This window comes from Candoia aspera, chromosome 4 (genome assembly GCF_035149785.1).
Source record: "Candoia aspera isolate rCanAsp1 chromosome 4, rCanAsp1.hap2, whole genome shotgun sequence".
NCBI classification, from domain to species: Eukaryota; Metazoa; Chordata; class Lepidosauria; order Squamata; family Boidae; genus Candoia; species Candoia aspera.
The window spans coordinates 98,934,188-99,078,366 of NC_086156.1; the positions used below are offsets into that span (position 1 = coordinate 98,934,188).

The following is a 144,179-nucleotide window of genomic DNA, read 5'->3' on the forward strand; positions in this document are numbered from 1 at the left end:
TTTGTTCCTATTGAAATTCATCTTGTCAGTTTCTGCCCGTTGTTCTAACTTGCCAAAATCCTTCTGAATCCTGATACTGTCTTTAAGATGTTTGCTATCCGCTCTATTTTTGCGTTGTCCACAGATTGGATAACCATATTTTCTATCATTCAAGTCATTTATAAATATGTAAAGGCCACTTGACAGTTCTTTCCAGCTTGATGTGGATTCATTAAATGTTAGTAATTATGCATATTTTATGTGAATATAGAGACATGATTTTGCCAACCATCAACTTTGGAGGTTCCCAAGGAGCTGAGCTGAAGCTTCAGGAATGACAACATTGCTATTCCTTCAGGATCAGAATCGATTCCACCTTCAGTATGTCGAGTTGCTGCTTAAACAGAACATGAATCTAGTCCATGTGAATAAATCTAACTGGATAGGCATTGAAGCTACCATCCTTTAGCCCAGTGTTTCTCAACCTTGGCAACTTGAAGATGTGTGGACCCAGTAGCCCAAGAAGAAAAAACAGGAGTTACAACATACAGTGTAAGGACTGTAGCAGCCACTATGTAGGACAGACAGGCAAAAGACTAGCAGAGCGCATCCACGTACACCAACAAGCAGTCAGAAGACACAATGAGAACTCCTTAATCTCACAACACATGGACAGACTCAACCACAGTTTCATCTGGGAGACTGTGAACATCCTTAACCAAGCCAAATCCAAAAACACTAGAGAATTCCTGGAAGCCTGGCACTCAGACAAAGCAGCCATCAACAGACACATAGAGGTAAACAACATTTACATACCATTCGAAAGAGACAATAGAAAAGCCAAAAGACCAGTACACTCCCTTGCCAGCAATCAACACCCAGATATGCAAAGATTAACATGAGGATTAATAATCAAACAGCACAATACATCTTAATCAAGGAACTATTAACTCAGTCAATCAACCAAGCAGCAAACAACAGCCCAATCAAAGAACTCCCAAGGAGAGAACACCACCACCACCAACACAAACAGGGCAAGCCACGGTATATAAATAGAGAGCAAGGGCCACTCCCTTCTTGCACTGCAGATGTTGCCTAGCCTGGCAATGAAATGTCTGCAAGAAAACAACAAGGCTCAGAGAGCACCAAGGACTCCACAGTTCAACCCTGAGCTACAAATATTCTCTTCAACTTTTGAGGTAGTTTGGTTCTTTTTTCCTTCTTCTCTCAATTCTAGCCCAGGGAGTTCCTGGTGGTCTCCCATCCAGACAGCATCTAACTTTTCTGCAAGATTGACTAGGTGCTGCTATGGCAACCAGCTTGATTGATAACTGGCAAATAGAGGGAGAAAATGTAGAAGCAGTGTATTTCTAAGTGCGAAGATTACTGCAGATGCTGACTGCAGTCAAGAAATCAGAAGACGCTTAATCCTTGGGAGAAGAGCAATGACAAATCTCAATAAAATAGTCAAGAGCAGAGACATCACACTGACAACAAAGGTCCGCATAGTTAAAGCAATGGTGTTCCCCGTAGTAACATATGGCTGCGAGAGCTGGACCATAAGGAAGGCTGAGAGAAGGAAGATCGATGCTTTTGAACTGTGGTGTTGCAGGAAAATTCTGAGAGTGCCTTGGACTGCAAGAAGATCAAACCAGTCCATCCTCCAGGAAATAAAGCCAGACTGCTCACTTGAGGGAACAATATTAAAGGCAAAACTGAAATACTCTGGCCACATAATGAGAAGACAGGACACCCTGGAGAAGATGCTGATGCTGGGGAGAGTGGAAGGCAAAAGGAAGAGGGGCTGACCAAGGGCAAGGTGGATGGATGATATTCTAGAGGTGACGGACTCGTCCCTGGGGGAGCTGGGGGTGTTGACGACCGACAGGAAGCTCTGGCGTGGACTGGTCCATGAAGTCACGAAGAGTCGGAAGTGGCTAAATGAATAAACAACAACAAACAATAAAATATCTCCTCTTAAACTTACAGCAGTGAAATGGTGATATTTATAATGAACTAAAAGTGGATTTCTATTTGGAAAAGCTTCAGCAAAGGATCGTTACCTTGTCGTGGTGCTGGAGTTTGAGCACCTCAATGATGCCATGAGCTAAACCGTGAAGGGCCACCCAAGACGGGAAGGTCATGACAGAGAGGTCAGACTAAATGCGATCCCTGGGGAAGGTAATGGCAACCCGCCCCAGTATTCTTGCCGTGAAAACTAAATGGATCAGTACAACCAGAGATATGTCGGTATACCATCGGAAGATGAGACCCCCAGGTCGGAAGATGGTCAAAATGCTACTGGGGAGGAACAGAGGATGAGTTCAAGTAGCCCCAGACGTGATGACGCAGCTAGCTCAAAGCCGAAAGGACGGCTAGCAGCCGACAGTGCTGGTGGTGAACGGCGAATCCGATGTTCTAAGGATCAACACACGATTGGAACCAGGAATGTAAGATCTATGAACCAGGGCAAATTGGATGTGGTTATTGGTGAGATGTCAAGATTAAAGATAGACATTTTGGGCGTCAGTGACCTGAAATGGACTGGAATGGGCCACTTCACATCAAATGACCACCAGATCTACTACTGTGGACAAGAGAACCACAGAAGAAATGGAGTAGCCTTCATAATTAATAGTAAAGTGGCTAAAGCAGTGCTTGGATACAATCCAAAAAACGATAGAACGATCTCAATTCGAATTCAGGGCAAGCCATCTAACATCACAGTGATCCAAATATACGCCCCAACCACAGATGCTGAAGAAGCTGAAGTAGAGCAGTTCTATGAGGATCTGCAGCACCTACTGGACAACACGCCTAAAAGAGATGTTATTTTCATCACAGGAGACTGGAATGCTAAGGTGGGCAGTCAATTGACACCTGGAATTACAGGTAAGAATGGCCTGGGAAAACAACAAAGCAGGACATATGCTGATAGAATTTTGCCAAGACAACTCACTCTGCATAACAAACACTCTCTTCCAACAACCTAAGAGACGGCTTTATACATGGACTTCACCAGATGGACAACACCGAAATCAGATTGACTACATCCTTTGCAGCCAAAGGTGGCGGACATCTATACAGTCGGTAAAAACAAGACCTGGAGCTGACTGTAGTTCCGATCACGAACTTCTTCTTGCACAATTTAGGATCAGACTAAAGAGATTAGGGAAGACCCACAGATCAGCTAGATATGAGCTCACTAACATCCCTAAGAAATATGCAGTGGAGGTGAAGAATCAATTTAAGGGACTGGACTTAGTAGATAGGGTCCCGGAAGAACTATGGACAGAAGTTTGCAACATTGTTCAGGAGGCGGCAACAAAATACATCCCAAAGAAAGAAGGCAAAATGGCTGTCTGCTGAGACACTAGAAGTAGCCCAAGAAAGAAGGAAAGCAAAAGGCAACAGTGATAGGGGGAGATATGCCCGATTAAATGCAAAATTCCAGAGGTTAGCCAGAAGAGATAAGGAATTACTTTAAAACAAGCAATGCGCAGAAGTGGAAGAAGACAATAGAATAGGAAGGACAAGAGACCTCTTCCAGAAAATTAGAAACATCGGAGGTAAATTCCAGGCCAAAATGGGTATGATCAAAAACAAAGATGGCAAGGACCTAACAGAAGAAGAAGAGATCAAGAAAAGGTGGCGAGAATATACGGAAGACCTGTATAGAAAGGATAACAATATCGGGGATAGCTTTGACGGTGTGGTCAGGGAGCTAGAGCCAGACATCCTGAAGAGTGAGGTTGAATAGGCCTTAAGAAACATTGCTAATAACAAGGCAGCAGGAGACAACGGCATCCCAGCTGAACTGTTCAAAACCTTGCAAGATGATGCTGTCAAGGTAATGCATGCTATATGCCAGCAAATTTGGAAAACACAAGAATGGCCATCAGACTGGAAAAAAATCAACTTATATCCCCATACCAAAAAAGGGAAACACTAAAGAATGCTCAAACTATCGAACAGTGGCACTCATTTCACATGCCAGTAAGGTAATGCTCAAGATCCTGCAAGGTAGACTTCAGCAATTCATGGAGCGAGAATTGCCAGACGTATAAGCTGGGTTTAGAAAAGGCAGAGGAACTAGGGACCAAATTGCCAGTATCCGCTGGATAATGGAAAAAGCCAGGGAGTTTCAGAAAAACATCTATTTCTGTTTTATTGACTATTCTAAAGCCTTTGACTGCGTGGACCAGAACAAATTGTGGCAAGTTCTTAGTGGTATGGGGATACCAAGTGATCTTGTATGCCTCCTGAAGAATCTGTGTAACGACCAAGTAGCAACAGTAAGATCAGACCACGGAACAACGGACTGGTTTAAGATTGGGAAAGGAGTGCGGCAGGACTGTATACTCTCACCCTACCTATTCAACTTGTACACAGAACACATCGTGCGACATGCTGGGCTTGAGGAATCCAAGGCTGGAGTTAAAATTGCTGGAAGAAACATTAACAATCTCAGATATGCAGATGATACCACTTTGATGGCTGAAAGCGAAGAGGAACTGAGGAGCCTTATGATGAAGGTGAAAGGAGAAAGTGCAAAAGCTGGCTTGCAGCTAAACCTCAAAAAAACCAAGATTATGGCAACCAGCTTGATTGATAACTGGCAAATAGAGGGAGAAAACATAGAGGCAGTGAAAGACTTTGTATTTCTAGGTGCGAAGATTACTGCAGATGCTGACTGCAGTCAGGAAATCAGAAGACACTTAATCCTTGGGAGAAGAGCAATGACAAATCTCGATAAAATAGTTAAGAGCAGAGACATCACACTGACAACAAAGGTCCGCATAGTTAAAGCAATGGTGTTCCCCGTAGTAACATATGGCTGCGAGAGCTGGACCATAAGGAAGGCTGAGAGAAGGAAGATCGATGCTTTTGAACTGTGGTGTTGCAGGAAAATTCTGAGAGTGCCTTGGACTGCAAGAAGATCAAACCAGTCCATCCTCCAGGAAATAAAGCCAGACTGCTCACTTGAGGGAATGATATTAAAGGCAAAACTGAAATACTCTGGCCACATAATGAGAAGACAGGACACCCTGGAGAAGATGCTGATGCTAGGGAGAGTGGAAGGCAAAAGGAAGAGGGGCCGACCAAGGGCAAGATTGATGGATGACATTCTAGACATGATGGACTCGTCCCTGGGGGAGCTGGGGGTGTTGACGACCGACAGGAAGCTCTGGCATGGGCTGGTCCATGAACTCAGAAGAGTCGGAAGCGACTAAACAAATAAACAACAATTTGGAAAAGGTGGGACCTCTGTTCACTTTTAGTATTTGAAAAAAGTCCTACTGAAGCTTGAATGAGTCTAACACACAAATCTAGACTTTCTGTTTCTATAGGTTCCTCTTCATACTAGGTGGGATTTTATAAGTTGAAGCAAATCGTGTGGATGCTCAGTGACAGACAGCCGAGTTGAGCAGTAAACTTGCTTAATGATAAGGCATGCTGATAGACCAGTCGGACCAATAGAGAATGGCGGCATTATGGCGGGAGATTTCAAATGGCGAGATCTGCAGTAATGGGCAGCAAGCCTCGGTCAGTGGAACTCCCACTCTCAAAACTATTACTACGTCAAGGTTAGGCTATCGTTACTCTTTATCAACAAGGATGGGGGAGCTCCAATAGGAACTGAGGAAACGGGACGATTGGTCCCAAATCCATTGAACTGTCCAATGAGTTCTAGGGGCGTGTCTTACTTATTGACCAATGATGATAAGCGGCGGGGCGGTGCAACGTGCTAAGGGGGGGCGATTACATTTATTTGACATTTAATTGTCCAATAGAAAAATACTGCTCCAGCCTAATATGTGCAATAGGCATACTGTAGGCAGGACGCTGTTCCAAAAAAGGCGCGAGTGGAGGAGGAACACGTAAGCAATTTGAAAGGCAGCAGATTTATCCAATCGGGCGCGTAGGCTTGGGGCCGCGTCCTCATTCGACTTCGGAAGGCGGGTTCAAGACTAACGGACGTCGGCATCGTCGAATAAACTGTGGCCACTCCCCTTCCCTTATGTGAACAGAGATAGGAATGAGCGGCAACATGCATCTACTCTATTGAATAACAGGCCGAGACTCGCTTTCCAAAGGAAGTCTCTTTACGCCAATCAGCCCGGAGCACGCGGGTGGGAGGTACGGGAGGCCGTCTTTGCTTCAGGGGCACAATGGAGGCACAACGGGGAGAAGGTGGGGCCGCCTGTGATTGACAGTTGAGCCTGGCCAACGGCACGCCGCGACCACGGGGCCGGGAAAGTGACAGGCTTTCGGACGGGCGAATCGCGAGGGAGAAAGGGTGGGCGCGCGCGCGTTGTGAGGAGGGCGCACCAACAGCGGAGAATAAGAAACGGAGCGCTCGTGCGGGTCTGCGTGTAAGAGAAAGGAAGAAAGGGAAAGGGGGGAGGAGTGGGGAGGGAAAGCGAAGGAGGGTTCGTGGAGGTAAAGTCCGTTGGGGGCGCCGGCGCGTGAGGAGGAGGGCGTGGAGGGGGGGAGAGAGAAGAAGAGCGGGGCTCTGTCGCGCGCGGCGATTAGACCAAGGCGGTGCGCGTGGGATCCCGCGAGGAAAGGGGAGGCAGAGGGAGGGGAGGTCTCCTAGGGTCGCGTGAGGGTTGCGCGAGGCTGGGGCAGAAGTGGGTGCCTGAGCCTTCGACTTCGCCTGTCACTCAGCCAGCCCGTCTCCCTTTGTGGGGAAAATACCAAGAAACCCCCTTGCCGCCCTCCCCGCCCGCATTTCGTTTCCTCTCCCGGTCCAAATCCTGATCTAACAAAGCCCCGAATGGGCTTTTCCTCCCAGTGTCAGAGCCCCCCTTTTCCTTTCTCGCTCCTCTTCTGCTTCATCATAAATAGCCTCTATAAATAACAGTCGCGTTTACTCTCGCTGCCCCTCAAAGCCAGGTAGACATTCTCTGTCTGCCCTTGGAATGAAGGGTTGGGGATCAGTTAAGGATCATCCGCCCCCACCCCCGCAACTCTCCCTTCGTGCTCTGTAATCGTCTTTCTGGAAATAAACACTCGTTTACACTTAGACTACTCTACCTAACTCGATGTCTTCCAGACATACTGGGCTTCCCATAATTTTTAGGCAGAATTCCCTGGAAGATGAAAAGAGTGTTTAGTCCAAGGCATCTGCAGGCTGGGAAAGTCTGATTAGACTTAACAGTGGTCCCCAATCAAAATCTTTTCTTTTTCAAATCTGTCACATGGTCAGTGGCACTAACCAGCTTTCTCCCATCTCTTCACTTTCTGCTCTCCTAGTTCTGTGTTAGCATCTTCCCTTTATAGAGTTGGCCCAGAAATTTCCTATCCTCAACTAACTGTGTTGTACTCAGGCACAGAATCCAATGTGGCTCTTGTCCATTATTGCACACACTGTTTCACACACCGCTGCTCTATATATTTATTTTATTTTTATCCCGCCTTTATTATCTTTATAAATAACTCAAGGCATGACTAGAACTCAGAGCCTCCTGGTTTCTAGCCCAGCACCTTAACCACTAGACATATAAAGTTGCTGTATGAGGCAGCTCACTAGGTTTTAAAATTACTGTATCAAAAATAAGTGGCCTGTGCAGATTCTTCAAGATGTCTTATGTGGCAGGTGTTAAGACCTTTAGGTGTTTAGGACAGTTATAGAACACTTTAATGAGCAAGCTGTTGTTGCATTGATTTTGGTCTTCAGAATTGCCCCCCCCCCAAAATAAAATGAATGAAATTATAGATAAATATGAGCAAAGAAAATTGGATTAGATCTTCACTGATGAATGAGACAGGAACTTTATCCCAGCAATCTGGTGTGGGAGGCTGTTTGAAGAATGGGAGTAAACTTTGAACCAATTGTTTCATATTCAGAACTTGCTTGTTTACCGGCATTTCTTATTTCCTGAGCTTTTTGATGTGTACACAATTATCACTGTATTTGATTTCCACTCCTGCAAAGAATTCAGGTATATGAAATCATAACATTTTCCCCCACACAGCACCCTGGGATTTTCATTTTTATTCAGTAAACTTATGGTAATGCATCTTGCTTATTTCTTAAACAAAACTAATGATGTGAATGTACTGTAAAGCAGAGAGATCGCAGTGATTGTGTTCATACAGTGGCAGCAGGCATAATGTAGTTTGCTTGTTTGCTGCTTAGAGTAATGTATGAATGGAACCAATTATAGTTTACCCAATAAACCCTGGTTAGATTGATGGTAGTGTGATACACAAGGTAGGTCAGAGGATTTTGGTTTGAAACAACTTTGAAAAGTAGGCCGACAGAATCATATGCTGGGGAATAGTTAGCATGCTGTCTCTTGGCTGTTTGTATTCTTTGCCCCAATCTGATGCCTTCCCAATGTGCAATGGGATGGGCAACATTTGGTGGCATAGAGCTGCATTCAACATTTTGGGGGAATCCAAGAACATGATGAACAGAACAATGATGCAAATTGTGTGGATCTATTTTTCCTTGGTTTTTGAAGATGTGGTTTTGTTTTTTAAACTATGTTAAGCTTACTGTAGGACATGCCGTACAGTTTTCAAGCTCTGTATCTCAAAATGGTAACAAATATTTCCACAGATTTTCAGCAGTAGCATTCAGAGGAATCTTGGGGCTACAGTTTGTCCATCCACATTCTGCAAATTTTAGTCCAATACATCTGAAAGATGCCAGTTTAGGAAATGCTGCTTTATCTAATCATATACAAGCTAATTTATTTAAAAACATATAAATGCTCCTATAACCATTCCCACTATATTAATGTAATTACAGAATTCTGCTATCCTGAGTTGATTAACTGCCATTTTTCTCCTCTGGCAGCGCTGGGAATTGGGAGAAGAAAAGTGAGAAACTGCTAGCCTGTTATAATTCAGAAAACAAAAGCCAGGAAACTCTCTGGCCCAGACTATGAAACAGGAATTTGCATGCAAACAGACTTGTGCTCCTTACAAATAGATTACTGTAATTGTTAATTGATACCCTATCTCTTCTGAAGAATACAGGTAGTCCTCGACTTACGACCGCAATAGGGACTGGAAAATTCATTGTTAAGCGGTGCGGCTGTTCAGCGAGGCATCACGTGACTGCACCCCCAATTTACAACGTTTTTGCAGCGGTTGCTAAGCAAATCACTATGGCTGTTAAATGAATAATGTGTACATTAAGTGAATCATGTGGTTCCCTATTGATTTTGCTTGTTGGAAACTGGCTGGGAAGGTTGCAAATAGCAATCACATGACCCCAGGATGCTGCAACTATCATAAATACATGCCGGTTGCCAAGCACCCAAATTTTGATCATGTGATAGCAGGGATGCTGCAATGGTTGTAAGTGTGAAGACTGGTTGCAAGTAATTTTTTTCAGCACTGTTGTAACTTCAAGCAATCGCTAAATGAATGGTCATAAGTTGACAACCTGTACTTTGGAGACAAGCTTACCATGGTTTGCTGAGAAGAAGTATAACTTTTCAACAACTCCACCTTAAGATAGGGATAGTCATGTAGAAAGGAAAACCTGCTTGTTCACTTTGCACATCTGCTGTACAAATGAAAAGTTGCATACGAGTAAATGCATTTCAAGCAGTAGAGAATTTCGAGGTAAGATGTGGAACTGCTGCAAGTTTGGATAACTTGTTAGACTATTTAATTTTTGGCATTCAGGCCCCAATTTCCTGACTTTTTGAGATACAGGAATTTATGTTTTATATAATTTGTAATATAATGTTTATAATTTATATAATTTCTTTTATCCTTTTATGGCTTCATACAGCATAATTGAACCATAAACTAATCACATAGATTGGATCTGCCCAACTTGCTAGGCTAAAAATACCTTGTTTGTGGTTCACTGTGTCATGTTTAAACCAGATAATAAGACTGAATAAATTGTGATTCAGTTAACCATGGGTATGCATATCAGGTGAGCATAGCTACTCTCTTACTTCAAATTATTACTTTGGTCTTCTTAGCCATATGGTCTTAGCAGGAGGCAGCACTTGGACTGGGCTTGGAAGCTAAGTATAGTTGGGGCTGGTTAGTATTTGAATGGAAGCCATAGCTATAGGCTAGTCTGAGAAATTGCAAAATTATCTAGGAAGAAGGCAGCAGCAAGTCACTTCTATGTAGCTGCCAAGAAGACCACATTTACTGATTGATTTGCATTTGTATCTTGCCGTAATCTAGTAAGACTTGCTGGTGTTCATGAAGCTATTACACAACTGCTCAGGGAGCTGGTTGATTAGAGTCAAGGCATTGACATGAATGTTGACTTGATATCCCAGTAGTATAGCTTCCACAATATTAAGAGTCATGGGGCCTCCTAACTCAGCAATTGATGTTCTCTTGCAAAATCCTGTTTTCATAAGAAGAACAATCCTAGCGGAAATATAAACTGCTGCGAGAGTGAGGAGTTTGCAGGGCATCTGGAATATAAATTGCTTTGATTCAGTTGAAAGCCAACTGGGCAAGTCCATTACAGGAAATGGGGGTCTCCTTGCAAGATTATATGGAATGAGTTTGAGCCTGTTGGTTCTGAGGAAATGGACAGGGTGCTTGTGACATTAGTCCTGCCACTTGTTGATTGGATCCCTCCCTTTCCTGGCTAGTGAAGGTTTCCAAGGAGGTGACAAAAGGCTGGATCAGAGGAGTAATGAACTCATCCTTGAGAGAGGGGGTGGTTCTGCTTGCCTTGAAAGAGGTGATGGTATACCACCTACTCAGGAAGCCATAACGCTTTCATTGGCTAGATTGGCAGCCATATGTATTGAATAAATAATTTATTCAACTGTTTTTGGGGAACTACTGGCCGCTCTCTAACCTCCCCTTCTGGGGAAAGGTTGTGCAGATATAAAGTAGATTATCTATGCCCTCTTCAGCCAGGATTCAGGCTTTGTAATGGAATGATACTGCACTGATTGCTCTTGTGGAACACCTGTGGTGGGATCAGCCATGGGGAAGTGTGATCCTCCTGGTCCTTCTTGATCTGTCAATAGCATTCAGTACCATCGGTTGTGGTATTCTTCCAGAAACCTTTGGGGCTTAGGAATAGTGGTGTTGTTTTCTAGTGGTTCTCCTCCCCACAGAATTGTGTCCAGTCAGGGAAGGGGGATAGAGAAGAAGTCATGCCATAGGACCCTTCTTGTAAGGTGCCACAGGGCTTAATGCTGTCGCCTCTCCTATTTAACATTAAGATGAACTGTATAGATGATAATCCAGTTGTACATCTTGGCCCTGGGTCAAACAGGAGATGCAGTTGAGCTTTTCTCCTGATGCCTGGGGGCTATGAGGGGCTGGATTGAGGAACAGACTCAAGCTTTATTCTAGCAACATAGGATAGCTGTGGATTTGGAACCAATTAAGGCCAGTAATGGTCCATCTTTGCTTTTTGTTGGGGCTGTGCTACCCTGTGCCAAACTGGTACACCATCTAGGGGGTCACAGCTATTTGAAGAGCAGATGGCAATTGTGTCTAGGCGGACCTTTACGCGAGTGCATCTAGTGTGTCAGTTATGACTGTTCCAGATTCAGGGAACCCTTTTCACAGCAATTTATGCTTTGATCACCCACTGATTGGACTAATGCAATGTGCTGTACTTAGCACTGCCCTTGAAAACCTTCTGGAAACTTTATGGACCAGACTTACAGGTGCAGCTCATTATACCCAATGTGTCGGGACTGGACCAAGAACGACGCTGAGTCAGTGTATTGACAGTGTATGTACTGTAGTTCTTTATTGTTCTCACTGTATAGACAGAATCTTGCCAGACTAAAGCTATCCTAACCTGGGAGAGTCTAGGGCAGGGCTACCCTGACTCTCTCTGACCCCCTGCCAAGACTCGCTAGACTGCGAGCCCTCTTATCAGCTTGGAATGCATTCCCTGCTTCCTGGGAATCAGCGGCAGCGCTGAATTCCACCACACAATGAGACCAATACTGTGAGAGCTGCACTGATTACAAATTGGCATCCAGGTGCAATTCAGGGTGCTGGTTGTCATATTTAAAGCCCTTCTTGGCTTAGATTCTGGATGTCTTTGGGGCTGCCTGCTTCAGTGGTATTTGCCTGTCCAGTAAGATATTGAAGGGAGAGCTTTCTGCAGGCCCCCGTGCCAGCGGTGTCATCATTAGGGGCCATGAAGGCAGCCTTTCTTCACTTCTGTCCCTCTTCTTTGGGAAAGGATCTCTTCTGAGATTAAACTGGCACCTTCCCTGTTTTTGGGGGGGCACATAAACTGGTACCGTCCCTGATTTTTAGGGAATGATGTGGTTGGGCCCATCCTACAGTAGAGTTTCTTTTTCAACATGAATTTTTGATTGTTGCTGCATGTTTATGGTTTTTACTGTAATTGGAAATGTAAGCCTAGAGTCTGTTTATGACTAAAGCAGTGTATAAGCCTGAGTGAGTGGATAAGTAGATAAATAAATACATAGTATACTATACTATGTATGATAAATACATAGTATTTGGATCAACGATCTGGTACGTTGAAACTGTTGTCAGGAGACAGAGGAATCCTGACATTTTAATGTGAATCTAGAGTCATTTTGTAGTCATACCTCTTGTTCTAACAGATGAATGGTTCTGCTGGCACTATCTTGGCCCTCAAGACTCTTGGAGAACAAGTATTCTAAATTGCTAATAATAATATCGATAAAGAGTATTATGACTTGATCTTAAGCTGCTGTCTTATACTGTATGTCACAAGTGTTTTGGGGGAGAAGTGAAAAATGCATAAAAAAAGAGGAGGCCAGGTTTGGAATAGTTCCAGTATCTCCAGAACTAGAAGGAAGCAAGAATTCACAGGCAACCAAGAAGAGATCTTGACTGTTTCTGTATTTTAAAATGTGGCCTCTCTCTTAGTCAGGCTCAACATTTGGAGACTAAATGGACAACAATACCAAAGTGGCTTGCCATTGCCTTCCACAGTATTTCTTTGTCTTCCCAATCTAGTTTATATCTCAGTGATTACTGTTATTCTCCTATCCAGCCAGGTCCAACCCACAAGGTCAGGTGCTGCCACCTGCTGGATATCTATCCCAAAGATTCCCTCTAGATGGATTTACCTCCCATGATGGAGGGCACAGATTTGAGGGAGATTGAACAGGAATTATTTAATGCTTTAGAGTCTAGCTTCCCCCATAAAAATATTCATACTTCATGTTTTGAGTTATGTAGCATGCTTTTAAAACATTTTACTAAGAGAATATTTCAAGAGAGATTTTTGCAGTGTTTATTCCCCCTCCCCTGCCCATGGAAAAGTTTGTGATTTGTTGATTAGATCAAAGAATGTTGTATGAGCTTCAGCTTTAATAATGTGGTGCTGGAAGGTTTGCCACATATATCTAAAAAGTTACATCACAGATAATGCATAATAAAATAAGTTTTGTTCATCAGTTGAGTTTGTTACTGATTAACTTACATCTATAAAAACTTTCTTGGTTTATACTTTAATTATAAAAATTGCAGTATACAATGGAAAAGTCAACATAGTAGAAAAATTATGAGCAAATGTGGCAAAATGCTCCTTATGCTATTTTTTTAGTTGTTAGTATATTAGAACAGTTCTAATAAAGGCTAACTTAGAAAAAGGAAATCTCTGCTGTGTGTTTCTGTGATGTGCAAATAGTGAGGCGAAAACGTGGTTGTGCTTTTGCTTATTTTAATATTTGCTTGTCTGCATTTATCGGAGCTTAGATTCAAGTTCCCAACTTCCCTATGTATTTGGCTTTAATTGTCTGCCTTGCCTCTCTCTTGTGGCTAGCAGAGTTGAGAACAGCATGGTTCTGGAAAGAAGATGGGCTCTACTCGGGTAACTGCCAAAGAGCTATGTGAGAATGACGACCTTGCCACGACGCTAATTCTCGACTCCTACCTTGGCTTTAAGACACATAAAATGAATGTAAGGTAAGGAAAGGGCATGGGAATGGGAATGGAATAACTCTGAAAATTTAGGTTGCAAAGCAGGAACATACACACACACACACAGACACACTTATTTATTTATTTATTTATTTATCTATCTATCTATCTATCTATCTATCTATCTATCTATCTAATTTGTCCTGCCCATCTCCTCCCATCGGGGGACTATGTGTATGTGTATATCTAACTATCTTGGGATATTAAGCGGTGAGGATTCAGAATACTAAGAAACAAAAGAATACTTTTGTTTCAAAAGAAATCCTTCCTTTTTCATTCCTACAGCCCACTCCCAGCCATCAGAAGAAAGCACCATTTACGGGAGGCAGTGGAGGCTTTCCGGAAACGCAAGGACCTAGAAGCAGCATATCAAGCCTTGATGCAGGGTGGCTGGGCCTGCCAGTATTTTGCAAACCGGAGCCATCAGCAAGAAGCTGCCTTCAAGACTCATGTACAATCCTGTCTTTTGCCTATTTAATGGCTAGAGAGCACATTGAAGTCTGAAAGAGTTAGTTAGATAGACTTTTTCTTCCCAATCCAGTTCCTTTCAGATGATTACATTATAGCTCTTACCATCCTAGTCAGCATGGCAGTTAGGGTGGTGGGAGTTCTATTTTAATGCCATTCTAAAGAATCAGGTTTGGAAAGGCTGTTGCATAACGTGTTATTTATTATTAAAAGTGAATAATGGGGCATGCTGTAAGAATGTATGGAAGTTAGAAAAAAGTACTTACCCTAATCCAGTCTATGCCTTCCTTTCCTCTAGACCAGATGAGATGTATTGGTGCTCTAGCCACTTACAACATAGCATCAACTTTGTAATTAAGTAACATACAATTACTAGGCTATAATCTTTTTTTTTTTTACTTGCCTGTTACTTGTAACACAAGCTGGCCGTGAAAGTCCACAGAGGCTGGCTGTTGATGAAAGGACAAAGAAGTATGATTTCCTTCTCTTTTTCTTTTTTGGCTGAGCTCTGGTGTTTTTAATCATCTTCAACTGACATGAAAGTGAGCTGGATAGAGAGAAAATTGTCTGCAAACTATAGTGAGATACATTTTATATGGGAAGAGAGCAAACATGTTCAAAGAAAAGATATGAGCATTGTGTCTAACTTAGTGCCTCTCCCTCTACTAATTCTTCCAAATAACTGCCTTGCAGTGATCTTATCCATCATATAATACTCTGTCCACATTCTAAAAGGCCTAAGCCTAGCTATCTTCAAGCTGGTATCCTCCATATCTTTTGGATCAACTCCCATAGACCATATGTTGTAACACATTTAGAAGATACCTGTTCAATACTTTATACTGAAAAGCCAGTCTAGTGCATGAATCTTATATAGATACATATCTCCATGCTAATAACAAAAAAAACCACCCCACAATGTATGTCTATTTTTTAATCTGACCCAGTGCTGCCTCATCTCTGTTTCCTCTTACGGAATATTTATGTTAGCTTTCAAGTTCTTATTTAATTATTTCAGGAGTGTATAGACAATTTTGATACAATTCAGCTTCTATCTTCCATCTCCATATTTATGTTTATATGGAAACTTTATGAGTTTTTTCTTCATCTCTTTTAAGATTAATGAATTATGGTTATTGTATGATAACCAGAATTGCTTTGTTCTGCTTGTTCTGTAGATAATAATTAAAGGCAGATCCAAGGAATAATGAGAGTTTTATTCTTTGGTTGATAACTGTTATAAACAGAGAGATTTTGTTATCTCCGTCTCTTCATCTAGAGGCACGCTGCTGTTAGTGTCACAGGTGTCATCAAATTGCTACAATAAAGTATTCATTGCACATGAATAACCCATTACTCAGAATTAACCCAATCTCGTATGTCTTCCTTATTTATTTATTTTTGAATAACCATACCTTTCTGGTTTTTTGACTGTGCCTCCACTGATTTCACAAAATCCTGATGTTTCTGTGGTGTCAGTAGTAATATTTTATTGTGTTTTCAGTACTTTGATTTTGTCTCTTTTCCAAATGATAGAATTAATTCTTTAGTCAGTTGTAGATCTCCTCTTCCTGTGATAAACCACATCATTACTAGTCTGCACAATATAAGTTTTCTTATATTCAAATATATATATACAGATAGACTGCACCATCTGTTGTCAATCACAATGTTTGCCCCTTCCCCTTATTTCCTTATGGTAGCCAATCATTGAGGATAAATTATCTACATTAAATAAAGCTGCCCTAGTTGATGAAGGAAATCTAAAAAGGCTTTTCGATGTAAGGAAGTTCAGGAATCAGTAGCAGTCTAACTTCAAGATTTATGCATTTTCTTAAAAGGTGTAAACTCCAGCAGGAGGGGAGTAAGGCCAGAATAAGATGCCTTATTTTTTCAAAAGAAGAGAAATTGCCTAGAATCCTAAGATGGGGGTAGACTGGGAGCGAAAATGACTCTGCATGTTTAATTCAGAGAATATTGCTTGGAACCTGGATTGATGGGAGCCTTCTCTCTCTATCTCTGTCCCCCTCTCCCCCCCCAGATTTTTCGGTATCTTCGCATTTTCCTTCCCGAGAGTGGTTTTGCCATCAGACGCTGTAGTCGATATTCCTTAGAAATAAATGGAGCCCGGGTGGTGTCTACAAAATCATGGTAAGGTCATAGTGCTACCCCTCCCCCATGTCGCAAAATTATTAACTTGCATGCTGGATTATACTAAAAAAAATTGAAATAGAATTATGAACCATAAAAAACCAAGCATGTACAATGTAGTACAAAGAATTCTAGTATCAGAAAGTTAAGAACATGTCTTCCCTGAGAGGAAGATTTATATATATATATATGTGTATATATATATATGTGTGTGTATATATATATATATATATATATAATTTTTCAAATTTTGCCACCGCCCATCTGCCCCCAAAAGAAGGACTCTGGGTGGTGGCAAAGATAAAGGGAGGGGCAAGGGGTGCTTCTGTGGTGAGGGTATTCCACAACAGGGCATGTCCATCAGAAAAGCTTGCTTTCTAGCCAGCATCTAAGGAAGTGGATAGTGAAGCAACCATGCATTTGCTCCTGGGATTGCAGCAGCATGGTCCTCTTGATAGGAAATGGTTATTTCTTTTCTTCCCTCCCATAAGGAGAAAGAATGATAAACTGGAGCTTTTAGAGGGCTACATTGCAGAACTGACAGAACCGGATGAAAGCCTCCTCCGAACAGGTGAAAATGACTTCAGCATCATGTACTCCACCCGGAAACAGTGTGCCCAGCTCTGGCTAGGGCCTGCAGCCTTCATTAATCATGGTAGGTGGAAGTCTTCACTCAGCCCTGGTTCTTTCCTTCCTTCTTCTGTCTTTTCCCACCCACAGTTTTGCTGGAACTCTTTATTTCTGGCACCAGGAATGTTCTTACCTACCTTATATTGCTGTATATTTATCCCTATTTTTGGAAAAAAATGATGACAGAATAAATCTCTATCTAGAACAGTTTTTCTCAACCGTGGTAGGTTTAAAATAGGTGGACTTCAACAACCCTTGCTGGCTGGGGAAGTCTGGGAGTTGAAGTCCACCCATCTTAAACTTGCCAGGGTTGAGAAACACTGATCTAGAATAATCTTAGAATGCCACTCCCAATGCTGAATAAAACAAGATGGCAAGGACCTAACAGAAGAAGAAGAGATCAAGAAAAGGTGGCAAGAATATACAGAAGACCTGTATAGGAAGGATAACAATATCAGGGATAGCTTTCACGGTGTGGTCAGTGAGCTAGAGCCAGACATCCTGAAGAGAGAGGTTGAACGGGCCTTAAGAAGCATTGCTAATAACAAGGCAGCAGGAGATGACGGCATCCCAGCTGAACTGTTCAAAATCTTGCAAGATGATGCTGTCAAGGTAATGCATGCTATATGCCAGCAAATTTGGAAAACACAAGAATGGCCATCAGATTGGAAAAAATCAACTTATATCCCCATACCAAAAAAGGGAAACACTAAAGAATGTTCAAACTATCGAACAGTGACACTCATTTCACATGCCAGTAAGGTAATGCTCAAGATCCTGCAAGGTAGACTTCAGCAGTTCATGGAGCGAGAATTGCCAGATGTACAAGCTGGGTTTAGAAAAGGCAGAGGAACTAGAGACCAAATTGCCAATATCTGCTGGATAATGGAAAAAGCCAGGGAGTTTCAGAAAAACATCTATTTCTGTTTTATTGACTATTCTAAAGCCTTTGACTGTGTGGACCATAACAAATTGTGGCAAGTTCTTAGTGGTATGGGGATACCAAGTCATCTTGTATGCCTCCTGAAGAATCTGTATAACGACCAAGTAGCAACAGTAAGAACAGACCACGGAACAACGGACTGGTTTAAGATTGGGAAAGGAGTACGGCAGGGCTGTATACTCTCACCCTACCTATTCAACTTGTATGCAGAACACATCATGCGACAGGCTGGCCTTGAGGAATCCAAGGCTGGAGTTAAAATCGCTGGAAGAAACATTAACAATCTCAGATATGCAGATGATACCACTTTGATGGCTGAAAGCGAAGAGGAACTGAGGAGCCTTATGATGAAGGTGAAAGAAGAAAGTGCAAAAGCTGGTTTGCAGCTAAACCTCAAAAAAACCAAGATTATGGCAACCAGCTTGATTGATAACTGGCAAATAGAGGGAGAAAATGTAGAAGCAGTGAAAGACTTTGTATTCCTAGGTGCGAAGATTACTGCAGATGCTGACTGCAGTCAGGAGATCAGAAGACGCTTAATCCTTGGGAGAAGAGCAATGACAAATCTTGATAAAATAGTTAAGAGCAGAGACATCACACTGACAACAAAGGTCCACATAGTTAAAGCAATGGTGTTCCCCGTAGTAACATATGGCTGTGAGAGCTGGACCATAAGGAAGGCTGAGAGAAGGAAGATCGATGCTTTTGAACTGTGGTGTTGGAGGAAAATTCTGAGAGTGCCTTGGACTGCAAGAAGATCAAACCAGTCCATCCTCCAGGAAATAAAGCCAGACTGCTCACTTGAGGGAATGATATTAAAGGCAAAACTGAAATACTTTGGCCACATAATGAGAAGACAGGACAGCCTGGAGAAGGTGCTGATGCTGGGGAGAGTGGAAGGCAAAAGGAAGAGGGGCCGACCAAGGGCAAGGTGGATGGATGATATTCTAGAGGTGATGGAATCGTCCCTGGGGGAGCTGGGGGTGTTGACGACCAACAGGAAGCTCTGGCGTGGGCTGGTCCATGAAGTCACGAAGAGTCGGAAGCGACTAAACGAATAAACAACAACAATCCTTGAATTAGTTAAATTAGGTATTTCATTTCTTCAGTGAAATTTAGCAAACCATCAAGGAAGTCTCTGAGATCCTAAAGAGCCATTCATGTACTGCATTCATGTACTTCTAAGAAAATTTTGGTCATTGACCACCAAGATACTGTAGGGCCAAAGCTTTTAATGTTGATCCCAAATTAGTCTGGGTACAAGGGGGAAAAAGTGCTGTTTTGAGTATAGTCCCTTCAGTGTTGTTATAGACGAACTTAGACATGACTGAGGTACCAGCCATTTTGCAGAGCTCATAATAACTCTAATCTGACACAAAAAGAAAAGAGCATTGTGGTCTCAGTGAGCTGTTTCTTTGATGGAATTACTGAAATTTAAAGGCACTGAGGCGTAAAGAAGGACAATTTGTTCTAAAGAAATAAAAATGTCCCTAGTTATCTGCCCAGTTAATGACTGGATAGAAGCAATTCCTTTGTAGAGCATGACCTAGTCATGTCACTCTGTATTTACACCAGTGCAAATTATATCATCTATTATTTTCTCAGTTAAGCATTTCCCAAGAATTGTGATTATTTTGGCAACTGGGAGAAATGTGGGTGCTAACTATCAGTATAGGTGGCCTGTAGATTAGGATCACTTGATGCTAGTTCTTGTGTGAGCTTTCAAAGTGAGGGACATTTAATCATGTGAATGCTCTATAAAAATTGAGAATTCGATAGAATGTTGATTACAAAAAGGCAGATGAAAAATTAGTTGGAATGTCTTATCCTAGATGTGTTTGACCATCTATCCAGGACTGTTTGTTTTTGTGTCGAATAGAGGACTGTCTAATTTTTTGAAGCTGGAACCAATTTCCCTCAAAATTTAATCATAGACTTGTGTCTCATCCATCAAAAAAACACAACACCACCTAGACATAAAAAGGCATTAAGAATAAGCTGTTCCGAATGTCTGTTTACAACCTGTTTGTGAGATAGTAGTCTTTTAAGAAAGTTTCCTTAGCTGTTAATTGCCTAAAATGCTGCATTAATAAGGTCTAAGGGATTATCTGATAGATTTAGGATTCAGAACTTAACTGCAAAAGGCAATAATGAATTGAACTTTCTTGGAAGCTTCTCCTTACCCAGCCACAACACTCAGAAAACCTTACTTCCTTTCAATATTTTTAAAATTTCAACAAGAGTTTAAGATTATCAGACACAATTGTTTTGCACCTTACTGAAGTGAGGGTGGTTTTTTATGATAATACATTCATGGGAGCTTATGTAGGAATGTCAAGTATGCTGCCTTGAGTTCCAACATGGAAAACAGTGAGGATATGAGCAAAATGCTTCTCTTTATTTGGTTACCATAATTTGTATGATACCCGTTCAATCGATCCAGATTTGTTCCTGCTTCAAAGCAAAGCAAAATGTATTGTTGAAAAGATAAGCAAGTTTCCTCTGCTGCAGCTTGTTAACCTGTGAAGAAGAAATACTTGTAATTCATGTTTACCTCTTTTTTTAAATCTCCCTCTTTCTTCTTATTGCTCCCCTCCGAAATGTAATTCCTACCCATTGTGCAACTAATCAGACTGCAGACCAAACTGTAAGGTAAGTTGTGTTGGCTTATTGTTGGGGCAGGGGATACTGTTCATTAGAATACAAGACTCTGAGGTTGGGACAGTCCCTAAACGTACTGCTGACTGCACTGAACAGGAATGAGAGGTAATATATTTTGGGAGAGGTTGAAATAGACCAAGGGCACAATACAGCAGTGCCTGGGAAACACTTAAGAGGAGTAGAAAGATGGCTGAGCTAGAAAAATATCTCCTTGTGATCCTAGAAGCCCTGCCCCATTACTCTTCTAATTCTTCACAGGAGGTACCAGACTCTTTTCCCATCCTGAAAGCTGGAAATGTGATACAATTTTCCATAGTTTAGGGCTGGGAGAAATTTCTGTTTGATATGCTGTTTTGCAAAATTGGGCTACAAAGGCATAAACACCAGTGTAAACAAACAGCCTTGAGAAAGAGTTGATTTTGGAAACTGGAAAATGTGGGCTTTCTGAAGGGAAGAGGAGACTGCTGCATTTGCCTCTTCCCTGCGGGCCTCTCGGATCTTTCCCCTCCCCTCCCCTCCCCTCTCCTCCCCTTCCCAGCTGTCCTTTCTTTCCTCCTATTTCTACCCCTAATCCATTGTTTGTGCTGTAGTTTGTCCCAATGGATAGGAACACTGCCTGCGTCAAGGTGCTGCGGGACATCGAGCCCGAGGATGAGATCACATGCTTCTATGGTGACGGCTTCTTTGGGGAGAACAATGAATTGTGCGAATGCTACACTTGTGAAAGGTGAAGACGGAGGGCAGCGGGATCCCAAAGGTTGGGGGCTGGGATGGTCAGATTTCTGAGTTTTTGATAAACAGTTGGAGGACGGGAAACTAAATGATAATCTCCATTAACTCTTGCCCTGGTCTTCCAGTGCTTTCAGCAATCATTCCTGTCAAGAAGTGCAGACTGCTTAATGCCCAGGTGTTAATAAGCTCCAGTTCTCAAGGGATGATTGCTAGTTAGCATAGGATTTTGAGTGGGGAGGGGCAGCATTTTTTCTTCTACTATCACAAGAGCCTTCGAAAGATCAACAGTAGCGTCTAAAGGCTAAGAGGAAGGAACCCTTCTGCCACAGAGATCATCAGTCCCTTCATCATCAGTGTTACCTTTATTGTGTCTTAATTTTTCGTGCATTTGGGAAGTGCCTTGGAATTTGTTTTCTCCAAGGGTAGAAAGGGATGTACAAATATTTTAAATAAGCGGCGATCTTTTTGATTAATGCTGGGCGGCTCCTTATATTGTCTTTCATTCTCAACTTCTTCTTAGGAAGGGGGAGGGAGCGTTTCGCCTCCTGAATCGGACACCATTGCTATCTACCTCAGTCAGTGAGAAGTACCTACTGAGAGAGACAGATGGCCGCCTGCAGAGGTGGAAAAACCAGTCTCGCAAGCTTGCTCAACGTAGTGTGAAAGTGGGACACAAAGCCCGGCGCAGGAAGTCACAATTACGTGGTGAGATATGCAAAAAGTATTTCAACCGGAGTGGGTTTTGTGCATCATAGTGCTGTGCAGGGCAATATGGTGTGTGCCTCCCCTGCAATGAGATCATAATGACCCCTCTGATGAGCGCCCCATTCCATCCCTGTCAGCCTCAGTGTTCGTTCCACAGCAGTTGTTACCTCAGCTCCCTTTGGGGTAACAAAAGTAAAGTACAGTAGCAATTTGCTCTTTATTAAAGTGGATACTCAAGAACTATTCTAGCTATTAGGTTAGAGCCAGGCAGAACTAACTGGCTAGCCTAACGTTATACAGTAGTTCCTGTACTGGGAAGAGGAAGCAATGTTCAGATATTTGGCTCCAAAGCGGGAAAGGTATGCCACCCCGTTGCTGCCTCCTTAATGTTTCCTGGGAACTTGCAGCTATTGTGTGCTCCCAGAAAAATGCGCAGCTTCTCTGTGGGGCTGCTGACAAGTACGGCGAGGCTACCCATGCCAGGCCTGTTTAGAGCGGAATACTTACATATTCCGAGGAAGGGTCTTACAGGATTATGGCTGTTAGTGGCAAAGGGTTGGATGGTGAGGCGGTAGGACATCTGCTTCATCTTCTTAAAGAACTTGAAAAGTCTACTGTTACAGCAGGGAGAAATGGAAGCTGCCTGTTGTGTAGTGAAGACGTGGCAGCTGTAGTTAAATAAGAGGAAATTGGGGAGAGACGTGGAATTCTTAGAACTAATACCTCTTTTCCTTTTCTAGGGGCTGTGCACAGATATACTGCTCGTTGGTATCCTAGGATGCTAAAGCCTTTATACATCCCGCTGCACAATTGCTTGTCCTGCAGAGCAGGTAGATGCAAGCTGCGTAAGCAGCCCCTGGTGTGTCTGCTTCGTTGTCCTCCTCCCGTGTGGCCTGTATTGCACCTCAGGCGATCTCTGAGGAGCAAGAATTGCCGCTTCAAGGCCCGGCAGGACTGCTCCCTCATAAAAACGCACAGTTCCCCTGGAAGCCTGGGCTTGGCAGACCGCTGCAGTTTAGTAGTGAATCTTGGGAAAAGAATTCCCTTGGACTGGGCAAGGTTTCATAGAGAAGCAGTGTGTGACATTGAGGAGAGAAAACGTCCGAACGCCAATGGGGAGTTCAGCCAGGGGGCTGAGGAACATGATTCAGGAGACACGGAGAGTTGTGCTGATGTTGCAGAAACACGTGAATCAGGATCTGGGGCTCTCCACTCAGGAAAGCAAGTTACGCTTGGTTCTTCAAGTCCTCTTTCATCCAGTCAGTTATTGTGCAGAACAAGGAGCATGGCCCAGCGCCAAGCTCAGGTTTTGCCCAAATCCCAGCTATCATCACCAACGGTAGACCCCAAGCTTTCCCAGTATGCTCATGTCTGCCTGGAAGGCCCACTTTTTGGAGGCAGGCAGTGCTGGCAGCAGCCCCTTTCAGACAAGATGGAGAAGGAGCAAGCAGAGGACCAACATCTTCCTAAGCGAATGGTTTCCTTCCCCCCTTTTGTGCCACCCAAACGGCTTCGACTGGTAGTGAGTCACGGTTCCATAAACCTTGAGGTAGCTGCGAGCTCCTGTGAGGAACTGTCCTGATCTGCTGATCTCCCATGACTGAAAACAGACTTCAGCTTCTTACTGAACTTACCCTTGATAACCAGGGCAAAACCCATCTACCAGAATTTGCCTGAAATTATCCAACTTTTTGTCTTGGTTGTGCCCTTCTCCCAATCACCTTGTATGGATTGATAACATCTCTTCTGAAGCAATGTCCCCAGTGGACACAAGGTTGTCTCTGCTAAAAACACTACCTTGTGTTCCATTCCTCCTTTTTCCCATTGAAGATGATATTTCAATTATTTTTCAGGGTACTTCCTCACTGTTCCTTTAAAAAATTGCTCTCCACTACTTTGCCAAACCTTACTGTATACCCTTGAAACTTAAGCCATATAGTAGACTGCATGGATGCTTGGGATCGCCTCCTGGTCTTTTCTTTGAACTCTGCTTTCTCTCTGACAGAGTCCTTTCGTCTCTCTACTCTATATATCCCCATGCTCTGGTTTATAGACTTTTTGACAGATGGACATGGTGTTTGGGTATTTATTGTCCCTACAGAGTGAGGCAACATTGGTGAAGTGACTTGTGGAGAAATGAAAACCAGCATCCAATCAGGGAAGTCTCTTTAAAACTTATTGTGAGAAAACCAGCAACCAGAAGTGCACATTGGCATGCAGCCTAATCTGTTCAGCCCATTTAGCCTGAAGGCTGCTCTTTGCTAAACAGGCTTAGATAGGGGATTAAATGTTTTTGCTCCTCTTCTTTTGCCATCTCACTGTTTGGGTGCCTATTGTTACAAGACATTTTCTAGTTTTGGAAGCTACTTTTATATTGGTTAATCTGTGTGACTTGTTTCTTCTTCCTGCTGGAGTTTTAAACAGATGTCTACTGGGGCTTTTTAGAATCTTAATGAACTTTAGATATTCAGGTGTTTTATATTTGATAAAGTTGAGCGGCTTGGCTTGGGGGCATTGTGATAAAGGGGCTTCCTTCTGTGAGAGGCTGATGAGCAGGATAAAAGTTCTACTCAGTTAAATGTGGCTGAGCTCAGTTCAGAGCCACACATGGTAAGTGGATTTTCTGTGTATTTTCTCATTCATCTTGCCATGACAGTTCTTAGAATTTTGAGCAGGTAGGGCACATTCTGGTGTTAGAAATCTGAGTGCAAGTTATATGGGGAGGTGGTGGCTATTGAATGGGTGAAAATGTTGCAGTCATGCTTTTTCTGTGGGTGCTTGCATTGTTTGAAATTTTGTGGAATCCTTTGTGTTGACTCTGGAGTGAATATCCAAGAGTCTTAGGACAGCCTGATGTTTCCAACCCCTCCTTTTTTGTTTGTTCTGTAGTTTGGTGCATTTAGTGTTAGAGGAGCTTTTCCAGATGACACTTGGAAGTCGTGTTAAGATGGGAGTTAAGCTGTGCGCATTTGAGCATAAGTTCCATTAAACTTAGACTTCCTTTTGAATACCTGTGGGTAGAATCCAGCAAAGGTTCCTTGAACTCTGAAGTTGGGAAATCTAACTTATAGAGCATTTAGAGTAGCATCTAGTTTGTCTGGCATGCATTTTTGCTCTGAGATTCATACCGTATTGCAATTCTGGGTTTTTCATGGGTCTGCGAATAGGTGCTGATTCATGGGAAATCACTGGTTTTGAAAGTAGTTTTTAGATATTAGCTATTGAGAGCTAGGATGAGATGAAGCTGTTTAACCTTTCCTGAGAAGGAAATCATAGGAAGGATGACCATCCTGTAGACTGGCAATTGTGCATACGCATGTAAAAGCGCCACAGAAACAATAGGCATGCAGAGACAACAGAAACAGCATTTTTCCATAAATTGATTGGGAAGGCATAACAATAGCGTATTTTTGCTCGTGATTTTAATATTTTCCCAGAGGTGTTCATGTGATTCTCCAGAATTACCACTGTCCATGCACATCCTTCCTTCTACTCTCCTAGACCTATATATATGTGTGTGTGTGTGTGTGTGTGTGTGAAAAGATAGTTTAAAAAGTGTTAGTGAACTTGATATCACAATGCTCACTGAATTAATTGAGATATAGCTGAAAGTGCACATCTTTTCCTGCTCTGTAAGCTTATTTCATGTTCGTTAAAATTAAAAAAAATAGGCATTGTTTTCTTTCTGAAAAGTTCTGTAGTAACCATTTTATATTTCATCACCATTATCCCAGTGATTTCTTGTTAATTGCACATTGCTGTTTAGTTGCATCACAGAATATGTGTGATTCACTATATATGGTATGGTCTTGGTGCCTGTGTGACCGTCTATGACAGTAGTCTTGACCTAAATATATGAGATGGTGTCTCATTAGTTTCTGAGTTCTAAAGAGGCTTCTTCTACAAGATGTGCATTTTCATCTGTGTATCAGTGTTGGTGCACTAAAGAGAAACAGGGTTTTTGGTGATTTTTCTGACTTCATGGCTCCTATTAACGTGGGTGCCCAGACCTGCTTTCTTGCTTGCTGCTTTCCATTTGTGGATGTTCCATGTTTGTTAATAGTTGCAGACTAGTGGCACAGCCTTTAGGTAGTAGCTGTAATGGGGGGAGGGGAGAGGGGGACAAAGAGGGCAAGATGGCCAAGGGTCTTGTGTAGGGAAAGGTCAGGGGTGGGAAGGGTGGATGCTGCTGCTCAGGATACTGTACACTCTCTCTGGAAAGGCAGGCTGGGGCTCAGCTTTCACCTTTCTGTGTCTCTGTTTTCCCCTCTTTCCAGGTGGGTTTATGGTTTGTGCTACCTCGTTTGGGAAGGGAAGCGTCAAGGCACTCTTCCAGTCTCTGACTTCAGTCTTCTTTCAGTCCAGTGTCTGTTAAGTCCTGTCATTTCTTTTCCCACTTTCATGCCTTCAGATTAAAAAACAGGCATGTTCTCATGAGGTGGCGTGGAGGCAGATCCAATTATTTTCTGTTCTGGCATCCTGTGTGAGTAGGTTTTTAAATCAGCCTGCTTTTTTGCCTCTCCATGTCCAGTCTCTGTTCGTTTCCCAGAAATACCATGGTTTATTGCGTTGCTTCTTCCATCTTTTATAAGAATTTTCAAACACGCTTTTGGCCTGGAGCCAATGTGCCCCCATTTCAAAAGAAAAATCAAATTCCACCTTTCCATAAAAGTTATGCTCAGGAGGGTATGTTAAGGTACCTTGATTTTCACGTAGGTAGGAAAAATAAGCAACCTGGACACCGGGGAAGGTCTCTGGTTGGCTGGGTTCCTCAGGGAATGGTTGGGTAGAAGCTTGTTATATCATTTTCTGCCCCAGTTTTTAACCACAGTGCATCAGTCCAACTACCTGCCTTTTATGGCGGGGTCATTACAAACTTGCTTCATTAGGAAACAAGTTGCTCAGCCCATAATACGCGCTAACTAGGATTGTGGGAAATTTGCTCCATCACACCACCCCCATCTCAGCACACTTGCAATGCTTTATTTAAATAGAGGACTCTTCCAGCCCTTGACCATCCAGAAGAGAGGAGAGGTAGAAGGGGTAACATGGAGCATATTTCCCGGGGTGTATGTACTTTGCATTAAAAAAAAAAGTGGTGTAACATAAACTGAGCTCTGAATCTGCATGAATTACAAAACCCAGTTCTTACGTTTTTTCTTTTGTTACAGTGGGCAGTATGTTACAGGGAATTTTGCCACAGGAAAAATTGATGTGTGCTTCCCATCTAGCCTAGCTGGTCTGTATATTTACAAATCTGTCATCCCAATGTTGAGGGCCAGAACTTGTTAGACGGAAGAAATTCAGCAGGACCTGGACTCAAACACAAATCTTGCACTGGTGCAGCTTGACTGAGTGCATACAGCCCTGGGTGTACATTAGTTTGGACTGAGCAGAAGGAGAGGGTGGGGAGGGTAGGAGAGGGTTGTCTGTCTTTTTAATGGTGCTATATTTGGAAGGATTGATGGAGGCTACTCTCAGCTCCAAGTGTGGAAATTTGAGGCCTCAGGGTATTTCCTGCCCCATGATCAGGCCGGTATCCTGAAGTGGGGTGAAGGCAGAAACTTGTGTTTGTATTTTTCATGGTGTCTGTTGTGGGGGGGGCATAATACTTCTTAAAATACTTGATTGAAATAAACTCTTTTAAAACTATCCTTGTTTGTTGATGTTGTGATATATGTATTGAGTGCATGAGAAGGCTGAATGCAAGACTGGCTGTTAGAAGGTATATTTGCAGAATTACTTCAGGTATAATAACTGCTATTTTAAAAATGAACTTTATAAACTATTTCATTATTCAGACTGATAAGTGAATGCTAAGGACATTGGATTCAATGTGTATTCTCCTCCCTAAGGGGAGTAGAACATTTTGGACGGACAGAACGTCTTGTAAATACAAATAAAAAACAGTATACCTGTGGTATAATGATTGAAAATGAAGCTTCATTGTTAAGTGATTACATATTATCCAGCTGAAGGCAACCAATAGATTGTTCTTCTTTCCCATGCTTTGGCAGAAAGGTTTCTTTTGAACACAGGAAATTTTGGGCTTAAGCAAACAAATTTAAAAACAAAATGAAAATGCTTGACAACATTGAGGATAAATTTGATGTTGTAGTCTGAATGTTAAATAATGTTTCTTAGTAAGATACTGTCATGATCACCGTTGCAATGCTTGTGACATCGCAACGGCTCGCATGACAATGCAGGGAAATGGGTACCGGGCGGATTAAGGGAAAAGGCAACTAGCTAACAAAAGGGAGCAACAGGTGCTGGCAACAAAGTATCGACTCTCGCCGCAGAGGTGTGGAAGAGAGATACAATGTTGCAAAGAAGGTAATTGACAAGACCAGACCACGAGGTGCGCCCGAGCTGTCAAAGAGATTACGAACCTGATCGCCCGGCAATGAACCATCACCGGCCAGGGAAGCAATTAAGGAAACGCCCGGAGCACAGGAGGGGCTCCACGACCCCTCACCTACCGGCAATGGAACCGATGGGGCTCGGGGTGCACCCGAAGTAAGGGGTGGAGCGCTGACCGGCGCGGGCTATTTAAATCCCGTTCCGGCGCGCTCCACTCACTCTCAGCTTTTCTTAAAGGCATGCACTCTGTTCTATCAATAAAGCCAGAACCTAAGCCCACGCTAGCGTCTGTGTCTTTACTGGTTAGCAGGCTGAGCCTGACAGATATGTTGTTGTTTCTTTACATCTTGCCTGCATGACATCTTAATGTAGGCATATTTCAGTTCAGTTCTTTTATTATTTTGTCATGAACCCAAAATGAATAATATAAAATGCATAAATAAAAATAAAGATTAATACATTTATATAAAAAGTATTTAAAGAAAATACTTTAAATAAAAATAGGGAAAGGACTCAAATACAATAGAATACATAATACGAATATTTATGAGAATTTTTCTTTGCAGTAAAAAAAAAAGACAACTGAAATGGTTGATACTTTAATTGATACTTCCCAATAAATAGGCCATTTACCCTTATACTATCCTTCCTGGATATTTTAAAGGGTTGGTACAAATAATCTAGTTCATTCATGTACAATTTGCAAATAAAACATGTTTCTATTGCTATATTTTCATAGTGGAGAATCTATCATAGAAAAAGCCTTTGATCAACTGAAAAGAGCTACAGTATCTTTAACCTTTGGTATTGCATTGTTTTCTCTGTGAAGCTTGATATTTAATTTTCTAATAAAATATTTATTGGAAAAATATTTAATTTTCTAATCATCCATTAGATGTTTAATCTAAATATATTTAATTTTCTAATCACCCATTAAGCATGTCGTTCAGAGCTGCACATGCTGTAAGTAACTTTAGCTTTAGTTGAAAAGGGAAAAGAAAGAACGTGAAACAGGTAAAACCACTATATTAAAATAATTTACTTTTCTGAAAGATCCGTTTGTTGCGACAAATACTGACCGACCTGTTGCCATGGCCTGACGTCGGGGTCCATGTTCAGCTCAGCCCCACCCCAAATGGGGGGCAGTTTCCAGCAGCACCACGTGGAGGAATGGACCATTGCTGCATATGCTCTGTTGGATATCGGGCATCTCCCTGCTCGATCACATCACAAATGATGCCATCCGACAGCAACTAGGCGTGTCATTAATTACAGAGAAGATGAGAGAAAGCCGGCTTTGTTGGTACGGACATGTCCTTACAGCGGAACCTTCCACTGTCGCCAAAATAGTTTACCATCTTAAAATCGATGGCTGGCGGCCACATGGGTGACCGAAACAGAGATGGCAAGACACCATCAATAAGGACATGCAAATTGAGGGTCTGCGCCCTGAGGATGTGGACGATTGGGCAAAGTGGCATTTCAGGATTGGAAAAGCAGACCCCGCAATAATGGGAAAATGCTAGGAAGAAGATTTTTCTGTAAGACAGTACAATAACCACTGTTCTATCAACACTTGTAAAATTCTACAGGATGTGTCCAATGCTGAGACTTGACTTTTATATAACTTTTCCTTTGCCTCAGTTGAGGAAGTAGTTTCAGTTTTTTACTTCACAGCTGAGGGCCACAACATTGTGGCTTTTTGCTTGCTTTATACAATATAGTCTCCTCTGCAAAGCCTTTCTGTTTGCCAGCTTAGGCCCAAACTGTAGAAACTTTCAGTATGCGTTGTTGATCCCAACAGATGTAGAAGGAAGTTGGTGCAGAAAACAGCTAATTCTGATCCTTTTCCACACTGTCTCCATCACGCCATCCATCACCACTTCTCTTGGTTCTTCATGCAGGCAAAAATAACATTAAATAGCTATTCATGTGCTAGTTGAGCAAATACTGCTTTCAATGCCTTGTTCATATGCATTATATTTTATAAATATTCTGGGCTTCTCTGAGTATTGTGGAAAAGCTGGATAGATGCAGTTTCTAAGTAAAAATGCTACATACTCAAGAGGATGTTGAATATTACCTTGGGATTGTTACTGTTCAAAACCCTGTATTAATATCAAGATGGACAAAACTCTGCTCTTTGGCTGTAATTTGTCAGATGTCTTCCTGACCAGTATTGGAAATAAAGTCACAGGCAGTGATTCAGGGATACAACCCTTCATAAGCTAGATTTATTGCATGTGGAAGAGGAGGCTGCTTAGCAAAATTGCAGGCCCCTATGTTGCCTTCTCCCCAGCGTCAGCACGGCAGAGTTGCCAATAAAGCTGCAACCTTGACAGGTGTAGGGGGAGGAAGAGGTGAGGTCTGTTTTGGAGCTCTTCAGTCGCCAGTGAACAGTACAGCAGCCAAACGAAAGAAGGTGTTTTTCCTTCAGAAGGAGTGGACAGTCCAAAACAGGAAAAGGAGTATGGCGGCCCAGCAAGACAAAGCAGATGTAAAAAAAGGTGCAAGAGCTCTACATGCTGGCCATTCACAGAAAAAGAAGAAACCTCAGGGGACTTAAGACAGAACAGGCTTAAGAAAGAAACCTTGATGCATACTAGTAATAGTACTGTATAGAGCATAGAATATAGGTAATTGTAATAGGTAATAGAAGGGACACGGTGGCACTGCGGGTTAAACCGCTGAGCTGCTGAGCTTGCCAATCGGAAGGTCGGCGGTTCGAATCTGTGTGACGGGGTGAGCTCCCATTGCTAGTCCCAGCTCCTGCCAACCTAGCAGTTCGAAAACATGCAAATGTGAGTAGATTAATAGGTACTGCTTTGGCGGGCAGGTGACGGCATTCCGTTTAGTCATGCCGGCCACATGACCACGGAAGTGTCTACAGACAAACGCCGGCTCTTCAGCTTTGAAACGGAGATGAGCACCGCCCCCTAGAGTCAGACACGACTGGACTTTAATGTCAAGGGAAAACTTTACCTTTAATAGGTAATAGAGTAATAGTATATTGAATAGTAATAGTATAGAGCAGTGTCTCTCAACCTTGACCACTTTAAGCTGGGTGAACTTCAACTCTCAGAAATCCCTAGCCAGCATGGCTGGCTGGGGAATTCTGGGAGTTGAAGTCCACCCAGCTTAAAGTGGCCAAGGTTGAGAGACACTGGTATAGAGCATAGTATATAGGTAATTATAATAGAGTAACAGGTAATAGTATAAACATTGTCATAGTAATAGTATATTGTAATAGTAATTATCGTAGTAATAGTATAGAGATAGCAATAGAATAGAATATGGGAAGCACTCACAGATCACTTTTATATGTGTGTTTTCACAAAATAAAACATCTCCCCAACCTTTATAGGGAGGTATAAAGAAACCCCCCATCCAGGGTCCAGTGCTTTTGTGTCTCTCTTGCATCTGGGTCGATCTAATTGGGGACTGTTTTAAAAAGAAACTGCGACACTGCAAGGACTAGAAAAGAAGAAACCCAGCAACTTGGTTCCTGTGTATTGTTTATTGCAGCAGACCAGTCCGGCCTCAGACTCTTGGTTTCTAGCCCCCACCCCACCCCCAGCATCCGAAGTGCTAAGAATCTGAAGTGATAATCCATCTTTTATAAATCCAAATGTTGAAATGTAATTCATATATGCATATTATTATGAACTGTAAATTTAAACCTGGTTGAGATTTGAGGGAACTAGTTCTCCAGTGAAGATTAATCAAGGAATAATCATGTTTCTAAAATATTCATCTGCCAGTAATAAGTCCAAGTACTCCTTCAGTATTTTAATGTAGGCATTTCTCCTGTGCTTCCTGGTGTTGGCCCCTCTGTTTTTAAATAAAACAAGGAACACAAAATGGGGCTGGCCCACAGAGCTGATATATACAAGCTTAAGTGTCAGTGAAGAGGTACTTCATCTGCACCTAAGCTTTTTGTGAGGCTTGCTGAAGATCAGAATTATAAACCCCCCAGTGTGTGATTGGGAAAATGTCCCTTAAATGGTGATAGAAAATTAAGCCATGGTTTATATGTGTGAAAAACAAAGGGCTCAGTAATCTCTGTGTATCCTGCAGTTGTAATTATGCATGGCTACCAGAAGGGACACGGTGGCGCTGCAGGTTAAACCACTGAGCTGCTGAACTTGCCGATCAGAAGGTCGGTGGTTTGAATCCGCCTGACGGGGTGAGCTCCCGTTGCTCGTCCCAGCTCCTGCCAACCTAGCAGTTCGAAAACATGCCAATGTGAGTAGATTAATAGGTACCGCTTCGGTGGGCAGGTAACGGCGTTCCGTTTAGTCATGCCGGCCACATGACCACGGAAGCGTCTATGGACAAACGCCGGCTCTTCGGCTTTGAAACGGAGATGAGCACCGCCCCCTAGAGTCGGACACGACTGGACTTAATGTCAAGGGAGACCTTTACCCTTTACTACCTGTCATGTTAGATATACTACCGGTCATTTGAGTTCACAATCCTAAGTGGTGCTTGCACAGAATATGAATAAAACCTGTTCCTTCTCCTCTTTATTCCCCTTCTCCACACTCTGTGGTTTCAGGCAATTTTCTTCCAGCTCATCTAAATTAAGAAAACTTTTAAAGAATAGGGTCTTTGGGAGGCAGATGGGTTTGTCCTTGTTTGGCTTTTCCAACTCTCTTAAGTCCAGAAAGTGCTGCGATCTGACCACAACCTGTTGGTAGCAATGCTTTGGAGTTACACCCCTCCGTATGGAGGAAAAAATGTTGTGTGCTGTATTTGAGCTGGCCACGTGCTGCGTGTCCATGGAATGGTATGCCAAGATCCTAGCAGAACTGAGTCACCCTCTCTGTTAATTCCAATGGACTTTATGTGGGGCTATTAAAGCATAGACACATGGTTTAGTGACTTCGTCAGGATCGGTCTCTTGCTTGGTCTGGAATGAGTCATGATTCAGTTCAGCATAGGTGATTTCATTGGGAGTTACTTCAGCGTAGACATCTTGGGACTGTTAGGGGGGAGAGAAGAAGAAGAGACTGAGACTAAAGTGCTGTTCCCACTGCTTAAGGATAAGGCGGTGCAACATCTTGCAATTAAGGACGGCCCTCCCACTTTCCTGCAAAGAATAGCTTCCAGGTGGTAAAAAGTGGCAGTATTACACTGACCTGCCTTCCACTTGAATTGTCAAGGCAAGACAGGCAGAAAGGCATGATTAGCAAGACTGCTACATTCGTACAGATGTTTGGGCTTTAAATGGAACAATCGTGCAATAAGTGGCTAGTTAAGGTCGACACTCTGGCCTAGAACATTTTCTGAAGACAGTCATGAGCATATAAAAAAATCTTACTGGATCGACTGGTTCCTTTCTTTCATCAGCAATAGAATCTAGAGAGAGAGAGAGAGGTTTCTGAGGTTTTTGTTTCTTTGTTTCTTTGCCTTGTCAGTTTCATTTCAAACTGGAAATGCTGCTGTATGGAAATTATTGTTCATAATTAGTCAAATAATGGAAGAAAAATGCCCTTTCCCAAGTTAATGAGGTGGGGCAGAACATTTTCCAATTTCTTTAAGCATTGGTTTTGCTGCAATTCCTATTTTGAGAAACAGATTGTTTTACAAAACAAAGTAAGTCAAAGTAAGACAAGTAAGTTACAAACCAACTTAGTCAATTAGAATGAATGCAGTACTACTCAAATCAATACTTGTAATTAATTGTCTTCAGGTTATTCTCCCCAGGAGGCATATGGGAAGTGCACAAATGTGATTTCCTTCCTTTTCCTCCAGCTGTAATTCTAAATAACAACAGGAAAGGATATGTGGACTGCGCTCTCTTGAAATATTTCTAAGTATTAAATGTTAAAATATTGCATTGAGTAATTTTGGGGCTTTTGGTCCTCATAAACAGGGCAAGCTTATTCATCCTAGGAACACATTGTCCAGGTAAGTATGTATTGAATCACAGCTTATACATCTGCACTATTATTTTTCCCCTTAGTGGCCCTATATCAATTCAATTATTTTATAAGTTCATAATATTTACCCAGCATGTACCATTAACATTTAATATATTGTTTTGATCTTGTTTCTTAATTCTGAAGGCTACAAAAGCAGACATTTAGGTTAGAGGGTTTTTCTGATTATTTTATTTTTATTTTCTCTTTTAGAAACAAACTATATAACACAAATGTGACTCTGAATTTCTGCCTCCTATAAACATATATATTGCTCTAGTGCACCTGTACTCTTTCCCCATGAACAAAGCTACTTTGGGCTTAAAACCAGAACTCCAAAAATTATTGTACTGAAAGAGTTCTAGGATATCTATGCAGAAAACCCATTTCCCTAGCTGGTGCTTTCTAAGTATTAATAGATAACTCAGCTAGCATGATTAGTACTTGAACTGCTTAGAGGTTATGACAGCTGTAGTCCAATGCTGTTGGAGGGCTTCAGGATTTGGGAGAGCTGTTCTAGATGCTTTTTAAAAAAATAATATAGAGAACATCATTATGTAAGTCTCAGTGAGTCAGCATGGCCTTCTCTCCTATAGTTACATATTTATGCTGAAAGAATCATGATTGAACTCAGGTGTCTTTCTGAACAATCACCTAAAGATTTGTGTTGTAAATTTTGTGTTTTTGAATAAGTACCAGTGGGCTTTGTCTCTTCCAGCTAGCTTTCTTTAAAATATATCAATTAAACATTTAGGCACATTCAAGATTCTTTTAATGAAGTGAATATTTTGTTGGCTTTATTTTTAATGGCACTTTGGGTGTCAGAACTGCAGTTTTAGGATTCAACTAATATTTGCTGTTCTTGAGCTTGCAAATGTCTCTTTCTGACTAAATAGTTCTTCAAAAAATTACAAACACAGCATGATAAAGCTTCTATCAGGGCTGGACTCAATTGTGCATCCTCGAACATCAGCTTTTATCAAGTAGTATATCTGGAGGTCCTCTTACCTTTCCTCCTTTTCTGGTACAGGAGAAAGATCAACAGGAGGAGGATGAGAAGCAAGACAACACCTGAAGTAATGCTCACCCAGATTAGTGTCATGGATTCTGGAAATGTATCTTCTGCAAAATCATTGATATCAGAAGTTAGACTGTCTGCAGGTGATTTATTTTACCAACCACTGACAATACCTAAAGTTTAAAAGGAAATGTGGCACTGACTGAGAGAAAGACATGTATTTATTTATCTCCAAAGTTTAACAGTAGAGGACCACAAACTATTTAGAACAACTCCCACAAGCCTCACACAACATAGTCAATAGGGATACTGAGAAGCATTGCCAAGAACATGGTGAGATTATCTGTTCACATCCCACCCATCAGTCCGTAGGTGTTCAACCAAAAATGGGTATGGCCTGTACACTAAGTTGTAGTGTTGCTTGCTTGGTTTGGGCTTATCACGATATATGAATACAGCTGTAGTCTTCACCTACTGTGGAACATTCCAGACCCTCAAACAAATGTGGGGATCACTTTCCTTGGGTACCAGGGATCCCTTGCTTGATAGTGCAGAGACTCTCCAATTTTGGGATGCTGCAACAACACCCCCTGCCCCCCGAAAAACCATTGCTACACCTGTGCAACCATATCGTGGCATAAAACTAATGATTGCATTAGGATTAGGTCTGGCCAAGGAAGAAATGCACCACTTACTAAAAGATACATAACTTCCATCATACCTTCTTAATGGTTTTTTTCCCTTACCACTCAACAAAACCTTTTCTGTTTTGAAAGCCTAGAGATTTAAAATAATGGATAAAAATACTGAACTCCCATAACTTGTATATCTTCTACAAATTCTTCAAAAACTGTGACAATACTATGAAGTGCCATACCAGCAACATGATGACACCAGTCACTGTGTTGCTGTGATAGATGTCTAGACCCACATTTGCCAGCTCTCAAGACTTGCTATTGTTCTCTGCTTTGCCTGTGCAAACCTAACCAGCCTTTTTTTAAAAATTGCAACTCCCTGGAGTTATAACCAACAGTTTGCAACCTTGTCATGCTGGTTTAGGATCCAGGGCTGGGTCAGAGGGCTCCGTCTCTGAGGCAGCAGGATCCACATATTCCTCCTGAGGCTACCCCGGCAGCCCTTACTTCATACAGAAGGAGAGAGACTTGGGATACCTTAGAATGCAACATGAGCCAGGCTTCTCACCTCTCACTAACAACTCCACAGGGTCACTTGGCTCTGACCACACAAAAGGATATTCCATTGAATTATACTGACAGGTGTAGTTTCCTGTATTTTCAAAGCCCAACATAAAGAAGGGGAATTCAGTTGAGTTCTTGTCTGACACTGTAATCTGTGATGCTAGCAGGTCCCTGTTATCCTTGTGTAGGGAGAAGTTCAGATCACTCTTCGGGCCTTGGCACTCAATGGTGATATTCTGTCCTGGAGTAATTCTTTCTCTGGGTTTCACCAGGATGGACGGTTTGGGGAGACTGGGATCTAGATCCAAGAAAAAATCATTGAGGAAGCAGAGTTAGGCTGGATGATATTCACCTTGCATATATGTTAATTGTAATGCTGTTAATTGTGTCCAGATCAATCAATCTGCCACTGAATTGATAATAATCTATTGTTGGTGCATAACTAAGGCTAGTTTAAATATGTAGCCCAGAGGCAAGGTTTAGGATTAAGCTAATACATAATACAAGGTGTTCATTTACACAAAGAGAGCCAGTTTGGTGTAGTGGTTAAAGCACCAGGCTAGAAAAAGAGAAGACTGTGAGTTCTAGTCTTGCCTTAGGCACAAAGCCAGCTGGGTGACCTTGGGCCAGTCACACATTTTCAGCCTGGGAAGAAGAAAGCAAGGCAAACCACTTCTGAAAATTTTGCCAAGGGACTAGTCCATGTAGTCACCAGGAGTCAACACTGACTTGAAGGAGCACACACGCACAAATCATTTATTCAAAATGCTTACCTATGATTAACTATGGTTTATAGAATCAACCCAATTTTATGGGATCACAAATCATGCTAGGCTAAAATGAGGCTGGCTGTTTAGCAGTTCAATGTGTTGTATGAACACAGCCACTATTTTGTAACCTAATCTTAGCTAACCTTGGCCCATCTCAAAAAACTGAACAGAATTAGACCAGATTAGTATCTGGACTGGAGACTACCAGAAACTCCATGGGTGTAGGCTCTACTGGGAAATTTAAAAAGATGTTCTGAGAGAAAGCAATGGCAAACCATAACTGTACTGTTGCCAAGGAAAGCACATAGGGTTGTTTATTAAGTTATCAGGAATCAAATTCAACTCAAAAGAGATCTTCCATTTTCTGAGGAGAAAACTCTTGAGAATACCATGGACAGCCAAGAAAACAAACCAAAGGATCATTGAAAAAATCAGCCCAGAGTTCTCACTCAAGGCACAAATGACCAGGCTCAAATTATCCTACTTTGGACAAATTCTGCAAAGACCTAGTTCTCTGGAGGAGGCTGGGAAAGGTAGGAGGAAAGAGAAGAGGACAACCAGCAGCAAGGTGGATGGACTCAGTTACAGTGGTGATGGGCCCACCATTGGAGGACCTGAAGAACCAGGTTAGGGACAGGTCATCATGGAGAAAATCTATTTATGTGGTCGCTAAGAGTTGACAATGACTTGATGACACGTCATCCATCCATCCATCCATCCATCCATCCATCCATCCAGAACTATGTGTGTGAATAGCCAAGAGAAGTTTCATTGTTTCACTGTCATCTTGGCAGGACTTCAATTAGTTTGGCATAAAACATATTTTTTCAATTCTGGGCACACTTAAGATTCTTGGCAGTTTACAAGAAATGGTAAAAAATAATGAAAACATCCCCAGTATATCTAATTACAAACATTAATATATCATAAAATAAACACATTAAACCAATAATAGAGTTCTCTTCCATAAATTTCTCTTCTGTTAAATTTGTTTAAATTTCATCTGGAATTCCATAAATTTGATTGATCCTTCTAAGTATCCAGAGGAAGACAAGAACATCTAGTGGACATATCGAGGAATCAGCATTGTTGCAACTGGTGTTACAAAGAGATATTCCTCAACTATATTTGCTCTTCTCTCTCAGGAGGAGAATTTAGGATTGAATGAAGCTGCTTATACTAGATGCTGGGACTGATCTCTTTAGCCAGGATTGATATGGGCTTTCCATAATAGTTGGGCGTATCCCTTGGCTTTTAGGAAGGCTGAGCAAAGGCAGATAGATGCTTTTGAACTGTGGTGTTGGAGGAAAATCCTGAGAGTGCCTTGGACTGCAAGAAGATCAAACCAGTCCATCCTCCAGGAAATAAAGCCAGACTGCTCACTTGAGGGAATGATATTCAAGGCAAAACTGAAATACTTTGGCCACACAATGAGAAGACAGGGCACCCTGGAGAAGATGCTGATGCTAGGGAGAGTGGAGGGCAAAAGGAAGAGGGGCCGACCAAGGGCAAGATGGATGGATGATATTCTAGAGGTGACGGACTCGTCCCTGGGGGAGCTGGGGGAGTTGACGACCGACAGGAAGCTCTGGCGTGGGCTGGTCCATGAAGTCACAAAGAGTCGGAAGCGACTAAACGAATAAACAACACATCCCTTGGCTTTATCATGCATCATATTTCCGATTGAAAACTGTGATTTCTGATTGTGAATCATGAAAATAAATAACATAAAATAAAATAAATGTTGGTTTATATCCCACTTGGTCTAGATCAGTGTTTCTCAACCTTGGCAACTTTAAGATGTGTGGGATTCAATTCCCAGAATCCCCACCAGCACAGGGAATTCTGGGAATTGAAGTCCACAGATCTTCAAGTTGCCGAGGTTGAGAAACACTGGTCTGGATCTACATACTTATATTCAGTGTCCTCAGCTGTAGTTCTCTTCCTGTCTATTATGTTTATAAAATCACTACTTTTACTAAGCATTTTTCAATGTTTGTGATAGCAGGATATGACATACTCTTCAAAGGGTTTAATCAAAGATCCCAGCTGTGAAATTTCCATTTTTCAAAACCAGAGGAAATTCTGCTTCATGTATGAGTTTGAAGAAATGGGATCTTACTGCTTAAACCCATCTTTCTGGGGGTCAACGCTGACTTGAAGGAGCAAAAAACAAGGCGGCCTGTATTTTTCAGGCTGGTATACAGTCAGTGTTTAGACAACGTACCCTTGGAAATTGGTTATGGTTCCACCTCTTTTTTCTTTCTGCATGCTGGGACACTCCAGCTTTCAAGATGGTGGCTAGAGTTCTGATGCTCCCTGCCAAATTTGGCTGCTGATACTGGCAGCTTTGGGAAATGGTAGGAAATGCACTTTGTCTTAAATCTCATGATACCCTGGATACTGACTGGTAGGCAGAAACTGTCTTGTGGAATAAGAATTCATTTTTTGTAATCGGTTCTAGTATCTTATCCTACATCAGGTCATGTGTCTGATGGTGAGAGTCATGACTGGAATACATTGCTCCTTGAGATTTAGAAATAAAGTAGTACTGCAGCACCAAGATCCAAAAGGAATCTGTTTTTCAGCCAATATATTCTGCAGAACACTCTTGCAAAGAACATTTCATGGTGTGAGATGCGTTTGTCATGAACATTGTCATCTGTGTTTTTTAAAAAATTAATATAGGTTTCCCATTTGATTTTCTGATATGAAAAATACAAAAAAGTTAGTTTTCTTTGCAATACAGGGACTGAGATTAGCTCTTACCTCTTATACTGATAGGTACTTGGTCACTGTAATTTGAACATAATTCATAATAAGTCGACTTGTAGCAATAGTTACATCGGTAGAGTCCTCCATTCAGTTTATTAACCCCGATAAAAGGGAATGTAGCTTCTTTCCAAGATGTCTTCAGAATACGGTGAAGAGACTCAGATGAAGCTTCTTCTTTGAATAAATAGAACTCTGCTTGAAGAAACTTTTCATTTTTACAGTGGATGATGACATTTCCCCCCACAGTGATCATGTTTCTTGGACTCACTGAGATGGAAGGTTTGGGATAAGGCTGTCCTAGATCAGAAACAGAATGCAAATGAGGTTGGAAGAGTCAAAAATTTTGACTTAGATCATTTCTAGGTTATTTATTTATTTATCTATCTATTGAATTTCTTCACTGCCCATCTCGAACAGACAACTCTGGGTGGTTTACAAAGGAATGTTAGCAGTGTATAGTGCCTTCAAGAGTCAACCAATCCTCGTGCCAAAATAGCAGTAATGCAGACAGGCTTTATATCACTTCAGCAATGGCTTGGTGATGGTATGAAGAAGCTATAAATCACTAGCAGGGGAATGATCTTAGGCAATGTCACACCTGCTATCTTGCAATTTTGTCACCCCATGCAGACACCCATGGGTACCTCCAAAAATTAAACACACCCAGCCACCCAGATATTTCACCCCAGCACCTTGCATGGTGTCTTTTTTTTTCTTGTATATAATTTTTTATTAAGGATTTTGATTAAAATAGTAAAAACTAATACAAACTAAGCTTAAAGAAAAAGAATAGTAAGAAAGAATTAAAAGTGCAGGAAAAAAGAAGAGAAAAAAAGAATATGATAAAGAAAAAGAAAAGAAAAATATAAAAAAGTGACTTCCAACCTTCATTACAACAAGTACAGACAAATTTAGTAATTCTTCACTCCCTATAAGATTACAAATTGATATCTCTCCATCCTATATCCCATCCCTTATCTATAAGCAAATCCATAAAACATCAACTTTTCAATCCTGCTGTCAGCAAAAAGTCCATAAAGGGTCACCAGAACTTAATTAAAAGTGTCTTATTTTAACCTTGATCAAATAAATGAACTTATATTCCTTCCTTTTACTTCTAACAGTCTTAATCTTTAGTTCATTTAAACACTGTCATAGGATTTGATTTCTCTTCAATTCTTCTTTATCCCATCGCACAGACTTCTTCAAGGGTTTAACAAGCCTCTTTTGAAGATCCAGTAAGAGACTACTTTCCAGGTCATTTTCTTGGTTTGTCATTTGTATTTCCCCTTTAATTTTTAAAACTTCAGCCAGTTTCTTTTGTATACCCAATAAAGTGTCCCTTTCCAAATCATTCTTTTGGCCTGTCATTTGTAGTTCCACTTTTGGTACTTTCTCTGTCCTGTCACACAAAATTTGCTCCACATTTGTCATTTCCTCATTAACATCTTTTGGACATAGTCTATCCATAGAAGCAGACATCATTACTGACATTGTTGATATTGTAGCTACTAATTTCTGGCTCCATTCTTCAAAGATCTCCTTTAATATTTCCAATGTTATGATGTTTTTGTGCCATTTTGTAACTGACACCAAAAGCAGGTTTGTATTTTTTTCCCCTTCTACTTAGAATCTTTAGTCCGCTTTAGTGGCCAGCTTCTAAAATCATAAAGTTGTTTACCTTTGTTATACGTGAAGATAGCCAATTCCCAAGAGAAGTTATTTATTTTCCATAGTTAATTCCAAAATCTTATAGTAAAAGTCAATATTCCAAATTTAACTAGACCATTAATCCATTCGTAACTTTCTTAGATCGAACCCTTATGTAGCTTTTTGCTGTTTATTTCAAATTCTTTAAATTCTTAAACTTGTAATTAATTTTTCTTTTGTTCAGAGTTGAAGCTAAACTCTCCTGGTGACTTTTCAAACTTGTCGTTCCCAAGGTCTCTAATAGCTTTAAGATGGTTCATAGGCAATTTCCAAAAGCAATTAGAAAGTGAGGCTTAGTGTCCTTTAAAAGGCTCGGCCACAGTTGTGAGCAAGATGGCTAATCCCTTTGTCTCCTGGTGCTCAAACTCATGGAAAACCACTGTCCTGTGGTCTCCTTGCAAGGAGCAGCTGTCTGGAGCAAACATGGATGATCTCCCATCCTCTCCTTATCTGGAGAAATTCCAAAGGGCTGGTCTACTCACCGGTTCTTTGGTCTTTACCATGGTCGTCGGCTCCGCTTTCACGGAGACATCTTCAGTTTGCCATACCTCCCCTGGAGGTGCCCCACTTATGTGGTGTCCTGATGTATGTTATGAAACTGTAGATTTTTGCTGTTGAATTGGCCACTTCCTTATAACGAAGACCACCAGAAAGGTAATAGAACGCAAGGTGAAAAAGAGGGAAGACAGAGTTGACTGGAACAGAGTAAAAAGAAGAGGAAAAAGAAAGGAAATAACCAGTCTATCTAAAACAAAAGAAAAAACACTGATTGCCCTCATGACCTTCGTTCTGCAATTAAGTACTCAGGAGGACTTTTGTTAATTTACCCCTTCAAAGAGAAACAACGACATTATACCATCTCTTCAGAGTAATTATTAAATACAGTGTTAATTGTTCATAATTAGCCAATCCTCTGAATAAATGATATTATTATGCTACTGGAAAAAAGAATGGGTAAGAAAGGAGAGCAAGGCCTGTGCACACTTCAAAAATGATTCAGGAGTATTTTGGATCCTGCCATTCATGATAACAGCCATTTTTTCCCAGGCTTCTGCAGGCCCCTGAAAAAAAGCTGCAGCTATTTTAAGGAGCCAACTTAACGTGATGCTTAAGGAGAAGCCTGGAAAAAATAGTTTTTAACAATTAACAGAGAACAGTTGCACTCGTTCTTGCACAAGGTCTGAAGCACTTCTGCCAAGTAATTTTCAAAGTGAGCCAAAACCCTAGAGTTAATCTCTGTAAAGAACCTTGTATTTCTAAGAGGTGAGATTTTAAATTATATCCATCAATCCCTACATAAATTTAGATTATGCCATTTCTGGCCAAATAAACCCATTTTTCCACAATGCCTTCGGCTACAGATTCTGTAATTCTACTCAGCAGAAGTGTACAACTCACAACCTCTATATGTGCCCTCAGCACCTCAAGATTGTAAATGGTAAGCAGCTCTTTTTTTATCTCCAAAATTAGGGGTGGGAGGTAGTGAGAGGAGAGATTGTGGGGATAACAGTCATTTAACAACTTATTTCATAAGCTGAAACTCAGCTTGGGTGAAGAGAAATCTGGGAAGAAGCATTTCAAATCACTCAGACTCTGCTTAACTCACTCACTATAAATGAGGCCGGGAAAGTCCTATTACAGTTTCCAAGATGGATACCAAGCCTCCCACAGCTGGGCAAGATCAAGGAAGTCAGAACTATACAGATTTCAGTGAGGTATCTTTAATGCTAATTTTTATTTTCGGGGGGTGGGGGTGGATAAATACAGACTCTTGGGTATTATAAGAGGATTTTCTCACCCTCATTAATAGTTAAATAAGATGGAGTCTCTTGGACTATTTTAAATGCTTTCCCCCAGATTTTTCCCCACTTGGGCTGGGTCACTATTTGTGAGGTAAGCTGCCAACACCCTCACTGCCTCCTGCTCTTTTAAAATTATTTACGTCTTGCGTTCTCTTCTTCCTGTCCTTCACTGCCCTGTAATTTCTCACATCTGCTGCAATGTACTATTCTGTGGTTGAAAGTGGGGGGCACAATGTTTGGCTTTTTTTTCCCCCGGGAGGACTTAAGGGTGAGAACGGAAGCAGTTTTTCTTCCCAAAGGCCTTCTGCCACCATACTCACCCACCCCCCCACTCCCCCACCCAAAGGCCAAAAAATGGGGCAGAAAACATCAGTCCTGTCCCTATCTGAGACGTTATGCCACAGCCTGCTGTCACTGTGGTCCTCTGAAAAACAGGAGGCCAAGCTAACCCTTGAAGATCTTGCTTACTCTTGCTTCAGAGGACCACAGAAAACCAAAGATGGAGAATCTGGTGTATGTCCATGAGGTCTTGACTTTTTCAAGGCATGACGTAGCCTTCGCCTCAGCCTTTCTTTTGAGGGAACGGAGCTGGCTGCTGCAATGGGCCTGGAGGTGCATTATCTCTTCCCTCCCCAGAATAACTTTAGGGTTATGGCATGTCAAAATGCAGCCTCGTGGCTAGGGCAGCCTGACCCAAGAAGGCCCCTGCATCACTGTGACTATAGCAAACAAAATATTTTTAAATGGCCTTTTTGAATCAGAGCTGACTTAAAAGAACTAAACTGGTTCATCAGTCTTGTTGGTGGATGCTTTTGTCCATCCCCATGAAATGCTGGAGAAAGCAGCCTCTAACTGAAATGAGGTAGCTTCAGCAGGTAACAACACCTGGCTGATGCTCGCTAGAAGAAAACTCTCAGGGAATCTCAACAGTTATGGTGAAATGCCCCCATGAACTAATATGGCCATTAGGCGGCAGTGTAAAACCACAAAATGTACATGGCAGGACTGAAACTTTGTTTTTGCTGGCCCCTTCCCCAATGCTTTTCTGGGTGTCGCCTTTATATCAACAGTAGGCTGCTTGTCTAAGCAGCTTTCTATCAAGTAAAATGCCATTTAAAGGCTACAGACTGGATTCATCATTAGCCACTCTGCAGCAGAAAAAACAGAACCCAGCCAAGCCCAGCCAAACCACATCCTTGTTGGTCACAAGAAACTTCTGATGTGGTCACCGGGTGTGGAGCTCAACTTGGAGACTTTACTTTCCCTAAAATAATTTTTTTAGTGTACCACACGTCACCTGTGGCCAAGGTTAATAAGATATGAAACAAAATAGGAAAAGGTCTCTTACCTCTACCATGCGCTTTTGTCTAGTGCAATTTTTCTACTTTAGGGTCATCTGTGAAAAGAGCATGCAGACCTGGTCCTCACCTGTTATTGTGATCTTTACTGTATCACTAGGATTTGAGCAGATGGATTGTGTAACAGTTGAGAAGCAATATATGCAATGGTATATTTCCCCATGTTGTGGGTTAGCATCAGTGAAATGAAATAAAGTTTCGTAGTACTGCGCCTTCTGAGGTGCTCTCACATGCCTAGGTGACTGACTTCTGTATAGATAGAACTCGGCTCCTGTGTACAGTTCACTCTTGCAGCTGATGGAAAATGCTTTCCCCAAGGGGACCACATTGCTGGGTCTCACAGAGATGGAAGGCTTCCTGTAATATTGTCCTGGGGTGGGGAGAAGGGAAAAAGACAAAACCGGAAGGTGGCAAACTCACAAGGATTGATTGATTATGTGCTACTGTATTAAGTCAATGTTAACTCTTAGCAGCCACATACAGCCAAATTCAAATTATCCTACTTCAGACACATTATGTGAAAACCTAGCTCCCTGGAGATGTCCATAATGCTAGGAAAGGTGGAAGGAATGAGAAGCAACAAGATGGATGGACTCAGTTGCCCTGCTGATGAGTGCACCATTGGAAGACCTAAAGAAGCAGGTTGGGGACAGATCCTCCTGGAGAAAAATCTACATCTTCGCTAAGAGTCAGCAAGCTCATGACAATATGATGCCATAAAATGGGAGACTGGCATATTGTGAGGGAACACAGATCACTATGTTTAGGTCAGAAGATAATGAGTAACAAGAACATGTTTCTTGTGTTGTATTACATTAATTAGCGTCTTAATGATTTCTTTTAGCCTGTGCACAAGGCTCGAGTTCCATAGGAGGATCAATATTTTGAACCGAACAAGGACCCAAGTAGAAATGTGCAAATTGCTAAAAACCTTGTCAGTTTTACAATCTATATTAGTATGTGTGCCTAGCATTTTTTCTACAGATTTTTAAAATGTGTTCACAATGTCTTGTAACATAAAGAGGCTTCATTATGCATCTTCCCTTAGAATACTGACATGTTAATCTAAATTGCTTAGGAACCAGCTATTTTTAAGAGGTTGTCTGTGGATGTACTGTATAAATGTTCTTTGTTGCAAGCTTTAAAAATGCAAATTCCCTCCAATGTAATTTCTTATGAAATGTACTCAACCTTTTGGCCTGCACCTCTTTATCATGTATTTATGTTTTGCTTTGTTGCATTCTGTTTCAATTTTTATTTGTAGATCCCTGCTGTGTGGAAAGTTAAATGCTAGCAGGTTTTATCTCATGCTTATGTTCCTGCCATTGTGAAGCTTGGTGGCAGAGAGACATCCAACCCCCCCCCCCCAACCAATCTTATTCTATTACATCCCTAACCAAAAACACTGACTTTGCTCCCTTTTTATTTCTCCATGTATGGAATGCAACTGGCTTAATTCTCCTCTGTCTCTGGAATGAGTTAACAAAGGAAGGAGATTTCTTAGTGATCCTCCTTTAAATTGCTCAACTGCTGTTTGTCCTTCTTTGTAAAGCAGGATGTTGAAGAAGGTGGCAAGCAGAAGTAAAAGATGAGATGTGCCAAGGCTTCCAAAGGAGGGCAAGACAAGATGGCAGTTGTAATTGCATGATCAAAGCCCTGCCCCTTTGTGTGCAAGTTGCCCAATCGACACTGCCACCTTGACTTTTTTGACCTCTCTCCATGGATGACCCTGCTGATGTGGCAACTAACATGTATCTACTGTTGGAGATGTTAACAAATCAGCATGCCTCATTTAGGATATTTATGAGTTGCTCTAGGACGCAGACTCTATGGGCGAGGGAGCTGTTTGTTGCCACTCCCACTTTCTCTCTCTCTCCTCTTCCTCCTCTTTCCACTGGGAGCAAAGCATGCAGCATGCTTTGCCTCTCGCTGCATCTTGGGCCATGTGGTGGGCCTAAGAATTCAAAAAGAGTTTTTCCCACTTTCTTCCACGCAGCTCTTGGCAGCTATAGGGCTGAGAGTTCATTAAGTTTAGGGAACACAAAAGAAGAACAAAGATTTCATCCTTTCTGAATGGAAATGTAACTGAACCAAGAATAAAATCAGTAAGACTCTTTTTACTTTTAAACCTACTTTGTCTAAGTGTGTGATTCTTTATGCTTGGGAGGGCTGAGTGTGTAAGATCAACCTGTATTTCTTTATGCTTGGGAGGGCTGAGTGTGTAAGATCAACCTGTATTTCTTTATGCTTGGGAGGGCTGAGTGTGTAAGATCAATAACCTGTATCAATAACCTATGTGCTCACTAAAGCGATTTAAGATCATATTCTTTTTTTGTGTGCAGCTTCTTCACTGTGTTAAGCTCTGCTCCATTCAGTGGTCCTACCTGTCCACTACTGGCTTCATCTACTTCTTAGAAGCATAGAATGTCTGATCTTCGAGGTCATCAAATCCAGCTTTCTGCTCAGTGCAGGAATCTGCTCAACAGTCCCTGATGGTGACAGACGTTGGTAGGCCACGGTCCTATCTCCTCCACTCTTCTCTTTTGTGAGGTTAATATGCCCAGCTCCCTTTCTTCACAGGGCCTGATTTCCAGACCCCATAGCACCTGGCAGCATTACCTTAAACCCACTTGAACTTGTGGTGGAAGAAACAAACGTAGCAAATAAAATGGAGGCTGCACCCTTTTTCCTCCCTGTCTTTTAGGCGTGACCAAGGTCAAACCCAGCTCCCCTCTTTGCCTAACCCTATCAGACCCAAACTGACCCTCCCTGCCCCAGGCACAGCCTCCTGCAATGCCATCTAAATCAAAGCAGAGAAGCCTCCTCACCAGCTCACAGTGAGGAACAAGGGCAGCCCTGACGAGGGAACTGCAACACGGAGAAGCCCCAACTTCCCCTCCACAACCAGCCTGATGACCTCAGCATTCCGTCTCCTCTAACAATGGGCTTCCCAGCTCTGCTGCCCCCCCAAAGGGGCTGCTTTGCCTAACAAGAGAAATAACCCCAGGCACACGGACAAGGTGGAGAGCCAGTTTGGTGGAGTGGTTAAGACACGAGGCTAGAAACTGGGAGACCGTGAGTTCTAGTGCCGCCTTAGGCACAAAGGCAGAAGGGAGACCTTGGGCCTATTGGAGGTATCAGCAAATCAGCATGCTTCATTAGCATGCTGATTTGCTGATACTTTTTAGGATGCAAATTCTAATAATATACTGTATGTATAAAAAATTCTAATAATATATATAAATATATATTTATATATTATTTCAAAATACGAGAGCCAGTTTGGTGTTGTGATTACAGCATCAGGCTAGAAACCAGGAGACTGTGAGTTCTGGTACCACCTTAGGCACAAAGCCAGCTGGTGACCTTGGGCCAGACGCTCTCCCTCAGCCCTAGGAAGCAGGCAAGGACAAACCACTTCTGAAACCTTGCCAAGAAAACTGCAGGGACTAGTCCAGGCAGTCCCCAGGAGTCAACACTGACTCGAAGGCACTCACACACACATGGACAAGGACCTGCCTAGCTTTCCCCAAAGTTCCCAGCAAATCAGATCCCTAGGGTTTCCTGCCTTGTAGCCCTCAACTTCTATAGAAATCTTTGCCTTCCCATTGTTCGGGGTCCCTCTTTCTTTAAAGCAGGCACCCAACGACCAGTGCAATAAATGTAGTTCCTTCTCCTCAGTGTTGGGCTCCGTGCTTCTGAATTTTCCACCACAAGCTCTTCCACAGTCTTGGAAGCACAGTGCCCAAAACGGAGTTGAGTCTGTGGCTAATTGAAGTGCTCCGGCCCAAATGGACAGGAATGGAACAGAGAAACGCATGCTCTGAGATTTCTCTGAAGGTGAGTGGGGATCAAGAGGGAGCATTATTGTCTGTTTCTCCTCTCTGGAAACAGTTGCCTGCCTGTTCTGATGGCAGAGCAACCAGGCAGTGCAGATCAGCCCTGGGTGACTTTGGGCCAGTCCTAGTCTCTCAGACCAAACAACCATACAGGATATGTACCCTGCCTCAAGTTCCAGGAGAAAAAGCCGAGGTAGGCTATGGATCTAGCAAATAATAGCAAGAAAACATGTGCAGAGTCCAAGCAATAGAAGAGAAAGGTTATTTTGATGGTATGGGTGGACCAAAGAGCCTTTGTTTCCAGATGTGGTGGAAATTTAAATGAATAACTTGGATAGATTGTTACTATATTGAAGCCCACCTGGGACTTCAAAAGGATATAGAAACAGGGGCATCCACCAGAGTATCCAAAAGTCAAGATGGCAGCTGCAGTTGTGTGATTGAAGCTCCGCCCTTTTTTACATGTGTGCTACTTGCTGCATCTCATGCATGTACAAAGTGAGTGGGGCTTTGACACCCCTCCCTGCCTGCCCTCTCAGAGTCTTGTTAACTCTGGCCTCTGGGCTTCTGGCTGCTTTTTAAAACTCTTATCCCTGAGTGAAGAGGTTACTCCGTATAAAACTTTTAAAAACACAATGCATTTAATTATTAAAAAATGTATATTCCGCTTTAGATGATTAAGGTGCTGTTTCTACATGCTTGCTACAGATCAAGCTGAATGTAAATACAGGGCCACAGAAAACAGTTGACAAAAGTACAAAGCCAGCATCTGTGGTGGTTAGTCTGTGACACAGGAAGGACCACTGGCACAATTTAATTTGGATGAGAATTTTATAAAGAATCAAGGAAAATCTCCATTGGTCAGAGGCTGTTGAAGCAAAAAGGATTAAGCTGACAATTAATTTGATAGATAAGATTCTACATTCTTTAACTTTGATCTGGATATGTCCTACCATCATTCAGTGGAACTTAGAGCTAGAAGAAACATAAAAGGAGGGGTGTTAGGGTCATCAATTATTTGTTTGATTCTTGGATAGGCAAAGTGTCAGTGAAGTTGCTAAAGAAGACACTGTACAAATATTCAAAACCCGGGGAGCATAATTTTACTTACATAAATTCATCTCACAAAAATATATATTGATAAAGATGCTTGCCACAAAATATTTCATAATTTGGAACAGAAGATGGTGTTATTTCAGGTTGTCTGCTCATAAATATCTGTCAAACTTGAGACATCAACAATTAAATATAATAAAGGAATTTCGGCAAAAGTTGTTTCAGCTATTTGAAATAACCTGGATGTTTCAAGCCCATCCCGTATGAGGTTCAGACAGACCTTCATGCAAATACATCACAAGTCTGGATGCTGAAATATATTAGTTACTTGTTTGTGTGTGAATGCTATGCCTTACTAAAGTTACGTTTTAATTTTTCGAGACAATTTTTCCCTGTTTTAACCTGGAATAGAACTATGCTTTACTAAAAAGAAAGGAAGATGTTGTTTGCCTCAATAGTTGTTTTGAAGATAAATATTGTGCTTAAGAGATATATGTCCTTAGGGCTGTTGACACTATAGTTCAAAAAGTCTACCCCAAAATCAAACTAACAACAACAACTTATTACTGCCTCCTGACTCCCCAAATTTTTTTGGATACAAATACATACACTAATTCAGAAGATTTTAAAGACTAATATACAATTGAACCCAGAGGCTTTTCTTTTGGGACTAATGGACGGACAGCTAGAAAAAAGACATGGAACCTTGTTTTCATATATGACGACTGCAGTGAGATTATTATATGCTCAAAAGTGGAAAGGCTGTCTCAGCACAACCCACAACAGAGGAATGGATGGTGAAGAGGATGGAATCTGCAGAGATGGCTAAATTGACTTCCTTGATAAAAGACAACATCTACCTTTATGGCTGACTGGAAATCCCTTATAGACTTTTTGCATGAAGCAGAAGAAAATGCACTTGTGACTTGTGGTTTTGATGATTAGAAAAAAAGTCAGATAATAGAAAAAAGTAACCATACAGTAAGAGAGAATTTTCTAATTGTATTCGCTGCAAACAAAATCGGAACCTTCTTTTTTCTATTTTTTAAATCCTTTCTGCACTTTTTTCCTCCCTCCCTCCCTCCCTCCCTTCCTTCTGTATTAGTTTTTGCTACCTTTTATCTTCTCTTTAAAACTTTAAATAAAATTTATATTAAAAAAGTTAAAGATAAAAGATGGCAAGCACTATGACACAAGGAGTTTCACTCTCCCTCACTGAAGGCCTGGGTGAAGAGTCAGGCCTTCATGGCTCTTCTGAACAACAGCGGTGTGTGAGCCAACTAGCGGCTTAGCTAAAATAGGGACACTTTAAAGCAGCCTTTCTCAACCTTCTGACCCTGGAGGAACCCTTGAAATATTTTTCAGGCCTTGGGGAACCCCTGCACATTCAGCCTCAAATATAGGCCAGAGGTTACAGAATTATTATATTTGTTTCATGGGTGGGTCTGTCTATATGCATTAGCGGTGTTCTTAAACTGACAATAAGGAATGAAACTTACGTCTTTAAAGTGAAGTTGCCTGGATTTGAAATAATTTTTAAAATAAATCGTGATATCCCAGGGAACCTCTTGCGGAACCCTAGGGTTCCACGCAACCCTAGTTGAGAAACCCTGCTTTAAAGGGATTTTTAAACATAATCATTCACAAGTCAGCCCAAGGAGAAATATCATGGAAACTTTGGGTACAAAATTCTTTTGTGTTTGTGGTGGTGGTGGGATCGTTTTCTTTGTTCCTAAACGTAAGGCAAAACTAGATGCTGCAGACACCTTTCGCTAATAAAGGCATTTAGCTTATAGATTTTGTCCTGAGACCATCTTCAAATTGTAGAGCTCATAAATGGAGCATGCACAGTAGATTCATTTCTGAACTTTCAAAACTCTTTTTCCACTCTGGCTTTTGGTAATATCTTTCCAAGGAAGAGTTCTAGAAACTCAAAGACTTGTGTCATCTCAGTTGGTCCAAATAAAGACATGGCCCAGTTATATATATATTTTTTTATGGACCAACCTGCCTACACAATTGCTTTTTATGTGCTTGGATCTGTCCTCATGCAGAACAACAAAAAGCAGTTGTTGGGGAGGCAATATGATCCTCCCTTTCCATCTCCTCCTACATAGCAATTGTTTTTCTGCTGAAACTGACTTACCTCTAGATAATTGCCACTGCCCGGTCAGCCACCATCCTGGAAAGGAGATCATTCAGTTAGCAGCACAGTATCTGAGCAATAGGAATTAAGAGCTCTGATCCAGCAGCCACCCAGCCATTGCAAACCATTAGTCTTCTGACTGCAATACCAACCAACAAAGTAGATGTTGAAAGAGAACTTCATTGTGTAAGATGCCTTAGCCCTCTAAGGAAGGCTCCTGCTGGTTTCTTACACTACTTTTCTCTGATTCACAGTCTGATAGTTCTTAACGCTCTCCGTCCCTGACTTGGCCCTTTCCCTCTAGAGCAACATTTGCCAGTCAGAGGAAATGAATCATTTCGAAAGCTAGTTATTATTGAGGATTCAGCAATTCAACATGGTAGCTAGGCTGGTGCCTTCTTAGTGTCTTTAGACCAGGGTTTCTCAACTTTGGGCACTTTAAGATGTTAAAGTTGGCTGGGGAATTCTGGGAGTTGAAGTCCACATATCTTAAAGTTGCTAAGGTTGAGAAACTCTGCTTTAGACTATAATTCCCATGATTTGGGCTTTTTTTTTTTTTGGTGCCTTCGAGTCAGTCTTGACTCCTGGCAACTGCCTGAACAAGTCCCTGCAGTTTTCCTGGCAAGATTTCAGAAATGGTTTGCCATTGCCTCCTTCCTAGGGCTGAGAGAAAGTAACTGGCCCAAGGTCACCCAGTCCTGCCTTCATGCCTAAGGTGGGACTAGAACTCACAGTCTCCCGGTTTCTAGCTTGGTGCCTTAACCACTACCCCAGACTGGTTTTTTTGGCTCATTAATCATGATAAATGGTTATGGGAGATTTACCAAAAGGTTGCCTACTCATGAACTACATCCCCAAGTTTATGTGGTGACCGGAAGATGCGCATCCTTTGGATCGTCTCTCAGGGCCACCTTTTGTCTAATGTGCATAGCAAACAACTTCATAGGTTTGTTTGAATTAAAATGAAGAACATGGTCAGATTTTCTTGGAAGCTGGGGGTGTTGACGACCGACAGGAAGCTCTGGCGTGGGCTGGTCCATGAAGTCACGAAGAGTCGGAAGCGACTAAACGAATAAACAACAATGTCAGGCATACCCATAGGCGGTATTCTCACAACTCCCTTTCCTCAACTCTTCTCTTCCTGGGTTAAAGGGGGATTTGCATGTGGTGCAAATACCCTAACGAGACAGCACTTGAACTAGAGAGGGTTAGTTTCAACTCCAGATTGTCCTGGGGTTATTTTGCGTTAAACTACCCTCTTCTCTCAACCCTGTCATACAAATGTTGAAAAGAGGTGAATGTAGATCTGCAAGAGTTGAGTGGCCAGAGAGGTTTTGCAAAACTGAAGCTGCTCTAGCAAAGTTATCTGATTTTTAATGAGTTAATCGTATGTCTCCCTTATCTCTACTTGTACTGCCTCTGCCTCTGAACAGACTACTGTAGATTTTTCATCCTCCCCTCTCCAACTGGAGAAAAAAAAAGATGCAAAATCTGAGGTATCTACACCCATTTGACCCATGAATCCCTGATGGTTTGCAGCTGGTTCAACAGGGCATTTACCTGGGAAAGCAGTGGACCTGATTATATAAATTATGTGATTAAATCGACAAATTATAGCCATTCTTTATCCACTCTACTGAACGCCTGCAGGACAGGAGCTGAACAGTAGGGGACGACTTGTTCTGATGGATCCTTTCTAGTGGGGAGAATCCAAGATCTAGAATCTTATGTAATTTGTAGGCAGTCCACCCCAGGCACACTTTTCTAATTTATCAGAAAGAGGAACTTAGCATTAGTCTGGCATTTGTGCATTCTTTCTTTTTCTTGTCAGGAAATAGAGCACAGCTAGCTGAACCTGTGATTTCCCACCAGAAATGGTCCTCTCAGCCTGGAGAGTACTCCTATTAACAATGTTTGATTTTAATTGGATTTCAGTATCAAAGAATCAAATCCAACTAGTTTTTCTTTTCAACCCACCTATTTCTAGAGCACACATTCATCAGAAAGGAGAGGAAGGGGGAGGCAGTGGGAGATCCCTTTTTTTTTGGCATTCTCCAGTGGCTCAATTTACTAGGAAAATCATCACGTGAACAAAGGATGATGTAGCTCTGCTACAAATATAAATGCAATAGATGCTCCTGCAGGATGAATTTGTTTTGTTTTGTTTTGTTTTGCAGTTCAATCGTGTCTGATCCTTGGTGACTGCCTGGACTAGTCCCTGCAGTTTTCTTGGCAAGATTTCAGAAGACGTTTGCCATTGCCTTCTTCCTGGGGCTGAGAGAGAGTGACTGGCCCAGGTCACCCAGCTGGCTTTGTGCCTAAGGCGGGACTAGAACTCAGTCTCCTGGTTTCTAGCCCCGTTGCCTGAACCACTAGACCAAACTGGCTCTCAGATTTGTTTTAGAAGCATTTATTCAGAGGCGGAGAAAATCTATCTATGTAATCACTAGGAGTCAAAAAACTACTTGATGGCACATTATCAATCAATCAGTTCAGAGGTAGCTAAAAAGATTGTCTTGCCTATCAGTGAAATGGGGGTCTTGTAGGAGCAGAAGAGGATGTCTTCAAAGGAAGACATTAATGTCCAAAGGAAGACTTTCTATTGCAGGACTAAACTCTATGACCAATTCTACTCTATGGCAGCCATTTTAGGATTTGCCAGAATCTGCCCCTTCTGTAACACTACTCCCACAGGGTTTTTTAAAAAATTATTCATCTTTGACCACACATTTCCTCTCACATTAGTACATGTTCTCACATTGTTTCCCAATCAGATTAAGGAGAAATTGCAAAAAAACAACCCCTTTCCTCCCCAAAGTTTCTTGATAAACATTTCCTTTAAGCAATGCAAAGATCAGCAAGCAGGAACTTAGACAACTGTCTGTTTTCTACAACACAATCACAATTTCATGGTTATGGGGAGAGATTTCTTTCTCAATTTATGGCAGTGTTTCTCAACCTTGGCAACTTTAAGACGGGTGGACTTCAACTCCCAGAATTCCCCAGCCAGCATAGCTGGTTGAAGTCCACATGTCTTAAAGCTGCCAAGGTTGAGATACACTGATCTATGGACACATTGTTGAGATTCAGATTGAATAGGGCAGAGAAGTAGTGGTTGCCATCTTCTTCTTCCTCTTCCTACCTTTGTGTATGGCTCCTAAAATCTAAAACTGGGGGAGGAGAATGCAAATATTTTGGGAACATTTTGGTCGGTTAGGGTTCTTAACTATGAGTAGTTCTAACAGTTTCCCCATTTTAGAATAGTCTTTGCTGATCATGCAGCTGCTGAGTTTATGGTTGCTAAGATGAGGAAGGCTTATGACATTGCTTCAAAGTACAGCTCTTCAATCCAGCTGCTGAGCATTTGATAAGAGGAACCAGAAGGTTATTATACAAAAATAGCCAAATGTTTATGCATAGTATGCTATACTGTTGTGAAATGAATATATGACATACTTAGGTTATTTTTAGGGAGTTTTGTTCATTTTGGGTTTTTTTGGTATTATATCTTAACAACTAAATAATTTGTTGGGTATTTTACATTTTAAATTGCAATATTTTTTTTAAAAAAACAAGAGGGACTAGGAACTTGAATTCCCCTCAGAATATACTTGAAAATGAAGGAACATTCCAGGATGCACACCCCATTTTCTTGCTGGCTGGGTAATTCTGGGAGCTGAAGTCCACACATCTTAAAGTTGCCAAGTTTGAAAAACACTGATATAAAGCATTCTGGTATAAGGGTTGTACTTTGTTTAAAATATACTTTTTATCTATTCTTTCCAGTGTAACAAACCAAACATGTATAATCTGTAGAGTCGTTTCATTCAGGGCTCTCTCTCCAGCCGTTGTTGCGGAAAAGCGTGGTGATCACCATAAGCAGATTCCAATAAAAGCCTACATCTGTCTCCAAACGTTGTGGTTTCTTAATTAAGGGGAGCATTTTTCTCCCAACAGTAGCCAGGTGAGAAAATAAAAGGATGGCTGGACTATGCAGCTGTCCACAGAGAGCAAGCAGCAATGGATCAGGCTTGGTGATGATTATAGCCCAATTTGTGGAGCTACCTTAGGAACCCACATCCATGAAACTCATAGTAAGCCAAGGTTCCAAAAGTAGCACACCCCCACCCCCACCCCCAGTGAGATCCCTTGTTTATTGGTGGGCTTCAGTTCCCCCTTGGGCCACCAATGCGTAGGGGCAGGATTCATGGACTTTTTCAGCATCAGCGATCTGTTCTGTCTTTGAGGAGGAGTGATTCAGAGAAGCACAGAACAATCCATCCGGATCTTCTTCATTCTTGGGTTTTTCATTCTACACAGGAGAAAAACAGAGATGTGTAGGAGCATCAGAACAGGATAAATTATTGATGGTCATTGGTCTTTGGTAAGAGCAAATTAAATTACTTTCCTGATTTACCATGAGAAGGGCTAGAGTCCAATACTGCCTTTATCTCAACAACGCATAGGTAGAGTGACATCCCTGTCAACGTCCATGGACTGTAACAGAGACAGTGGGGTATAGTGGCTAAGGTATTGGAACTAGGACAGGAGATAACCCAGGTTTGAATCCACCTTCAGCCATGGAAGTTCACAAGGTGGCTTTGGGACCGTCATTCTTTCTCACTCCAATCTGTCTCATTGTGATTATAGGGCAAATCTGAATGAAGTTGTGCTGTTTAGACTGCCTTGAGTTTATCCCACTATAGGAAAAGTGGGATAAACACCAAACAAACAAACATTGTATTTTTAAGTTTAATACCAGAACAGTCTGTAATCTGGACCGTACATAATGCTAAATTATAATATAGTTTATTTTTGACTTAATGTTAAATACAACCCATCCAAGAAAGACATAATGATTAATTTTGTTGCAACAAACCACAATTTGAAATCTTGGCTTGTCTGACCATAGCTTGTCATTATGTATAATCCTAGAAACCTGCTTCATTCATTGTTTGTTTTTTATTCTACCAAGACTTTGCCTTTCTATCTGATACTGGCTAAATAAACAAACAAACAAACAATAAATAAATAGGGAATTGGCCAAAATCCCCTGATTACTTTCTTCATCTGTAAAACTGACTTTGGATTATTCAACAAACTGTGGCTAAAACAAGTTTCATTTAGTGTAATGTGTGAATGCAGTCAATAACTGGATTAATACATCCTGCGAAGCTGTGCAGTACTGAACTATTTTGTTTTGAACCATCTGTAACAGACTTGGTTCAGCCAAAACAAACCAATTGGATTATGTTTAGTCCAATCTGTGAACCCAGTTTGTATCTTTTTCTACCTCTGTGGTCAAATCATTCTCAGTAAGTTGGATAGTGGAAAACTATCTGGTAATTTTTCTCCTCTCTTTCAGGCTTGAAGTACCAAACCAGATTACTGGCACAAAGTTCATATGGACTTCTGTTCACAAGAACTTTCTTACTATGTTCTCCGGCTTGGCTCTTTCATCAGCAATGGAACCTGTAAAACAGAGCTGTTTTTAGTGACTGTCTTTCACTCTGTTTAAAAGAAGAATTTGGAGCTGCCTCTTTGCCATTCATTCATACTTCTTCAGCCCCTTTTTTGCCCCTCTAAATTTGTACACTACTTGCACCAGAGACATTTTCTGCCAAGGAAACACAAATTCAGCACTATGTTTCTGGAACTTACATAAAGTGGTTCATACATAACATGCTTGTGTTTCGTGAGTCTGCTAATGATTCTGCTGAAGAGTGAAAGAGACACAAAATTATGGAGCGAAACCAAAATAACGTTTTCTCATTATTATTCCCAATGCATTCTTGACATCACTGGATCTTCTCCCTACCATTGAAAAGACGAAGTCTCTTGGATGGAGCTCAGTGAAAATTGACCTTTCTGACATTGTTTAAAACTCCTCAAGACTTTTGTTAAGTGCCTACATCCCTGATTATAGCTCTTCATAGCTCAGCCTCTAGACTGCTAAATCTCATCAGGATGTTCCCTTTGTCCTTGCTTCTAGGAATTTCTGTTCTTTGTATTGTGCTATTGATTTAAAATTTACTTATGAACAAGAAATGTATAAAACCCTGTATCAGGATGCAGGAGGGAGGGAGGGTATTGCTACACTTTTCCCAATTCTGGAATTTAAGATAAAGTATTATTGCCTTTCACCCTACAAATGTTGTAAATTTCCTTAATGTGTATGATTGTGTGTGTCTGTCTCTCCATCTACCTCTATCACTCCTTTTTTTAAAAAAATCCATTCAATCATGTCCAATTCTCAGAGACTACCTGGACAATTCCCTGCAGTTGTCTTGGCAAGGTTTTTCAGAAGTGGTTTGCCATTGCCTGCTTCCTAGGGCTGAGAGAGAGTGACTGGCCCAAGGTCACCCAGCTGGCTTTGTGCCTAAGGCGGGACTAGAACTCATGGTCTCCCGGTTTCTAGCCTGATGCCTTAACCACTACAGCAAACTGGCTTTCCATCTCTCCCTCCCTCCCTCCCTCCCTCCCTCTCAATCTCTCTCTCTACACACACACACAAACACAATTTACATGCCACATCACAATGAAAGAAGGTAATTTTGCTTAATCCATGGCCATTGCCAACTTGATCAGATTTTGCCAGGCATTGTCCAGAAATGTCCACATTTAATTTTACAATTATTGGGGCTAAAAAGTCACTAGAAAAGGAAAGCATTTTCTCTAACAAAATCAGGAGTCTGGTAGCACCTTTTTGGACTGACAAATTTTATTAAAAGGCATAAGCTCACAAAAGCTAACATGCCTCTCCTCCCACAATCTCTCTCTAACACAGCAGTTTCTGGACACAGAACTATAATGTGATTCTATTAAATGTAACCTGGATACCTTCCATCTTCCCTGCTTGGATCCCAGCTATTCTAAAGCAAATCCACTTGATGTCTACTTACGCTGCCTCTTTTTTAGATACGCAGTGAACATGACCAGCAGGAGCAGGAGGAGCACCAGAAGGAAACGGCTTGCAGCAATGCTGCCCCACATGACTGTCAGGAATTTGTCTGTAAAATCATACAATTGTGAGTCAGAATCTGACTATTGTGTCTCCACCACCACCAAAGGAGAACATTCAGAAGCAACCAAGAATGATCCATATCCATGTATGGATCCAGTAATTTACTTTCCATTTAAATGTCTCTAAGTTCCTATATAGCAGCTTTCTCAACCTTGGCCACTTTAAGATATGTGGACTTCAACTCCCAGCATGCTGGCTGGGGAATTCTGGGAGTTGAAGTCCACACAGCTTAAAGTTGCCAGGGGTGAGAAACATGGCAATAAAGAAAGCAAATATATGCAATCATCTCTTCATTTAGCATTATGCCTTCTTGCTTTCGTTTTTAAAAATGGAAATCCACAGTGCTTTGTTTTTTTCTTCTTTTGTTTTTAAAAACAGAAATCCACCAGTCATTGAAAATTTCATTGGCAAGAAGTGAAACTGTATGTAACAGTACTGTAAGGTATAGAAAAATACAATTTGTAAAAAAGGAAGATCTATATATATATCCATATAAAGCAATATCATATAGATCTTGGTTGGGGGAGATTTTTAGGTGCAAATACTAATACTAGTTAATAGCAAGGGGGGGAAGCAATATATGTAAAAAGTTTAAACTAGTGAGCAACACAATGTTACACATTTAAACTAACAACAAGTCAGGAAGAGATAGTGGGAAACTCATCAAATGATAATAGCTAACCCAATTAAAGCTTTCGATGTGTGAAGGCCTTGGAATGTCCGGGATGTCTCAAGATAAGAATGTCTATTAAGACATGTAAAATAAGGGTGAGGGTCCAGGGGATGAGGCGGTCGGAAGATTGTGCGTCTGAGACCCCCAATCAATGGGAGATCAGGCTAGGGAAAAGGTGACGGGCAAAGGGATGACCTATAGATTGTGAACCCACCTATCCCGGGGCAGGAAAGAGCAACCAAAGAATGTATATAAAGGTCCGAACAAAGGAAAAGGGTGTGGCATCTCTCCTTTCCATCAGACTCTGCATAGCCTGGTCGAGGTGCCCACCGCGCTTTGCAAACCGCTCAATAAAGTAAGTTCCTTTTCAGAACTCTCTGGTCCAGTTTTTGTGATTTTCATATCCAACAGCACCAAACAGTATTGCAGAGATGCCTCAAAGACACCCTCAAAAATATCAGCATGGACTTCTACCTATGGATGTGTAGATCAGTATAAATCTGGGCAATGTTACTGTCTACATTAGTGACCAAGAGTCTAGTTCTTCAAGTTTTTTAAAGATTTTAAGATATCCACATCCATTTTCAGCCACAACTTCAGTGAACATATAAAACTTTTGCTTACAACCTCACATAATGCATGATACCTGAATACCCATTTCCTGAGAAACAACCCTTTTTATTTTAAATAGATTTCTCAGGTCATTCTTTTTTATTGATACTTCCCCCAGGCTGCTGAATAGTGCTGTACTGTAATTTTGAATGTAATAAAGGTAAAGGTAAAGGTTTCCCTTGACGTAAAGTCCAGTCGTGTCCGACTCTAGGGGGCGGTGCTCATCTCCGTTTCTAAGCCTTGGAGCCGGCGTTGTCCCTAGGGACCCTTCCGGGTCAGGTGGCCAGCATGACTCACGGAACGCCGTTACCTTCCCGCCGAAGCGGTACCAATTAATCTACTCACATTTGCATGTTTTCGAACTGCTAGGTGAGCAGGAGCTGGGATGAGCAACGGGAGCTCACCCCGCCGCGCGGTTTCGAACCGCCGACCTTCCGATCAACAGCTCAGCGGTTTAACCCGCAGCGCCACCGCGTCCCTTGAATGTAATAGAAAGGGCAAATTATTAAATACAAAGAAAATAAGCGAATGAACTGAATTCATTTTAATTCAAATTAGATTAATATTTTTGTCCTGAAGCCAACAGTTATTGGAGCGTGGAATCCCTGGTGCTCTCTGAGCTTGGTTGTTTGCTTGCAGACGTTTCATTACCCAGCTAGGTAACATCATCAGTCAGGTGATGAAATGTCTGCAAGCAAACAACCAAGCTCAGAGAGCACCAAGGGCTCCACAGTTCAGCCCTGAGCTACAGATATTCTTTTCTATTGGAACTTACTGGAGTGTGGTCCCTAGCATTCCTGGAGTGGTGAGGTGCCTAAAAACAATTATGGACTGTGTCTCCAAGCTCTTATAACCTGCTTGGATCTGATCACTGAAATCCCAAATGATGCAACACTCAGAAGGCGAAGTCTGGAAGGCAGAAAAAAGGTGAGCCCAATGAATCATTGTACCTGTCACAACCAACTCAACCGGCTCACTTGGCTCTGACCACACAAAGGGACTTCATAGGTGGTATCGACAGGTGTAGTTCCCAGCATCCTTCACCCTCACCATCGATAAAGGGAATTCCGTTGAGTTTGTTCCTGGTTTTGCTTTTTGTGATGCTATCAAGTTGTTTGATTTGAATAGCAAGAAGGTCACATCTTTCCCTGGTCCTTGGCACTCGATGGTGATGTTCAGCCCTTGAGAAATCTCTTCTCTTGGTTTCATCTTGATGAAGGATTTGGTGAGGCTGTGATCTGATGTTGAAGAAAAACAGTGTGGAAAATAAAGGGTCACTGTCACTTCTGATCCTCAGCTTACACAGGCAAGATCAACAATTCACCGTACCGAATATCTGCTTCTAGAGGTGTAGAAATGTATATTAAATATAAACAGAACAAATTTATTCTTGTTCTTAGCTGAAGTCATATGAAAGCATGACTGAATGCCTTTTTACAGTCTCACATACATTTTGTTGTGGTTCAGTTACCACCAAAGCTTTGTGACCTGATGGACATCAGTTTACCAGGACTCTCCTGCCATTTGTGAGACTTCTGTGCAAGGACTAAGACCGGTCCTTTTACCTGTCACGCTGATGTAGGTGTGGTCACTGTAGTCTGAGCAAAGCTCATCAGCTGCCAATCCTGATTTCAAGCAATACTGACATAGATAGATCCCAGCATTGAAATCATTAGCTCTGAAAATGGGATATTGAATTTTACCCCAATCAAACGTCTTAGTCATTAACACATCATTTCTAGAATATAGGGTGAACTTTGCTCTGGAGAACTTTTCACTTTTACAGTAGATAGTAACTTCTTCCCTACAGGTCACCACCTCACTGGGAATCACTGAGATGGAAGGTTTGGGATAAATGAGCTCTGAAAGGAATATAAGAACATTATTCCTTGTAAAATCAGAAAAAAAGGAGAATGGATATCCAGTTCATCTAAGCTTTTCTTTAGAACAGCTGTGGGCAACTGTTTTTGGCCTGGAGAGGGTCACCATCTGTTCTGTGTCCTGGGAGGGGCACTGAGAGCATGGCTGCAGATGCAAAATGTTCCAGGTTATGAGATGTACCAAATACTTTAAGCATTTTGCTGTTTGAAACCTACAGGTAGTCCTCACTTAATGACCACAATTGGGACTGGAATTTTGGTTGCTAAGTGAAGTGGTCATTGAGCGAATCTGACCCAGTTTTATGCTTTTTTGTGGTGGTTGTTAAGCAAACCACGCGGTTCCCCATTGATTTTGCTTGCCAGAAGCTGGCCAGGAAGTTCGAAAATGGTGGATCACGTGACCATGGGATGCTGCAATGGTCATAAATGCGAACCGGTTGCCAAGTGTCCAAACTGTGATCACGTGACTGTGGGGACACTGTGACGGTTGTAAGTGTGAGGACTGGCTGCAAATCAGTTTTTTCAGCACTGTTGAAAGTCCGAACTGTCACTAAACAGATGGTTGTTAAGAGAGGACTACCTGTAGGACCATGGAAAAAAATTGTTTTTTCTGGATTTGGAATTTTAAAAGAGTGAGGCAGGTTGAAGTCCACAGATCTTAAAGATGCTAAGGTTGAAAAACACTGAATTATACAACAGAGGCTTCAATACTAAATAACTAGCTTGAGATCAAAACTTTTATTGTACATTGAAACCTTTGATGTAACCTGCAGCAATTTCTTTTTTTCTAGTGTTATACTCAACTTCATATAAAAAGTCAAATAAGTTTATGCTTGTAATAGCAATATCTTAAATTGTAATTGATACAGATAGAATACAGTATATCTTTCTCTGTTCTTTATTTCTAATTCTCTAAGTTATCCAAACAATGGAACGTCAATCATTTTAATTAACATATTAATTAAATTTAATACATTGTATCAAAACATTCCTCAGCCACTTTAAAATCTCAGCTGAATTAAGCTTGGCCCCTAGTGACTTCATGGAAGGTGTCCATACTGTTTTCTTAGCAACAGTACAGAAGTGGCTAGCTAGTAACCAACATCAAGTCTGCTTCTGTTTTTGAGATTCACCAAGTAGATGCTGTCAGCTAGTTGGGCTGGTAAGACCTCCTTCATAATGAGCTTGATGACTATATGGATATGTCTGTGTTGTTTTCTTGGCAACAGCCAGGTATATTACTTTAGTTCTGCAAGTCAACATTACCTCTAACCCTGCCTTTCTCATCTTTATCACCGCTTCCATTTTCTTTGGATGTTAACACAGAACCAACAAAACCCATTGGCTTGATCCTTGAAAAACGCACTGAATACTTGCTTTCTGAACTCCTTAACTTTGTAGGACAGGGGTCAGTCATATTTTTCACACATGTGGGGCAGGGGATGCATTTTGTTTCTGGTGTTTTTTTTTCTTTCTGTTATATTGTCGTAAATCTTAATACATTATATTGTTTTGATACAATGTATTAAATTTAATTAATATGTTAATTAAAATGATTTCATTGACTTGAAGATGTGTGGACTTCATGCTGGCTGAGGAATTCTGGGAGTTGAAGTCCACACATCTTCAAGTCGCCAAGGTTGAGAAACACTGCTTTATGCAGATCTCATTTCTCAGGAAGCCTCTGTGGTTTACTCATGTGCCAAGGTGAGGAGGGATGGGGAAGTGGTTGGGGAGAAGAATGAGAGAATTCCCCCTAATTTCCTCTGTTGCTTATCATAGGAGAGAGCAAGCCCATCATCCCCAAGGCTGTTTCACCCAGGAGAACAACACAAGGATGAAAAACCAGAAGGGTGATTCCCTGTGCTGGGAGAAGAGGGAAAGCTTCTTCAAGTTGTCTGTCCCTGCCTTATATGGTTAATGCAGGCATTGGCAAACAAACCAACTTAAACACCTGACTGCCTCGATAAGTATGCCTGCAAGAATGGGGGCCTTCTGCACACCAAGCAGTTCGAAAACATGCAAATGTGAGTAGATTAATTGGTACCGCTTCGGCGGGAAGGTAACGGCGTTCCGTGAGTCATGCTGGCCACATGACCCGGAAGTGTCCTATGGACAACGCCGGCTCCAAGGCTTTGAAACGGAGATGAGCACCGCCCCCTAGAGTCGGACACGACTGGACTTTACGTCAAGGGAAACCTTTACCTTTACTTAAGAATGGGGGCCAGGACTGGAGGCTATAACTGCTCCTTGTCCTGCACCCCCTAAACTATCGTACTGCCTGAGATATGGCAGAGGATATCTTTCTACAGCACTGTCAAAGGCAAATTAAGCTACAGTTGCCTGTCCAGTTGGCTTCTGGATGTGGAATGGAAAGGGGAATAATCTTGCCTTTCACCCTAATGGAGATGGGTCCTTGAGTGGGTCTTCCATCTGAGTCAGTCGCAGGACTCTGCCTTACGCCCAGAGGCATTAGTGGGTTTCCCAGGCAGACTGCAAGTCCAAGTGGACGAGCATGTGGCGTTAACATGCCTCTGTTAATGAATTTCACTAATGAAGTGTTTTTATTTGAAGGAGGCTAACCATAGGATACTGATAGTAGCATTATACCATCCATCATAAAATTTAATCAAGGTGCAGGGAAAACACCAAACAGCAGTTGATACATTCACAAACAAGCTAGCTCAGATAAATAACTGTGTCAGTAAAAATGCCTTTGCCTGCAAGACAGAGAGCGAAGTTGGAATCTCTTGGCTTCCCTTCTCAGGGATTTGCAGAACTTGGGAGCAGCCACTGAGATGGTTCTCCTCATGTTCCTGGCAAAGTTGCCTTCAGTGGTGGACAACTGAGAGAAGGACCTTTCCAAGGAACTTGCAATCTGGACTTGCTTGCTCTCATGTTGCAGAGAATTTTACACATCGAGTGTGCTGAAGACTCCAGTCTGGAAACAGATTGGTAGTTGGTGAGGATGTTGAAACAAGGAAGCCATCTGCTAATTCAGGGTTAGCGCGGCAGCAAAATCTGGGCATCCAAGCTCAGGATTCAATCCAGGAACACAAACACTGAGTGTGAATTTCTGAGGGGAGGGTAATCTTATTCAACGTGGATTCAGTCCCCATTCCTTAACCTGCCTTTCAATTGACCAAAAGCATCTCTGTCTTCTCTGGAACAAATCATGGGCTTGCCAATTGATCAGGAGGTAATGGCTTGGCTTTCAACACTCCTCTAACAATTGCTAGATCCTCAGCAAATAACAAGGAAAACTTTGATAACATGGACCAACACTGTTGTAGAGCAGGTGGCATTTAAAAGGCTGGCTACAGAGGTCATCTAAAACATGGCTGCCCTGTGAAGTTAACAACTAGACCAGGCCATATTACCATCCCTAGGAAGAGCAGCAGCTGGGGGAAGAACTGAGATCAGAAAGTAGCAAGGGACTTGTTGCAATTGCACTCTAATGAAGAATAACTGAGAAACATTGAAACCCACCTCATTCTATAGACAAAGAAAGATGAAGCTCCTGTTCCTTCTTACATGTAAGATAAAGGTAAAGGTTTCCCTTGACATTAAGTCCAGTCGTGTTCGACTCTAGGGGGCAGTGCTCATCTCCGTTTCAAAGTCGAAGAGCCGGCGTTTGTCCGTAGACACTTCCGTGGTCATGTGGCCGGCATGACTAAAAGGAACGCTGTTACCTGCCCACCGAAGCGGTGCCTATTAATCTACTCACATTTGCATGTTTTCGAACTGCTAGGTTGGCAGGAGCTGGGACTAGCAACGGGAGCTCACCCCGTCACGCGGATTTGAACCGCCAACCTTCCGATCGGCAAGCTCAGCAGCTCAGCGGTTTAACCTGCAGCGCCACCGCGTCCCTTTATTACATGTACAATCAGGGAAAATGTGGAAAAAAATATAATCAGGTAGGGAAAAAAAAGAATTCAATGGAATCAATCTTCTGTTGGGTTCCCAATCATAGTTTGCAAGACAAATACTTATTTACATACAGGCACTCACCTCCAGAGAATTTCCACTTTCCAGACAGCCACCAGCCTTGAAAAGAGACGATCTCATTAGCAGCCTTTTCTCTGAGAATCAGGAACTGAAGTGAACTAAAGTCTAACCCCCCCTCCCAGCTCCCCTGCATTTTTACTCTGTTTTAACACCCCTCTGGTCCCACCGCCCGTAAGGGAAGAATACCAACCAAGAAAAAGGATGCAGGAAGAACCTTTCATGGCCACAAGTCTTTAGCTAGCAAGGTCCTATGCATCCAGTCTGATGCTGCAGTAACCGATTTAAAAACTAAGAGGAAGCAAACAGTTCATAGGGTTTTAAACTGTTTTGTCACGCTGTGATTAAACAGAAAAAACACTTCCAATTTGATGCCTTCTTAGAAAGGCCTCTTCAGTTCGGAGCAGAAGGAATAGGGATCATTTAAAGTCTGGGGCCTCAGACACTGTTGGTATTTTTTTTAAATCCTGCTTTGATTTCTTCCTAACCTTAAGACCTGGCAATTCAGACGAGCTTCAGATTTCTTTTGACAGCTCAAACTCCATTGGATTGTAAGCTAAGCACCCCGCTTCCCTCTGTTATTGGTCAAAAAATGATCTCAAAGCTTCAGCCCTCTTTTGTCCAGTGCAGTGTTTCTCAACCTTGGCAGCTTGAAGATATGTGGACTTCAATTCCCAGAATTCCCCAGCCAGCTACTGGTCTAGTGTGTTGGAGCTATAAATCCTGCAGCACTGGTTCTTTAGCACCTCAGAAGCTACTGACTAGTAGGGTGGAAATAGGCTACAACCTGTCTGGTGAAATCCACATGGAACCTTTCCCACCTCATGCTGCATTCCATCAACTGTGGCCAACTGCAAGGGAGGTGTGTGTGTTGGGCACAGGGAAGTCAGCAGGATGTATCATGTGTCCATGTATCCATGGGCTTCAGGGATTAAAAGGCTGCCTATCCATGCTTATGATGGATTATGTCTGGCTGTGTTCACACAGCATACTTAACCTGGTTACTGAATCAACCCATGTTTTGAGTTCACTTAATATAAATAAAGCGTCCTTCAAGGGAGACTTGACCCTTGGTGACTTCATGGATACCTCCGTGTGGCTTTCTTGCCAAGAGTACGGAACTGGTTCACCATAGGTGGTTTCTAGAATATTTTACTTCCTAGTATGCCCTAAAGGCTGAGTGTTCTTGTCAGTTTCTCATCCAAGTATTAACCAGGGTGGGTTCTGCTTAGCTTCCAAGCCCAGACAGTGTTGTCTAAACTCTTCCACCTACTGAAGTATAAACTAACTGAATGGGCTGGGTTTGCATGTCAAAATCATAGTTTCCATCTTGCAAATGTAAGTTCGGGAAGGGATGACAACTCAGTCTGGCTAGGTCAGAAGTAAAGAGGCTGCAACTGGAATTCAACAGCAAGGGAGAGGTGTCAATATTTCCTCCTGTCTTAAAGCAGGAGTCTCTTGGTGTATTGTGTTATACCAGTAGGAGGAAGAGGCACAAAAATTGAACTTTGCTTTGTCTGTATAAATGGTTTGCATTTTGGTTTTTGCAATTGTTATGATTTTTCTTTTCTGGTGCTTGCAGTAAAGAGAGTTTATCAATACATTGGACCTTGAAACACTGCCTATGAAACTTCTCATTTCAGTATTGGTTGATACTTCCTCTGGCTGATAAACACTTCTAATTTCCTGGTTCCGCAAAAAGAAATGTTTACAGGTGTTGGCATACAGTTCCTACTTACTTGACAGTGGACTGTTAAGTGACTGTGCTAGTGACTTCTTCAAGAAAAATTTAAAATCTGAGCTGTCACAAATGTATCTGACTGATTAGACAGACTTGTCACAAGTTCATGTGGATCTGAGATCACTCAGTTATTGTAACCTGACACTTGGCATATGGGTAATATACTGTAAGTGGTAAAAACCACCACCACCACCAAACCCTTCTTTGTGTTTTTCAGACCACATGACTGAAGCTCATGACTGAGGCTAGGAGTGGTGGAACATTAAAGATAAGGAGTTGTTGGTAGGAAGTAGAATGACGCCCACAGATAGAACTGAAGAAGTTGGAGATGATTAAGTTGGGCAGCCAGGTTAAAACCCTTCAGTCTTGGAATTATGTAACAGATGGGAGGTCATGCAGGCCAAAACTGCATCTGGACAGATGGATTAGGAGGCAAGGACCTGAAAGTTCAGGAATGTCCTGCTCTCAGCTCAAATAAAATAGCTTTAATGGGGAATACTGATGCTCCTCTAATTGGAATTCTTTCCAATTACATAGAATACTACAGGCAAGTATTAGATGATGTGGACATTTTCCAGGATGACCCTGGGGCTGATTCTCACGGAATGGGAGGCTTGGAAAACTGGCCTGGACAAGATGAGATTTGCATTTTGTATTAAATCATGATAAATTGCTCATTTTCTAGTGTTTATATTGTTACTTCTGTGTTTATGAAATTATAGTCAGCCACTTCTCAGCGACTCTTCAAGGTTCCCAAGGATAAAACACAACACAGTCAACTAAAACACCCATAGTACAATTCTAATAATGAATACGAATGTGCATACACCCCCCATTTCTGAGAAGGGAGAAGTTTTGGAAATACCCAAATTTCCATTTTAGTGGAAGGAAGTCACAGCATATTTATATTGTTTCTGTGACTCTAGTCAATTTACATGTTAAATACATCGCAGCAGCTGCTGAGGCTAGTGAATTTGGCAGAACTTAAAACACTAAGCAAAATCCGATCTGATCAGTATCTGGATGGAAGACCACCAGGAATCCTAGAGCTGTAGGCTAGACTGAGTAGTTGAAAAAACATCCCTAGAAGAAAGCTATGGCAAAACAAACCTATGCTTTGCCGAGAAAATTACAGGTGCTCAGATGTGGAATTCAAGGGAGCCTTTACTTTATGCGCTAAGTAGTGTAGTATAATTTAATACTCCCATACTCCCATAGACCCATATAACCATTCAATTTTATGGTAATATCTTGAAAATAAATCTCAGACTTTATTATGTATTACTCAGGGCTGTTCTCTATGGCAGCCTGAAGCTGCTGGTCTCCTGTGGCGAGACCAGTTTTCTCGTTCAATTTCAGAGTAAGACATAGTAATATGTTGGTCTATGACCATAATAAAGATTTGATTTGAAGACACAGTAAGACACAGCCAGTGTTCTAGGCTTCAGGCTCCCCACTTAAAGTGACTCCACAAGAAAAAGAAAACTAGGAATAAAAAGGAAGAAATTCAAGTATAGATTCAGGAAACAAGTCTTGCAGGACTTAAGAGTCCAGAAGGTAGCACTGGCCGGCTTTCCTGGCTCTGGCTGACAAGATCCCAGTAAGGCAATTTACTTGCTCTCAAAGTCCTCCTCTGAGATTAGGATTGAAAGGCCAGACAGGACTAGGAAGTTCCCTCTAAGTGGGGTTTCATGGAAGAGTATATGCAACTTGAAAGGCAGAACAGCTCCTGCAATACAAATTCTTCAGAGAAGTAGTATCAACCATGTGTTGGTGGTGTAAATCCAATGGCACTGACTGACTTACCACAAGGAGGCGGTGTGAGTGTGTGTGTGTGTGTCCGTGCATGTGTGTGTGTTAGACAATTCAGGATTTATTCTCTGTCCTCTCTTTGTCTATCACTCTGCCTGCTCTTTGTCTAAGACAGGCTTTCTCAATTTTCTGACCCTGGAGGAAGCCTTGAAATATTTTCCAGGCTGTGGGGAACCCCTGCACCTCCAGGCTCAAATATAGGCCAGAAGTTACAAAATGATTATATTCGTTCATGTGTAGGCCTGTATAGATGCATTAACGGTGTTCTTGAACTAAAAATAAAGAATGAAATTTACCTCTTTAAAGTGAAGTTGCCTGAATTTGAAATAATTTTTTAAATAAATCGTGATCTCCCAGGGAGCCCCTAGGGACCTCTCGCAGGACCCTAGGGCTTCACGGAACCCTGGCTGAGAAACCCTGGCCTAAGAGATTGCTAATCCCAGGTCACTTCCTTCTGCTCTTGTGGTGGATTTCGGCGATGCTGCTGGTTCTCAGGAAGGAGGAAGCACATTCCAAGGAGTTGGAGATAAGCAGAGGCACAATCCAGGGGGCAATGGTGGGAAAATGAAGAGGTTCAGGATAGCCCCGCCCTAGAGCTCTCCCAGGTTATTTCCCCTTAGGTTAGGTAGAGTAGCTTTAGTCTGGCAAGATTCTGTTTGTACGGTGTGAGCAAATAAAGAACTGGAGTTTGAATAGACTGACTCTTCGTTGTTCTTGGGCTGGGCCTGACAGCTCTTCTTCCAAGGCACACATGCACAGAGCCCATATTCTTTGACCCTCATCTGGTAGGATGTAGTTAGCTAGGTGATAGGTTTTGCCTATCCCTACCCTGTATTTCCTGTAAATATATCTTTCTGTTAGTTACAAAACCTGCTTTAGTAATCCTTGCTCAAATAGGATTCCCACTCTCAGGAACACACAGGTGCACACAGACAGAACTTCAACAAAGCCAGCATAGCCTACCAACAGTTAGTCTCCAAACAGAAGGAGCCGCAAATTACTCCTGTTTTTCCCAGCACTACAGCTTGGAAATCTCTATTATATCCTCTGTCCCTGTGATCCTGGGTTTGCCTTGTCGCCAGGCCATGACGGACACAGCCTTGTCCTCCTGTCTTCCATGTTGCTAAAACTCTCTGCTATAAGTTGCCATGGTCCTGCTACAATGCCAGGGTGTGTCGATTTCCTTTCACTTTACTTTTCAAGGACATGTGCACATCACCAGATGTGATCATTTGTTGGAGAATTCCCACAACAGGTAACCCTGAGATGAGAAAGGTGGCTGTACCTGTCAGCCTTCCCAGATAGACCAGACAGGAAACAGATGAGCTAATTCTACTTTATTGTAAGGTTACATTAACAGAATCTTGCAAGTCTGGAAGTACAAATCTCCCGCTGTCTCCTTTACAGCCCAAGAAACTACAGAGGGTCCCTTCTGAGTCTCCTGTTCCACCCACTATCCAGCTGCGGGCCATGCCCTCTCTTATCTGACCATTCCCTAGGCAGCATCTCTTTGCCCTGTATAGGTCTTTCACACATACCATTACATCCCACATACCATTACATCCCACATACCATTACATCCCACATACCATTACAGAAGGTGAACAAAAAGGTGAAAGGTCCCCTGTGCAAGCACTGAGTCATGTCTGACCCTTTGGGGGGACGCCGCTTTTGCGATGTTTTCTTGGCAGAATATGGCAGGGTGGTTTGCCGTTGCCTTCCCCAGTCGTCACCTTCCCCAGAAAGCTGGGTGCTCATTTTACCAACCTCGGAAGGATGGAAGGCTGAGTTGAGCTGAGCCGGCTACCCGAGGGAGAATCCAGCTTCCGCTGGGATTGAACCCGGGTCATGGGGAGGGTTTCGGTTGCAATACTGCCGCCCACCACTCTGCACCACACGAGACGAGTCAGGACAATATATCATGTCATTAGAATGTCATATAGCCATTGCAAAGGCTGCATTTTGCTATTGTTGGAAGCCTCTTATTTTCAGAACATGTTTTCGTAAAGGTTAAAAGGCTCAGGATTTCCTGACATTGATGGAAATTTTGACAACTTTCTCACCTTTTAAAATATAGTAAGGATGTTCAAATCAGCCTTATCCATGCTAGTTCTAGAACCTAAAGACTCATTACTGTGTCTGGCAACCAAGGAACCACTGGGACCAGCTGCAAAAGGGGATTCTCACCCTATAATGTGGCTGGTAGTTGTGGCGTAAACAATATCTAGGTGCAGGCTAGCCTACCTTCACAAGAGATAAGGGTCTTCCCTGCCTCGTGGAAAAGTCAAGAAAAAGCAAGCAAGATGCTAATGGCTCTGACAGGCCTCTAGACAGGGTTCATATTTAAAAGCAAAAATTACTCTTATGCTGTCGCTTTTAAAAAATGTGTATCTTACTAATCAGAACTCTGAAGGAGCTTTTTCTTATATATTCATTTCCAGCCCTGATTACAGTTATAGAGTTCTGATACCAATAACTCCCATAGTGAGTCTCTCAACATCTCCCTGTCTGGTCCTTTCTGCTGTTGGCCAACCTCAGCTTTAGAAAGAGTTGGACTTGAGCTGTGGGATTCCAGGATTCAGTTTGCAGTGTTGGATATTATAATAATCTGTTTGTGAAGACACTTATGGGCAGGATATGTGCCTGCCTGAGCCCAGCATATCCCTGAGATTGAACAATTAAAACCGTGGAGGAGGAAGTGTAGACACAAGATGTTCTGAACATGCGTATCCGTGGTACAGAAGGGTATTCCAACATCTCAGAATGATCTTCACTTCTGAATAGCCTTGCCTACTGGATCTCCTTAGTTCTATTGTCAGACACTGCTGCATAGACACAGGGTTCAGGGGCTGTATTAGGAAGGGCTGTTGATCTGGTCTTCAGTGAGCTGTGGTTTATTGCAGCATAAGAAACTTCATCAGGGGCTTCCTCGACAGCGAGTTCTGAGAGCTACAGAAAACAAAAGAACGAGATTGAGGGTACAGTGCCTCTGCTGATGTTTCAATGGAAGCCTTTAAGGATGCTCTAAAGAAACATTAAGTGTGGCCTCTTCTGAACAATGAAAATAGCTACATGATGCTTGGGGCATCCGTACCTAACTGTTTCCTCAGCTCTCTGATGCTCTGTTGTATATGGTTCAAGGTGACACTTCAACTCTGAGTTGAATTTACTCATCAACTTTACAGAGGAAGCCATCAGCACATAGTCAACATGCCATAGGGAGAATATGTTCCATGGAAGGGCAGATTTTGCTCTGTTAGAAACAGAGCAAAATTTGTTGTATTGTATTTTTTCTCGAAAGAGTATTTGGAGGACGCTTTACTTGAACACATGGGTTCCTCCAGTTATCATCCACACCCTGATTGCATAATCTGGAGTTATACAGGGACTGATTTTGGTTTCATCTTAAAAAGGAGAGTGTAGAAAGCAGAACTGGCCACGTGCCTTGTGGTTCTGAATAAGCAAATTTCATTCCACATTCTCATAATTAGGCAGAATCTTGCCCCAGACAAGAATGAATGTTTGGAGAAACCATGAAGAAAACTTCCAGGGTTGAGTTGAGGCTCCCTAAAAGTTCCATTATAACTTTTGCAGATATGTGCCCTCAGGTGACATGGGGCATTGGAAACCATTATTTAGTGATGTGTTGGAGAAACAGGTTTGGAAATCAAGTATGTTTATCAGTAGTTATTTTTTGCCTCTTGATTGATTAAGTGCCATCAAGTCAGCTTCAACTTTTAGCGATCACATTAACAGACCTTTTCCAGGATGATCTGTCCCCAGCCTGGCCCTTCAGATCCCCCAATGGTGCACCATCACTACTGTAGTTAAGTCCATCCAAAGTGCTGATGTCATTTCTTTTCTCTTTCTTTCCACTTTTCCCAGCATTATGGACTTCTCAAGGAAGCTGGGTTTTTGCGTAATGTGTCCCAAACATGATAGTTTGAACCTTCTTCTCCTCCTTCTCCTTCTCCTCCTCCTCCTTCTCCTCCTCCTCCTCCTTCTCCTCCTTCTTCTCCTCCTTCTCCTCCTCCTCCTCCTCCTTCTTCTTCTTCTTCTTTTGGTGACTTGAGTAAGAACTTTGGATTGATTTGTTCTATAATCCATCTGGTTTCTTTTCTGGGCTATCCTTGATATCCTCAAGAATCTTCTTCAACTCCAACTTCTGATCAATGTTTAAAAGCATCAGTACCTTTCTACCTTGCTTCTTCAAAGTCCAAATTTCACTCCCACAGAGTGTCACAAAGAAAAACATTGCCTGCACAATTCTAATCTTTATAGATATACAATAGATACATCATGGTACCACAATACATTTTTCTAAGACCTTCATTGCTACCCTACTGAGTGCTAATCTCTGGCCTATTTCTTGACGGCTGGTTCCTTTATTGCTAATAGTTGATCTTAAAAGGCAGAAGCCATCCACCACTTCAATATCTCTGTTGCTAATTCTAAGGCTGGTTGCTGTACCTATTGTCATTAGTTTGGTCTTCTTGGTTCCATTTTTCATTGTGCTCTTTGCTTTTCATTATTACAGCTTGCAGGATCATTTGCATTCTTGGCTACCAAGTAGCGTTGTCAGCATAGCACAGGTCACTGATGCTCCTTCTTCCAGTTTTAAATCCATCTTCTTCCAATCCAGCCTCCTTCAATATTTATTCAGCATATAGGTTGAAAAAATAGAGTGTACATTCAAACTTACCTTGAAAACTTGCACGCTGCTTGTGATCACTTAGGAAACCCAATAAAAGTATTGGCCTAGCATGAAATGTGAAGTTTTTCTTAAGGCCAAGATAGCTCTCTTTGCTTTTTTGTGAAACTCACCTTCAAACACTTGTTCTAAAAATGCGAATTAGCCCTGCCATATTGATTTATGACATACAGATTCATGGATGATATGTTGACAGTTATAGGTTTGTAGTGTGTAGAGGATGTTTCTTACCATCTTCACTGGTAGATTTCTTTCTCTGGTAGTAGAGCCTGTAAGTCAAAGAGATCTTGTGAAAATCTTTCCCCAGTCCATTTTAAATGAGAAATGCTGGCTTACTTTCTACACCTAAAGGCCTTGTCTTAAAGTAGGGATGGTCTTACTGTCTGGCTGCATATTACTTGCATTAAGAGAATTCTGCAATGAAGTAAATTTTACATTAGTTTTCTGTACCCCGCAGAAATGCAGCGAATTTTCAAGCAAGTCATTGTACATACCACGAGTTGGGAGGTGGAGAAATACAATAAATAAATAAATAAATAAATAAATAAATAAATAAATAAAATCACAGAATCATAGTTGGAAAGGTTCCAATCTTCTGGAAGACTGGAGGAGACCATCCAGTGATGTGGTGTCCTCACCACAGAATTTGCGGGTGGATTTTAAGGATAGGAATGAGAAGGGGGATCTCTGAAGGGAAAATCATTCACGCTCCCTTCTTAAACACATTTGTTCCAAAGGTGAACATAGCAGTAGGGACATACCACTCTGTTCCCACCTTTTATACCTCCTCCAACCTGAAAAGTAGACTAAAGTCACATTATTGGCAGTTCAGTATCAGAACGTTGGTGGCCAGAAATAATTGTTAAGGGCATTCCTTCTTTTAATAAAAGAAACAAATCTTAGATTCTCCTTTACATCAATTTAATGTATTTGCAATATTTATAGACTACTCTAAGCAATAGCAGCAAACAACTGCTGTTCTAAAATACAATAATTAAATAATAATAGTACAGGTAGTCCTCAACTTATGACCATTTGTTTAGTGACCGTTTGAGGTTACAACAGCACTGAAAAAAGTGACTTACCACCAGTCCTCGCACTTATAACTGTTGCAGCATCCCTGCGGTTACGTGATAAAACTTAAGGTGTTTGGCAACCGGCTCACATTTACACTGGATACAGTGTTCTGGGATCACATTATCACCATTTGCAACCTTCCCACCTGGCTTTCAACAAGCAAAGTCAATGGGAGAAGTCAGATTTGCTTAATGACTGTGGCAAAAAAGATCATAAAATCGGATGTGACTCACTGAACAACCGCCTCGCATAGCAGTGGAAGTTCCAGTCTCAGCTGTGGTCATAAGTTGAGGACTACCTTTAATAATAAGAAGCTACCTATGATGGTTACCTCAACCCAGCTAAAGACTGAAAGCTTGCTGGAATAATACAGCTTTAACTTCCTTCCCAAAACCAAGTCAGTTTGGAGCCATTTCTACTCCTAGTGGGCATTGTCCCTGTGCTTTCTGCAACCTGTTTCCTTGCTATCATAAGGACTAGAATCTTATTTCGTTTTTAAAGGAAAACAGTTCTCTTTCTCACACATACTGCATCTTTGTCCTATGAACATGCTTTTATCAAAAGAGACTCTTAAGCAAACATGAAGAAGTATACCTTTAATCTCAGCTGCTGTAAAGCAACCCATATCTCTTACCTTTTCTCCTTTTTCTGTACAAAATGAGGACAAGTATCAGGATAGCCAGAAGGAAAAGGACTGCAGCAGTCGATGCCCATAGAGCTGTTGAGAATCCAGCTGTAAAACCATGGACATCTTGATTAGAGGGCTAATAATGCCATCTAATAAATGTATAGTTGGCTATGACTGACTGACTACCAGTTGTGATTTTTTGACCAGTCCACCCGTCTGTTCATCTTCTCAACCTCCCTACTTTCCAGTGTCTTGACAACCCTCTTAAAGATTCTAGGCAAGATATAGTTAAGGAAGAAAACAGTGGTCTTCTCCAGTTTATTTATTTCATTTATATACTGTCTTTATTTTGTACAATTTGAGGCAGGGTACATAATGCTCCCTCCTCCTATTTTCCCACAACAACAATCCTAAGAGGTGGGTTGGGTTAAGGGAGAGGGACTGGCCCAAGGTTACCCAGCTAGCTTCTGTACCTAAAGGAGGACTAGAACTCACGGTTTCCTAGTTTCTAGTCTACCATTTTAACCACTACAGCACAGTGGCTTTTTGGACTTGTCTTGCTCCACTCACCAGCTCATTACCACCAATCATCTAGTACGAAGAATACAAGAACTGCTTGTTGGTTTTTAAAATCCATTTGATGGTAGTTTACAGACAATGCTTGTTGTTTTTTATTCGTTTAGTTGCTTCCAACTCTTCGTGACTTCATGGACCAGCCCACGCCAGAGCTTCCTGTTGGTCGTCAACACCCCCAGCTCCCCCAGGGACGAGTCCGTCACCTTTAGAATATCATCCATCCACCTTGCCCTTGGTCAGCCCCTCTTCCTTTTGCCTTCCACTCTCCCCAGCATCAGCATCTTCTCCAGGGTGTCCTGTCTTCTCATTATGTGGCCAAAGTATTTCAGTTTTGCCTTTAATATCATTCCCTCAAGTAAGCAGTCTGGCTTTCTTACCTGGAGGATGAACTGATTTGATCTTCTTGCAGTCCAAGGCACTCTCAGAATTTTCCTCCAACACCACAGTTCAAAAGCATCTATCTGCCTTCTCTCAGCCTTCCTTATGGTCCAGCTCTCGCAGCCATATGTTACTATGGGGAACACCATTGCTTTAACTATGCGGACCTTTGTTGTCAGTGTGATGTCTCTGCTCTTAACTATTTTATCGAGATTTGTCATTGCTCTTCTCCCAAGGATTAAGCGTCTTCTGATTTCCTGACTGCAGTCAGCAAAGGATTGTTACCTTGTCGTGGTGCTGGAGCTTGAGCACCTCAATGATGCCATGAGCTAAACCTTGAAGGGCCACCCAAGATGGGAAGGTCATGACAGAGAGGTCAGACTAAATGCGATCCCTGGGGAAGGTAATGGCAACCCACCCCAGTATTCTTGCTGTGAAAACTAAATGGATCATTACAACCAGAGATATGTCGGTATACCATTGGAAGATGAGACCCAAAGCCGAAAGGACGGCTAACGGCCAACGGTGCTGGTGGTGAATGGTGAATCCGATGTTCTAAGGATCAACACACCATTGGAACCTGGAATGTAAGATCTATGAGCCAGGGCAAATTGGATGTGGTTATTGGTGAGATGTCAAGATTAAAGATAGACATTTTGGGCGTCAGTGAACTGAAATGGACTGGAATGGGCCACTTCACATCAAATGACCACCAGATCTATTACTGTGGACAAGAGGACCACAGAAGAAATGGAGTAGCCTTCATAATTAATAGTCAAGTGGCTAAAGCAGTGCTCAGATACGATCCAAAAAACGATAGAATGATCTCAATTCAAATTCAGGGCAAGCCATCTAACATCACAGTGATCCAAATATACGCCCCAACCACAGATGCCGAAGAAGCTGAAGTAGAGCAGTTCTATGAGGATCTGCAGCACCTACTGGACAACACGCCTAAAAGAGATGTTATTTTCATCACGGGAGACTGGAATGCCAAGGTGGGCAGTCAAATGACACCTGGAATTACAGGTAAGCATGGCCTGGGAGAACAAAACGAAGCAGGACATAGGCTGATAGAATTTTGCCAAGACAATTCACTCTGCATAACAAACACTCTCTTCCAACAACCTAAGAGACGGCTTTATATGTGGACTTCATGAGATGGACAACACCGAAATCAGATTGACTACATCCTTTGCAGCCAAAGGTGGCACACATCTATACAGTCGGTAAAAACAAGACCTGGAGCTGACTGTAGTTCTGATCACGAACTTCTTGCACAATTTAGGATCAGACTAAAGAGATTAGGGAAGAGCCACAGATCAGCTAGGTATGAGCTCACTAATATTCCTAAGGAATATGCAGTGGAGGTGAAGAATCGATTTAAGGGACTGGACTTAGTAGATAGGGTCCCGGAAGAACTATGGACAGAAGTTCGCAACATTGTTCAGGAGGTGGCAACAAAATACATCCCAAAGAAAGAGAAAACCAAGAAGGCAAAATGGCTGTCTGCTGAGACACTAGAAGTAGCCCAAGAAAGAAGGAAAGCAAAAGGCAACAGTGATAGGGGGAGATATGCCCAATTAAATGCACAATTCCAGAGGTTAGACAGAAGAGATAAGGAATTATTTTTAAACAAGCAATGTACGGAAGTGGAAGAAGACAATAGAATAGGAAGGACAAGAGACCTCTTCCAGAAAATTAGAAACATCAGAGGTAAATTCCAGGCCAAAATGGGTATGATCAAAAACAAAGATGGCAAGGACCTAACAGAAGAAGAAGAGATCAAGAAAAGGTGGCAAGAATATACGGAAGACCTGTATAGGAAGGATAACAATATCGGGAATAGCTTTGACGGTGTGGTCAGTGAGCTAGAGCCAGACATCCTGAAGAGTGAGGTTGAATGGGCCTTAAGAAGCATTGCTAATAACAAGGCAGCAGGAGACGACGGCATCCCAGCTGAACTGTTCAAAACCTTGCGAGATGATGCTGTCAAGGTAATGCATGCTATATGCCAGCAAATTTGGAAAACACAAGAATGGCCATCAGTTTGGAAAAGATCAACTTATATACCCATACCAAAAAAGGGAAACACTAAAGAATGTTCAAACTATCGAACAGTGGCACTCATTTCACATGCCAGTAAGGCAATGCTCAAGATCCTGCAAGGTAGACTTCAGCAATTCATGGAGCGAGAATTGCCAGATGTACAAGCTGAGTTTAGAAACGGCAGAGGAACTAGGGACCAAATTGCCAATATCCGCTGGATAATGGAAAAAGCCAGGGAGTTTCAGAAAAACATCTATTTCTGTTTTATTGACTATTCTAAAGCCTTTGCCTGTGTGGACCAGAACAAATTGTGGCAAGTTCTTAGCGGTATGGGGATACCAAGCCATCTTGTATGCCTCCTGAAGAATCTGTATAACGACCAAGTAGCAACAGTAAGAACAGACCATGGAACAACGGACTGGTTTAAGATTGGGAAAGGAGTGCGGCAGGGCTGTATCCTCTCACCCTACCTATTCAACTTGTATGCAGAACACATCATGCGACATGCTGGGCTTGAGGAATCCAAGACTGGAGTTAAAATCGCTGGAAGAAACTTTAACAATCTCAGATACGCAGATGATACCACTTTGATGGCTGAAAGCGAAGAGGAACTGAGGAGCCTTATGATGAAGGTGAAAGAAGAAAGTGCAAAAGCTGGCTTGCAGCTAAACCTCAAAAAAACCAAGATTATGGCAACCAGCTTGATTGATAACTGGCAAATAGAGGGAGAAAATGTAGAAGCAGTGAAAGACTTTGTATTTCTAGGTGTGAAGATTACTGCAGATGCTGACTGCAGTCAGGAAATCAGAAGACGCTTAATCCTTGGGAGAAGAGCAATGACAAATCTCGATAAAATAGTTAAGAGCAGAGACATCATACTGACAACAAAGGTCCGCATAGTTAAAGCAATGGTGTTCCCCGTAGTAACATATGGCTGCGAGAGCTGGACCATAAGGAAGGCTGAGAGAAGGAAGATCGATGTTTTTGAACTGTGGTGTTGGAGGAAAATTCTGAGAGTGCCTTGGACTGCAAGAAGATCAAACCAGTCCATCCTCCAGAAAATAAAGCCAGTCTGCTCACTTGCGGGAATGGTATTAAAGGCAAAACTGAAATACTTTGGCCACATAATGAGAAGACAGGACACCCTGGAGAAGATGCTGATGCTAGGGAGAGTGGAGGGCAAAAGGAAGAGGGGCTGACCAAGGGCAAGGTGGATGGATGATATTCTAGAGGTGACAGACTCGTCCCTGGGGGAGCTGGGGGTGTTGATGACCGACAGGAAGCTCTGGCGTGGGCTGGTCCATGAAGTCACGAAGAGTCGGAAGCGACTAAACAAATAAACAACAAGAAACAACAGTCAGCATCTGCAGTAATCTTCGCACCTAGAAATACAAAGTCTTTCACTGCTTCTACATTTTCTCCCTCTGTTTGCCAGTTATCAATCAAGCTGGTTGCCATAATCTTGGTTTTTTTGAGGTTTAGCTGCAAGCCAGCTTTTGCACTTTCTTCTTTCACCTTCATCATAAGGCTCCTCAGTTCCTCTTCACTTTCAGCCATCAAAGTGGTATCATCTGCGTATCTGAGATTGTTAAAGTTTCTTCCAGCGATTTTAACTCCAGCCTTGGATTCCTCAAGCCCAGCATGTTGCATGATGTGTTCTGCGTACAAGTTGAATAGGTAGGGTGAGAGTATACAGCCCTGCCGCACTCCTTTCCCAATCTTAAACCAGTCCGTTGTTCCATGGTCTGTTCTTACTGTTGCTACTTGGTTGTTATACAGATTCTTCAGGAGGCATACAAGAACCAGAATATGCAGCTGAGAGAAATCTCTCCTCTCAGCAAACAGCCTTTAAATATGTTTGTTTTCTGTAAATAAAATTATTTTTATAGAAATGCCTGGTGTGTGACTTTTCTGATCTCTCCTGGGCCAAATGCTTTCCTAGCAATCTGCCAACAGGTTATGGGCCCAGTAAGCAGCCCAGTAAACCCACTAAGAAGCCCAATAAAACCCCAGAGAGAACAGAGAGATCAGCTCCGCACCTCATGCACAATTTAAAGGCAGTTAGCAAAGATCTGTGAAGATTTTCTTTGGAGCCACCTGGAGATTTTCCAGAAACTGCTGGTCTGCAGGACAAAGAAGCCAGCTGAGGTGACTTGCAAAAGAAGGACGAAGCCATGGCTACCTCCCAGCCCTCAGCGATGCCTCTGGAGCACCTATCAGAGACCAACTATTTGAATTGGGCCCTGAAGATGGAGATGTATCTTCGCAGAGAGAATCTTTGGCTGCCAATTGGTGAGCAAACCCCCCAAAATCCCAGTCCTGAATGGCTGAGACAGGATGAGCGGGCTAGAGCCACCATTATCCTGGGAGTTGAGGACAATCAGCTAGTCCACGTGCGAGGCATGCAATCTGCAAAGCAACTTTGGGACGCTTTGAGAGACTTTTATGTAAAGGCAACAGCAGGGAGTAAAGTTACCCTGACAAAAAAGCTGTACAAAGCCTGCCTTGCAGAAGGAGATAGCCTTCCTGAGCACCTGCATCATATTCAGCAGCTGTTTGTTGAGTTGCAGGAGAGAGGAATGGAATTTACACCTCTCACAAAATCCTATATCCTCCTGTCCTCACTGAATGAAATGTGGGACATGGTGATTTGTACCCTGGAGGCTATGCCTGAAGCAGACCTCACCCCATCATATGTTACACAGCGCTTACTTGCTGAAAGGGAGAAGAGAGAGGAAAGATCACCCCCATCTCTTCTGGAAAGCTGCAGTACCAGAAAACAAGGGAAAAGAAGGAAAAGGAAGCTGAGGCCACAGCGCTAGCCAGCCAGCGATGCTTCACTTGTGGTTCAGCTGGACATTTGCAGAAAGACTGTGCCTTGAGACCCAAGAGTAGAAAGACAGAGAAGAAGAACACAAGGGCAACACAGAAGAAGGCTCTTCAGACAACCCAAATTGCACAGGTTGCTGAGAAGTGTAATTCTGATGTATGGGTGTTAGATTCTGGGGCCAACTGTCATTTATGTAATTGTAAAAGCTCTTTTGTGTCACTGTCTAAAACTGACAAAGTGTATCTTTGGCTGATGGGCCTGTGACCAAAATTATGGGACAAGGTGACATGTATTTATCCTGCTTGGGAGAAACTGTAAAAGGTGTGTTGTATGTGCCAAATTTACAATCAAACCTTTTATCTGTGGCACAATTGGCTGCAACAGGGTATGTCATAACATTTAAGAAAAATGGTTGTGAGCTACGTAAAAATGGAAAATTGTGTGCTACTGGTATATTAAAAGACTCCTTGTACATTGTGCAAAATGCAAGGAAGCCAAGCTGCAAGACTGCAGTTGGCAACATGCCATATCATGACCAATGTGTACACCTGATGCATAGGAGAGTTGGTCATGCTAATTTCAAGTATATAGCACAAATGCCACAGCTGTGTGCTGACCTAAAGATAAAACCCTGTGATAAATACTTAGATTGTGTAGTTTGCAAAGATGCGAAACACATAAAGCTCCTGTGAGTAAGTACAGTGACAGAGTTACAACTAGACCTTTGGAAATTGTACACTCTGACATTATTGGTCCTTTTGCTCCAAGTCTTGGACAAGCAAGGTATGCAATGACCATCATTGATGATTTCTCAAGATACACATTTATCTACATCTTAAAACATAAAGATGAGGCATTTGAGAAATTTAAAGGTTTTGTGACATGGGCAAATGGAAAATTCCCTAGGCCTGTATCTGCACTCCAGTGTGATAGAGGAGGAGAGTACCTTTCTCACAAATTCAAAAAGTTCCTAGTGGAAAAGGGGATAGAACAAATTCTTTCGAACCCTTACACCCCTCAGCAAAATGGTGTTGCTGAAAGAAAGGGCAGAACCTTGCAAAATGCGATGGAATGCATGCATAAAGATTCACATCTATCCTTTAAGTATTGGGGAGAGGCAATATCTACTGCCTGTTATGTACAAAACAGATTGTATAACTGTGATTCAGGATACTCCATTCCATTTGTTTTATGGTGTGAAACCAAAGGTAAACCATTTGAGAGTGTTTGGTAGCACCGCTTAGGTTCATATTCCAAAACAACAGAGAAGGAAAGGAGGCCCCACAACAAAGAAAGCCATCTTTGTTGGCTATGAACAAAGCCAGAGGAGCTACAGGTTCATAATGGGAGAGAAATTGATAATTAGCAAAAGCACTTCTTTTGCTGAACAAAACTGGGGGAGATTAAATTCTAGCTCTCCGGTTGATCTGACCACTACAAGAGAACAGCAAGGACTTGCTGATCGTGATCTTTTGCCTGATGAGGACATTAAACCAGAAAAGCAAACTGAAGATCTGTCTGATGAGACAGATGCTTCTCAGGAAAGTGATAGGAGTCAAAATGTAAGACCTGTATTACCTTGCAGATCTCAGAGAAGTAATAAAGGCGTTCCTCCATCACGTTTTCAGGCTGAAACAGTAAAGGCTTTTCACATATTCACAGAACCTGAGTCTTTAGAACAAGTGAATGCTTTACCACCTGAGGTTGCACAAAATTGGCATTCTGCCATGCAACAGTAATTAGCATCCTTGAAAGAAAACAAAACATGGAAACTGGTAAATCTACCTCCCAATGAACGCTGTCTAGGTTGTAGGTGGGTTTTCAAACTGAAAAGGGATGCTAATGGCAAAATCCAAAAATATAAAGCAAGGTTAGTTGCAAAAGGGTTCACTCAAAGGAAAGATGTAGACTTTGACAAGACTTTTGCACCAGTTACTAAAGGTGAATCAATTAGATTATTGTTAAAAATTGCTGCACTCAAAGGAATGTCAGTTCACCACTATGACATTCAAACTGCATTTCTCTATGGTGCTTTAGACCACAAATTATACATGCAGCAACCCCCTGGCTATGAAAAAGGGGAGAATCTAGTCTGTGAACTGCAGAAGTCAATCTATGGGTTAAAACAAGTTGCTAGATCCTGGAACCAAAAATTCGATGAAAAACTGCAGAATTTTGGTTTTGAAAAAGGAAAAGCAGATCCATGTGTATATATGAAGAAAGACAAACAAGGCTGTATGTATCTGTGCATTTATGTTGATGATTTGCTGCTGTTCACACCAACAGAAAAGCAAAGGCTTGATTTTGAAGCCTGCATGAAAAGCCATTTCACATTAAAAAGCCTTGGAACTGTAACAAATAACCTAGGTTTGGAAATACACAGGAAGAAGGATGGTAGTTTTCTGTTAAACCAAAGGGGAAATAATGTTAAAATATTGTGAATGGAAAGACATACAGAGTTGTCAAAGAAAATTGGTTTGCATCTTCTTCTGTAGTATAAAAAGGGGAGCGTTAATATGTTTTCCACTACAGATTAAGGTTACTATGGCAACTAATCATTTTGGCAGGGTGAAGAGGTTGAATTTAATTGTCCTCTTTTCGGATGTTAATTTTTGCACCTGGGGAGAAGAACTTGCCTGGACTTTTTTTAGTTTCAGTTTCCCTTCTGTGTAGGCTTGCAGAGAATATGCAGCTGCGAGAAATCTCTCCTCTCAGCAAACAGCCTTTAAATATGTTTGTTTTCTGTAAATAAAATTATTTTTATAGAAATGCCTGGTGTGTGACTTTTCTGATCTCTCCTGGGCCAAAGGCTTTCCTAGCAATCCGCTAACAGGATTTGCATACTTCCTTTTCTAATCCCTTTTGGAAATTGCTTCTTAACTGCTTTTCAGCTATTAGGAACCTTTGGACTGACATATTTTATAGCATTGGGTGAGTTTCCTTCAATCCTTAGCAAAAGAAATTTTAAATACAAGTTTAAGGACTTTTAAAAAATCATTTTTTTTGGAATAAACAGCAAAAGAGTGATTCAAATGTTGATTTCGGAAAGTTACAAACAGACTAAGGGTCCCGATGGATATCAAATAAGTTTTTGGAATTAATTGTAAGAATCCTTCTCATGGCAAAATGCTGTTGTTTTGAATTCTGGATGGGACTTTGAAGGTTGGACAGTAGAGGGAACCAGAAGGAACTAAAGATTACAATTAAAGGAGAAGATCACTTGCATCTGATTTACTAATACAGAATGGAGCAAAATACTTTAACATTGGACATATTGAAGGATATTTGTGAACAATGGACCCAGAAGTTAATTTTAAGAATGTCTACCTCTATAGATAGACTATGTTTAAAAGGTGTTATAGAAGAGGAATACATTTTAATGGACAAGACTGAGACTGATCTGAATGTGGATTTATAAATGACAGGCTACAAGAATGATATGGAAAAAGATACTACACTGGTTATACAAATGAAACTGGCTGATGTCTTAATAATTAAAAGGGATATACAAGTAACAAACCAAAAGAGTTACCTGGATAACTTTCCAATATTGGATTTACAAAAGAGACTTGTTAAGGTTTTGAAGAATTTTGGGGGAAGGGACAAACTAAAAATGAAAAGAAATCAAGTTCTAGGACATTATTTGAAGGGATTAAAGATCAGGATTGTTAAGAGTAAAAGGAAGGAATATAAAGTTGGTTTATTTGATCAAGGTTAAAATAGGTATGCTGTTATCTCTGGTAACGCTTAATGGACTTTTGCTGACCAGGACTGAACAAGGAGGCTTTAAGGATTTCTTTATAGATAACAGATGAGATATAGGAAGAAGAGATCATTTATTGTATTTTAAGAGAAGGTGATAAGTCACTAAAATTGTTTACACTTGTGATGGGGAAGTCATTTTTTAAATATTTTTCTTTTTCTTTATTCTAGTCTTATTTTCTTTCTTTTCTTTTTCTTTCTTTTTTTATTTTTTTCTGCACTTTCTCCTTTCTCTTCTTTTCTTTTTTTAGTTCCTATTAGTTTGTATCTTTTTTAATTGTAATGTTTTATACACACACACACATATAAATATAAAACAGGGAGCAAACCCCACACTCACTTGCACTGATGATGCTACCTCATTGGGTAATGAATCGTCTGCAAGGAAACAACCAAGCTCAGAGAGCACCAAGGATTCTACTTGGTAGGCAGACATTCTTTCCCCACCTGCATGGTTTGGCAGATAAAGAGCTTCCCATCTCCAGGGGTAGAAGCGATGGATGCATGAATGTATTACACTGGTGTTGCCTCAGACTGATCCCAGACCCTTTGTTTCTGACTCTACACATGCTAGTCTTCACACCTACAGTATAAGTATCCTGCAAATGACCTTGGGTGCAATTCTTCCCATTTCTCATTCTGATTTCGTGAACCTTTGCTCATGGCATTAAAGCATCTCATCCTCTCATTGCCTCAAATGGATCTGAGTAAACTGATGGAGTTTTAAAGGTTAATAAAAGAACTCCAAGCAGCTAACAGCAATCTTGCAGAGTAGAAGCGTGAACCAAAAGAGAACTTGCACATTAAGCTTAACTACGTTCAGAAATAAATTCACTCTTCACACTGTAGTTAGATGTGAAGAAAAATAGAGATAGCTTACTTTATCAGCAGATCTGGATACAAGCAGATTCATAGCAGAAAGCACTTAGTCATCATTGGTTCTTGCAGACACTTTCTATGTGGAACAGAAAGTCTGTGTGCAAGCAAGATGGTAAAGGGGTGGGGCTGCAAACCTGCAGCCCTCCTGCTTGCAGGTCTGTCCACGAGGTAATGGAGACTGTTAAATCTCCAAGCCCAAGAAGGAGGAGGAAGAGGAAGTCAGGTGACCCACGTGACATCCCACAAGCACAATAGAGACACGCCTACCAGATAAACCCTCTTACTATGCTTGTGAGACAATGCTGAGTTGACCCCTGATAATTCCAACATAAACGCCCTCCATTTTTACTCATGCGTGTTACTCAGGGTATGGGGTTTGGAAGATAGGGGATTGGGGAATAGCAACCCAAACTCCTCACCTCTCACCTCCAGCTTCACAGGGTCACTTAAGTTTGACCACACAAAGGGTTTTTTTCTGAGCTGATAGCGACAGCTGTAGTTCCCTGCGTCTTCCAGCCTGACCCCAAGGATGGGAAACTCGGCCAAGGAACTCTCTGGTTTTGTCCTTTGGGATGCTATGAAGTCTGCTGACCTATAGAGGGAGAAGTTCAAGTCGTTCTCTGGCCCCTGGCAGTGGATGGCGACATTCCCATTAAGAATTTGCTGTCCCTTTGGTTCCACATGGATGGAAGGTTTGGAGGCCCTGGGATCTGACGGCAAGAACATATTAGATAAGGAGCGAAGGCATTGTAAGCACCAAATGACAAGCCTTAAAAATTGCAAGAACCTACAATTCCCACCTCTTTCAGATTTATGCAAAATCACTAGTAAGACTGAAGTAGCTGGTGAGGAATTTGCTGGATAGGAAAATAAAAACAGAGAAATAAAGAGCACTGAACAAGGAGCATTCCTGAACTTGAGGAACTCTTTTATCTTTAACCTAAGCAATCCATAATGATAAAAAACTCATCAATTCCACCCAAACATAATTTCTCAGTCTTTCTCTTCCCCTCAACCCCCTCAATCTTTCATAGCTTTGTTTTGTCATTTGTTCATTCTTTTTATATGACCAAACCACCTATTTCTTTCATAATGTTCACTCACTTTTACAGTCCACATTTTTCAGCACACATTCATTCATTCATTCATTCAAACTTATTTATTTATTTATTTAGTAAGTCCCCCCTTCCTTCATTCTTATTTATTTATTTATTTAGTCATTCATTAATTCATTCAATTTGTATGGCCACCCATCTTACCTAAGTGACTTTGGGCAGCTCACAACCATTAAAAACAACAACAGAAACAAACTTAAAACCAATATTTGATTGATTGATTCTGTGCCATCAAGCCGTTTTCAACTCCTAGCGACCACATAGATCGATTTTCTCCAAGATGATCTATCCCTGACCTGGTCTTTCATGTCTCCCAATGGTGCACTCATCATCTCTGTAACTGAGTCCATCCACCTTGCTGCTGGTCATCCTCTTCTTCTCTTTTCTTCCACCTTTCCCAGTGTTAGAGCCTTTTCAGAAGAGCTGGGTCCTTGCATAATGTGTCCAAAGTAGGATAATTTGAGCCTGGTCATATGGCCTCAAGTGAGAACTCTGGGTTGATTTGTTCAGTGATCCATCAGTTTGTTTTCTTGACTGTCCATGATATTCTCAGGAGTCTTCTCCAACACCAACATTCAAAAGCATCAATACTCTTCCTATCCTGCGTCTTTAAAGTCCAACTTTTGTTTCCATAGAGGCTCAAAGAGAATACCATGGCTTGTGTGATTCTGACCTTTGTAGGTATAAAAAGGCCTTTTCCAAGGCCTTTGTGGCCGCTCTACTAAGTGCTAGCCTGTGGTGTATTTCTTGACTGGTTGTTCCTTTACTGTACATGGTTGATTCTAAAAGGCAGAAGCTAAGTGATTTGGCCTACTGCAGTCTCACCTACCTGCTTTGGGGCTTGATAAAAGGTCTAATGCTCTAATGGTCTCACCTACAGCACCTGCTTGGTAAAACCCTGAATGAACTGAAGCAGAGGATTTGGGATTTAGATCTCCAGAATGACAGAGCCAAAGTTTCCCATCCATTTTACAGCACAATTGCTCCTTCTCCCTGGCCCAAATTGGGGCACTACTTATTAGGGCAACAACTGGTAGATATATTGTCTCCCACAAGAAAGCCGAACTATCCTGTTCCAGGCTTGTTGTTGTTGTTTATTCGTTTAGTTGCTTCCAACTCTTCATGACTTCATGGACCAGCCCACGCCAGAGCTTCCTGTCGGTCGTCAACACCCCCAGCTCCCCCAGGGATGGGTCCGTCACCTCTAGAATATCATCTATCCATCTTGCCCTTGGTCGGCCCCTCTTCCTTTTGCCCTCCACTCTCCCTAGCATCAGCATCTTCTCCAGGGTGTCCTGTCTTCTCATTATGTGGCCAAAGTATTTCAGTTTTGCCTTTAATACCATTCCCACATGTGAGCAGTCTGGCTTTATTTCCTGGAGGATGGACTGGTTTGATCTTCTTGCAGTCCAAGGCACTCTCAGAATTTTCCTCCAACACCACAGTTCAAAAGCATCTATCTGCCTTCTCTCAGCCTTCCTTATGGTCCAGCTCTCGCAGCCATATGTTACTACGGGGAACACCATTGCTTTAACTATGCGGACCTTTGTTGTCAGTGTGATGTCTCTGCTCTTAACTATTTTATCGAGATTTGTCATTGCTCTTCTCCCAAGGATTAAGCGTCTTCTGATTTCCTGACTGCAGTCAGCATCTGCAGTAATCTTCACACCTAGAAATACAAAGTCTTTCACTGCTTCTACATTTTCTCCCTCTATTTGCCAGTTATCAATCAAGCTGGTTGCCATAATCTTGTTTTTTTGAGGTTTAGCTGCAAGCCAGCTTTTGCACTTTCTTCTTTCACCTTCATCATAAGGCTCCTCAGTTCCTCTTCGCTTTCAGCCATCAAAGTGGTATCATCTGCGTATCTGAGATTGTTAAAGTTTCTTCCAGCGATTTTAACTCCAGTCTTGGATTCCTCAAGCCCAGCATGTCGCATGATGTGTTCTGCGTACAAGTTGAATAGGTAGGGTGAGAGGATACAGCCCTGCCGCACTCCTTTCCCAATCTTAAACCAGTCCGTTGTTCCATGGTCTGTTCTTACTGTTGCTACTTGGTCGTTATACAGATTCTTCAGGAGGCATACAAGATGGCTTGGTATCCCCATACCGCTAAGAACTTGCCACAATTTGTTCTGGTCCACACAGGCAAAGGCTTTAGAATAGTCAATAAAACAGAAATAGATGTTTTTCTGAAACTCCCTGGCTTTTTCCATTATCCAGCGGATATTGGCAATTTGGTCCCTAGTTCCTCTGCTGTTTCTAAACCCAGCTTGTACATCTGGCAATTCTCGCTCCATGAATTGCTGAAGTTTACCTTGCAGGATCTTGAGCATTGTCTTACTGGCATGTGAAATGAGTGCCACTGTTCGATAGTTTGAACATTCTTTAGTGTTTCCCTTTTTTGGTATGGGTATATAAGTTGATCTTTTCCAAACTGATGGCCATTCTTGTGTTTTCCAAATTTGCTGGCATATAGCATGCATTACCTTGACAGCATCATCTTGCAAGGTTTTGAACAGTTCAGCTGGGATGCCGTCGTCTCCTGCTGCCTTGTTATTAGCAATGCTTCTTAAGGCCCATTCAACCTCACTCTTCAGGATGTCTGGCTCTAGCTCACTGACCACACCGTCAAAGCTATTCCCGATATTGTTATCCTTCCTATACAGGTCTTCCGTATATTCTTGCCACCTTTTCTTGATCTCTTCTTCTTCTGTTAGGTCCTTGCCATCTTTGTTTTTGATCATACCCATTTTGGCCTGGAATTTACCTCTGATGTTTCTAATTTTCTGGAAGAGGTCTCTTGTCCTTCCTATTCTATTGTCTTCTTCCACTTCCGCACATTGCTTGTTTAAAAATAATTTCTTATCTCTTCTGGCTAACCTCTGGAATTGTGCATTTAATTGGGCATATCTCCCCCTATCACTGTTGCCTTTTGCTTTCCTTCTTTCTTGGGCTACTTCTAGTGTCTCAGCAGACAGCCATTTTGCCTTCTTGGTTTTCTCTTTCTTTGGGATGTATTTTGTTGCCACCTCCTGAACAATGTTGCGAACTTCTGTCCATAGTTCTTCCGGGACCCTATCTACTAAGTCCAGTCCCTTAAATCGATTCTTCACCTCCACTGCATATTCCTTAGGAATATTAGTGAGCTCATACCTAGCTGATCTGTGGCTCTTTCCTAATCTCTTTAGTCTGATCCTAAATTGTGCAAGAAGAAGTTCGTGATCGGAATTACAGTCAGCTCCAGGTCTTGTTTTTACCGACTGTATAGATGTGTGCCACCTTTGGCTGCAAAGGATGTAGTCAATCTGATTTTGGTGTTGTCCATCTCATGAAGTCCATGTATAAAGCCGTCTCTTAGGTTGTTGGAAGAGAGTGTTTGTTATGCAGAGTGAATTGTCTTGGCAAAATTCTATCAGCCTATGTCCTGCTTCGTTTTGTTCTCCCAGGCCATGCTTACCTGTAATTCCAGGTGTCATTTGACTGCCCACCTTGGCATTCCAGTCTCCCGTGATGAAAATAACATCTCTTTTAGGCGTGTTGTCCAGTAGGTGCTGCAGATCCTCATAGAACTGCTCTACTTCAGCTTCTTCGGCATCTGTGGTTGGGGCGTATATTTGGATCACTGTGATGTTAGATGGCTTGCCCTGAATTTGAATTGAGATCATTCTATCGTTTTTTGGATTGTATCCAAGCACTGCTTTAGCCACTTGACTATTAATTATGAAGGCTACTCCATTTCTTCTGTGGTCCTCTTGTCCACAGTAGTAGATCTGGTGGTCATTTGATGTGAAGTGGCCCATTCCAGTCCATTTCAGTTCACTGACGCCCAAAATGTCTATCTTTAATCTTGACATCTCACCAATAACCAGGCTAAGTTAAATAAATAACCATGTTCCAGGCTAAGCACACACAATACATGAAGAGGTAGTTGCAGACTTTTACTAGATGGGTTTTAAGCAAATAGCAAGCAGCAGAGGGAAATGTATGTGCGAACACACACAGGAGAAATCAAATCCCGAGTCCAGCAAACTGGCCTAAGAGATAGTCTAAACTCCAAGAAGCAGGCAGAAGAGTCATCAGGCAAAATCCAGGGTCCAAACGTCATAGCAAGATTGTCAGCTGGTCCAGGTTCAGAGTCACGGTCGCACGGGCTTGAGTCCAAAGGCAAGGCAAGTCTGGGTTTGCGAACAGGTGTTACCGACAAAGGCGGTCAAGCTCATAGCTCTTCTTAAATAAGAGCAGTCCCGGTGTGGCTCGTTTAGGAGGGCAGGGCTCCTTCCTAGTGAATAATCTCGCAGAATTCCTTTGCTCTGCTCTCTTTGCAGCCCTCCAAGCTCTTGTGTTGGGAAGGGGAGGTAATTCTGCGCCCTCATTTTCAGAGAGAGGTGGCAGCTGTCTCTGCTGGTGCTGGCCAGCCCCACCTCCTCTGCCTGCTCAGACGGCAGTCCACCTGGTGACTCTGGAGTTGACTGTTCATTATCTGTGGGCACTTCTGGAGCTGGCTGCTCATCGGTCTCTGCCTCTGAATCCCAGTCTGAGTCTACCACGACACTAACCTGTTTTTGTTCAGACTTGGAGGTAGAATCTGTCCCTCATGTGCTATTAAAATGACCCAGTAGCAATTGAAAATACTTCCTATTGCTAACAACTCACATTGCCATTGCAGCCTGGACGACAATATATTTCTCCTGGGTGACCGCTCTTCAGAAATCTCTAAGAAGGTTATGACAGTCTGGAATACCTGTTTATGACATTGTTCAAGAACCTGGGAGGCTTTACAGACAAGCTAGTGCTTAACAAAACAATCTGGGGTTTGTTTAGTTATTTATTTATAAATTTATTCACCGCCCATCTCCACCTTATGGGGGACCCTGGGCGGTTTACAATAAAATGCAGTTAAAATTCAAAACCATTTTGATATAATAATACAATAAAATAAAAATATAATAAAATCTTTTATCTCCCCCCCACCCCCACTCCAAACAAAGATATGTTCTGGAGGGCTGTTGGAGGAGTAGGCTTATTCTTCTTATCTCCCTCCTCATGCCAGTCAGAAATAAAAACCAAGCCAGTTAAACATCGGTATAACTCAAACTAAACTCTGATCTTCTTCGTGTGAGGGAGAAAATCAAAATATGTCACTTAACTCCTCAGAATAACAATGGTCTTGCGCGTTGCCACTACAAGCTATAGCTGTTAGAAGCCATCTGATTCCTCCCTCATGTTACTGTTAGCTCTTAATTGTTTTAGGATTTTCTCACAATGTTTAAACTTCCTTTTTATAGTTATTGTGTTGTTGGTCTTTTTCTTGTGTTTGCTCTTGGACCGTAAATAAATTTTGAATTAGGACACTTAATCCTATTTTCAGAATTTGATGTGCTTGGCAAAAGGGTCATGGACATGATTTGTTAAAATTAGTATCTCTGTTGCAGTAAAAACATGCAGCCATCTGCACATACAAGGTAAGCACAAAACAAGTGAAACTCTGAAATGTTTATGTTCCAGGATTTAAACTCTTCACTTTATCCTCCTGCCTTTCTGAATCAATGGAAATCTGGCCATTTTCTGATGGCCATGGAAGGCATCTGATCTGTGTTAACATAACAGTTCTTTTGAGTCTGGGAACTGCTGGTTCCAGTCTCACCAGTTTCATTCCTCATAACAAATTCTAGTCTGTTTGCAATGGATCAAGCTGAAGTATTTATTTGATCTCATCTGTTAAGACCATTAACCATATTTGAAGAATAGTTTGCATCTACTTTATTTAAAAGCCAGGGATGCAAAAAAAGGGGGCAGAGTTTCAGCTGCACAGACAGGGCTTCCATCTTGACTTTTAACCTCCCCTTCCTCCTGTGGATGTCCCAAGGGTAGGTGCAGAATAAAGCCAGTCTATAGCATACAAGAGAGCCAGTTTGGTGTGGTGGTTAAGGCACCAGACTAGAAACCAAGAGTCTGGGAGTTCTAGTCCCACTTTAGGCAAGAAGCCAACTCAGCCCTAGGAAGAAGGTAACGGCAAACCACTTCTGAAAATCTTGCAAAAACAGGAATACAAATGCTTTTGGTGTTTGCTTGTTTGCTACCAAAGCCTTCATTCTGCAGCATGGTCTGTTGCACTACAACGAGGGGAGCATCACCCTATGATTATGACTTCTGTATATTCTTTGATTTGCAGGAGAGCAATAAAAAGTTTATTGAGTCACAGATAAGAGATGGATGAAAAAGAGAATTCAAGTGTTAATATTATTTGTATACTATATACAGAAAATATAAAAACACAGAACTCTCTTTTGTGAAAGAACTATGAAAAAAAAATGAATTTTGTCCTTACCTGTTATATTGATGTATATTCTGTTACTGAACTTTGAGTATTGGTCAACAGGGCCTTGGTAAAATTGATAGTCACAAAAATAAATCCCTCCGTCTGATTCTCTGGCACTGGGATTAAAGAATTCAGCCATTTTCGTTGTGGATTGGGTTTCTGGTTGGTTTGAAGCCCCTTTTTTGATGAGGCTAAATACTGCGTATTGGTCATATTCGTTTGTGCACTGGATGGTGAATTTTTTTCCTAGGACAACCATGTCACTGGGGATCACCAAAATGGAGGGGCTGGAATAAACTTGTTCTGAATGAGGAAAAAAAAATGTGAGATTTTAATATTGCAGATTTTTGCATTTCCAAGAGGAAACAAACAATTATGGTCAGGTCAAAACCCACCTAGGGTGGGAGGCAGAGAATCAAGATAGCAGCTGTGACCAGGAGGTGATCAAAGCCAGTCCCTTTTTTACCTGTATTGAGCATGAGCTGAATGTAGAAAAGGATCAAGTCTTCAATCATATGGTGGTAGCTGCCATCTTGCCTTAATGATCCCACCCCCCTCCTGTAGATACACTGGAGACTGCAACCGTTTCCAAAGACTTTGATTCAGGCAAGTGCATAAAATTAGCACCTTCTCGATCTTTTAAAATCCTTTTTGCTGTCAGTCACATAGAATGGATGGTGATCAAGAACTGAAGGGCCACTTGAATCTTGCCCAGCGACTCCCTCCTTTCTCTGCAGAAGAAGAGGGAAAAACGGGACCACGTCTGCTAGCCTGTACAGGACTTGGTCTCCTGAAGGCTTATCTGATCTAACCATGGCATACCTAATCATTCCTTGACAGCAACAATGCCTCCTTTGTCCTCATGATAACTGACTTCAGCTCATCCCCAGCTGGTGAGAGCTGTAAGTCACCTCTTGCAATATTAAGGTAACTTTTTCCCCACTTCTTCTGCCATGGACAGCCTGCAAAGAAGTAAAGTCAGTTTGGCTTTATTGCCCACTGTCCTTGGAGGACAGTCAAACAACTGGGAACAAGAGCAATAGGGCAGGTTAGATATCAGCAAGAGGACAGCCAATTCACGTCAGGAAAATTTCCTGCTGGCTTAAAGACAACCTAAAACTATACTACATTTCTTTAAACTTGCAGGGATGACCCAAGTCTATGCAATTTTTTGTCTTCTTAACTTTTTTGGGGGGTGGAGGAAGAGATGCAGCCATCATAGAAAATCCTCCAAATCCTCCCAGTTTAACTTATTTATTGATGCTGATGGCTAAGTTGGCTCCTTGGTTTCAGTGGTTTTGTTCTAAGATTGGCAGAATTCGACCTGGAGGCATGGTCTCTCCCTGCAATTTGAAGCACCAGAATCCAGGATTTTAAGCATGGTCCCACAGGATTCTATGATTATTAAACCTGCTGTAGAAATGAAAAGATATTGCCAAATATCCAGGTATTGCCAAAGCTTTGGCTAATCAGCAGATACTTTCTGCTTTTCAGTCTCACAGGCATAATAACACCTCTTCCATCCAGGAATCAGCCCTGGAGTAAATCTCTGTGGACAAGGTTTTTTGAGCTTCCTGCTCCAATACTTTTTGAATAAAGCATGAAGAAGGTCAGTTTATTCAGACTAAATTACTACTGTCCAGTTGGCCACCCTGCAAAAGACCCCTGAGCAGATCTCTGAACTGTCCACACAATAAGGTTAGTGAAAAGAACTAATCTGCACTGATAACTACAAATATCATAATTAATTAACCTAAAGACGAACAATAAATCAACAAAGAAATACATGGCAAACCATAAGGTTTACTCCTGTGACTACAAGTATTCTATTTCCCCTTTAATTGTATGGAAAACATGTGTTCTGCCTTGATTCTGAAATTTGGAGGGCATTATTTCTGAGTTCCCCCTACATGGAGGTGTTGGGGTGGTTGGAAAGAAGAGGAGGAGCAGACGAATTACAGCCCAAGGGGGGATATTAGCTGATAAAGGGCAGACACCCAGCCTGCTGAGTTTGGCTGCACACGAAGTGTTCTGGTTTGGACTGATCACTCGTGAACTCTGCAGGAATCAGCCTTGGTGAGAGAAGGGCTATTTCCATCTCTCCTGCATTTTGGAGCATGCAGATCTTCAATTCCCTTCATAGCTGTAGGAAATAAGCAGTTTAGTCTCATTGAGGAAAACAGCATGGAAAGGCCCTTACCTCGTACAGAGATATAAGCTGTTCTGCTGGGGTATGACCGAGTTGAAGGTGTGTCGAATGTACAAGCGTATTCCCCTGAATTTGGTATTTGGGCATTGACAATATGAAATTCAGCCTCATTGCTGTCTGTACGAATGGTGTCGTAGGTATTTCTTTGTTTCCACAGAGTGAAAGTTATTGTTATTCTTTGGTGCCATTCCTTCTTGCAACTGATGCTCACGTTCTCTCCAGTGGCAATCACATTGCTGGGATTCACTGAGATGGAAGGTGCGGAATGATACTGGGAATGATACTGTCCTGGATAAGAGGAGAACTAGAGAGAGGTTACAAGATGGACAACCCACAAGCAGTTGTTTCTCTGTGTACATTGGGAGAGACTGGTAGGTTATACATTTAGCCATCATTAAACAACATTTAATGCGCTGTGCTATCTATGGAATTGTGCAAAATATGAAAGAGCCACAATATTTCCCTTGCTCAGTGACTCACTCTCACATGAGTTGCCGCAGATTGAGAGAGAGAACAGCTGCACTGGTGCAAGATAAGGTAGTTGCCAGGAGAGAAGGACAATTTAGGGCCCCCCTGCTTCCAGGAGTAAAACCCAACAGACCGGGGGATGATTTTCTCACACTTTGGAATGGAGAGTGTCTTCCATCTTGGTTTTGGGGGCGCAGGGCACAGTATGAAGACAGCCCTCTCTCCTCCAACACCCGGCTTTGGCTTCAGGCTTTGGCCTCCTGAGGAAAATGCTCCACTCAGCCAAATCTTAGGACAAGTAGCTCCGGAGAAGTAACAAGTCTTAGGACAAGTTGTGAGTAGTGAGTTTTGGAAATGGAGGTGGGTGACAGAAACACCCAGAGTTCTCCCTTTAAGGAGCTCAGCTCTCCTCATCGCGCTCCGTTCCTGCAGTTCCCCGGTTGCCCCCTTGCATAAACCAAGAGGCAGGAAACAGACATGAGCCCATTGAGAGATATAAAGCTGCCCACTCAGGGGAGGGGCTTCAGCGCTTTTGTTACCCTTCACCCTGAGCAGGTCCTTCTCCCTTCCTGTCGGCAAAAGCAGAAACAACGAGAGCCCGGCATCGGACCTCATCGGAAAACAGTTATTTATTCACTTAGTTGCTGTATGATCATAGACCAAGAGACAGAATTCAGTAGGACACTGGGGGAGCTGTGTGTTGTACAGCAGGAGGTGAGAAACCCGGGGCTTGCTATAAATTATAAAAGATATCTAGCTGTCCTGCTGGGATAAGAAGAACGGATTTGCTCTGGGGAGGCCGTGAGATGTAATTCCCATTTTGCATACATCCAAAGGTTGGGTCTCTAATGGTACTCACCTTCAGCCATCCACCTCTGCCTGGTCAGCCACCATCCTGAAAAAAGGAAAAAGGATTCTATTAGTGTCAAAATATCTCAGCAGCAGGAACCGATCCTGGGTCTTTGATCCTGGCAACACGCCACCAATACCCACCGCTCCCACCTGTTACCAGCAATACCGACCCAGGGGGAACAGGCTGAGAAGGAGCCTCATGTTGGGATTTTTGTGGGCAGCAGCTCTTCTAGCTTCCTAGCTCCTCTGCCTTGCCCTGCCCTGGTGCCCAAATGCACCTCTCGGTTTGGGGCTGCGATCTCTGAAATGCCACAGGGGTCTGTGGAGGAGATCTTCCCCTGCACGAAATGCCGCTTCACTCAGACAACAGCCTCCTCCTTCTGCCTGATAATCCTCCAAAACCTCGGCAACAGTTGTGAAAGAGAAAGAAGGAAATAGAGGAAGTTACCCTGTGTGAACATGGGTGTGTTGAAATGGGGGAACTGAAGCATCATCTGCAGAAGATCCAGAGCTCTCAGGCTCTCCAACGTGCCCTCGGAAGTGGGGGGGAAATAAAAACTGGAACTGGAATATCAAGTTTTCCTCTCATTGCCAGCAGTTGGAAGAAAATGGCAAGAAAGAATACCACAAAAAGAGCTGCTTAATGCAGGCAACGGCCTCCTCATTCTGCCTGATAAACAGTCCTCTCAAATTTCAGAAAGAGCTGAAAGAAAAAGAAGAAGATGGAGGAAGTGTCTCTGGGTGAACATGGGTGTGTGAAATGGAGCTGCTGAAGCCGTGGATGGGGGAAATCCAGAGCTTTTAAGCTCCACAACACGCTCTTGGGATTGGAGAATGAAATCTAAGCCCGTCCTGTCATTGGAATACCTAGTTTTCCTCCTATGGCCACGAGGTGGAAGGAAACGGTAAAAAAGAAGAAAAGAAATCGTATACTTCCTTGTCGGCTGAGATCAGACAGGGAAAGCAAAAATAGACCAATGGGAGGACTCTTTCCTTTAGTCCCCTCACCTTAATAAAAGAGTTTACAAAGATATAGCAACTGCTTGTGATGGATCGTTATATATTTTGTTTGTTGTATATCCCAGTGAACTTCAGGTTCTTAAAATATCTAAAAATGGAACTTCAAAGTACATCCGGGGTGGCTCCTCTGCCCTGGGACCCCCTGCCTCCTGGGATACAGTCCTGGTCTTTGACAAGGAGCAGAAGACCTTTTCCTTCCGCAGAGCCTTTGGGTTTGATGGGGGAAAAGCTGCTAATCGGTTGGATGTGATCTTTTGGCACTTTTAACTGTATGATTAATTCTGTTGCTTTGATGGTCAACTGCTGTGAGTCTTTGGAAGTAAATCTTACTTGTTCCTTGCTGTTAGGCCCTAATACTACCAGGAGAGTCCACATGAGCCAGTGCGAATTAAGCAGGACATTCCTTGTGTTATACGTACACGTCAATATTGTTCTGAACATACTAGGTTCTGTAAATTATATTTTCACTTGTTTGTATATATTAGCTCACACTATTCTATTTGTAGAAGTATTTAGTGTTTAGTATGTTTAGTGTTTAGAATAAACTCCCTCCTTTGTTTAAGGGCTGGTTGTGTGTGGGTCTGCATCAGCTCCTATCCTGACCTTCCCTCCAACATGATCTTTCCTCGGAAATAGACAGTATAAAAATATGCATCAATAAATGAATTAGGAGAAGCACTCTGCCACATTTTCAATCATGGTTCAACGTGCAATGTTAAAACATTAGCTTGGATCTTAGTCTGGATCCTTCCCTTGAGGAGAAGACAGCTTCATGCAAGAGAAGGGGCATTCTTTTTGCCTCCCTGCAGCCCTGATCTGCCAATCTAATTCCAGAATGAGGAAATCCTTGGGAATATTATGGGATATAGTATGATGGAAGGAGAATGGGGAGAACTTTGTACTGTGAAAGCAACCTCTAACATCCAATCCATTTCTCTCTCTCTGATTGCTTGTTCTTATAGAACTAAAATGAGGTGATGATCTGTACCCAAAAAGAAGCACTGAGAAGGGACAGGAACAGCATCTTTTGTGAGAGTAGCTGTCATAATAGCTGGGTCCACCTTAGACAGAATCAATATAATGTGGACCTGATATAGTCTATTTATTTAATTTTGTTTATTTTTATCCCACCTTTATTATTTTTATAAATAACTCAAGGCGGTGAACAACAACCCTGTGAGGTGGGTTGGGCTGAGAGAGAGGGAGCGGCCCAAGGTCACCCAGCCGGCTTTCATGCCTAAGGCGGTACTAGAAATACCACGCCTGATTGGCTCTTGGGCTGAGAGAGAGGGAGCGGCCCAAGGTCACCCAGTCGGCTTTCATGCTTGAAGCCGGACTAGAACTCTCAGTCTCCTGGTTCCTAGCCTGTTGCCTTAACCACTAGACCAAACTGGCTCTACGACCACAATATGCTGACCATCTGTTGCAAAGGAGGACAGCAACACAGTCAAGGGTTGGGACTGGATCATGTACCCTAAACTGGAAACCTGAACAGCAGATCTCCAAACGATGCCCTGGCACAAACTATTTTCCCTCTTTTTAATACATTGTAAACAACTAAGCCTTTCCAGCAGCTGGCCCCAATCAACCGATTTCAAGTCCTTTTGAAACATTAAATAGGATCAGATTTAATTAGGATTTGGACAGGAAAGTAGTTCTTTGTGCAGAATTAAAAAACGGGATCTCTACGGTTCTTGGCACAAATATCTATTTTTTCCTGCCTTTTGGAAATTTCAGGCTCCAGTTTGTTAGCATGCAAATGTCTGCCCTCATTAAGGATGCTTCCTCATGGCTGGGTCCACATGCATTCCTGAGTTGGCTGAGAAAGGAGGTAACCCTAATAGTCCCCAGACCTGAGCTTTGCTGTGCCTCAGCAATGAGGCCGATGAGCGGGCTGTCCGTACATGGAAAAAAAGGTCGTAAAATTGGGTGTGACTTAGCTAACGGTCCCAGTTGTGGTAGTAAGTCGAGGACTTTCTGAAAATGTATTTCTGTCTTGAAAATTCCTGCAGAATTCATGAAAATTTCCATTTCCATTTCCCGTTCCCTCACTGCCTTCAGCTGTGAATTAGATCCTCAACTTTAATTTAGATAATCAACGATTTGTATCTTCTTTGGGAAGTGGCATCCTTACTCTAACAGAGAATGCAGCCTCTCACACATCTGGGCTGCTCTGCTAAGCTACGTAAAGCTTAAGGAACTGAGAGCAGGACATTTTCTGCTCTCTCCCTCCCTGAACGAAGGGGCTGGGGGGAATTTTCATGGTAAAAGCCTGGATGGTGTCAGCCCCTGGAACAGGCTCTTCCCAGGAGGGTGTTAACAACAGGGAAAGGGGGAGAAGGACCTGACGGAGGGAGCTGAGGGACCAACCCACCACTCCTCACTAAATGCCACAGAAAGGTATCAGCCGTTTCCATATCAGTATGATTATTAATAATAATGCTCTAATTCTAATCCTCACCTTTATTGTTTTCCTTCCTTCATTCCTGCAGCTAGCAGTGGGAGGAAAACTATTCCAGCTCCAGGACTGGCATAGAGTTTTTCCCATTCCAGGTGCCTGTTTGGGGACCGTAAAAGCTGTGCATCTTTCACATCCAAGGTTTCCACCACTCTTTTCACATGCCCATTTTCAGGAACGATCGCTTCTTCAGTTAACAATTAGGCAGAATAAGTCATTTCTGTGCAGGTACTCTGGTGGCAAGTCAGCAGAGCAGTTGTCTTGACATTCTTTCTTTGTGATAGCAACTAGTTCCCATTTCTATCTATCTATCTGTCCTCTATCCATCCATCTATCCATTATCCACCCACCCATTCATCCATCTTGTTTCTGGAATGATGAGACAAATCAGTGGCCACTGGTTTCTTCTTGCAATTTACTCCTATTTTTCTCTGGCATTGCGGAATGATTTCTGCATCTCTCCATTTTACAGCTGGTTTATCTCTAGAGATCAGCATTTGTATGGGCAGAGTTGTTTGGGTTTCACTTGCTCTAGTGGTGATCATGGCTGAACCCGTGGACAGCCGGAAGGAAAGAGAGTCACGAGACCCTCTTTGTCTTCAAGCCATGACAACTGGAGTCAGGGTCACCGGCTTTTTGAGCATCTCAGGCCCTATGGTTTTCTCTGCTGTGGCATCCAGTCCCTTCACGCATAATGTGAAGACTCACTTCCAAATCTGGCAGTGCCACACCAAACGGACCTTCATGAAACTCATGTTGTCCTAGTTTGACCTGCTGCACACGGGTGCAGTTGCTTCTGGCTTGTTATCCTGAGGCTACAAGTTGTGCACTTCCTTGTCACGTGCATGGGTGCTTTCACCCCCTTTCCCACCACACCTCCTATGGCCCCTGCTGTTGTCCTTTTCTTCCTCCATGCTGCCATCATGGCTCTGATGCTCCTGTGTTCTGCTCTAAGGTCCGGGAAACTTTGCATCAGTGATGAACTGACCGTTCAGCTTTGTAGAAACACAGTAGTAACAGTGGTAGTAGTACTCAAAAGTAGTAACATTCCTATATTGCAGTTTAAAGATGTTTAAAAAATAAAGGGCCATGAAACAAGATTTGTACTATTGGGAACAGGAAGCGGGAAAGGAAGGTGAGCACCTGCCAGCCTGGGTAGAAACCCCAAAGGGTGTCCACAGAGAGATGAAAGAGTTGAATGGAGCATGAGCTTCTGGGCTTCCAGAGGGTAGTTCACTAATTAATGGGCCAGCATTGGCTCAATTGCAAGATTATTAGGAGAGAGGAACAGCAGAGAACATAACATCCCGGGATGAAATTGCTGCCCGGGGCAGTGGCCAGCCACTGGAGGGGAGGGGGCACGTCAAGCACGGTGGCCAATCGGATCTGGAGCCGCTACTGCAACCCAGCAAAGGGCTGGAGGCTTAAGGCTGCTCAGGTCAGAAAACAGCAGTTTTGAATCCAAGCTGGAAAGCCCTGTGTGGGATACATTTGCCAAGGGTTGGGAATGGGAGAAGGACAAGATCATCTGCTCCTGACTCAGGAACTGGTGACCGGCCTGCACTGGTGATAGGGAAGCAGAACGTGTGGATCTGCCCTAACAGCCCTCTTTTATCTCTCCTAAGGGAAGTCTTCCTGTGAGAAACTAAGCTAACTCCTTCTCTCAGGTTCTGCTCATCAGGTCACTAAAACAGAAGTATAGTTTGGGTGGCTGGCCTTCATGCCTCCATGACAGATTCACAGCGGAGAGTATTCTGCACCAGCATGGCCTCCTGCAGCCTGTCACATGCACACTTGTCCATCCAAGCTAGGATCTCTCTCGAGACGAATTTGCAAGCTACACTATGTTCCCTGCACCCACTAGCTGGCAGGTGTGTGTAATGTCCTGACATACAATCCGATGCAATCGAGATGTATTTTATTATGATAAACCAATCGATCTGAAAAAAAAAGGTGAAAGGTCCCCTGTGCAAGCACCGAGTCATGTCTGGCCCTTTGCAGCCTTGTGTGGCGCAGAGTGGTAGACCGCTGTATTGCAACCAAAACTCTCCCCGCGACCCGAGTTCGATCCCAGTGGAAGCTGGAGTCTCGGGTAGCCGGCTCAGGTCGACTCAGCCTTCCCTCCTTCCGAGGTCGGTGAAATGAGCACCCAGCTTGCTGGGGAAGGTGACGACTGGGGAAGGCAATGGCCAACCACCCCGCTGTAGTCTGCCAAGAAAACGTTGCGAAAGCGGCATCCCCCCAAAGGGTCAAACCAATCAAGGACATTAAAATACAAAGGCATGCAATAGTGTCAAAAGATTGACACAGCCTCCAAAATGGAAAAGCACAGCAATGAAAAAGCGGGCTATGGGCGGGTGGGACAAAAAGGCCTGGAAGCTATGTTATAAATAACATAACAATGTTTTCTTTCTCCTTGCCACTTTGTTGAAAAAGGACTAATTCAAATGTTGACTAAGAGCATATAGGAAGGAACCACTGCTACAGATCAGGAGTAATTTCAGCATCAACAACTTCCTATAAACGAGGTTACTGATGGATGGCAAGAGTGATGATGCAAACAGCATGTGCCTCGATGCCAAGGGAACCCCTTCCCATGTGCCAGCACCCCAATGCTCCTCGTGGTTTCCACTGCTACTCCACGGCTCCTGATGGCTTCACAGAACGAATCACTTCACCAGTCCCCACCGTTGTCCTAAGTACTGTAGTCAAGAGCATTCCGATGATCCCATTTCTGGAGCCACCAGTATGATCTGGCCCTTACGTTTGGCATCTACAGTTACACATCTGTCCGCATGTTACACTGTGGGGAAATAAAATAAAAATAAGCTGTCCTTGCTTGTATTCAACTCAGGGGTCCCCCAAGGTCCTATAATACGACATCCATGCCTGCAGAGTTCTGCCTATTGCTTCTTTACAGTTGCATTTTTGGCCACTGTTGCATATAAGCAAGCTTCAGAGGTTTTGCTAGGACTGGTTGCCTGTTGCATTTTCTGTGGCTGGTGATTCAAAGTAGCGTAGGAGACTTCATCTTGGTGTTCTCCAGCATCAGATTTTAAGGGCTAGAAAGAAGAAGAAAGACTCAGAGGGCATACTTTCCTCCCTTTTGCAATGCAAAGAAATGAGGTGGTCTCTCAAAATAAAAGAATTCGGCACCGCCGACTTGCAAGATTGATGTCAGGTAGCCCAGACTAGGAAACCAAAGTTACGAAGACTAAGACTACTTTTATTATAAGGTCACAATCACAGAATCTTGCAAGTCTCAATGAGCTTCCCTCCCTGCTCCCTTGATCTTCGCGAGAACTAGGGAGGGTCAAGCCTGAGAGGCTTTCTCAAATTACCCTTCTGCCTTGGACTCAAATTTCACGTGCCTGACCACTCTCTTGCTTGCGGCCCTTCCTCCTGTTCCTCAAGGTTATCCCTACTCCCCATTACACGCGGTGATCCTTCAGCTACTCATAGCCTACTCTCTACTAGGGGCTGTGGGTGGTAAATAGAAAGATCTTTGTCCTCCCTTTGTCCATCGCTCTGCCAGCTATTTCTTGGCTAATCTCGGATCACTTCTTTTGACTTTTGTTCCCAGGGGCCCCCAAACAGAGCCCGTGCTCTTTCGTTCTCCTTCTGATAGGAAGAAGGTGCTAGGCTTTACCTGCCCCTATCATATATTTCTTGTAAATACACCTCCTTTCTGATATAGTTAAAAAAACTTCCTTCACTAATCATTGCTCCAGCCAGATGCCTGTCCTTAGGGCCCTCACATGCATCCACACAGGGCTTCTCCTTCCAATCGGGAAGAGAGAGCTCGAGAGCTCCCCTTGTTGCACAAACCCTGTGATGGAGCCTTTTTGGCCTCAGAGAAATTGGCCACAAATGTTGTGGTTGCTCAGTGGCACAGGACTGCATACGCACGGGATCCCCGTTTTTCCCAGTTCCCCACTTCCCTGACAAATGGATTGCGTGAGACGAGGGGAGTGAGTTCAGTCTCCGACAAGAACGGCCAGATCACGCCTCCTTTCAATGGATCGTTTCTGGGATTGGAGAACTCGTATGCACACTTAGGTCTACCCACTCACTTACTCCCGTGATGTAATTATGAATTTAATGCCACCAGTTTCATTAAGTGGGACAGTTTCTTAAATTCTAGGTCAGAGTTGCACAAGCATCTTAAAGCTTGTGAGAGTCATTCTTCAAGCTGCCACACTCCCCAAAACAAGTGAGGCCAGGGCAAAAAGTAAATGGTTTAATAGTGAATGTTATCACTTAATTACTCCCCATGCATTTCATAAAGTTCTTCCTATATCAAATGAAAATTTAGAATTCAGAGGTAACTTTGGAAGGACTGGGGGTGGCATGCAGTAGGCATTCCTGTTCTAACATCTGTATCTGACGAGATCATGTGGACAAGGAAGGCTCAGTCATGAAAGGAAATATCTTACCACACTCACTGCTGGGTTGTCTTCATTGGTTGTGGAGCCTGTGGATCAGAGACACCATGAAATCTTTTGCTTAATTTGGAGCTCATTAAAATGCTGCTCCTTTTCAAAGTGTCCTAACTCTTCAAATTCTTAAGCAAATACGTCTCTATCAGAGTTGATTATACCAGAACAGTTTTGCGCCAAGATGGCCCCACCCTGCTGTTGTTTAGAAGAGCTGTGAAGACCTGGTCCTTTGTCCGGGCCTTTGGCTTCATCACACTTGCCATCCTTTGTCTTCATGTTTTACTGATTTTATTGTAATTCCTTTGTTTGATTGTTGTGAGCCACCCAGAACTGCTGAGAGTTGGGTGGCGTACAAGTTGAATTTTTAAAAAATTCTTCAACTACAGTGTTCAAAAACTTCCTCTGGTTTTTAAAATACAGCTGCTCAGGTCTTCATATTATTCCAGTCTGAGAAGCTGTTGTATCTGAAGGACTTTTCCTATGAAGCCTGCAGTTAAAGCAAATTCTACCCATTCCCACAGCAGGTTTTTTGCACCCCAATTCCTATGCGAGGTCTTTGCACCCCAATTTTGTAATTTCCTCCCTGGAGAGTTTTGCTGGTGCCACTTGATTAAAATTAGACATGAGGTTAAGTCTGTTCTGTATATTCAGAATGTTAACGTTTTATATGGTACTGCTGATTTGTTGTGCACATTCCTTAACTTTGCATTTTGCTTTTGTCAGACGGCCTCCTTTGCTTTTAAATATTTGTTGTAAGCCCCTTTGCAAGCCATCTTTAAAACATGGAATGTTTTGAAATGCAATGACTATAATGCATTTCTTCAGCTTCTTTAAGCCAGCCTACGTTCATGTCCCTGTTTGTTTTTTCTTAATTCTCTTTCATTCTGCGATAAGGGAAAACAAGGAGATGTGCAAGCCCCTTCCCTTAGATTATGAGAAATCTTCCTGGGGCAATTTTCACGGTTTTCAGATTTTATCACCTACTGCCAGCAAGGCTTCAAGCTTCTCTTTAAACCACAAGGTCCAGAAACTTGCTTTGCTTTGAAAAGGAGCAACTTCTCTCTCCGATACTATTGGCTATCAGCTTTTACAGAGAAGCCTTTTTTTTATGCTGCTCTGTGAAAATGGGGGCAAGGCAGTCATCATGGGAGGTTTATAGGCCATGGTTAGTATAGGACAGTATTTAGAATATTACTCATCTACTACTCTGTACCCATGCTTATTACAAGGCCATCCCCACTTACTTTTTCTCCTCTTTTGCCAGCATACAAAGGCCAGTAGCAACAAGATAAGAAGCAGGAAAAGGCTTGCAGCAATACCTCCCCATACGTATGGGCTAGGAACACCTGTGAAGCCAAAACCATTTAGAGCCATTACACTGCTGCTCCTCCATCTCCACGCCCCTGCAGAGTTTCCTCCAGAAGTTCCACCTCCCACTTCCGGAGATGACAGGGGTTGAAACTGACACCTCTTGGAGGCAACGTTTGTGCCCTAAAATAGGGTTATGGCCTTTCCACACCATCCCCTGCCAGTGGGCAAGAAAAGGCTACCATGATTCTCAAATCAGCCTTAAATCAGTTTTCTGGAAAGGAGGGGAGAAATACTTGCAGTCTTGCAAGATTCTGTTAATGTAACCTAACAATCAAGGCAGAGCTAGTGCTCCTGGTTGGGCTTCTCTCTGGACTCCCTTGCAGGGCTAACATCAATCCTGCAAGTCTGAAAGTATTTCTCTCTCCCCTCCCCCAGCTTTCTTGTTATCAGGATGTCTGATATCCACTACTGAGAGATTGCCCCAGTTCAAAGTCTTCCAGAAATCCACTCTGTCTCTGATGGGGGGAATGGAGAAAAGGAAATACGCTAAGTTTGGTATCTTACCTCCCCAAAGCAGCTCCAGTGGGTCACTTGGCTCTGACCAGACAAAGGGGCTACTTTTGTTGTGGTACTGGCAGGTATAGCTTTGTGCCTCCTCCGACCTTGTCCGATGGAGAAGAAAATCCACTGACTTTTTATTTGGCTGTGCAGCCCTGTAAGCTATCTGCTCCCTTGATCTCAGAAGAGCAAAAGCCAGGTCTGGTTTTGGCCCCTTGCACTGTATGGAGATGTTTGCTTTTGAGGCATCTTCATTTATAATCCAGATGGAAGGCTTGGTCAGGCTGGGATCTAGGAGGAAGAAAGATTCAGCGAAACCTTGGAGACCCTTGTAAACAAGTATCTCCTGCTGAATTCAACCATAAATTGTTGGAAGCAAACACATTCATATCAGCCACTTGATTGGCTCTGAAGCAGCCTGGGGTCCCCAGGCCTGCTGACAAAACCACATCTTAAGAGCTTTCTGGAATAGGAGCAAGGAGGGGGCCAATCGTATCTCTGCAGGGATGATATTCCACAGGGAGGGAGCCACCACGGAGAAGGCCCTTCTTCTTGGTCCCACTAGATGGACCTTCTTAATGGGGGTGGGGACCTGTAACATACCCTGCCTCCCCACTCTGGTGGGCTGGGTGGATGTAACTGGGGAAAGGGAGTCCTTCAGATAACCAGGCCCCAAGCCATGTAGGGCTTTAAAGGTGATAACCAGAACGTTGAATTGGACCCAGAAGCAAATCGGCAACCAATGCAGCTCCCCTAAAAGAGGTGACACATGGGCAAGTCTAGGCTTGCGCAGAACTATGTGGGCTGCTACATTTTGAACCAATTGAAGCTTCCGGATACTTTTCAAGGGCAGCCCCATGTAGAGCGCATTACAATAGTCCAAACGGGAGGTGACTAGGGCATGGGTGACTGTGAGAAGGGCCTGTTGGTCCAGGAATGGGTGGAGCTGGTGCACAACACGCAGTTGTGCAAAGGATCTCCTGGCCACGACTGCCACCTGTTCTTTGAGCAGGAGTTGTGAGTTCAGGAGTGCTGGAAGTTCTGGCAAATCCAGCATGCCTCATTTGCATGTGAATTAACATGTAAATTGAGTTGTCCCACAATGCAACTCTGAGGAAGCTGTTTGTTGCCACTCCCACTTCTACTTTCTCTTCCTTCCTGCTTCCACCCAAGGAGAAGCAAGCATGCTACTGTGCTCTCCATTCATCAGGGCCATGTGCTCGGGCCTTGATGAAGGATTCTGCCCCTTTCTTTCACACAGTTCTTGGCAGCTGTAGGGCTGAGAATTTAGGACAAACTATGTAATTAGAAAGAAAAGAAGAACAAAGGAACTTCATCTTCTCCACCAAGATGGATGTAACAGAACAACAAAGAATAAAGTCAGTAAGATTCTTTTTACTTATCTTAACCTAAACTGTCGAAGCATGTGATTCTTTATGCTTGGGAGGGCTGAGTGTGTAAGATCAATAACCTGTATCACTCTGATGTGCTCATTGGAGCTATCTAAGATAATTTTCTTTTTCTGTGCCAGCTTATCAGCTGTGTTATAAACTCTGCTCCATTTCAGTGGTTCTAGCAGGCTACTAAATTGGCTTCATAAATAACATCCCTCCCTTTTCAATCTTTTGGCAAGAGAAGGATCCTCTTCTCCATTCTCAGCTATAATTCTTTTAAAATACTTAGAAGAAAGCCTATTTATTTCTTCCCCACTCTATTATTCTATCCCTGTTCCCAAATTGCCCATATATTACATTTCTGTGGCTTCAAAGCGATATACTAAACAATTTTAGCTCACAGAGAGGGATGGCATCTGTAAAAGCAAAATGGTGTTAAAATGATGGTGCAGGTTTCATGATGTCTTTATGCAAATGGATGACCTGGGTCATGATATCACAACATCTGATGCAAATATGTAAGTTACATAATTTGCATTTTGACATCATCAGGCAGATGCCATCGGTTGGCCCTCTTTGTCCACCCCCCACGGATGCCCAAGCACAGATACGGATTTGGATTTCAAGTATTGTGAAAGAGCATAATTCACACCAGGGCAAGAAAAAGAAATGCAAAATGCATGGAAACTTTAGTCAGAGCAACCTGGCTTTCTATCCATGTATTACAAAGCCTTCTTTCCCACCTCTCATAGAGGTGCTCTGGGTGGTGTACGGAGTGCTCCCTCCTATTCCCCCCCCCCTTCAACTCTGTGAGGTGCGTTGGTTGAAAAACAGCAATTTCCCCAAAGTTACCCAGCGAGCTTCTCTGGCAGAGGAAGGAAATATCTGGCTGATGCAAAACTGGAACTCTTTGCAGGGCCATTTGTGTGAAAAGCAAACCATCACCTGTTAGGTTGAGATAGATTTTATCACTCAAAGCTGAACATTGAGAGCAGCAAGTTCTACAGCTGTAGATGCCCCCATCTGTTGGGCTGAGGTTGGCCAAGGAAAAGGCAGCCTTGTTGGATTTTGCCTCCTGGCGGGGACCTGCAGTTTTCCCTCCGTCAGATGAGCTTTGGTGCCTGTTGAGATAGACGTCTCCGTCAAAGTCATCCTCGCTCCTGCAGGTGATGGTGACCTCTTCCCCCAGGGCAACCATCCCACTGGGGCTGATAGATATCAAAGGCTTGGAGGGGGTGTGAGCTGGAGAAGAAAAAAAAAATCAGCAGAATAAAATGTGGACAATGCAGCATCTGTTTATCCTCCTCCTCAGAAATGGAAAGACTAAAGGAAGAAGCAGGACTTTCCTGTGTGAAGAGGGCCCAATACTTTTTGGCAGAAATGACAAATAACATGATTTGGGAAGATCCTGCTCCACTGTAACCAACCTCTAGTTTATTCAGTGTTTTACATTTTACATTTTCTAGTTCTACCTCATGTATTTCTTATTTATGTTGGGACATCATTCAAAGATTTTTCGTTTCGCTTTTCGTTCGAAACAAGGCAAAATTAATTTTATTGCCAACAAGCTGAAGGGGAGGGCAGCGGATTGGTATGTGCAGTTGTGCCAAACAGAAGCCACGGAGCTAGAGGACTTTGATGAGTTTCTGTGGTCACTAAAACAGCACTTTGAAGACCCCTTGGCTCAAGAGAGAGCGAAAAGCGCCCTGAGAAAACTCTATCAAGGAACCCTTTCCGTCGCAGACTACGCTTTGGGAGCACCTGTTCTCTTTAGACCAAAAAAGGATGGTTCTTTGAGGCTATGTACCGATTTCCGCGGGCTCAATGCAGTTTCAATATTAAATAAATATCCTTTGCCCCTTATCAAAGATATGTTATCACATCTGGCCAGAGGCAAAATCTTCTCAAAATTGGACTTAAGGGAAGCCTATTTTCGCATTCGCATAAGGGAGGGGGATGAGTGGAAAACAGCGTTTAACTGTCCTCTTGGGGCTTTCCAATACAAAGTCTTGCCTTTTGGTCTGTCTGGGTCACCTGGGGTTTTTATGCAACTTATCAATGAGGTCTTGCACGACCACCTGTTTAAAGGGGTATTGGTGTATTTGGATGATGTATTGATTTATACTGAAACCATGTCAGAACATATTCATTTGGTGCGTCAAGTGCTTACTAAATTGAGAAAAGCAGAGTTGTATGCTAAACTGTCTAAGTGTGCCTTCCATCAATCACAAATAGATTATTTGGGATATAGAATTTCGGCAAAGGGCATTGAGATGGACCCTGCTAAAGTTGAAGCCATTCTGGCATGGGAGCCACCCCGTACCAGGAGGCAATTACAAAGTTTCCTTGGATTCGCTAATTTCTACAGGGCATTTGCCCAAAATTTTGCGGAAACCGCCCTGCCCCTTACTGAACTTTTAAAAACTAAAGCTCAGGGGGATACCCGACGTTCAAAGAACCCAGGAGCGCTCCTAAAATGGACCCCAGCTTGCCAACAAGCATTCGATGCGCTCAAACAAATCTTCACCACCGAACCTATTTTGCAGCATCCTGACCCTACTAAGCCTTTCGTAGTGCAGGTTGATGCCTCTGATTTCTCCGTCGGAGCACTTCTCCTCCAGTCAGACCAATCTGACACTTTAAAACCCTGTGCCTACCTCTCTCACAAGTTCACAGAAACAGAGAGACGATGGCATGTTTGGGAGAAAGAGGCTTTTGCTGTCAAAACCGCCCTGGAAACCTGGCGCCACTTGTTAGAAGGGGCTTCCCACCCTTTCGAAGTGTGGACTGATCATAAGAACCTGGAGGCATTAAGCACCAGCCGAAAACTCAGCCCCAAACAACTTCACTGGGCTGAATTTTTCAGTCACTTTGATTTCACACTCAAATTTATACCAGGCAGAAAAAACTTTCTAGCGGATGCTTTATCACGCAGACCCCAAGACGCTGGCCCTGGGCCAACAGTACAAGGTACTGTATGGACAGACAAACAATTAAGTTTGGCAGCTGTGACACGCAGCCAGACACGAGCGCAACAGACTCAACGCCACACCGCTCCGCCTCCCTACCGTCCAGCGCGCTTGCCAATTCCATCAGACTTGAAACAACAGTTGCTTTCCCACCTTAAAACTGATACTTGGTTACAGGCAAACTTACAAACTGTAACTTTCACTGACGAATTTGCCTGGTGGAACGATCGTCTCTATGTCCCTGAGGCATTACGAAAGACCATTCTCCAGCGCTGCCACGACGATAAGTTGGCTGGACACTTTGGGTATCTTAAAACCCTTCACCTTGTCAGGCGTCAATTCTGGTGGCCAACTCTACTCAAAGACCTTAAGGCTTATGTGACTGCGTGCCCTGTCTGTGCGACAACGAAGCGCAAAACTGGCAAGCCTCAAGGCCTCCTACAACCGGTTGCAACCCTGTCCTACCCATGGCAGGACATATCCATGGACTTTATTGTTGATCTCCCACCTAGTCAACAAAAAACAGTCATTTGGGTGGTAAAAGACTTTTTTTCAAAACAAGCGCATTTCATCCCATGCGCCTCTATCCCTACCGCGCAACAGCTGGCACGTCTATTCCTCATTCATGTGTACCGCCTTCACGGAATCCATGCCCGTTTGGTGAGTGACAGAGGCACACAATTTACGTCACAGTTTTGGCAGGCTTTTTTAAAACTGCTTGGCACCAAGCAAGCCCTCTCCACCGCGTGGCATCCAGAGACAGATGGATCTACTGAGGCAGTTAATTCCACCCTGGAACAATACTTGCGGGCCTTTGTTAATTATCAACAGGACAACTGGGTGGACCTACTCCCATTTGCTGAAGTTGCCTACAACAACGCCATTCATCAAAGCACTGGTCAAGTTCCCTTTAAAGCTGTCTTCGGTCGTGAGTTCGTCCCAATACCCGAACTCCCGCACCCGCAACCACTGCCAGCCTCGCTCACTGACTGGGCTGACACTCTCAAAGACTCGTGGCAGAACATTCAACGAGCCCTTGGCCATGCACAAACCACTTATAAAAAACATGCTGATGCCAAACGCTCCCCCGAACCTGCATTTGCTGTGGGGGATAAAGTCTACCTCTCCACGAAATTCATCAAATCAACACAACCCTCTAAAAAACTGGGTCCTAAATTTGTTGGTCCTTTCCCCATTATTGCACAAATTAACCCTGTTACTTTTAAACTCGATTTACCCCATAACCTTAAACGTTTGCATCCTGTTTTCCATTGCAGCTTACTCAAACCGTACCTGCAGTCGGACCGCTGGCATCCCCAACTGACCCCACCGCCTCCTATCATGATTGATAACCAACAACACTTTGAAGTGACCGACATTCTTGACTCACGTCGCCAGCGTTCCACTTTGCAGTATCTTGTCCGCTGGAAACATTTTCCTCATCCTGAATGGGTTTCTGCTACTGACGTTCGATCACCCCACCTAGTTACTCGTTTTCACTCTGCCTACCCTAACAAGCCGGCTCCTTAGCGTTGTTGTGAGGGGGCGATATGTCATGTTCCCGTTTCAATGTTCTGTTAACATCGTAACGTTTCACATGTTAAACTGTTCATCCGTGTATACTCGGCTTACCCGTTTCCTGGTATTTTCCATTCATGCTCTGTTCATTGTTTTGCTACTGTGGAATGTATGTTTGGGTTTGCAATCCTGTTCAAGGTTACTTTCCCAGGTGCATGTAACGGTTCCTCGCACCTGGGAGGGGGTGGTTGCTGACGGGCGCTCGGGGCGGGACTGGATTGAAAGCAAGGCTTTTAAGTTTGTATTTGGCGTGCTTTTGCTCATTCTCAGCTTTCTCTGTATTTGCATACTATTCCTTTAATAAATCAGTTATCTTTAAGCCCGAGCTTGTGAGACTGAGTATTTGGGATTAGGCAACCATTACAGACCTCGACCGCCTCCAAGCACTTGAAGAGGGCAGTCACAGCACTGCTTAGCTCACCATGGCCAGAGATGTACAACTATCATCAGCATACTGATGATATCTCACCCCATGGTGATGGATGATCTCACCCAGCAGCTTCATGTAGATGTTAAACAGGAGCGGAGAGAGCACTGACCCCTGCGGCACTCCACAAAGCAGGGGCTGAGGGCGGAACCTCTCGCCCCCGATCATCACCGACTGGAAATGGCCCTGGAGGAAGGAGGTAAACCAGGGCAACCATACGTACAGGATTCAATATACTGCTCTGTTATCTTTCTATTCCTACACACCATCCTTGCTTCCATCACATCCAAACCAGCTTCCAAATGATATTGCAAATAACAAGAGTAATTAAAAAGCATCTAATAATCCAATCAAGTGGACTGTGATCCATGAACACATGCTTAAGCCAGTTAAAGTGGCCTGAGCTGACACCACATGCTAAGATACAAAAGGCAAAGAAAGATTAAAAGTAATCAAGTTTCATGCATAGTGCAAACACAATCACCAACTTTAACTGGACAAGTTAAATGTTTTGGGCAAAGTCAGCCATCCAGTCATGGCATTTCCAAGTAGGGAAAAGGGTGCTTTCCCAACTGGGAAAGATGCTCCCCTGAGACCCTGAAGAGCAGAGGGTTTCTCCCAAATTTCACTGCAGAAGACACCTTGGCAATAAATACCCTTGTTGTCAATGCCTAGGATTAAAATATTCATCAGCAGATGTAACTCCTTTTTGCTTACATTGTGCCTCTGTCTCAGCTCAAATCCTCCAAGGGCAAACAATTATTTCAGAAGGACCATAAGCATCCAGGGACCTCATCCTCCAAGGAATTCCTTGCTATTTTTCAGCAAGAGAGGCTTGATCTGCTCTTGTGCACTTCCACGCCATGGGGGCCTACGTAGAGCTGGTCACGCAAGGACAGGCAGGGCCTGCAGCTGAAGCTACTGCAGGGCCTGTCGTGGCCAAATTCCCTCCCCTCCCCCCTCCCCTGCATAAAGAAATTCATACTTTGCTAACACCCCCACCGCTTCCACATCTCCCTGGGAACATTTCCTGGTCATTGGCAAAATCATTTGAGCCATTGCTGTAAAGCAGTCTCTTCTTTTCCTCCTTCCCCCCTCCTCCCTCCCCCACCCCTCCTCCTCCTCCTCCTCCTCCTCCTTCCTGAAATCTTCTTGTTTTGTGGTTAACCCAAACAATCATTGCAAGCACTCACTATTTGATTAATATCCTATATTACGTACAGTTTTTATGCTCTGTTTTATTCTGGTGAGGGAATAACGCAGAAGTGCAGATAAGTCTCTGCTCAGGATTGCAGTATGTGTCTATCCATCCTTCTGCATCTCTGTCTCTTTTTTCAGTCCCATATGTTTATTAATTTTATATCTATAGCATACTAAAAAAAGAATCTACCTCCAAGAATCCAGGCCGTCTCGGGTTCTTCGATGGGGGGGAAGGAGAAAAGGCAATATGCTACTTTGGCGTCTTACCTCCCCAAGGCAGCTCTGGCCGGTCACTTGGCTCTGACCAGACATAGGGGCTGTTTTGGTGGTGGTACTGGCAGGTATAGCTTTGTGCCTCTTCCAACCTCACCGGGTGGAGAAAAAAACCCACTGCCTTTTCCTCTGGCTGTGCAGCCCTGTAAGCTATCTGCTCCCTTGATTTCAGAAGAGCAAAAGCCAGATCTGGTTTTGTGTCCTCACACCATATGGAGATGTTTGCTTCCAGAGCATCTTGTTCTTCCTTTCTAATCCAAATGGAAGGCTTGGTCAGGCTGGGATCTAGGAGGAGGAAGGATTCAGTGAAACCTCAGAGACCCTTGTAGACAAGAATCTCCTGCTTCATTCAACCATAAATAACATCCCTCCCTTTTCAATCCTTTGGCAAGAGAAGGATCCTCTTCTCCATTCTTAGATATAATGTTTTTAAAATACTTATCAGAAAGCCTATTTATTTCTTCCCCAGTCTGTTATTCTATCACGGTTCCCAAATTTCCCACATATTACAATTCTGTGGCTTCAAAGCAATATACTAAACAATTTTAGCTCACAGAGAGGGATGGCATCTGTAAAAGCAAAATGGTGTTAAAATGATGGTGCAGGTTTCATGATGTCTTTATGCAAATGGATGACCTGGGTCATGATATCACAACATCTGATGCAAATATGTAAGTTACATAATTTGCGTTTTGACATCATCAGGCAGATGCCATCGGTTGGCCCTCTTTGTCCACCCCCCACGGATGCCCAAGCACAGATACGGATTTGGATTTCAAGTATTGTGAAAGAGCATAATTCACACCAGGGCAAGAAAAAGAAATGCAAAATGCATGGAAACTTTAGTCAGAGCAACCTGGCTTTCTATCCATGTATTACAAAGCCTTCTTTCCCACCTCTCATAGAGGTGCTCTGGGTGGTGTACGGAGTGCTCCCTCCTATTCCCGCCCCCCCCCCCATTCAACTCTGTGAGGTACGTTGGTTGAAAAACAGCAATTTCCCCAAAGTTACCCAGCGAGCTTCTCTGGCAGAGGAAGGAAATATCTGGCTGATGCAAAACTGTGGAACTCTTTGCAGGGCCATTTGTGTGAAAAGCAAACCATCACCTGTTAGGTTGAGATAGATTTTATCACTCAAAGCTGAACATTGAGAGCAGCAAGTTCTACAGCTGTAGATGCCCCCATCTGTTGGGCTGAGGTTGGCCAAGGAAAAGGCAGCCTTGTTGGATTTTGCCTCCTGGCGGGGACCTGCAGTTTTCCCTCCGTCAGATGAGCTTTGGTGCCTGTTGAGATAGACGTCTCCGTCAAAGTCATCCTCGCTCCTGCAGGTGATGGTGACCTCTTCCCCCAGGGCAACCATCCCACTGGGGCTGATAGATATCAAAGGCTTGGAGGGGGTGTGAGCTGGAGAAGAAAAAAAAAATCAGCAGAATAAAATGTGGACAATGCAGCATCTGTTTATCCTCCTCCTCAGAAATGGAAAGACTAAAGGAAGAAGCAGGACTTTCCTGTGTGAAGAGGGCCCAATACTTTTTGGCAGAAATGATGACCATCAGCAGCACTTCACCAGAAAAGACACCCCAATAATATCTATTTTGTTGCCATTGATTTCCATTTTTCATGCTTTGAGACTTTTGATGTTATTGGGGATGTGATACTGCAAAAGTGATCAGCAAATAGGTTGATGTGTTGGGTGGATCCTGCTCCACTATCACAATCTCTAGTTTGTTCAATACTTTATATTTTACTTTAATACTTGATATTTCTCATTTTGTAGTTCTACGTCATGTATTTATTACTTATTCTGGGACATCATACAAAGATTGTGACATCCATTTTTAAAATATATAACCTAGGCACCAGTTCTTCAACTCGTCAAAACCGCTTGGTCCTCCTCTCTCATACAACCTGCTGTTCAGCAGAGGATCCCTTTTGTGTGCCTGATTTTTCTTGTGGTCCCTTCCATCTCCTCTCTCTCTATTATAGAGACATTCCCATTAATGAGGAGCCACAGCTTTCAATCTGAAGTCTGCTTAGTCCACAACAGGCTGATCTGCATTTGTGGTGGGCTAATTTGAAAGGAAAGAGCCTTTAAGGAATTCAGGAGCTCCTTAAGATCATCTTTATTGTAAATTGTGACCCTTTAATCTATACTTGAGGAGCCTCGTGTGGCACAGAGTGGTAGGTGGCAGTATTGCAACCGAAACTCTCCCCGCGACCCGAGTTTGATCCCAGCGGAAGCTGGATTCTCAGGTAGCCGGCCCAGGTCAACTCAGCCTTCCCTCCTTCCGAGGTCGGTAAAATGAGCACCCAGCTTGCTGGGGAAGGTGACGACTGGGGAAGGCAATGACAAACCACCCCGCTATAGTCTGCCAAGAAAACATCGTGAAAACGGCGTCCCCCCAAAGGGTCAGATGTGACTCGGTGCTTACACAGGGGACCTTTCACCTTTCACCAAGGTGAAAGGAGGCATTTGTTTTTGGAATGTTTTGAACACCCTTCATTTACCCTCCTTGAAAGGTTTTAGTCTGAAAGTAAACAGCCCCAGGACAGGTTACTGACGGTAATTGCCTCTCCATGCTTAGCTCTAGAACAAAGCATAGAAGAAGACGTTGGAGCCTAAGACCATGACTTAGATAAGGGAAAAAAAGAAAGAAAATACAACTAAATCTTATTTATACATAAATTTATTATTTATTTTTAAAAAGATTTATAAGGCTGCCCAACACCGTGACTCTGGGTGGCTTACAAAATTAAAAACTATAAAAACACAATGCACACATACACCCTGGTGGCAGCAAACACATTCATATCAGCCACTTGATTGGCTCTGAAGCAGCCGGGGGTCCCCAGGCCCACTGACAAAACCACACCTTCGGGCCTTCCAGAACAGAAGCAAGGAGGTGGCCAATTGTATCTCTGCAGGGATGATATTCCACAGGGAGGGAGCCACCACGGAGAAGGCCGTTCTTCTTGGTCCCACTAGATGGACCTTCTTAATGGGGGTGGGGACCTGTAACATATCCCGCCTCCCCGCTCTGGTGGGCTGGGTAGATGTAACTGGGGAAAGGGGGACCTTCAAATAACCAGGACCCAAGCCATGTAGGGCTTTGAAGGTGATAACCAGAACGTTGAAGAGGACTCAGAAGCAAATCGGCAACCAATGCAGCTCCCGTAAAAGAGGTGACACATGGACAAGTCTAGGCCTGCGCAGAACTATGCGGGCTGCTACATTTTGAACCAATTGAAGCTTCCGGATACTTTTCAAGGGCAGCCCCATGTAGAGCGCATTACAATAGTCCAAACGGGAGGTGACTAGGGCATGGGTGACTGTGAGAAGGGCCTGTTGGTCCAGGAATGGGCATAGCTGGTGCACAATTCCACCTCAGGTAAGCCAAGCCACCCCCAGAACCTCTCAGCATTTAGGGAAAGGAGGGCAAAAAACCATCTTGACTCACCTCTAGAGGTCCAGCACTGCCTGGCCAGCCACCATCCTGGGAAGAAGATCAGTCGTTTAGAGACACAGCAACCAAACAATGCAAAGCAGCTGTGAGTCTTCCCCTTCTGACAAACAGCACATATGATTCTCTTCCCCTTTCATGTCAGATACCAACCAAGGAAGACGATGTGGAGGGATAGCTTCATCTTCAAAATCCTTCTGCTCTGCAGCCAGTAGAGTCTTCTCAGCTCTCCTCTTCTGTAGAAAATGGTCTCCACTGAGGTTTTGTACTTCCTAAAACATACCATGGACTGGGCTACTTATATGGTAGCATCCAATCCGAAACAGGAACTCTGTGACATCTCACAATAATGTCGTTCACTCTCAGCAGGCCTTGTCATCTGCAAAACCACATCCCCTTTTGTATTTCAGAAGAAGCATAAAATGTACCCAGAGGAAGGAATGTGCTCCAAACAATCAGAATTGTGAGGATTCTTCAAGATGAACCTGGATAAGTTAACACTGTTTTCCTCTTACAGCATCAAGAAGGCCAGTTATCTCATGAACAGGATTACGACCTCTGGAATGGAGAGCATCTTGCTTCGTGCCTCCTCCTTCTCCATCCTCTGGTAGACCTATTCCAAGGTGGGTGGGATGGTGGTAAGTTAAACATCAACCTTGGGGAATGATGGCCTGGTAAAGATGGTAAAGAAAAAGAAAATTGCACACTGAAAAACATGAAAGATTGCACGAAGCATGTGTAAACTTCCAAGTCTTGATTTTTTAGAAAAAACTCAGTCATCATTAAGCCCCAAGCAGTGAATACAGGAGTGAATGGTCCTGCATCTCTGAGGATGCAACTACAGATGCAAGCAGCTGTGGTATGAAGGATCAAATATGACCCCTCCTGCGAGCTGCAGCTCAGCAACACCCACAGGGCCATATAGTCTCCAGGCCCTGTCATAATAGTTGGGCGCCACCTATTGCCTCAGCCCAGCTTCCACAGGCTTCAGATACTACTCTACTGGTCCAAGCTCACCCATCCAACCCTAGCAGGGTCCTATTCTTCTCTGGCTTCCCTTGATGGGTTAATTTCATCCTTAGGTAGCTGTAGAGCATAGTGGGAATGGTGGAGGAGGGGCCATAATCTGGCAAGGAGAAAAGAAAATAAAGGCGGAAGTGAGTCGGAGAGAGAGGCCTTCTGCCAGGAAAAGCAAGTATGACACTTTCATGGTCTCAATTAAACAAAAGAGCCTTTTTATAGCGAAGAAGCGGGAGATGTCAAACCCTGAGGAGGTCAGTGCATGGATGTTATTTCTCTGTGTTCTTATGAGAATGAAAATGACGGTCCCCCCCCTTCCCCCGATGGGGCCACTTAGTCCCTGCAGGGGAAACTGTTGCCTCTGTGGGTGTCGAGTGGCAATCACCTGACCAAACACTTCACTCATTCCATTTCCTTACTAGTGGTTTTGGCAGTTCAAAGCTCAAAAGTTCATGACTCACAGGTCAAAAGTACCAACCCCCATCTCCAGGATAACCTTTTTAGGCCCCAGAATTACTCTCCTCTTTACCTCTCCCAAATGTGCCGAGAGAGCAAGTGCCTCTCCCTTTCTTTGCCATGACCTGTGGTTTCATCAGTAGACCTGTTGCACAATCCCCCTCCATTTTCTCCCCAAGGCAGCACTTCACAGGAAGAGGAAGTTCACGTGCCGGAGCTCTTTTCTCCTTTTTTCCCAGTTTATAACGAAATTTATAACGAAATTTAACTCATTAAGCTTTCCTCCCGTAGGGTGATAGCAGAAGAGCCTTCAGTCTGAGTGATCTCTCAGTTGGTTTTTCTTTCCCAATTTCTTTCAGTCCAATTCTCTTCCCTGATGCTGCAGACCCTTCCTCACTATACCCCTTTGCAGCTTTCTGTGCACGTCCTGCATTTTGTCCAGCTCAACCTGACTCCTTGCCTGTCCCCCTCTGGTCAAGGTGCTGAACCCAGAGAGCAGCTGAATGATGGGATGGAAAATCTTATGTGAACTTTTCCCAAAAGCTGATGCCCACCTGATACTGCCCAATGGTGGGCTGGCCCCATTTCCCTGCTGTATGCCAAACTCTTTCGAGGACAATCAAGGGGAGTAGCTATTCCTTTCAGTGCTGGCATAAATGTCAAGGTTCGAAAGATTCTGAAAGAGAGGGAAGGTAGGTATATATTTATAGAAGGGAAATTTGATAATAAAACATTAGCAGCTGTATATGTTCCTCATCAGGGTCAGACCAGTAATTTACAAAAGATTATCGATAGTTAAACACACACACAGATAATGTTATAATAGGAGGGGACGTCAATATTGACACATTAAAACATCAGACTGGAATGTATAAGAGATTTCAACGTTTAAGGCATAGTCATGGATTTATAGATGCATGGACAACTGTGAATCCTGCAACCAAAGCACATACATTTTATTCAGGTAGACATAAATCCCATGCTGGGATAGACAACATGTGGATATGTAAAACTTTTTCAAACTTTTTAGGGAGTTTAAAAGTTAGAATTGCACCAATACTTAGATCACACTCCAGTGATTGTTACATTCAGGTTAGAAGAGGTTATTCCATTTAAAACTAGCATTTTAATCCTATATTATTTTATAATGCAGCAACAAAGCAATGATAAAACTCAAAATCTGAGAAACTTTTTTCAAGAAAATAATACAAATGAAACATCAGTAAGGATAAGATGGGATGCTATGAAGGCAGTATTAAAAGAGCTTCAGCAATACGGCCTTCTACCAACTTTGAGAATGTAATACTTCACTGTTTAGAACAACCAAAAGGAACAATCTCAAAAATGTATAAGTTATTATTGCAAGTAGAAGTAGGCGATCCATCCATGGTTTAAAGGAAGCTTGGGATATGGATCTTGGTCATTTTGAACATAAGACAAAATGGCAGAAAGGATGGAAACCAGGTGGATTCCCCTCAGCTTTGGTGCCAGAACTGCAGTGGAAGATTATACATGCCTGGCATTGACTCCCATTAGATATATCAAAATTATTCTTCCAAATGTTGGAGAGGTTGTCAAATAAAGGGCCATTTTTTAATTGGTGGTGGTCATGCAATAAAGCTATACCCTTTCGGTGTAAAATTTTGGGGGAGAGAAGTACCATCACTAAACAAAGAACTGAATGCTCCCCAGGGTTCAGCTTACTGCATATATTTACAGGACTAAACCTCAAGCTTAAAAATAAAGAACTTATTATCTATTTAATTTTAGCAGTCTGTTAGGGGTTTTCTTAATATGGTACAGAACCCAGACACAAAGACTGTATTTGTTTTTCCGCACAAAACTGTTTTATTCTACAAAATTAAACTCCTATCTTATTCTCCTATCTTCTTATTACTGTGAGTTTTCAGCTATTCCTATTCTTTTTTAATCTATTAATTTCTACTCCTACGTTCTATTTCTATGCTCCTGTTTCTCTGTTTCTAGCACTAGGTTTTTTTTCTTATCTTAACTATTTCTTAGCTCTTCCCCCCCACCCCCAAAACCAGGTCTTCAGCTCTTGTAGCCAATCTCAGTCCATTTGCAGGTGAACATACTTTCCACCCCGCTTTTGTTGTTGTTCAGTTGTTGTGTCCTGCTCTTCGTGACCGCATGGACCACAGCACACCAGGCCTTCCCGTCCTCCACTGTGTCCTGGAGTTCACCCAAATTCATGTTCGTTGCATCGGTGATGCTATCTAACCATCTCATCCTTGGTGATGCTATCTAACCATCTCATCCTCGGTGATGCTATCTAACCATCTCATCCTCAGTGATGCTATCTAACCATCTCATCCTCGGTGATGCTATCTAACCATCTCATCCTCGGTGATGCTATCTAACCATCTTATCCTTGGTGATGCTATCTAACCATCTCATCCTCGGTGATGCTATCTAACCATCTTATCCTTGGTGATGCTATCTAACCATCTCATCCTCGGTGATGCTATCTAGCCATCTCATCCTCTGCTGTCCCCTTCTCCTTTTGCCTTCAGTCTTTCCTAGCTACAGACTTGCAAAAGGGCTCTTCCCTCCCACTCCCCACGGCCCCCCCACCACTCACATCCTGGGTTTCTGGAGCTGGTTTGCAGAGCTCTGCCCCTGGGCCGCGGCCCGCAGGGGGTTTGTTTCAGGGTGCACCCTTGCTCCAGGCAGCAGACTCTGGTGCGGCTCTTTACTACACCCCTCTCAGCTCTGCCTCTCAGCTGGTCTTGCAGGTCCAAGGATGGTGGTTTTCTCTCTCTCGCTCTCTGAAGACTGCTGCTGAGGGGAAAAAAATGCCTGCTCGCTCCAGGTGGTGAGGTCACCCTTCCATACAGCCAAAACAATAACTGCCCAGCACTGGAAAAGTTTAGATAACACTAGGCAACCCATGACCCGTTGGGTCATCCTTCTTTCCACATATAATAGAGGCTGGTGCCGTTTCCCCTCCCCTCACGACCCTCAGCAGAGCCCTGGGGAAGCCACTGCTGCCTCCTCCTCCTCCTCCTCCTCCTCCTCCTTGGCTGACCTGCGGAACTGCCTGTCACTGTGCTGGGGGGGGAAACAAAGGGAGCCATGGACTGTGAGGAAAACTGACCGCTGCTCCCCATCCTAGCGTGTCCCCAAGGGACCCTCCCTCCAGGGAGGAAGAGGGCTCAACCGTCTACTGCTGGCGCCCCCCAGCCAGCCCTACCTTGCCAGCAGGCATCCAAGTCGCTTCCTCACCCTTCCCTCACCACCCATCACCATTAAGAGATTTCAATTTTCGGCCTCAGTTACAAAGGAGCCAATCTCTGTCACCCATTGGGCCTTGCCACCAGCCAATTGGGCTCAGAGGCCAGAGGGAGGTGGGAAATAAGGCAGGGATATGCTCCTCCCATCTTCCCTTGTGCCACACAACCCATGGGTTTCTGGGAAGTATAGTTGGAAATCACAATCATGTGACCATGGCTAACTGTGGCGATGCTGTGGCGGCCACAACTTTGCCAATAGAACTGGTATGAAGATCCTTGAAATTTCCATTCCATGGGAGTCATTGGTCCTGGATTTTGGATGCATTCCTTAAGTTAGCCCATTTTTAGGTGAACCGGGTTTTGTCCACAAGAGAAAGGTGTTCCTCAGGAAGTGTGCAACTATGGGCATGGGGTTAATCTCTCAGTTAAGATAACAAAACATAGAATTCAGGAACTCCTTAACATCATCTTTATTGTAAATTGTGACCCTTTAATCAATACTTGAGGAGTCTCGTGTGGTGCAGAGTGGTAGGCGGCAGTATTGCCACCGAAACTCTCCCCACGACCCAAGTTCAATCCCAGCGGAAGCTGGATTCTCAGGTAGCCGGCTCAGGTCGACTCAGCCTTCCCTCCTTCCAAGGTCGGTAAAATGAGCACCCAGCTTGCTGGGGAAGGTGACGACTGGGGAAGGCAGTGGCAAACCATCCCCCTATAGTCTGCCAAGAAAATGTCATGAAAGCGCATCCCCCCAAAGGGGGGACCTTTGGTGCTTGCACAGGGGACCTTTCACCTTAATCAATACTTACATTTGGCCTGTTACTATACTGATAGATGTGAAATAGCCTGTGGCTTGGCCACCAGGGCACTGAGGATTTATGGGAGTGGGTGTTCAACACAACTGAAGGGCACCATGTTAGGGAAAGCTGCTTCAGTTACCAGAACTGGTCCACAGACTCCTTGTGGGAAAGGTTCCTCCTTCAATTCTAAACAGCACCAGGAGTGGACAGAATAAAGTCCAGAGCAAAAGCAGGAAGCTAGGAGAAACATTTTGAGAAAAGCAGAAACATAAGAACTTAAAAATTGCTTCACCAGATGACTTTATATTGTCCTGCCACAGGGAGCTTTGGCATTTAATGCATGCATCTAAAAAGACAGAAGCAGAAGTGGGACAACGTTGGCCTTCTGCACATGTCTCAAGGTCCAGTCCAACAGGGCTTTGAATCTTCATTGGAAGCCATTTCTACTCATACAGAGAATCCTGGGTGCTTTTGTTTATACACCAAAGCATTGGTTACATGTATTCCCCTCACAGTCTAAGAGGCAATGAGGAAATGTCTTGGTTAAAGAACAAAGTCATTTAGGACTTGCTAAAACGGTCACAATGTACAAATCCTATGATCAACATCAGGGCAAACAAGACCAGGCCAGAAAGTCCAAGACGAATGTATGTCTCTGTGGAAGGAATGCCTGAAAAGTAAAGAAGAGCAGAATGGTCAGAAATTGCTTGCCATGAAATTAATGGTGAAGATGTAACTAATTAGGTATCTTTGCAATGAGGGTTAGCCAATCTATGGTCCACAGATGTCATGCAGGCTACTGATGTACACTTGCATCTACAGTACCTGCCCTTTGCAGCATCAAAGACTTAGCATCCAAGACCACTACATTTCTGTAGCTTAATCATTGCTTCATAGTTGCTTATGTGCCTTTTTTTCTTTTCAAGGATAGGAATGAGAGTGACTGGCCTGCCCTGCTCCAGTCCCACACTCAAGTCCCCAACCTAGAAGCCCAGAAACCATCACAACCCAATTGGCCCTGGTCCATCACCAGATGTCTTCCTCTAGTCCTGTCGAAGATCAGGAGCCTGAGTGATGGACACAAATCCTCCCACCCACCATTTTCAGGACATTCTCACTTGCAAAATACTGCTTCTCTGCCACCTGATCATCATTATATGAATTATTCCCCATTTCTCTAAGCCTCTCATATTGTTGCTGCTTTTATCCTTTTATATGGGTCGTCCAAGATATATAGATACAAAGAGATTCTGTGCTTGGAATCTAAGACATGATTTTGAAAAAGAATGTACAAATACACTCTAACACTAAAGACTATACAGAAGGGAATTAGGAATCGTTCAAATAAGAATCAATGTTTCCTTAGGTAAAGAGGCAGGCTTCAGACAAGAAAATAACAATAACTTCTATAAGTCCATCACAACCATTTCTCTGAGCAGGAAGTGAGTCACATCACAGACTTAATTGGGACTAGAAATAATTAACCAAAGTTAAAACTAACCACATTTAGTTCCTTTGGATTTCAACAATATTTCTTGAGGAATTCATAGCAAATACAAAGATTATTTTCTTACTCTTTCAAAGTATCTTCATTCACTTCATTCACTGGCAAAGGAGGAAAATGCTCCTCAAAATTATTACCCCAAAGATCAATACCAAGGAGTGACTTAAACTTATCTCACTATTTTAGTAACACCCTATAACATTTAGCATTTACAATTGTTACAATCTTAATCAAGTACAAGTTCTGATTGGTACAGCATGTGTATCCCAATTTGTAACTGGGAAGAAAGGTAAAATCAGACCATATCTTAGCCCCTGAGACTCTAGCAGGGGAGATTCCCACCCAATGCTTCAGCATTGGACCCTCTGGGTGTTGTCGTGATGGTGGGATTGATCGCCCTGGAATCTAGAAACAGGATTCAGGAGATTCATTTCTTCCTTTGGAATTCAATAAGATCTCTTGTGAAATCTCATAGCAAACACCAAGGTTCTTTTTGTACGTTTGCCACACATCGTCATTCTCTGGCAAAGAATTCCCCCCAAACAATGGGGATGGAAGCCCCCCCCATACAAAACCTTGTACCCCAACAATCAACAGCAAGCACTGAACCTAAACTTAGACCCCAACGAGCTGTTTTTCAGCAAGAGAGCAAATAACAAGATTTGGGAAGATCCTGCTCCACTGTAACCAACCTCTAGTTTATTCAATATTTTACATTTCACATTTTCTAGTTCTACCTCATGTATTTCTTATTTATGTTGGGACATCATTCAAAGATTTTTTAATATAACCTAGGCACCACTTCTTTGACTGGTCAAAACGGGTTGGTGATTCTTTCTCATATAAACTGCTGTTCAGCAGAGGATTCCTTCTGTGCGCCTGCTTCCTCCTGTGGAAACCCTTCCATCTCCTCTCTCCCTCTGTAACAGAGACCTTTCCATTAATGAGGAGCCACCGGTTTCACTCTGAAGCCTGCTTAGTCCAAAACAGGCTGATCTGCATTTGTGGTATTTTATGGTATTGTGCTATTTTGAATTCGCAAGGAGGCATTGGGCTTTGAAATGTTATAAACACCCCTCATTTACCCTCCTTGAAAGGTTTTAGTCTGAAAGTAAACAGCCCCAGGACAGGCTACTGACAGGAATTGCCTCTCCATGCTTAGCTCTAGAACAAAGCACAGAAGAAGAGCTTGAAGCCTAAGACCATGACTTTAGCTTTAGGAGATAAGGGAGAAAAGAAAGGAAGTACACCTCCATCTTACTTATACGTACAGGATTCAATATACTGCTCTGTTATCTTTCTATTCCTGCACACCATCCTTGCTTCCATCACATCCAAACCAGCTTCCAAATCATATTGCAAATAACAAGAGTAATTAAAAAGCACTGTTATTTCTTCATGCATGGCTGAGATTGCACAGAGTTATGGGCTGGTTCTACTGGAATTCCCCCACCCGCCCGGGCTTAGCTCTAGAACCAGCATCCACTGAACACAGTTAAAGGGCACTATAGAATCTGAAGGGCCGACTGGGCAAGGCTGCCCATCCTGGAGCACTGACATACTGACTCGTGTGCAACACTGCCATGTGCCATCCCTCCCTCCCTCCCTCCCTCACAGCAAGTCATATGCTATTCACGACCTTCCACCAGGACTTGCACCTCTTAAAAGTTCTCCATCTATTTTCTTTAGGAAACTGTTGTGGATGAGAAAGATGGAGCACAATTCTGAGGAAGACGATTACACTTTTTGAACGACAATCAGTGAGTTTCAGCTTCCGTAGGAAGAGGAACAGAGAACAAGAGAAAGGAAGGTCTTTTATCAGGATTTGGAATTGTGGGGTGGGAAATTCTAGGCTCTGATTCACTGTCAGGATCTTGGGACCATGTAGGGAAAACTGGATGAATTTGATTGTGTAAGAGAGTCGTTTGATTGTTAAGAAACACGATGCTTTTCGAGGGCAGCAGGGATTGTTTCTTGTTAGCAAGTGGAGAAATATTGGGGGGAATGGGTGCCAGTTACTTTGTGCAATTGCCTTATTAGTTTCTAGTCAACCAAATGCGGCTGGATTTCCCCTACCAGTAGAGTCTTCTCAGCTCTCCTGTCATGCACTGCCTACCGCAGAGTAAAACACAGACGCTGATTCCAAGGAGAGCAGGTTCCGGTTTATTTCGTACGTAGTGTCAGTTGCGAAAAAAGCTGAGAGTGAGGGGAGCGCGCCGGTGCGGGGTTTAAATACCCCGCGCCGGTCAGCGCCCCCTCACCCTGGGTCACGTCATCCCCCCTTTGTCCTGCATGTTGTCTTGCCGGTAGGTGAAGGGTTGCGAGGCCCCAGCTGGTGCCCCGGGATCGCCCATCATCGGTTTCCTCATTCAGCCGGTGATTGCTGTCAGCTGGGCGATCTCCGTTGCACTTGTGCTAACAGCTTGGGTGTGCCTCGCGATCCGCCTAGCCTTTGTCTTTCCTTGTTTCTCTTTTGTGTTCTGATGGCTGCTTCCTCCGGCTAGGGTCTGTGGCTGTTGTATTGCGTGCTATGCTTATCTTGAGCCCCTTCCTCTGCTTCCTCGTTATTGTCATGTGTGCCGTTGTGCTGATGTCTTCAGCTCAACGGCACTCATGACATCTCCTCTTCTGCAGAAAATGGTCTCCACTGGGGTTTTGCACCTCCTTAAACATACCATGGACTACTTTTATGGTAGTGTCCAATCATAAACAGGATTTCTCTGAGATCTCACAGTAATGTCGTTCACACTCAGCAGGCCTTGTCATCTGCAAAACCACATCCCCTTTTGTATTTCAGAAGAAGCATAAAATGTACCCAGAGGAAGGAATGTGCTCCAAACAATCAGAATTGTGAGGATTCTTCAAGATGAACCTGGATAAGTTAACACTGTTTTCCTCTTACAGCATCAAGAAGGCCAGTTATCTCATGAACAGGATTACGACCTCTGGAATGGAGAGCATCTTGCTTCGTGCCTCCTCCTTCTCCATCCTCTGGTAGACCTATTCCAAGGTGGGTGAGATGGTGGTAAGTTAAACATCAACCTTGGGGAATGATGGCCTGGTAAAGATGGTAAAGAAAAAGAAAATTGCACACTGAAAAACATGAAAGATTGCACGAAGCATGTGTAAACTTCCAAGTCTTGATTTTTTAGAAAAAACCTAGTCATCATTAAGCCCCAAGCTGTAATGATTGCCTGTTCTAAAACACTCTCAGACTCATGAGCAGGAATTCAAAGATATCTGATTTATTAAAGAATTGTATGCAGGATCACAAAGAAAGCTGAGAATGATAAAAGCATGCCAAACGCAAACTAAAAACCCTCGGTGCAAATGAGATCCACCCCCCTGTAGAATCTTCCCAAGTTCACAATCTCAGTTGCTCCTAACGGCTTCTGATGGTCTGCGGGAAAAGTCCTTGAACAGAGAACATAACCCAAACACATTCCATTGTAATGAACACAGATACAGAGCTTGGTACAAGGTTTCACAGCAGCTCCCTCCCAAACAGAAACGTGCTTCAGCGCCATGGCATGTGAAACGTTACGATGTACAGTGCACATTGAAACAGTGAACATGACACAAGCAGTGAATATAGGAGTGAATGGTCCTGCATCTCTGAGGATGCAACTACAGATGCAAGCAGCTGTAGTATGAAGGATCAAGTATGATGCCTCCTGCGAGCTGCAGCTCAGCAACATCCACAGGGTTACATAGTCTCCAGCCCCTGCCAAAATAGTTGGGTGCCACCTCCTTCTTCAGCCCAGCTTCCGCAGGCTTCAGATGCTACTCTACTGGTCCAAGCTCACCCATCCAATGTAGCAGGGTCCTATTCTTCTCTGGCTTTCCTTGATGGATTGACAATTGCATGGCTAACTTCATCCTTTCATCCACAGATTCTTTGTAGGACATGTTCATTACTCAGTTCTAAATTGGAACAGAACTGGGTAGCGTTATGTCCAGAGCAGGAGTAGGAAGAGTATGGTGAACATCATTTTGGGAAAACCAGAAAGATAAGGACTTTAATACTGCTTTATTATATGACTTTAATTTTCTTACACCAAAGGAAATTTGCCATTTAATTCAAGTACAGTTTAGACAACTTTGGCCTCCTGCACATCCTTTGAAGTCTGGTCTGACAGGGCTTGGCTATAAAACTTCATTTGAAGCCATTTCTACTCAAACAAAATATCCTGGGTGCTTTCATTTATACACAAAGGCATTGGTTCAGTTACAACCCTCACAGTCTAAGAGACAACAGGGAAATCTCTTTGCAAAAAGGCCTTTAGCTGTATGAAAGGCTCAAAATTGATGATCAATAACAAGGTTAACAAGTCCAAGCCAGCTAATCCAAAATGAATGCATGTCATTGTGGAAATAATATCTAAAATGTAAACTAGAATAAAAGTTTAGTTGCAATGAAATTAATGGTGAAATTGTAACTAATACGGATTCTTCTAGAACAGAGTAGGCAATCCATGGTCCACAGATTTCAGGCAATCTAGTACTCCATTTGCACACATACCCCTAATCCATCTCTGCCCTTTCTCAGTGTTTTTTTAATGATTACTATAATATCCCCCCACAAAAAAGAGAGAGAAGCTATCCCTTTCTATCTCTTCACCAGCCTGTCTGTCACTCAGTCTGTCACTCTGCCTTTCTCTGGTTGCATTCACAAAACATTTCAAAGGTCCCAAGGTAGCCACCAGAACACCAAGGGCCCCTTCTTCTTGCCAGATGTTTTACAGCCGCTACCAAATGCTCTCCCCCAGTTCTAGGTTTTCTAGAAAACCTGTCAGTCTCTGATTCACAGGTGGGGGAAATAGAAAAAAGTGAAGTGTGTTGAGTTTTATGTTTTACCACCCAGGGCAGCTTCAGCAGATCACTTAGCTGTGATCAGACAAAGAGATTCCTTTTGTGGTGGTAGTGGCAGGTCTAACTTCGTGCCTTTTCCAACTTCATTGGGTGGAGAAGGGACTTCACCCTTGGGGTCACTGGCTGTGCAGCTTTGCAATCCATCTGCTCCCTTAATTTAAAAAGAGCAAAAACCAGATTATGTTTAATCCTCTTGCACCATATGAATATGCTTGCTTCTGGAGCATCAGGTTCTTCCTTTTCAATCTTGAAGGAGGCTGGGATCTAGGACTAGGGAAGATTCAGTGAAAGATCCTTGCAGAATCTGTGCTGAATGCCACCATGTATAACCTCTTCACAACACATGTAAAAACAGGCAGGGCTTTGATCACTTGGTTGGGGCCACCAACTTGACTTTTTTAACCTCCTGGACACCCTGGAAAGTACATAGGGGAAGATCTCTACAGATATCTATGATGTGGGGACTTTGGGACAACAGCTGGAGAACATTTTAGACAGAAACAGAACTGAAATAAAAAAAATGTTGCTGGAAGAATTTCTGGAACCCAAAGGTGAAAGAAAGAATGGAGGATTGCTTAACTGAAAGTCAGTTTATAGCTAAGTTCTGGCCAGGCTTAAATTCCAAACTTGCACACTGCATTTTGGCATTTGGTTGTCTTCAATCAAGGTGTCGTTTCCATTGAATGAACCAACACAGCTCTCTTTACAGGAGTTTAGATCAAGTTCATCTGGTTGCATTTTCTTCTCGTCTCCCTTTTTAAAATTACTTTTACATTTTCAATTCTGTTTCACTATTTAAACATTGTAAAGTGAGCTTCTTAATCATTCCTTAAATTGCTGGTATACAAAAAAACTTTAATAAAAGGAAAATATTTTTGGAATAATCTTGCCAGAAGCTTATTATTTACTCCACGCTGAAGTATTTTATTTATTTATTTATTATTATTTCTATCACCGCCCATCTCCCCCTAAAAGAAGTATAAATCCACACTACCAAATACAGGAAGTTACCAAGGGCACCACAGACAGTTAAGGTATTTGGAGTTAACCTGAACTTCCCACGATCTGTTACCACCAGTTATGTTGGATTGCAATTAACAAAATTCCTGTGCCACCATGACTTGTGAAGAGTTCCAGAATTACTCTGCACTATATATCAATATTATATACCAATATTCTGAATGTCTTCAAGAAATTTATCCCGTGCTGCAGGGTAGCTGAGCAAACATAGTGCCCTCCACCTGTGGTCTTGTTCACATGGAACAACGCCTGAACAGCGAGAGAAAGAATTTGTACCAAGGAAATCAGTTCCCCTCTCCAAAGCACTGCAACTGGGTCACTGAGCTCTGACTACGTGAAGCGATTTCCTCCACAAAGTGATTTCTTCTGTGGTGTTATTGACAGGTGTTCCCCCCCCCCCCCCGTATTTTCCAACTTCAGCTGGGATAAAGGAAACTCAGCAGTGTCTCCAGATCATTTTGCCATCTGTGAATGTGTTAGTTTCCCTGACTTGCACAGAGTCTTCCCTGGTCCTGGCACTTGATGGTGATATTTAAGCCTAGATCTGTATGTCTCACCATGATCCTTGATTTGGAGAGGTGAGGGTGTCTTTATCAGAAATATGCTGGGAATATAGTCATATTATTGATATTTAACCTGTGTCTTTTGCTCATTCTGATGAGATCAATTGACATCCTTCCTCCCCACCTCCAACTCACTTCTTAGTGCATCTTTTTCTGATGTATCCAGGGTTGAGTGTTTTCAGTAGCCATTCTTTGCAGACACAGACATTGCTACTAGTAGCCACACAATTTAGCATCCTTGAAACCCTCCTTCCTTCCTTCCTTCCTTCCTTCCTGCCTGCCTGCCTGCCTGCTACAGTGAAAGTTTTGACCTTAGGGGCAGGAAAACTGAGACCTCAGGAGCTGCTAGGGGAAGAAACCATTACAGATTTCTGCCTGATAGACCTGATCTCAATGTCCTAAGTATTATTGTTTCCCTGGTCCTAAAGAAACCCAGAATAAAACACATAGAATAAGCAAATAAAATCTTAGAATGCATGATTATATACCTGTAAATGCATACATGGGATTATATACATAGCTTCATCCATATATAAAGTATAATCCTTTAAAAAACTATAATAAAGTAGGCAGAACTTAACTGGTTTTCATAGACAGCTTAAAATGTATTAGAGATAAGTTTCCTTTAGTTTGGGATGCAAAGCTATAATTATTTACATGAGCAGGAGGATCATCACTGGATTTCTAGCAAGCAGATGCCACCTAGTGTCAACAAGAAAATTTCTACGTGCACATTTTGAACACTTTAAGGCACTTTAAAGTAGTGTTTCTCAACCTTAGCAACTTTAAGATGTGTGGACTTGAACTCCCAGAATTCCCCAGCCAGTTCAAGTTCACACATCTTAAAGTTGCCAAGGTTGAGAAACACTACTTTAAGGACTTTGAAACAATATTATTGAAAGGGTAGCATAACAAGTTGCCTATCTTTGCCCATTTCCCTGCCTGATCTGCCCTCCACCCACCTAAAGCAAACACACTTTTTGCCTCATCGGATCCAGAGTGAAAAATTCTCTTGCTTTCAAAGTCAACCCATATTCATTTTGGTAAATTCAGGTGAATTCAGGCACACACAGGTTTCAGAGGATAAGCTAGATGAAAGCGTCTAACTAAAACAGGAGAGTGAACATCATGGGCAGACACCCACTCAGGGTGGGGAAAGTGTTTCCACCGAATGAGGTATTGCAGGGAGCCACGAAGTCTACGAGAATCAAGGACCTCCTTTACCTCAAAATGTTGCTGTCTGTCAATCATGATCGGAACGGGAGGGGGGGGGGGTTGCAGATGCCAATGATCGGAGTGGTTGACAGGCTTGAGCAAGCTGCAATGAAAAACAGGATGCAAACATTTCAGATTGTGTGGCAAATCCAGTTTAAATGTGACAGGGTTCACAACTCCCACAATGGGAAAAGGACCAACAAACTTAGGAGCCAACTTCTTCGAGGGCTGAGGGGACTTAATGAACTTGGTGGAAAGGTAGACCTTATCACCAACTTTAAAAGCAGGTTGAAGGGCTCGTCGCTTATCAGCGTGCAGTTTATAGGCAGATTGGGCATCAGCCAACGCCTGCTGAATCACTGGCCACGAATCTGCCAGTTGAGCAGCCCAATCAGACGCAGAGCAGGGCTGCGCGGGGGGTTGAGGCAACTCAGGAATGGGAACAAAATCCCGTCCAAAAACAATATGGAAAGGGGTGTGCCCTGTGCTCTGATGGACGGCATTGTTATAAGCCACCTCAGCAAAAGGTAGCAGATCAACCCAGTTATCCTGCTGATAGTTGACAAATGCCCTCAAAAATTGTTCCAGGGTGGAATTAAGAACCTCTGTAGATCCGTCAGTCTCTGGATGCGATGCAGTGGACAACGCCTGCTTGGTGCCCACCAGCTTCAAAAATGCCTTCCAAAATTGGGAAGTGAACTGTGTCCCGCGGTCTGTGATCAAGCGGGAGGGGCTACCGTGAATCTGGTAGATGTGGATTAGAAAAAGGCAGGCCAATTGCTGAGCAGACGGAATAGAAGCACATGGAATGAAATGGGCTTGCTTGGAAAAGTAGTCCTTTACCACCCAAATCACAGTCTTTCTCTGACTAGGAGGCAAATCCACAATGAAGTCCATAGAAACCTCCTCCCAAGGACGGGAGGGGCTGGCCACCGGCTGCAGCAGCCCGTGCGGTTTACCCCCCTTCCGTTTTGACATGGCACAGACAGGACAAGAAGCAACATAACTTTTTACATCACGTCTCAATGTGGGCCACCAAAATTGGCGGCATACCAGATGCAAGGTTTTGACAAACCCAAAATGACCAGCCACTTTATCATCATGAGACCTAATCAAAATTTCCCTTCACAAACTGTCAGGGACATAGAGGCGGTTTTGCTTCCAAGCTAAGCCTCTGTCAAATGTAACATTGTCTCTATTCGCTTGCAACCAAGTATCAGATTTCACCTCTAGCAGAAACTGTTGTTGCAATGCGAGGGAATTGGCATCCTTCCCCCAGCTGGTGAAACTGAAGCTGGGGGCAGCTGTGCACGAGTCTGACTGCGTGTGACAGCTTGCAACCCCAATTGGGGTGCTATCCACACCGTACCCACAATGTCAGGTGCCTGGACCGAATCCTGGGGCAGGCGGGAAAGCACATCAGCCAGGAAGTTTTTCTTGCCTGGAATGAATTTCAACTTAAAGTCAAAGCGACTGAAAAATTGAGCCCAGCGGATCTGCTTAGGACTGAGCTTACGGGGCGTGCTGAGCGCTTCCAAATTTTTATGGCCAGTCCAAACCTCAAAAGGACATTTAGCCCCCTCTAAGAGGTGGCGCCATGCCTCCAAAGCAGCCTTGACTGCAAAAGCTTCTTTCTCCCAAACATGCCACTGCCTTTCCGTCTTGGAAAATTTTCGGGACAGATACGCACAGGGCTTCAGGCGGTCATCAGCATCCGCTTGCAGCAAGAGCGCTCCAATTGAGAAATCGGAAGCATCCACTTGAACCACAAAGGGTTTAGTGGGATCAGGGTGTTGAAGAATGGGTTCAGCAGTGAACAGGCTTTTGAGTTTGTCAAAAGCCAACTGGCAGTCAGGTGTCCAATTGAGCAATGCCCCCGGGTTCTTTACCTTGTGTGTGTCCCCCAACCCCTTCGTACGTAACAAGTCAGTGAGAGGCAACGCAATTTCGGCGAACCCCTGGATGAATTGGCGGTAATAGTTGGAAAACCCAAGAAAACTTTGGAGCTGCCTGTGGGTGCGCAGGCGCTCCCACCCCAAAATGGCTTGAATCTTCGCAGGATCCATCTCAATGCCCTTGTCAGAGATCCTGTACCCCAGGTAGTCAAGCTGAGTCTGATGAAATTCACACTTAGAAAGCTTAGCATAGAGCTCAGCCTTTCTCAGTTTGCTAAGCACCTGTTTCACCAAGCGCTCATGTTCCTCTTCCGTTTCAGTATAAATCAAAACATCATCCAAATAGACCAGTACACCCTTGAACAAATGTTCATGTAACACTTCATTGATCAATTGCATGAACACCCCTGGTGCCCCCGCCAACCCAAAAGGCAAAACTTTATACTGAAAAGAACCCAGTGGACAATTGAAAGCAGTCTTCCATTCATCCCCCTCCCGTATGCGGATGCGGAAATAGGCTTCCCACAAATCCAGCTTAGAGAAGATTTTCCCCTTAGCCAGATGTGCTAACATGTCTTTTATTAACGGCAGAGGATATTTGTTTAATATCGAGACTGCATTTAATCCGCGGTAATCTGTACAAAGTCTCAATGTCCCATCCTTCTTCGCTTGAAACAAGACGGGGGCACCCACTGGCGAATTTGCTGGTTCAATAAAACCCCTGGCCAAGTTTTTGTCCACAAACTCCCTCAACGCCGCCAGTTCCTTTTGAGTCATGGCATAAATTTTTGGTTTGGGCAGTTGAGCATCAGGGACCAACTCTATCGCACAGTCAGTTTTTCGATGGGGTGGGGGTTGGTCTGCTTCTTTCTCACCAAACACATCCGCAAAGCCTTGGCATTGCTCCAGCAAGCCCTCCAGTGGTGTGACAGTGAAATGCGGGGTTGCCGCTGCCGCCCTCCCCACTGCAGCCTCCAGAGCGTCATCCTCCTCAGGGGCTTGATAGAAACCATCCCCAAAAGTCAAAGTCCTGTGTACCCAATTTATGTAGGGGTTTTGTTGGACCAACCAAGGAATCCCCAGAATAACTAAGGGATGCCCCACAGGTGCCACCACAAACAGCAGCCTCTCATGGTGGCTGCCCATTTGCAACGCCACCATGCCCGTGAAATGGGTGACCGGTTTACCCCCCGCCATAGAACCATCCAGCTGGGTGAAAATCATGGGACGTTGCAGTGGAAAGCTGGGTAACTCCAAAGCAGCCACCACGTCAGGGTGCATCAAGCAACGTGAACACCCCGAATCGATCAATGCCCAAACTTCAACGGTTCTTGTGCGGGAGCCTAACTTCACTTTCACGTTCAGTGTGGGATAGTTGGCACTCACCGAAACATGTTCGCACCCATCCTCCACCACCTGTCCACAGGCGCTCCTTAGAGCAGGTGGCTGGCGTTTCCCGCTGGCTGGTGTAGATCGGGCTCCCCCTTGCCCCCGAAGTAAGGAACCTCCTCCACTTCAGTTTCAGCCATGGCTGCCTTCATTTTCCTGGGTAGGGAGGGAGATTTCCCCGACGGCTTCCCTGAACAATCATCAATCTTTCCCTTCGGGCACGCCGCCGCTCGGTGACCTTCCTTCCCACATCGAAGGCATTGCCCTTTCGCATAGCGGCACTCCCTCTCCTCCTCCCAGGCACATTGACCGGACTTTCCAGTGGGCGCAGCAGTGCGGGAACCCTTGCTGAGCCCAGCAGATCTCATCACCTTCGAAGGTCTCATGGGCATGCTCAGCCTTCCCTGCCAACTGTATCCATTCATACAGGGTATCTGAGTCGTCCCTGCCGAGCGACCACCTCAGGACCTCCGTATTCAGACCGTCCTTAAAAAGTTCTATTAATGTGGATTGGGACCATTCCTCAACCTTCCCAGCCAGAGCCTTAAATTCCAGAGCGTAGTCTGCCACCGATCGTGGCCCCTGGCACAGCTCCCTCAGTGCCTGTTTTGCTCTTTCTTTAGCTAACGGGTCTTCAAAGTGTAGTTTCAATGCCCACAGGAATTCTTCGAACTCCTCCAGCTCAGGGGCATCCAATTGACATAACTGCACATACCAATCGGCAGCCCGCCCCTTGAGCTTAGTGGCAATGGCATTAATCTTGGCTCTTTCTGAATGAAAATATGGTTCCCATTCATCCATATAACTCCTTGCATTGGTAAGGAAGAACGATAGCTTAGTTGGATCTCCATCAAATTTAACTGTAAAGTCCTTAACCCCCACTCCGGGCGGTCCATTCGCCACAGCTGGGTGGTCGGACTTTCTTTTAGCTCCCAGGGATCTCCGCTCTCGAGGAGGGGACCTTGAAATTCTCACCCTCAGCGCCCTTGCCTCCTCTCTGCACCGGGTCCTACTCCTTTCCTCCGAAGAAGGTGGGGGCGAAGAAGGAGACGAATGCCTATTACTAGACTCCTCTCTCCTCCTCTCCCGGGGACCCCAGTCCATTGACATTTTCTGAAACATACATTCTAGTGACTCCAATTTGGCCTCCACCAGTCTTATACGGTCAGGGGTTTGGGAATCCTCCTTTCCCTCCTGCCTCACCACAGTTGGGGAACTCGGGTATTGCTGTTTCCAAGACGCCCTGGTAGGCGTCCCTGTGTTTCATCCCAGGTGACCAGTTTGCCTGGCGACTCGCTGGTTGGTTCAGGGGCTCTTTTACCTCCAACCTCCTCTTCTCCCAGGCTGGAGCTCGACACCTCCCAAATTTCTGAGAGCTCCCGAGTAGGGACCCTCTCTGTTCTTATCACCGTGGAGTCGGGTTCCCCCTCGCTCGATTCCTCGCTTTCCGTGGTTTGGAGATTTGGTTTGCTCATTGCTAGCACTTCTCCCTCACAAAATAAATCTGGAAAGGGGCTAACAGAAAAATTTTTGAGATTCTCAGCTTTATGTAAGGATTGCCTACCCTAATAGACTCAGACTCACAAGCAGGAACTTAATGATATCTGATTTATTAAAGAATAGTATGCAAATACAGAGAAAGCTGAGAATGAGCAAAAGAGCGCCAAATACAAACTAAAAACCCTCGGCTCAAACGTAATCCCTCCCCTCGCCCTGCCGTTGCAAACTCCCCCCCCCAGGCGCTGGTAACTGTTTCTGCCGATGTCCTGGGAAAGGAACCTTGAACACACGAGATAACCCAAACACATTCCAATCCAGCTGCTAACATATAACAATCCCACGAGATGGAATCCTCCTCCCCTCCCAGATGAAACACGTATCAGTCAAATGACATGCGAAACGTTACGATGTACCGGCAACATTGGAACGGTGAACATGACAGCCCATTTCTTTAAAAGCGCACAACCACAAAAATGGTGGCTGTCCCTTTTCTAGAAGATAACAATTGCAGCCCTTTGTTCTTCAACCAGCATACCTGTCCTGATTACCAGGAAACACACTGAGGCGAGGACTTGGTCTCTAATATTTATTAGTAGTACTTAACAAGAATCCTAACAAACTGAGAAAGCGTGGGAAAACCCAGCCATATAAACCCCAAAGGTTAAGGCGGTCCCGATCTGTGTCTCTTTGAATGGCTGAACAGTTCCTCAGTGCTACGCATGCGCTTGACAGTCTGGGTGAGAGCCCCCTGCTCGCCATCCTTACTCATGACAATACCCATAATGAGGGGTGCTTGGAGAGATTCACCCAAAGCCCATCAGAAGAAGTCTGATAGCACCTCTTCCAACTAACACTTTTTTTAAAAAAATGCAGCTGATGGAGTGAGCTATAGCTCATGAAAATTTATGATTTTTAATTAATTAATTAATTAATTCATTCATTCATTCACTGCCCATCTCCCCCTCATAATAAAATTTGTTGGTAGGAAAAGGTGCTACCAGACTTCTCCTGATTTTTTGCAACCACAGCCTAACACAGGGCTCTACAATAACCAAAACCATGTCACTGTGCTTTTGACAATGGGCACAGAGCTTTTTATTTTCATAAATGTTTTTGGAATGGCTAGTTTCAGTGAGATCTTACTGCTGGGCAAGCTTACTCTGCATCTGGCTTACTCTGGCTGATCTTAAAAACCTTTAAGCAGGACAGGATCTGTTTAGTTTTTGGAGGAGAAAGCTTTGGGCAATTCTAGAGCTATAGACTAGATGGGGAAGGCAAGAAACTGTCCTGGAAGAAGGCAGTGGCAAACCACTTCAGAACTGTTTAGAAGAAAACTATACTGTATGGCCATGTCCCTGCAGATATCAGGAGTCAAGTTCAGTTTGAAGGACCCTTCATCTTTTCATCTGCTGTTCTGCCATATCTTTATTGATTTAGCTCTTACTGCGGTATGTAATGCTACTGGTTAATTGTTTGTGCATCATCATCATCATCATCATCATCTTTAAGTCAGTCTCAACTCATGGAGACTGGCTGGACTAGTCCTTGCAGTTTTCTTGGTAAGATTTTTGGAAGTGATTTACCATTGCCTCCTTCCTAGAGGTCAGTCACCCAGCTGGTTTTGTGTCTAAGGTAGGACTAGAACTTATGGTTTCCCAGTGTCTTTAATCACTGCACCAAAAGCGGTTCTCTGTTTTATTATGCCTGGTACTCTAATTTTGTATATTTTGATTAGTTCAGATTTTATATTTGTATTTTACTGTCTTTTCATATGTATGCACACCTCTTGAAGGGCTATCACTAGTAGAGAGTTTAGAAATGAAATAAATGTGTCTAATTTTTATACGTTACTTGGTCGAATCATCTTGAGCCTGGGGTGGAACGGACATGCTCCCATCAAAACAGTCCAAGTTATCTTCTACTCATTCAGATATCAATGACCTGCCATTTAGCCAGCAATCTTCCTAAGTTAAAAATGGTATTGCCATGTTGAGTGGGCAGGTTTGACCAAAGAGGAATTTAAACCCAACTTTTCTTCTAAGTGAAGATCTCAGCTGCAGCTTCTGACAGCAGAGCCCTTCTAAAAATGGTCCATACTTTCTGCCACTTAACAGGATCAAAGTCTTGCCTTGTCTGAAAAAGAACATCCTCTTTCAACCATGGAAGTGGGGAGGAGAAGATGAACAAAACACTTTTAATTCTGATATGTGATGTTGTGATGGTGATCTGTGATGTATGATACTTCCTTCTCTTGAGCAACAGGAAGCAGTGGAGTGCTCCTCACAAATGTCCTTGGAAATAGCTTATTTTGCAGCGGCCTTCTCCAAACTGTTGGCCTGAGAACAGAATATAATCCCCATCATCTCCAGCAAGCAAAGCCTCCTTGGTTAGTAGGGATGAAAGTTGTAGTCCAACATCCCTGGAGAATACCAGGTTGGGGAAGGATACTCACAAAGCAATACTAATGAAGAAATAATGTTCTTATTTCATATCTAGCTCAGAAAAGACTTCAGTAAGGCCTAGTGAATTCTAGGAAACACATGATGTTGTGATATTGTAGAAGACAAGCACGTTTGGAACCATCCAGCAATCTGAATGGGTTAAAATGATAGGTTTCAGTCATATCTCCTGGGGCAGAAAATACAAATAGTGCCTTCCCCAAGACTGTGAAAATCTAATAACAAATTAAATGTGACTTTTTACTGCTTGTTATTGGCATTCCAATGACTTCTGCCTGACTGTGACCGTTCCTCTCTGATGTAAAGGTCAGCCTTGCATTTTTAAGACCTCTCTCTGATCAGAGGTCTTCTCATGTGCATCCACCAGAATCTACAGTTTCTGGAAGAAAAGGATATTACACATTATTCTGCCAGCTAAAAATGAAAGCAATATGACTTGTTTTCTATTTATGCCTAAAGGGGAAATGGTCTCCAGCTGGCATTTTCTTGTTCACCTGATTTTTGAGGAAAAGGAACATTAGCTGACTCAGTCATGGCTCCCTTTCCCTCAGATTGACAAAGCCTCTGTTGCGGTTTGGAGTCACTTGGTTCAGCAGCAGTGTTAGGGTAACTACAGCTGCATCCAACCTTTTTGCACAGTTGTCAAATGAATGAATAAGGCTGACTTAAAGCTGAGTGAAAACGTCATAGAAACCTTTGCAGATGCAGTTGAAAAATGGTCTCAATTTTGTAATGTTGGAAGTCCTTCAAGACTATTCCTTTGCAGGCTACACTGGATCATACAGGTAGTCCTCGCTTCACAACCACAATTGGGACCAGAACTTCAGTTGCTAAGTGAAGCAGTGATTAAGTGAATCCAACCTGATTTTACAAATGCCATTTTTTGCAGCAGTTGTTAAGCAAATCACCATGGGCATTAAGTGAACCATGTGGTCTTTAAGCAAATCACATGGTTCCCCATTGATTTTGCTTGCCAGAAGCTGGCTGGGAAGGTCGAAAATGGCAATCACATGACCACAGGACATTACGATGCTCATAAATGCAAATCTTGTTGCCAAATGCCTAAATTGTGATCACGTGACTGTGGAGATGCTGTGACAGTCATAAGCGTGAGGACCAGTCATAAGTCGTTTTTTTCAGCATTGTCGTAAGTCCAAACCATCACTAAACAAATGGTTGGTAAGTGAGGACTACCTGTACGCTAATGATTCAACTTGAAAGTAGACTTAATAGATCAAAACACAGTTTCACAAAATCTCAATAAAAAGAACATCTTAAAAACACAGCTACAAGGGAACAAAATCTCTCACTTCTACCATCACATAACAACGGATGGCTTCTAAGAATAATAACTGACAGACTGTGGATAAAACTGCAGGAAAGCAAAAGAATTATGTAAAGACCAGAGTCATTTCCAACTCTCATTTTTTGTCTTCTACTCCTGCACATTAATATTAACCTATTTTTATTGCTTATTTCTAAGACTCATTTCCATGCCAAATGCATATTATTTCCCCTATTTCCAATGCTCAGACTTCAGGTGCTGTTTCTTAAGCGCTAGCCTAGGGACAAAAGAGAGAGAGATCAGCATGTTGTGGATGTCTCTTCTCTTCAGCTCATCTGAAGTGCTGTCAGCCTTGCGAGGTACACCCAGAAGTACTAGCTCTACTTTATGGTAAGGTTACATTAACAGAATCTTGCAAGTCTGAAAGTACATCTCTCCCCCCTCGCTTTTACAACCCAAGAAACCAGGGAGGGTCCCTTCTGAGATGTCTGCCACACCCACATTCCTTCTGCCGGCTAAGTTGCTACTTATCCAACCATTGCCCTGGCTGTGGCTCTTCCCCGTCTCCCAAGGTCATTCCCACATACCATTACAAGTGCTGAAGATCATTCAGTCATGGCAAGCCTCTGCAGGAAGGCCAATCAAAAGAGCTCAAATGGGGCATAAGTCAGCCTCCCTTGGGCCCCAAGGCAAACCTCTCAGAGGACACAAACAGTCAGAGCTTTCTGTATTTCTTTGCTGCCATCTAGTGGTCCCCCAGATGTTTGCAGCCCAAGTACGGTGTGCCTGTTCTCTCTCCCTTCATTCTTTCACAAACAGCGAGGAGGAGAAAGTGGGGAAAAAAAAGAGAACAGCCAGCAGGGATCACTAAGGAAGCCATCAGGGCCTCCAAGATCTCTATGCTACCAATCTATGTGGTAGCTGCTGAAGTGACCACTGACTCAGGAGTGGCACTGGAGGAGGAGATGGTAGTGTAATGGTATGTGGGAATGACCTTGGGAGACTGGGCCAAGAGACGCTGCCAAGGGAATGGTCAGAAAAGAGACAGCATAGCCTGCAGCTGGATAGTGGGTGGGGCAAGAGGCTCAGAAGGGACCCTCCCTAGTTTCTTGGGTCATAGACAGGGGCAGGGAGAGAACTGTACTTTCAGACTTGCAAGATTCTGTCAATGTAGCTTTACAATAAAGTAGGATTAGCTCATCAGGTTTGTGCTTCCTGTCTGGTCTACCTAGAAAGGCTGACAGGTAGCCGCAGCAGCAATGGCAGTTCTTCCCCTGCTTGCTCCTTTCTTTCGGCTGCCCTGCTGTGCTGCTTTAGCTCCTCTTAGGTCCCTCACACTTGGGGCACCATGTCTGGGCTGCTAAAGTCCAGAGAAACATTTGGCATGGCAGCATCAAGATGCAGAAAACTTCTAATTCTTTATAGACATCCAGGAATTACTTGGAATGTTGCAGCCCTGCGTGTTCAGACCTACTGAAGTCATGAGGGAAGGACAGAAAAGGGAAGCGCCTCCATACCTGTGAACCTCAAGATAGATGCCCCTCTGCTTTTAGGCCACTGAACTCATGGTACCGGGTAGAAAAATCAAATCCTGCCAGCAAAGGCAAGAAAAGAGCCTTTCTGCTGAAGAAGACAGCAGGAAGCAGAGTCTTGGAGAGCTCCAAGTGAGCTATGCTGGCTGATTGTGTCTTACCACAACAGCAGAAGGGTGCTACCCAAACCATTTCTCTTCTTTCCTCATTTTTCTTCTATGTTATGGTAGAGTGAGGCCAGAAATAGCTCAGTGCTGACTGCAGCCTGATGTAAGCACCCCTTTCTGTTGTGTGGTTAACACCTAACTCTTTTGGAGGAGACTTCTGGACTTTTAAAGACCCTCAGTTTTGTCCATGCCTTAAATTTGTACAAGATGGAGGTTCCCCCAAGAGCTCGTTTATGAGTCAGAGGTTGATGGCAAGGCCATGGCCTCTCCCTTGTGATTATGTGCTATCATGTTGTTGTTGACTCTTAGCAACCACAAAGGTAGATTTTCTCCATGACGATCTGTCCCTAACCTGCTCTTTCAGATCTCTCAAGGGTACACCCATTGCCACTGTAACTGATGGCATGGACTATCTTTATGGAACAGTCTGA

General features: G+C 43.1%; 3 protein-coding genes across 4 annotated transcripts; 1 reads left to right on the forward strand and 2 right to left on the reverse strand.

The window, feature by feature from the left end:
• The first annotated feature begins 6,263 nt into the window (after positions 1-6,263).
• On the forward strand, positions 6,264-27,825 carry KMT5C (lysine methyltransferase 5C). 2 transcript variants are annotated; one of them, XM_063301183.1, is made up of 9 exons: positions 6,264-6,356; positions 13,727-13,869; positions 14,170-14,335; positions 16,394-16,503; positions 16,995-17,158; positions 20,709-20,728; positions 21,328-21,464; positions 21,990-22,174; positions 22,915-27,825. In XM_063301183.1, the coding sequence occupies exons 2-9, from the start codon at positions 13,760-13,762 to the stop codon at positions 23,754-23,756; spliced, it is 1,734 nt and encodes a 577-aa protein (XP_063157253.1). In that variant the 5' UTR covers positions 6,264-6,356; positions 13,727-13,759; the 3' UTR covers positions 23,757-27,825. The 2 variants fall into 2 exon arrangements, with proteins under 2 accessions (XP_063157253.1, XP_063157254.1); XM_063301184.1 differs by lacking the exon at positions 6,264-6,356 and adding an exon at positions 8,753-8,814.
• Positions 27,826-33,365: 5,540 nt separating this feature from the next.
• Positions 33,366-98,042, reverse strand: LOC134496772 (leukocyte immunoglobulin-like receptor subfamily B member 2). The gene is given in 13 exon segments (XM_063302482.1): positions 33,366-33,521; positions 33,861-33,898; positions 35,470-35,583; positions 36,683-36,976; positions 40,218-40,520; positions 45,164-45,463; positions 61,394-61,681; positions 62,009-62,121; positions 72,676-72,830; positions 74,689-74,705; positions 96,468-96,701; positions 97,741-97,776; positions 97,904-98,042. Coding segments are annotated over 13 exon segments (2,079 nt in total). The 5' UTR covers positions 97,935-98,042.
• Positions 98,043-103,601: 5,559 nt separating this feature from the next.
• LOC134495625 (T-cell-interacting, activating receptor on myeloid cells protein 1-like) lies at positions 103,602-119,113 on the reverse strand. The gene is made up of 7 exons (XM_063301185.1): positions 118,974-119,113; positions 118,818-118,853; positions 116,467-116,763; positions 115,355-115,645; positions 106,895-106,996; positions 105,648-105,685; positions 103,602-104,273 (listed from the first exon to the last, which is right to left on the reverse strand). The coding sequence occupies exons 1-7, from the start codon at positions 119,104-119,106 to the stop codon at positions 104,115-104,117; spliced, it is 1,056 nt and encodes a 351-aa protein (XP_063157255.1). The 5' UTR covers positions 119,107-119,113; the 3' UTR covers positions 103,602-104,114.
• Between the last annotated feature and the right edge of the window lie 25,066 nt (positions 119,114-144,179).

What these genes read in the sequence shown, in the direction of transcription:
- KMT5C (XM_063301183.1), top strand. Translation starts at nt 13,760, where the DNA reads ATGGGCTCTACTCGGGTAACTGCCAAAGAGCTATGTGAGAATGACGAC. An exon ending in GTGGTGTCTACAAAATCATG is followed by an intron (nt 16,504 to 16,994) that starts GTAAGGTCATAG and finishes CCCTCCCATAAG; the next exon opens with GAGAAAGAATGATAAACTGG. An exon ending in CAGGAAGTCACAATTACGTG is followed by an intron (nt 22,175 to 22,914) that starts GTGAGATATGCA and finishes TTCCTTTTCTAG; the next exon opens with GGGCTGTGCACAGATATACT.
- LOC134495625 (XM_063301185.1), bottom strand. Translation starts at nt 119,106, where the DNA reads ATGGTATGTTTTAGGAAGTACAAAACCTCAGTGGAGACCATTTTCTAC. An exon ending in AATCTATCTCAACCTAACAG is followed by an intron (nt 115,646 to 116,466) that starts GTGATGGTTTGC and finishes TCCTCCTCCTAG; the next exon opens with ATCCCAGCCTGACCAAGCCT. An exon ending in ACAACCCAGCAGTGAGTGTG is followed by an intron (nt 104,274 to 105,647) that starts GTAAGATATTTC and finishes TCTTCTTTCTAG; the next exon opens with CCCTTAAAATCTGATGCTGG.